Source organism: Hylobates moloch, unplaced genomic scaffold, assembly GCF_009828535.3.
Source record: "Hylobates moloch isolate HMO894 unplaced genomic scaffold, HMol_V3 SCAFFOLD_1, whole genome shotgun sequence".
NCBI lineage: Eukaryota > Metazoa > Chordata > Mammalia > Primates > Hylobatidae > Hylobates > Hylobates moloch.
This window is the reverse complement of record NW_026652276.1, coordinates 183,981,409-184,094,980: the sequence shown is the minus strand read 5'-3', so window position 1 is coordinate 184,094,980 and position 113,572 is coordinate 183,981,409. Positions and strand designations below refer to the sequence as shown.

At 41.0% G+C, this 113,572-nt stretch overlaps 4 protein-coding genes across 7 annotated transcripts; 1 reads left to right on the top strand and 3 right to left on the bottom strand.

Moving 5' to 3' along the window:
- Positions 1-1,589: 1,589 nt before the first annotated feature.
- On the bottom strand, positions 1,590-25,900 carry PSMC2 (proteasome 26S subunit, ATPase 2). 2 transcript variants are annotated; one of them, XM_058425540.1, is made up of 13 exons: positions 25,629-25,900; positions 23,008-23,265; positions 16,491-16,528; positions 15,505-15,586; positions 14,654-14,753; positions 8,361-8,492; positions 7,698-7,770; positions 7,012-7,107; positions 6,117-6,281; positions 4,263-4,350; positions 2,793-2,995; positions 2,598-2,694; positions 1,590-2,510 (listed from the first exon to the last, which is right to left on the bottom strand). In XM_058425540.1, exons 2-13 carry the CDS (start codon positions 23,075-23,077, stop codon positions 2,353-2,355), a joined length of 1,302 nt encoding a protein of 433 aa, XP_058281523.1. In that variant the 5' UTR covers positions 23,078-23,265; positions 25,629-25,900; the 3' UTR covers positions 1,590-2,352. The 2 variants fall into 2 exon arrangements, with proteins under 2 accessions (XP_058281523.1, XP_032617189.1); XM_032761298.2 differs by lacking the exon at positions 25,629-25,900 and having other exon boundaries at positions 23,008-23,266.
- Positions 22,017-22,310, bottom strand: LOC116814199 (small ribosomal subunit protein uS14-like). The gene has a single exon (XM_058425546.1). The coding sequence runs from the start codon at positions 22,185-22,187 to the stop codon at positions 22,017-22,019; it is 171 nt and encodes a 56-aa protein (XP_058281529.1). The 5' UTR covers positions 22,188-22,310.
- A 47-nt stretch (positions 25,901-25,947) lies between the features above and the next one.
- Positions 25,948-59,114, top strand: DNAJC2 (DnaJ heat shock protein family (Hsp40) member C2). 2 transcript variants are annotated; one of them, XM_032761284.2, is made up of 17 exons: positions 25,948-26,206; positions 28,842-29,032; positions 32,981-33,056; positions 43,225-43,323; positions 44,295-44,436; positions 46,405-46,485; positions 47,634-47,699; positions 48,516-48,607; positions 48,682-48,803; positions 49,221-49,370; positions 51,478-51,566; positions 51,645-51,714; positions 54,648-54,832; positions 55,566-55,666; positions 55,785-55,892; positions 58,542-58,696; positions 58,990-59,114. In XM_032761284.2, the coding sequence occupies exons 1-17, from the start codon at positions 26,143-26,145 to the stop codon at positions 59,062-59,064; spliced, it is 1,866 nt and encodes a 621-aa protein (XP_032617175.1). In that variant the 5' UTR covers positions 25,948-26,142; the 3' UTR covers positions 59,065-59,114. The 2 variants fall into 2 exon arrangements, with proteins under 2 accessions (XP_032617175.1, XP_058281515.1); XM_058425532.1 differs by having other exon boundaries at positions 25,949-26,206; positions 28,931-29,032.
- PMPCB (peptidase, mitochondrial processing subunit beta) lies at positions 58,400-74,594 on the bottom strand. Of its 2 annotated transcripts, XM_032761288.2 has the most exons (13): positions 74,471-74,594; positions 73,324-73,464; positions 72,513-72,599; positions 71,604-71,733; positions 67,590-67,788; positions 67,133-67,212; positions 63,906-64,018; positions 62,524-62,667; positions 61,137-61,297; positions 59,908-59,993; positions 59,740-59,828; positions 59,504-59,579; positions 58,400-59,426 (listed from the first exon to the last, which is right to left on the bottom strand). In XM_032761288.2, exons 1-13 carry the CDS (start codon positions 74,567-74,569, stop codon positions 59,362-59,364), a joined length of 1,470 nt encoding a protein of 489 aa, XP_032617179.1. In that variant the 5' UTR covers positions 74,570-74,594; the 3' UTR covers positions 58,400-59,361. The 2 variants fall into 2 exon arrangements, with proteins under 2 accessions (XP_032617179.1, XP_032617178.1); XM_032761287.2 differs by lacking the exon at positions 58,400-59,426 and having other exon boundaries at positions 59,427-59,579; positions 74,471-74,588.
- Positions 74,595-113,572: the final 38,978 nt, after the last annotated feature.

Genomic DNA, 113,572 nt, shown 5'->3' with positions numbered 1-113,572 from the left:
TTGGGGGGTGGGGGTGTGCCCTTGTGTGGGGATGAGGGAGGGAAGAGTAGCTGGTGGGGAAGGCTCTATTATGTCTGCCCCTTTAAAGATAGTAAATCAATTTAAATTCTAAAATGAAACAGAACTTCCTTGGTGTGAGCCTGTATGCTTTACTGAGTGCAAAAAATGCTATTGGTCCTTTTTAGTGCACCTTACCTTTCAGGAGTGCCTTTAGGATTCAAGATGTTTAGATTCTTACTGTTTTGAATGCTCATAAAAGTTTGAGAACTGTAAAAGTATTACCGAATTCTTCAAACATACAGCTAACCAAAATGCATGCAATGGTTTTGAAGCCCCTCCAATCCCAACAACACAATGGTAAAAGTTAGCATCACACCAGGTAACGTGCCTGCTTAGTGACTTAGATTTTATCAAGTTTGAGCATCTTAAAACTCCACCTGGCCTTTGAGAAAGGCGTATCAGGCTTTTCATTGTACTGGTGTATTGCATTTCACTTTACGTAACAGATAAACCTTAGAAACATCATGAAAATTAAGTTTTTAAATAAATCTAATCACATTTTTAACATTAAGAAGTTTTTAAACAGGATTCTACAGTATATTTTTCTAAAGTCATAAATCCTTTGTATTCTAACTTATCAGCACCCTGACACATGTATATATATATGTGCATCTACACACATGTATATAGACACATCTATTTTAGGTGGAGGGTTACTGGTAAATGTCTGTTTCATCTTTTTAAGTAGAGTACAAACATGCTGACCTAGGCAATGTTGATGCTACCTGCATAAATATGCCTTGACAGAAACACCCAAATTTTTAAAGTAGTTGATTTTATATTTGATGTGTGGCCAATTAGATTTTCCTTATGGACCTAAATTAATTATCACGATAGTCACTCTGTATCGTTAGAACAGAGTGCACTCAACATTATCTAATTTGAGTTGTCTTTAATTGGTATATATGAGCATGTGGCCATGACAAAGTGGAAAGACATCAGAGTGTGTTCTAAATGCGTACATTTAATTAATCAAAACATTCAAAAACATACATCTTCAGTCATTTTCTTAAGTATATTTTATTGTAAGCATAACCTGAAAATACTTTGCTCTATTTAATTCCTCAAGAAAGACTAGGGCAGGGTTAAAAAAGATGAATTCTGATCAAGTTCATAAAAATGAAAAATCAAGAATGTTGGTTGGATTTTATAAAGGGCTTTAATTTCTTTACTTGAAAACTTTCATAATTTTAAGTATTTCAGTGCAAAGCAGCATTTTCTATGTTGTCAACTTTTTCTATTGTGAATTAAAAATGTATCCAACTCTATTTTGCAACTTATTTATGAATATCGAACTTCAATAAAAAATATTCATTATTGTGCTTTGGTCTTGGCATTGGGGGAAGGGGTAATTGTGGTAGAAGATAGGATTTGGTGGCGGTTACACAGGAGATAATTTTAAAGAGATCTGTTGAGGATTCTAATATAACCTTTATTTTTAAAATACCTCACTGTAGACCAGAAGCCTAACAGATACTTTACCAAAATTTTAAACTAATTTGTAAAATGAAAGTAATCACTTTTCTGTATGAAGCCAATTCTAGACTTTCTAAATTAGATCATATGTACACACCTTTTTTTTTTTTCTTTTTTACTAGTCTTTCACCTCTGGCTGAACATTTTTCTTTCTGCTTTATTGCACCACTTTACTGGTCATTAAAATCACTAATTCTTCCTGATTAATTTGAAATCAAATGGCAATGCAAAACATATACATCCAACGTTTCTCCTACTTTAAAAAAGGTTTGGCCAAAGCTTTTATTATTATTCAATATGGTGATGGGAAACTATCATAATACATGTGGTCATACGCCTAAGTGAGCTACTTTGATGCGGGACAGAAGTGGATAATAGGAGCATAGGTAATGGAGCCGACAAACTTGGACTTGAAACCCAGCTTTGGCACTACAAGTAAGTAGGAAAGTTTATGCATCCATTGGATGAAGATCCATTTGATAATCTTCCTCAATGGACAGATGGGAGGATACAATGAGAATTTATATGTAGAGCACCCAGCCAGCATATGCCTAGGATATAAGGCATCTAAGCAAGCACTTTGTATGATGTGAAATCCTTAAATGGGAGTGGGTCAAAAAAACAGTCAAAATATATTCTAACAAGCTTTTCTGCCTAATAACATTAGAGATCACCATTTATTATATTACAAGAAGAGATATGGAAAAAAGCATACAATTTTGAAGCCATTTATTTGTTTATGAAGTGGTTATTAACAAGTCTATATAAGAAGATTAGGATTCCAATTTAAAGTTTTCACTTGAAAGCCTTCAGGGTTCAGTTGTATGTCATGTAACGAGGAGTAGCACTGAATTTGGCATAAGACTTAATGACCTTATTTACAGCTTCCAAGAAATCCTTCTCGGTAGCGATTTTTCGCCGTGCTCTGATGGCAAACATACCAGCCTCTGTGCAGACACTTCTAATCTCAGCACCTTTCAAACAAAAAGAAAATAAACAGGCTTAATTAAAGCAGCCTGAGCAGACAGACCAGCAAATATAAGCAAGAACTTTCTACTTACCAGTGCTATTTGGACACAGTCGTGCTAACAATTCAAATCTGATATCTCTTTCAACACTCATTGAACGAGCGTGAATCTTAAATATGTGGGTCCGACCCTAAAAATGAGAGAATTGACAAATATTAAAATGGAAAAAACATCACAGGAAGAAAAAACTTCAAAAATCCCCTTCCTAAAATGAAATGGTTTTCTTACCTCTAGATCGGGCAAGCTAAATTCAATTTTTCTATCCAATCTCCCTGGCCTCATCAGTGCTGGATCCAAAGTATCAGGTCTGTTAGTGGCCATCAGCACTTTAATATTGCCTCGAGGATCAAAACCATCCAGCTGATTGATCAGTTCCAACATTGTTCTCTGCACTTCATTGTCACCTCCAGCACCATCATCAAAACGAGCCCCTGAGAAGACAAAAGGAAAGATAAGCTCTTCAAGACCACTCAAAAGTAGCACTATGCATGACCTGAAAGTACCATAAATCTCAACACAAATCATGTCCTCAGGCACAAGTGCATATCCATATACTTTGAAGCAAATCCTGTAAGAACAGCCTGCTTTATACAAAACTAATTAGAAAGTGAATCTTTGCTTTCAAAAGTATTCATCACAGATTTACTTAACGTTTTTTAAACTGCCGATGGGGCAGTTTAGTGTTTTCAAAGTCTACCACATTTATTACTTAATTTGAACCTCTCAAAAACTCATGAAGTACACAAGGCAAGAATTATTCCCTTTATAAGATGAGCAAACTGAGGCTCAGAGATTAGTTAAAATAAATTGTCCTGAGGAGTTCGAGACCAGCCTGGCCAACATGGTGAAACCACGTCTCTACTAAAAATACAAAAATTAGCCAGGCATGGTGGTAGGCATCTGTAATCCCAGCTACTCAGGAGGCTGAGACATGAGAATTGCTTGAACCCAGGAGGCAGAGGTTGCAGTGAGCCAAGATCACGCCACTGAACTCCAGCCTCAGCGACAGAGTGAGACTGTTTCTTAAAAAAAAAAAAAAAAAAAAAAAAGTCTAGATTTCATGGCTAATACTGTATTTCATCAAATCTGTGAAGCCAACAAGAACATTATTTTATGTGCACTGAGAAAAACCACCATCAAGTAAATTATGCCCCAGTGCTTTCTTATGACATTAGATGATACTTCTCAATTTACGAGTTGTTTAAAGTGTGGAAATAGGTGTTGTATGAATGAAATCAGATATAGATTGAGCATCCCAAATTTGCAAATGCAAAATCCAAAACGCTTCAAAATTTGAAACTTTGAGCACCAACATGATGCTCAAAAGCAATACTCATTGGAGCATTTTTAGATTTCAGGTTTTCAGATTTGGGATACTCAATCAGTATAATGCAAGTACTCCAAAAGCCAAAATCCAAAATATGTGAATTCCAAAACACTTCTCAAACATTTCGGCTAAGGGATATTCAACCCATAGCACAAAAATAAAGGCTTTGAAAAAATGGCAATAGTATATAATGTGTCTTCTTGCCTTTATAGTTTAGCACTACTACTTATTAGATCTGTGGTGCCAATATTTCAGAGCTCATAGAAGAGCTGGAGTTAAAATTCTGTACAAGATTAACATATCACAACATATCACTTTACAGCTTTCATGAAACTGAATCCTAAAGCAGTTCTCTAATATATCATTCTCACCTCCAATAGCATCAATTTCATCAAAGAAGATAAGGCAGGCTTTTTTTGTTCTGGCCATTTCAAAGAGTTCACGAACCATTCGAGCCCCCTAATGAGAAAAATGATTTATTAATTCAAAATTGGTTTTAAAATATTTTAAAATAAATAAAAAGTTATGCTTCAAACTTTTCAATATTTATTCCTAACAGTATTCTCACCCATTATTACCTAAACGTTTTTTATTTTTTTTATTTTTTTGAGATGGAGTCTTCCTCTGTCACCCAGGCTGGAGTGCAGTGGCGCGAGCTCGGCTTACTGCAACCTCTGCCACCTGGGTTCAAGCGATTCTCCTACCTCAGCCTCCCGGGTAGCTGGGATTACAGGCATGTGTCACCATGCCCCGCTAATTTTTGTATTTTTAGTAGAGACGGGGTTTCAGCATCTTGGCCAGGCTGGTCTTGAACTCCTGACCTCATGTTCCACCCGTCTCAGCCTCCTAAAGTGCTGGGATTACAGACGTGAGCCACTGCGCCCAGCTATTTTAATTTTATTTTTTATTTTTTGAAACAGAGTTTCGCTCTTGTTGCCCAGGCTGGTGTGCAATGGCACGATCTTGGCTCACTGCAACCTTCGCCTTCTGGCTTCAGGCGATTCTCATGCCTCGGCCTCCCAAGGAGCTGGGATTACAGACATGTGCCACCACACCTGGCTTTTTCTATTTTCAGTGGAGACAGGGTTTCTCCATGCTGGTCAGGCTGGTTTTGAACTCCTGACCTTATGTGATCTGCCCACCTCTGCCTCCCAAAGTGCTGGGATTACAGGCGTGAGCCACCATGCCTGGCCTACCTAAACTTTTTTTAAAAAGACTGAAGTTTGCTCCCCAGTCCACCAAATTAATCTTGCCAGCCTTAAAATATTGTCATTTTCATGATTCTGTATCTATTAAATAGCCATAGGTTTCAGATCTGAAGAGGTCAAATTTATGGTTAAAGGAACCATTCTAATTAGTAAAACTTGAGTAAATAAAAGCATCTGATCTATCACTTGGAATTCCTGATCATTGAATTTGACTTGCAAGTTTTAGTTAGGGAATAAAAGGATACGTCACCTCATGCAGCTCTGTGGCTAATTCTTATTGTAAATACACGAATCATCAACAGCTTTCAGATACAATACGTATAGCCCTAGACTTATTCTCTAAATATATATATATATATATATGTATATGTATGTCTACAAACATAAAAACCTATGTTCTCACTTTCTCATTAGGACTGAAAACACTGCCCCTGAAGTAAAAGTATACTTTTGAATTCATTTACCAGGCATTTCCGTAGAAAAGCCGCATCTGTAGAAAATGTCACCCTTTTGAGGAGGGGACATACTGGTTAAAATTTTAAGTGGTTGCCTATTTCCAAATGACCACAAAGGCAGCTTCTAAACTACTAATTACAATCAAGAAATTTCAGGTCTCAGGCCGGGCGTGGTGGTTCTTGCCTATACTCCCAGTACTCTGGGAGGCCAAAGCAGATGGATCACTTGAGCCCAGGAGTTTGAGACCAGCTGGGCCACATGGCAAAAACCCCCTCTACAAAAAATAGAAGAATTAGCTGGGCGTGGTGGCATGTAGCCATGATCTCAGCTACCTGAGAGGCTGAGATGGGAGGATCGCCTAAGCCCAAAGAGGTAGAGACTACAGTGAGCTGAGATCATGTCACTGCACTCCAACCTGGGCAACACAACGAGACTCTGTCTCAACAAAAGAAAAAAGAAATTTCAGGTCTGGATCCCTCACTGCAGAAGTGCCATTTTTAATTTCATTCATACTGTAAAATCTTTCACAAGGCTATATATTCTTTGATAAATTTACTTTACCTCACCGACGTATTTCTGTACAAGCTCAGATCCAATAACTCGAATGAAGCACGCATCAGTCCGATTAGCCACTGCCCGTGCACAGAGTGTCTTGCCTGTACCGGGTGGACCAAAGAGCAGCACGCCCTTGGGAGGCTCAATGCCAAGGTTCACAAACCTCTCCGGCTGTGATAGAGACAAAATTTTCACACTTACCACTTCTGTATAACAAAAATCAGACTACTTCTACATCAACAAAGTGCTTTTATGTTTAGTATTTTATCCTGAAAACCATACTTTAATGTTTAGTATTTTATCCTGAAAACCATACTTTAATATTTAAATCAAAATTATTAAGTCTACAATCTACATACTTGAACTAAATAAGAAATTTTACTTATTCTAAGACATAAGTTCCAAACTGGACTCCTATCAATATATAAGACTAAATGGCTTTTAAAAAGCACTTCTATTATCCAGTCTTAAAATATTTTCCTAATTTTAAAAAAATTATGGTGTTTAAGTAACAAAATTATCTGGTATTCAATATCCTAGTTTTCCATTATCCTCCCAAGTTTAACCTGCTTCAATTTAAGCCCCTTTCTTCTCGATGTCTTTTGAAGAACCAGTTTCTTCTATAATAGCCTGTAACATATTTAACATATTGCTAAAGGTTACACTGTGCCTTCTCTGTCACTGTAAACAGCAGATCTTTCTTTTTTAAATATACTTGACCACTTTTTGCTTGCTCTCCCCTAGAACTTACCAACTCTCCACACCTCCTCTCTCCACCCTCTCAAAAAATTCTCATTAGGGAAAATATTAAAAGCCATCTAATATACAAGCAATTTGAGTGCTCAATACACAAAAGACATCTCTATGCAAAGAAATTTAAATACAACACTCAGCTACTTACATGAAGTAATGGGGTTTCAACTACTTCTCGCAGTTTCTCAATCTGTTCCTTACAGCCACCAACATCACTGTATGTGACATCAGGTTTCTCTTCCACCTAAGAGAGGGACAGAAATGTACAACATACAGTCACAGGCTTTTTGGATACTGTCCAAATTCAATAGAACAGACCTAATACCTTAAAAGAAAAACTCAACAAGCGAGAATTTTAATAAAAATTGAATACATTGCCCAGTGCCCTGGAACTACTTGCTGCATTAACTTGTTATGACACTAATGAATGAAAGACAAATTAGTAAAATAAAGATAGGCTGAGACTCTGTCTCAAAAAATATATATATAAAATACTGCTGGGCTCAGTGGCTCACACCTGGAATCCCAGCACTTTGGGAGGCTGAGGCAGGCCAAACACTTGAGGTCATGAGTTCAAAACCAGTCTGGCCAACATGGTGAAACATCGTCTCTACTAAAAAGACAAAAATTAGCCGAGCGTGGTGGCAGGTGCCTGTAATCCCAGCTACTCAGGAGGCTGAGGCAGGAGAATTGCTTGAACCTGGGAGGCAGAGGTTGCAGTGAGCCAAGATCACACCATTCTACTCCAGCCTGGACGACAAGAGTGAAACTCCGTCTCAAAAAAAAAAAAGAAAAAAAGACATAGCCTTTCTTTTCCCTCCCATAGTTTCTTACCTGCATCATGGTAACCGTTGGGTCAATCTTAGGAGGCAATGGAATGTGAATTTGATATTTATTTCTATCCACACTAAGGAAGTAAAAAAGACAGTCATTAATACATTCTTTAAGCTTTCAAAGTGCTTTTATGTTTAGTCTTTTATCCCCAAAACCATACTTTAACAAGAGAGAGACAGAGTCCCTAAGGTTATATAAAGAGAAAGAGAGCCTGAAACCTGAGTATACTAAACTATATGTCTAATGTGGCAAACAACCTGTCCAACAGCAACCAAACCCTTGAGGAGGGAGGGGAGATTTTTTTTTAATTTACTTAGTGAATTGTTATGTATTCTATAGACATTAACACACTTAGCATCACAACTATCCTAAAGCAAGTACTCCCCCAACCTATACCATGTTACCTTAAATAGACTGGTAACCTCAATTCTGAAATTTGAAGCCACTCATAATAAACAGCAGTGGGAGTAGGGGAGTCAGGGAAGCTGATGGGAAGTTAGGAAGCAGATGCAGAAGAGAGAATTTTCAACTATAGTACATTACTCGTTCATCCCTTGGTATTCCAAGGAACTCAGTTCATTTATTCACTACAAAGCCAAGGATATGAATGTGAGACAGTATCCTTAGTGAAAGAAAAGTATTTATTGTAAATAGAAATCTTACCCCACTCTCATCCCTTCTTCAATGTCAGTAGGTGCCACCTGATCACTAAGGTCCACCACAAACTTGGCAAACTGCTTTACGTTGATAATGTATTTTGGGTCCTCCGAATCAGCATTGATTATCTTTGTACACCTAACACGGCAAAAAGCTTGATTAGAATAAGGAACCTAGGCCACTAATAATGAATTCGACTAACTAGATTATATCCTGAGTGTGCAATATATAGGTATAAACTAGAACTACAGAAATTGGGACACTGTTAAAGATCCTTTTCTATACTAAACTCCAAAGGTCCATTCGACTTTAGCCAAGCCATAAAATTTTCAAATACATTCTCCTGGAAAATGAAACCCAAATATCTCATCATTAAGAAGTTTTCTGATTTCTTGATTTCCATAATTTGTATTCCTTTATTATTAGTGATGCTCCTGTATATCTTAAGTTGCTCTCATTTTTATTTTCCCTACAAAAAGATGGTCATCTTGTCTTATACCAAATTCAGTAATAAATGGGTTTTCATTCTTTCCTGAGTTTATACTTTAAATCCATTTTTCTTTTTTTTTTTGAGATGGAGTTTCACTCTTGTTGCCTAGGCTGGAGCACAATGGCGTGATCTTGGCTCACTGCAACCTCCGCCTCCTGGGTTCATGCAATTCTCCTGCCTCAGCCTCCCGAGTAGCTGGGATTACAGGCATGCGCCACCATGCCTAACTAATTTTGTATTTTTTTTTTTTTTTTAGTACAGAGGGGGTTTCTCTCGAACTCCCAACCTCAGGCTAGTCAGGCTGGTCTCGAAATCCCAACCTCAGGTGATCCGCCTGCCTCAGCCTCCCAAAGTGCTGGGATTACAGGCGTGAGCCACCACACCCAGACTTTAAATCCATTTTTATTGTTTTTTGCTACTTTTCTTCTTTTTTTAACTGAGGCAATAGAAGCTTTTTTGGTTTTTTTTATTTTTCTTTTTTTTGAGATGGAGTCTTGCTCTGTAGCCCAGGCTGGAGTGCAGTGGTGCGATCTCAGCTCATTGCAACCTCCGCCTCCTGGGTTCAAGCAGTTCTCCTGCCTCAGCCTCCCAAGTAGCTGGGATTACAGGAACGCACCAGCACGCCCGGCTAATTGTTTTGTATTTTTAGTATATATGGGGTTTCACCACGTTGGCCACGCTGGTTTCAAACTCCTGACCTCCAGTGATCCACCTGCCTCAGCCTCCCAAAGTGCTGGGATTACAGGCGTGAGCCATTGCACCCGGCCAGTAGAAGCTATTTTTAACTTAATTATATTCATTTCCGTATGGCCCAGTAAAAAATGAATTTATAATGCCATGCACATCACAGTATAAAATAGTCAACTGCCTTTCCCCTTCTATAGTATCTATCTACTAAAGAAAAACAAAAAAAAACAGAACTCTGCTACATAAGCCACAGCAAGAATTACAGAGAAATACAAAAATAGCCTGTGGAGTGTGCACATAGGTAGAGCTAAAAGTAAGGTAAAGAATGCTTTGGCTTAGCTGGGTGCGGTGGGATGCACCTGTAGTCCCAGCTACTGGGGAGGCTGAGACTGGAGGATCACTTGAGCCCAGGAGGTCAAGACTAAAAAAGAATGCTTTGTCCTGACAGCATAATTGTGTGAAGGACTCTGTTTTCTGTTACCAACCACGTTTGCTAGGGAAGAAGAAATATACCCATTCTCTACCAAAAAAAAAGAAGCTGACCAAAAAACCTGAAAGGAAAAACAAGAACACCAAACAGCAATAATACCTAACCCTGAGGAGAGGAAGAATCTGATTTCCAGAGGTGACACATTACATTATTTTAAACGTCTAGTTATCACCAAAAAGTTATGAGATGCAAAATGTTATGAAATGCATTTTCCTTTATGTATGACATTATGGCTCATACATAAGGGGGAAAAAAGCAGTCAATAGATATTGTCCCTTGGAAGCCTAGATGTTGGTGTTATTAAACAAAACTTTTTTTTTTTTTTGAGACGGAATCTCACTGCTGCCCAGGCTGGAGTGCAGTGGCGCGATCTTGGCTCACTGCAACTTCCGCCTCCCAGGTTCGAGCAATTTTCCTGCGTCAGCCTCCTAAGTGTCTGGGATTACAGGCACCTGCCACCACGCCCAGCTAATATTTTTATATTTTTAGTAGAGACAGGTTTCACCATGTCGGCCAGGCTGATCTCAAACTCCCAACCTCAAGTGATCCACCTGCCTCAGCCTCCCAAAGTGCTGGGATTACAGGCATGAGCCACTGCGCCTAGTCAAACAAAAACCTTAAATTGGTACAAGAAATATTTCCAAAAGCTAAAGGAAACGATATTTAAAGAGTTTATAGGAATGATGAGAAGAATGTCTCACCAGTAGTGGATACAGATAGAGAAATTAGACTGGAATATTATTTGGCCATAAAAAGTTCCATCCATTTTAGAATATGGATGAACCTTGAAATATGCTAAGTGAAGGAAGCCATATACTATATGATTCCATTTAGATGATATGTCCAGGATAGGCAAATTCATAGAAACAGAAGGTAGATTAATGGTTGCCAGGGGCTGGAAAGAGAGAGGAATGAAGACTGCTAATGGGTATTGGGTTTGTTTTTGGGGTAACAAAAGTATTCTATTCTGGAATTAGATAGTGATGATCAATGCACAATTTTCTAGATATTCTAAAAATCACTAAATTGTATACTTTAAAAGAGTGAACTTCATGATATCTGAATTTCATATCAATAAGATTGTTATTAAAAAATTCATAAGCTGGCCGGGCACGGTGGCTCACACCTGTAATCCCAGCACTTTGGGAGGCCGAGGTGGGCAGATGGCTTGAGCCTAGGAGTTCAAGACCAGCCTAGGCAACATGGCAAGACCCTATCTCTACTAAAAATTAAAAAAAAAAAAAAGCCAGACATGGGGTGGTGTGCACCTGTGGTCCCAGCCACTTGGGAGGCTGAGGTGGGAGCCCATGAAGCAGAGGCTGCAGCGAGCTGAGATCATGTTACTGCACTCCAGCCTCGGTAACAAAGTGAGACCTTGTCTCAAAAAAAAAAAAAAAAAATTCACAAGCTAAAAATTACACATACACAAATTTTATGAAGAGTTTTAAGCAAAGAGTATGAGACTAAAATCAATGGAAACTTTTTCAAAATAATCTTTGCTTTCCTTAAGACCTGGGATCTTGTAGGGGTATAGGGCTCTTTAGCTAGTCTGTCTGTTATGAAAAATCTGTATGAAAAGTTTCCCTCTAACTGCTTTACAGAAAAAAAAAAAAATTCCCCTTATACGGCCTAGAGAAATGTACCTAGATTTTTTAATTTACCATAGAGAGATAAGAACATATTACAACCATGATATAAGAGCAGAACATTCAACACACACACAAAAATGAAAGAATAAAGATGACAGCCTTGAAATTAAAAACCTGAGATTTTTACCTGAGAAATTAAAAACCTGAGTTTTTTACCTGAGAAATTAAAAACCTATGAGAAGAAAAATGGGAGGAAAAAAACATCAACAGAAAAATTCAAAGATAAAGAAAAGCTCATAGAAAGTAAAGTAAAAAGGCAAAAAGAAGAAAAACAGGAAAGAAAGATTAGCATATTAGAGGAGCAATCCTGGAGGCCCCATATCCAAATAAGAGAATTCAGGAATAAAGGTCCAAGAAAATGGAAGGAAAGAAATTAACAAATAGTTTCAAGAAGATTTGCCTTACTAAAGGACAAGAGAGCCCAGCACAATGGATGAAAACAGACCAATACCAAGGCACATCATCATGAAATTTCAAAATAGAACAAGAGAAGACTCTACAATTTTCAGAGAAAAATTAGGCCACATATACAGGACTGAGGATCAGAATGGCTTCAGAGTAACACTGGGAGGCAAAGGACAACAGAACGACGCCTTCAAAATTTTGAAGGGAAAAGAACTTCATACTCAGCTAAGACACTTTCAGACATATGCAGTCTCAAAATATTACCTCCCAACTGACCTTTTCCAAGAAGCTACCAGAGGATGTATTAGACCAAGCAACAGGAGAGAGGTAAAGGGAAATCTCCAGGGTAGAGAAGTCAGACAATGATTGTCATTAAACAGGCATAAAGGACAACTGGTCCAAACCAAAGCAGGTCAGAAAGTGCTGGGAAAAACTTAAGGAAGATGAAACCAAGAGAACACCAGACGCAATTAAGATATAACTGAGAGAAAACGAACAGATCTAATGCATCTGAAGAGCAGTTTAGACAATCAAGAGAAAGTGGGAGATTGAGTTCATAACATATGCACAGAAAACCAGGCAAATGAAAAAATAAGACATTATAACAACAACAACCAAAAGAAGTGGTACAAGAAAGGAAAAGCAATCACAGCTTACCACTTGGCTCTTTGTGAATAGTTTTTACATAGCCATAATCATATAAACACTGAATACTGATCTAACCAAAATTATAACAGAATTACATAGGAAGGATGAGGGGATAGGAAGGGTGTGCCTTCAAGGTGAAGGCAGAGGAAACAAAACAAAATCCTCATCTTCCATGATGGAAAGCCAAAAGATAATACCTAAAACTAAAAAATCAAGAAGTAGGAATCTACAATACACAAGATATAGCAATATCCATTAGAACCATGAAAGCGAAAACCAAAATAATCAGCTAAAAAAGGTGAAAATGAGTGTCTTTAGGGAAGAGAAATTGGGAAATACAGTTGTTATTATTTAACTACTTAACTCTTTTTTTTTTTTTTTTTTTTGAGACAGAGTCTCACTCTCACTCTGTTGCCCAGGCTAAAGTGCAGTGACACAATCTCGGCTTACTGCAACCTCCGCCTCCCAGGTTCAAGCGATTCTCCTGCCTCAGCCTCTCCAGTAGCTGGGATTACAAGCGCCTGCCACCACACTCAGTTAATTTTTGTATTTTTAGTAGAGACGGGGTTTCACTATGTTGACCAGGCAGGTCTTGAACTCCTGACCTCAAGTCATCTGCCTGCCTGGGCCTCCCAAAGTGCTGGGATTACAGGCGTGAGCTGCCGTGCCCAGCCTGAACTATTTAACCCTTCAAAAACCATGATAAAACTAAAAAATGAATGAATAAATAAAAGGCAGAAAAGATGGAAATTGCGAGATAGGGAGGGTGAGTAGATGGGAAAGAAAAATAATCTTTAGCTTTTAAGAACTAAAAATAAAAACAAAATTTTTAAAAGGATTATAAACAGAGGAGAATATGTTTATAGCCTTGAATTGGGCTAGGCTTTTCTAAGCAACATTAACACCCAAAAGGTATAATGGAAATATTGGTATATTTTATCTCCTAAAAATGTAAAACATTAGTACAACAAAAGGTACCAAGAAGTTAAAAGTGACTAGGGAAAAATACTTGTAGCATACTTAAGAAAAGATAATATGTACAATATATGAACTGTTTCTAAAATTAACAAGAAACAACCCAAGAACAAAACATGAGTAGTCAAAGAAATACAGATGTTTAGTAAACAAAAGAAGTAGCTATCATACTAGTAATCAGCACAGTACAAATTAAAATTATTTTCCCTCAAATAGCAAAAGTGTAAAAATTGACAACTGCGTATCTTACATTGATCAGACAAATGGACATTTGCCTCCAAGCCTCTTGGTAAAAGTATAAACTGGCCAAAGTAATTTTCACAGGATTTTAAAACTATAATATCTTTGACCCCTAGAATTCCACTTGTAGTAAGCTAGCCTACAGAAATGTATGCACATACACTGAGAAACATTTAACATGAATATTCACTACAGCACTGTGTATAGTAACAGAAATTGTTACAGCCTAACATCTACACATTATGCAATTTTTTTGCAATTTTTTAAAAACATGAGAAAAAAGAAATAAGTATACCTATATTAAAGACAAAGATTCCCAAAACATGTAGTTATGTCTAAAAAAAAAAAAATCAGGATATGTTTCTTTGCATGCAAATACAGGAAGATACACAGAAAGAGGATTAGGGGGGCCAAACTATTTCAGTAGTTATGTTTGAGGAGAGGGTAATGGGAAAGCAAGTATGAGAAGGGAGTTTTTCATTTCTTGCTCTACATCTTTTTGTATCATTTAAATCTTTTAAATGATTATACCTTCATGCATTTTTGAATAATTGTTTAAGGCATAAAATTTTAACCCCAGTTTTGTAGAAAGCTTTATTTACTTGGAATTTGGAATAAAAATTATTTATGAACTATTGCATTATCCCTGAGACTCTAACATTAAATGCTTGAAAATACAGACAACGGTAAGTTGCCACAGAGCACCTGTGCATACCTGGCAACCTGTAAAGGCTGTTCACTCTGGAGTGTCTGCTTATCTGCAGCCAAATCCCAGAGTGCTGGTGGGGCCAGGCCAGTGTCAGATTCTTTAATACCTACATAGAGAAAGATGACAAAATTTACTAAAATGTAATGCATCGCCCTATAATAAGCTTTCTAAACCTCAGCACTACTGACATTTTGCACTGAATCATTCATTGTGAGGACTATCGTGTGCATTATAGACTGTTTAGTAGCATCCCTGGCCTCTCAACACTAGATGCCAGCAGCACCACCCTCTCTCAAAGTCATGACAATCAAGAATGTCTCCAGACATTGCCCAGTGTCCTCTGGGAGGGTTTGGGAGGGTGGGGCAAAATCACCCCAGCTGAAAACTACACCCTGCCCTAAAGTAATTGTCAAGCCAAAAATATAACGCCACATTTGACATTTTTGTGTAGGTCAAATATTATAAAACTTCATCATTCAAGTTCCCCCCAAAAAGTTTCCAACTTCCAGGAAAGAGCCCAATTACTTGAAGCTAAACTATGTTGTGAGATCTTATTTTTATCCAAAAAAGTTTTTTGACTTGTTAACTAAAGTTTACTGAACTGGGTTTTGACCAATAGAAACATTACTGGCTTAGAAGATGATATTGTTTCTTATTTCTTAACCGCATAAGCATTAAACCTGGTTGTAAAAAGCAGTGAAAGATATGGTTAAACGAGATCTAATTTCTTAACAGAAAGGAAGAATAATGACTTTTTAAAATCCATAATCATGAAGGAGTAAAATCTGTATTTAAACTCTTGATACTATTCACACATTACATTTAAAGGAAGGAAATGGGAATTTAAAAATACATACCAGTGAGCTCATTAATTTTCTTGAGAAGTTGCTGAATATCATCTTCAACTTGCTTGATCTGCCTAGAGTAAGTGCTCTGACCCTAGGTGATGAAGTTCAGTTTAGTTAGACTATCAGGATATCAACAATTTATTAAAACTACAGGTAAAAATTATTTTTAAGTTAAAATTTCAATAGCTATCATTATCCCAAAGCTTGTGAAGTAGAGAGGTATTCCTGACCCAATATTTCCCCCTAAATACACAATCCACTATTATGCAAGATAACAAATGAAAATCATGGCCAGGCACAATGGCTCATACCTATAATCCCTGCACTTTAGGGGGCCAATGCGGGTGGATCACCTGAGGTCAAGAATTCAAGACCAGCCTGGCCAACATGATGAAACCCTGTCTCTACTAAAAATACAAAAAATTAGCCAGGCGTGGTGGTGGGCACTCATAATCCCAGCTACTCGGGAGGCTGAGGCAGGAGAATCACTTGAACCCAGGAGGCGGAGGTTGCAGTGAACCAAGATCACACCATTGCACTCCAGCCTGGGTGACAAGAGCGACACTCCCTCTCAAAAAAAAAAAAAAATCATGTATGAAATGATGCAAAACTATCGATTTCTATGCATTAAAACTTCATTTCAGAACTAATTCAGTAATACTTGTTAAATATAGTAAACTTGTATAAATGATTTCAAATATCTTTCAATATAGCATCACATTTTAATCACGAATAGTATTAAAATAATACATAAACTGAGACATGCCAAATACTTTGATCTATAAACTTTAGGTAGGTGACTTCATTTAGTGAAGATTACTATAAGCTGCCAGACATTCTCTTCTAATTATTTTGTTTCTTTTTATTTTATTTTTTGTTTGGTTTTTTAATTTTTGGTTTCTTAACTTCTTCTAATTATTTTGGAAGGACAATACCAAAACAGTTTTTATTTCAACATAAAACATCTATAGTTTGTAGACACTGAAAGGACTTACATAAGTTTTCAACAAGGCAATATCCCCCTCATCCAGAGCTGAAAGAAGAGAGACAATACATGAGATTCAAAAAGAAACTAGAATTAAAATTTTTTTAAAAAGAAAGAAAACTAGAGCTTTTCTTCTGTTCGATTCAAATCGTTTTAACTAAGTGTCAAAAATCAAGCAAGATTATGATGATATAAATTCAATCAAATAGTTCCTGGACTCAAGTAATTTTTATCTAACTGGGAGGAAAACAGATTTTTAAAAGTACATAATACACATGATGACCTATTTTATATAGTACATACATAAAACACATCCATTAAGGACCTTGGTTAAATTATACCATAGTCATACAATCAAATACAACGCAGGCCAGGTGCGGTGGCTCATGCCTGTAATCCCAGTACTTTGGGAGGCCGAGGTGGGCAGATCACCTGAGGTCAGGAGTTTGAGACCAGCCTGGCCAACCTGGCGAAACCCCGTCTCTACCAAAAATACAAAAATTGCCCTGGGATGGTGGCGCATTTCTGTAGTTCCAGCTACTCGAGGGGCTGAAGCTGGAGAATTGCTTGAACCCAGAAGGCAGAGGTTGCAGTGAGCCCAAATCACATTACCGCACTCCAGCCTGGGTGACCGAGAGAGACTCTGTCCCAAAAAGAAAAAGAAAAGGAAATACAATGCAGCAATTTAAAATGATAATAGAACATAGGCATAGAAAGCAATCCAACAAATGCTATTCAGTGAATCACGTAGGTTTAAAAAAAAGGATATAATGTGCATATATTTTGTTTTTATATAAAAATCACTTAAAACACATGTGGAGAGTAATCTGAAATGGTGTTCTACGGTGGTTATCTGGGATTTCAAGTGATTTACAGTTAATCTTTTCTATTCACAAATTCTGCATTTCCGAATTTGTTTAGTTGCTCAAATTTATTTGTAATTCCCAAATCAATACTCATGTGCTTTCATGGTCATTTGCAAATAGGCAGAGTGGTAAAAAATTTAAGTTCACAACTAACAACAAGTCACTCTACCCTCTTGTTTCAGCTTTCATACAGAGATGACCAGAAGATGGAGACCGTAGGGGAAATGCAGTGTAATCCAAGCAGTTCAGGCTCTGGGGTCAGGTGGACAGGGTTTGAATGCCAGCTCTAGAATCTGTTAGTGGGGTGACCTCAGCCAAGTCACTTAACACTTCTGAACTTTGTTTTCTCTTTTGTGAAATAAAGAAAAAAAGAATCTACCAGGATGAGTTGTTTTTAGGATTTAAGATTATAATCAGCCGGATGCTGTGGCTCACACTTGTAATCCCAGGCCGAGACAGGCGGATTGCTTGAGTCCCGGTGTTCAAGAGCAGCCTGGGCCACATGGCAACCCTGTCTCTACAAAAAATGCAAAAATTAGCATGGTGGTATGCACTTGTAGTCCCAGTTACTTGGGGGGCTGAGGCAGGAGGATCGCTTGAGCTCAGAAGTGACAGCTACAGCAAGCTGAGATCGTGCCACTGCACTTCCACCTAGGTAACAAAGTGAGACCCTGTCTCAAAAAAAAAAAAAAAAAGATTATAATCTATGTGAGATGTATATATATATATTTCTCCTAGGATCAAGTGTTCAGTACTTCCTAATTCACCATTCACAGCAACTTTATAGAATATATCTATCATGAAAAACAAGAACCAATCATACGATCATACATACTTTAAGGAAAAAAACGGCAGGCCTTTTTTATTTATTTATTTTTTAACTAAGTATGAGTACAGGTAGGAAAAAGCATGCTTAGGTAACAGCAGCTAGACCAGGTAAGCTGAAACATACACAGTAGGCGGTAATAGGAAATTAAGTAGATGGAGGTTTGGGGCTCTAGTGAGGTAGACCATAAATTCCAGAATGAGGTAATCAGCGCCACTACAGTTGACATTACAGGAACTGTGCCTTAGGAAGAATTAGCTCGCTGAGATATGAAGAACAAATTGGAGTGAGGCCACTCAGAAGTCTTAAGAACCTAAATAAAAATGGTAGCAATGAAAAGAGAAAGGAAGAGCTGGATTAAAAAAAAAACCCTCAGAGGAAGAATCTATAGCACACGGCAAATGACTAAATGTGAGAAGCTGAGGGGAGAGGATCAAACATGATGCCCAGGCTTTGACCTAGGTACCACACAACAGAAGTCACAATAGAAAGTGGTTAGCAGAGGGAGACACGAAGTTCAGTTTTAATTTTATTAAGTTTGTGGTACTGTTATCTGCACAGAAGAGTTAACATAGCAGGCATAACTGCTATCCTTTGAAAGGCCTGCTTATAAGGTTGGTTCTTGGCTCTTGTCTGAGAACAATTTCAGAGGGTTCCTACCATTCCCAGAACTGAAAAAGGTGGTTAACTGTGCTTAAAATATTTATACAAACAACAGGGTTTATGCAGAACACTTATCTTCCATCAGGGAGTCTAGAATTTTGGTATGTTCTAGGCAGAGATGCCTACATTACCACCCCATAATAAAAACCCTGGGTGCCAAATCTCTAACAAGCTACTCTGGTTAGCAACATTTTACACATATTGTCACTACCTGTTGCTGGGGGAATTAAGCACATCCTGTGTGACTCCACTGGAAGAGGACCCTTGGAAGCTTCTGCCTGGTTTCTCCTAGACTTGGCCCCATACATCCTTTCTCTTTGCTGATTTTGCTTTGTATCCTTTCACTAAAATACATCATAGCCATGTGTATGACTATATGCTGAGTCTTGTGAATGCTCTTAGCAAATTACTGAGCCTGAAGGTAGGCATGGAGACTATCCAACACAGCAGCATATCCTGATGCAGCATTCTAAAAGGCGGAGATAAATCTGGCTCTAGAGGTCAGACGCTAGCTTGAGGTTAAAAAGGTTGACTAGGGAAGCATAAAGAGTCCAAGACCAGAATGGATGAAATTAACAGAAACAAAACTTTAGAGAAACCACGTGAGGACACAATGAAGGAAAGAAGCAGGCGGATAAACGGTAAGGTTCAGCAAGAGAAACCAAGGGAAGCTCAAAGGCTCAACAATGTCAAAAACACAAGGATTAGGATTGAGAAATACTAAAGATCTGGGAATTAAACTACTGATCAGTTTCAGCTGATTTACATAGATAGAAACTAAAGTGCAATAAGTTTAAAAATAAAATAAGAGCCTGGTATGGTAGCTCACCCCTGAAATGCCAGTACTTTGGGTGGCCAAGGTGGGAGGATCACTTGAGCCCAGGAATTTGAAACCAGCCTAGGCAACATAACGAGACCCTGTCTCTACAAAAAAAAAAAAAAAAAATGTTTTAAATGAGCATGGCATGGTGGTGCAGACCTGTTGTCCTAACTACTAGGGAGGCTGAGGCAGGAGATGGTTTTAGCCCAGGAGTTCCCAGCCTGCAGTGAACTATGATCGTGCCACTGCATTCCAGCCTGAGCAACAGTGCAAGACTGTCTCTAAAAATAAATATATAAGGCCGGGTGCGGTGGCTCAAGCCTGTAATCCCAGCACTTTGGGAGGCCGAGGCGGGCGGATCACGAGGTCAGGAGATCGAGACCATCCTGGCTAACACGGTGAAACCCCGTCTCTACTAAAAATACAAAAAATTAGCCGGGTGTGTTGGCAGGCGCCTGTAGTCCCAGCTACTCGGGAGGCTGAGGCAGGAGAATGGTGTGAACCCGGGAGGCAGAGCTTGCAGTAAGCCGAGATCGTGCCACTGCACTCCAGCCTTGGGGACAGAGAGACTCCACCTCAAAAAAAAAAAAAAATATATATATATATATATATACACATATGTAGTAAAGAAATGTACTGTGGGCGAATAGTAATAGCTGCTATAAATTGAGATGATCACTGTATGAGACACCGTGATTAGAGATACATATTGATATTATCTAATTCTATATAAACCTGTGAAGTAAATACAATTATTTCTACATTACAGATAGGAAAAACAGTTTCACAGAATTTATTAGACAAAACTCAAAGCCAAGATTCAAACCTAGGTCTTTCTAACTCCTAAGCCTGTCCTTTCTGCCACTTTTAGGCAGTGAAAGAAAAAAAAGAAAATGACTTGTAACTTGGGAGAGCAGGAAGATTTTCTCAACTATGGTTTTAAGATAAAATGGGTATTAGCATGCTTACAAGAACAAAAGGGAAAAATTCCATAGGACAACAAATAGAAGAGGTAGTGACTGAAGAAACAAAGTCCAGAGGAGGAAGGCATAAGGTCAAAAACAGAGATGGGGAAGGTTGCACATAACAAAAGTTAATATCACTTCCTCTAAGGCAGGATTAAAACAGAAAATGGAAAATGGAAAATATCAGAGAAGTTAAGAGAACTCTTAAGTGGATTCTCAATCATCTCAGGAGAGAAAAAAGTCATCAGTCACAAAGAAAGAGACTGAACTGAGGATCTGAAAAACATGTAAAAGGCTTGAAATAACCACTCAAACAAAGTGAGTCAATAGGAGATTCACAAAAAGTTAACTGCAATTAGGACCAAGTTGAGATCTGAAAGCTTAAATTGAAAGTAACTTAATCAGGCTAGACACGGTGGCTCATGCCTGTAATCCCAGCATTTTGGGAGGCCAAGGCGGGTGGATCACCTGAGGTCAGGAGTTCAAGACCAGCCTGGACAACATGGTGAAACCCGGTCTCTGCTAAAAATGCAAAAATTAGCTGGGCGTGGTGGGGGGTGCCTGTAATCCCAGATACTTGGGAGACTGAGGCAGGAGAATCACTTGAACCCAAGAGGTGGAGATTGCAGTGAGCTGAGATCACACCTCTGCACTCCAGCCTGGGTGACAAGAGCAAGACTCCATCTCAAAAAAAAAAAAAAAAAAAAAAAAGGAGGGGTATGTATGAATAAACGCATAAGATCCCATATACATGTTAGTCATAACTGTATCCAAGGAATAAATGTATTGATATTTTTACAGAATAACAAACCCAGAGAAACACACAGATCACTGTGCACAGATCAAATGATAAATCTCTGTGTCTAAGTTTTCCAATAAATACTGAGTATCTCTGACATTTTCAGTGTCCTAAAATATTTTTAAAAGAAAGCAGAATGAGATGAAGGTAGAAAGGAAATGCTTTCTTTTGGGGGAGAGTGTAAATGGAGAAGGGTGCTAGGAAAAGTTGAAGTTGTAAAGAAAGGGAAAAGTAAGAAGAAACATAAGAAATACCAAAAGAACATTTAAAAATAGCTTAAGGAACAAAAAGAGAAACAGCATAAAGATGAGACTACAAACGGGACTACTGGGAAGAAGTTATATCCAAAAATGGTGTGCATATCTCATGCACTGTAAGTTAAAGTGTCAACTGGTTCAATCTCCATGGAGAGTAGTTTGGCACTTACAAAATTAGAACTCCACTTCTAGAATTTATCCTACAATTTATACTTGTGCACTTGGTAAAAGTTACATAAACAATATTATTCATTTTTTTAAATGTTTATTTTATGTACAAAGAACTATCATGGTTTTTCATTGGGTAGATGCCTTGGATAATCCTTTGAAGGAAGGTCATTTAGTCCAACTTAATGAAACCAATATCCTTCGCATACTGACAAAAACACTGGCGGCACATATTGAGGCCATATTTCCGGATCAGACCGTGCCGGTTTGAACAGACGCGACAAGAGCCAGAACCCTGGCCGAATTTTCGCGGGTGGCTCCAGTACAGCTTCTGGTGACCCATCTTGGTTTCAGAGTGCAACGAGGTAAAAGGTATTCATTGTTTTATAACAGCAACAAATTGGAAAAATCTACATGTCCATCAGTAATAATTAAATACATTACTGTATACGCATAATACAGGATACTATGCAGATGCAGAGGAAGTGACTACATGATAGGAAAGTATCTCTAATATATATTAAATTTTTAAAAAATCAAGATGTTGAAGTATGTACAGCATGCTACATTTGTGTAAAAAAAAGGGATAAGCACATTTGCTTGTATATGTATAGAATATGTCTAAAAAGATATGCAAAATAGCAACATTAGTTGCCTCTGTGGAGAAGTTGGTGGCTGGGGCCAAGGATGCCAGGCTTTTCAAAGATATCTTTTCTGCCTCTTGAATTGTGAACCCTATGAATGTATCATCTGGTCAAATAATTTTTTTTAAGAAAATTATGTCTCAGAATTGTGGCTACACAGTGACAGCTCCCGGCTGTCACAGGGGGAAGGAGGAGGAGAGGAAAGAGGATCAGGTGACCAAGCACCGCCAGGCAGAACTTTTCAAGGCCTGTTAGGCCAAGCAGGGTGCGTGACTTCTTCAAGACCCGAGAGCTGAGAATGAATAAAAATTTCCATCAGCAGATAATACAGAACTTGCAGTGGATGAGGGAGACTGAGAAAGTAGGCAAATTAATCCGGCCGGCGTCCAGACTAAATTACTAGGGGCACAAAAGGGCCAGAGCACAGAGCCAGGAGCCGGAATCCAGCTCCTCTCCAGTGCCATGGCAGCTCCACTCCAGTCCCGCCCCAGCTCCGAGCTCCGGCCCATGTCAACTGACCTCGGATGGGCTTGTCGTCCTTCTCATCCTCTTTGGTCTTCCGCTGATCGGCACCGAGGTAATCCGGCATTTTAGCAGCTCCAAAAGCCTCCGCTCCTTAATGATTACACAGCACCTCCCTTGCTTCCGGTGGTGTCTTCCCTTTCCCTTCCCCACCGGAAGTAGACTGGGCTCAGACAGACCCCTTTACGCAATGCTTGAGAGTCCGGAGAGAGCCCTGGGGAAACGCTTTGGCACGCTGGTTTTTGGATTGATTACCTGTGAGAAGGAAACTTTACAGTGCTTGTAAAACGCCTGGCATATTAGACACAATAAGTAGTGGCCACATCTACAAATATAGTGAAGGTAATCTATTTCTGGTAAAGAGTTAATATCCAGAATATAAAAAGAACTCCTACCACACAAGAAAACAACCTGATTTTTTAAATGGGCAAATAACCTGAATAAACATTGCTCTAGAGTAGATATACAAATGGACAACATCACTGTTAGGAAATGCATATCAAAACCACAGTTGGATGCCACCACATACCCACTGAGATAGCTATTATAAAAACAAGCAAAAACAAAACAGAAAATAAGTGTTGGAAAGGATGACCCTTGGGTTCAGCCAACCCTTGCGTGTGCTGCTGGATGAAATGGAATCCTGGTGCACTGTTGATGTAAATGTAAAATGATAAAATGGTGCAACTGCTGTGGGAAACAGTATGATGATTCCTCAGGAAATTAAAAATAATTACCATGCCATCTAGCAATTCGATTTCTGGATATGTATCCAAAAGAACTGAAAACAGGATCTCAAAGAGATATTTGTACATCCATGTCCATAAGCAGCATTAGTCACGATACCCATAAGGTGGAAGCAACCCAAGTGTCCATCTACATATGAATGGATAAACAAAATGTGATACACGTACGCGGGCACACACACACACACAAATATTATTGAGCCTTAAAAAGGAATGAAATTCTAGTATAAGCTACAACACAGATGAACCTTGAGGACATTATGCTAAGTGAATAAGCCAGTCACAAAAAAGACAAATACTGTATGATTCCACAAATATGAAGTACCTAGAGGTGTCAAATTCCTAAAGACAAAGTAGAAGGATGGTTTCCAGTGGACAGTTTTCTCCACTGGCATAGAGTTTCAGTTTTGTAAGATTAAATGGGTATAGAGTTTCAGTTTTGTAGGATAAAAATAGTTTTGTAGGGTGGTTACACAATAATGTGAATGTACTTAACATTACTGTAAACTTAAAAATGGTGAAGATCATAAATTTCATGTTATGTGTATTTTAGCACAATTTTTTAAAAGAACAAAACCCCCGGCCGGGCACAGTGGCTCACCCCTGTAATTCCAGGACTTTGGGAGGCTGAAGCGGGCAGATCATAAGGTCAGGAGTTGGAGACCAGCCTGGCCAACATGGCTAAACCCCGTCTCTACGAAAAATACAAAAATTAGCTGGGCGTGGTGGCATGCACCTGTAGTCTCAGCTACTCGGGAGGCTGAGGCAGGAGAATCACTTGAACATGGGAGGCAGAGATTGCAGTGAGCCGAGATCAGGCCACTGCACTCCAGCCTGGGTGACAGAGCAAGCCTCTGTCTCAGAAAAGAAAAAAAAAAACAAAAAACCCTATGACCTTAGAGTTAATGGTAAAATTGAATGGGAGGAGGTGTGAGGAAAAAAATATATTAATATGAAGAAAGTGGAGTCACGTTACTTTGCACCTTGGAGCATGTCTTAACAGTGATTGCATTAATAGGGATCAGGAAGAGGTTTTGGGGCAGAAGATTAGTTCAATTTTTTTAAAGACGGGGTCTCACTGTTACCCAGGCTGGAGCGCAATGGTGCGATCTTGGCTCACTGCTACCTCCACCTCCCGGGCTCAACGATCTTCCCACCTCAGCCTCCCTTAGTTTAATTTTTGAAATGTCAGTTTTGAAGTGACAATTTTATCAGGCAGCAGATATACAGACCAATTAAATGTATTTAATTGGCCTGGCACAGTGACTCACGCCTCTAATCCCAGAGCTTTGGGAGAGTGAGGCAGGAGGATCCCTTGAGGCCAGGAGTATAAGACCACCTTGGGCAACATAGTGAGACCCTGTCCCTACAAAATATATATATATATATATATATTTTTTTTTAAATATTTAAAAACTTTAATTGTGAAAATATAATGAAATTAGTAAATTATTTTCTAATTTACTAATTTCTGGTGGTCCTTGCTAAAGAGTGGCTTATCAAGTTTATTTTATTGAACCTGTTTCAGATACTGTTGGTGGGGGTGAACCTTTACCCACTGTTTGTTTTTGCTAGTTTTTGCTTTTGACTGCAGTCTTAGAAGGAAGCATATAGTAGGAATACAATTGATTTTATTATACATTAAACAATTAAGTCCCAGAGTCCTACAATTGGGAATAGCTTGAATGAAAACTTCATTAGAACAGGGTAAAAATATTGCTGGCCTTGTAATACAATCTAACACTAGAGAGAGGTTTCTTCTCCAAGTGAGTATTAAAAGATATAATGCAGGTAAATTAGTAATAGCACGACAAATATTAGCTGCTATTATCATCATCAAGTTAAACACAAATGTATCACAAAAATACGTACGTAATTCTCCGCAAATGTATGTACTAGTCGTCGATACTGGTTCATACAGGTATTTTCATTTTTTACTTAAAAGTATAGCGCGCCTGGGAAAATCACTGATTAGGTTCAGATTAATATATAAAGCAATAAGAACTTAAAGATAATATAAAAAGAGCTGCTTTTAAAGGTTATGTTCTATGTATTGCACTGGGACATGGAATATAATCCTTTCTACAGGAAAACTGATGCGCCTAGGAACCATTCTCTCGTGCGACTTGGTCTCCAGCCGGATCTCAGTCAGTATAGAACTAGGTTGCCGCACACGTTGGCGGGGGTGGGAGGGTGTGAGATTGGCCTCCACACCACGAAAGATCCATCCCGGAAGTGCTTACTGGTCGTCTCCATGCGCCGGTTCCTGGGTGTCGTAGAGCCAAGGCGCGAGGCTCCGACTGAGAGGTAGAGCTGGAGGGGACCCTAAGCGCCCTCGGCCCGGGACGTGAACCGCTGCGCCCACCAGGCTAGACCCGGCGCCATCATGCTGCTCCTGCCAAGCGCCGCGGACGGCCGGGGCACCGCCATCACCCACGCTCTGACCTCTGGTAAGTGCCCACCCAACCCCGGTTCCTTCTCACCTCAGCCGCCCCTGCCTCAGTCCTCCGCCTCGGCAACGCTGGGCTGTCTCTACCCTTGACCCTGGCGACTAGCCCCGGGGCCGTGTGGGTCCGTGAAGAGTGCCTTTTTGCTCCGTGTTTTAAAGTAATCCTACCCTAGGTTAGAAGGAAGAAGGGTGAGGGGTGCCTTCCTTTTGCTCCTACCGTTGCTTCCTCCTGTCGCCGCTGCTGACTCATGGATTGGGCTGAGCATTTCGGGACGGAACCCCCCCAGTACCCCAGAAAGGTTCTCATAAGCATCTCCTTGCCTACGGCGGAAAGACTACGCGCAGCGAGCACCCCACGTGCCTGGGGTCGTACAAAGCTTTGCTACTGGCGCTCTCTTAAACACCTTTCTCCCTCTCTACGTTTGCTCCGGCCTTGTTTTTTAAATGTCACAACTCAGACACCGCTCCTCATACTCGGTGTTCAAAGACTGCTGCTGAAAAGATCCGCGTAGACTTTGAAAGGCAGTTATTATTACAAGTGAAACTTGTCCTGCTGCTGTAGGTTTTAGATTTATGGCCCAGGACAGTCATGAGTATTGTAAACTTAAGAGTCTCCAGGTCCAGTGATCTACAGTAATTCCCATAGCCAGTCACATAGGCGCTTGTTGAATGTGATTTTGAACATAACCCATGGCACGTGTTGCATTCGTGGGTCTCCGTGTGCCTCTTACAATTAGAGGAAAAGGCTTAAAAGGCAGTGTTCTTAAAAGCTACACACCCATACTACAACAGGTAGTACCTTTTTGACACTGTTTTAATCCTCTCCTGTGGAATGTGGAGGAAATCTTAAAATAAGTTGTTCAGGGATTTTCCTTTTTCGAATTGCTAATATGCACATGTACAGTGATTTACCCCCACTTCCAGGAATAGATGATACCTTTACTACATGTTTGTAATTTCAGAGAGTTTTTATGGTCTCATTCAAGCTTCCTAGGAACTGAATGAGATAAATAGGTATTGTTTCCATCTTACAGGTGAAGACATCCTGATTCATTTCAGGCCACATAGCCACTGTCAAACCTAGCCTAAAACTCAGAGTGTCTGGTTTCAGATTGAGAGCTTGTTCCACCGCAGCTTAGCTGCATTAGTAAATCCCCATTTGCTGCTTGGAAAATTGCTTTCAGGACAAATTCTTGTTAGTGAATCCTTAAAATTTTTAAGAGCTATAGTTCAAGATTTTAATAATTAAGACAATTTGAGTTGTCTGGGTGCAGTGGCTCACGCCTATAATCCCAGCACCTTGGGAGGCCAAGGCGGGTGGATTACCTGAGGTCAGGAGTTCAAGACCAGCCTGGCTAACAAGGTGAAACCCTGTCTCTACTAAAAATACAAAAAAGTAGCTGGGCGTGGTGGCGGGCACCTATAATCCCAGCAACGTGGGAGGCTGAGGCAGAAGAATCACTTGAACCCGGGAGGCGGAGGTTGCAGTGAGCCGAGATTGCGCCATTGCACTCCAGCCTGGGCAACAAGAGCAAAACTCCGTCTCAAAAAAAAAAAAAAAAAAAATAGTTTGAGTTCTTTTTAGATTTTTTATTTTTGGTGAGGCTAGCTCTTCGTGACAATTTATCACTATTTATTACTTTATTAAAATTATTTGTCTAGGCCGGGCACGGTGGCTCACGCCTGTAATCCCAGCACTTTGGGAGGCCGAGGCGGGTGGGTCACGAGGTCAGGAGATTGAGACCATCCTGGCTAACATGGTGAAACCCCGTCTCTACTAAAAATACCAAAAATTAGCCAGGGGTGGTGGCGGGCACCTGTAGTCCAAGCTACTAGGGAGGCTGAGGCAGGAAAATCGCTTGAACCTGGGAGGCGGAGCTTGTAGTGAGCCAAGATCACACCATTGCACTCCAGCCTGGGGGACAGAGGGAGACTCCGTCTCAAAAAAAAAAAAAAAAAAAAAAAATTTGTCTAGCTGGGTGCAGTGGCTCACGCCTGTAATGCCAACACTTTGGGAGGCTGAGGCAGGTGGATCACCTGAGGTCGGGAGTTCGAGACCAGCCTGACCAACATGGAGAAACCCCATCGCTACTAAAAATACAAAATTAGCTGGGTGTGGTGGCGCATGCCTGTAATCCCAGCTGCTTGAGAGGCTGAGGCACAAGAATCACTTGAACCCGGGAGGTGGAGATGGCATTGAGCCGAGATCTCGCCATTGCACTCCAGCCTGGGCAGTAAGAGCAAAACTCCATCTCAAAAAAAAAAAAAAAAAGTAAAAAAATAAATAAATAAAATAATTTATCTAAAAGTAAAGTAGTTTGCAACATTTCTTCTTGTTCCTCACCTTACTCTCATATCCCCAACAAAGTACTGATTTATTGTTGACATTACTGAGTTTTTTTATTTTGTCAGATAACTGGAAGAGGTTGATTAAATACTCTTTAATACTAGGAAAGGATAATTTCTTGCTAACCCTCATGTAAACTGGATGACTGCAATTATTTTCCTAGTCAGTGGTTTTAAAAGTATATTCTGGTATCACTGTTTTGATTTTATTTCCTGAAAAAAGTAATTGCCTTGAAACAGATTTATTCCATGCAATACATTGAAGCCTCTCTTAACACTTTCAATCACAGCCTCTACACTCTGTCGAGTTGAACCTGTGGGAAGATGGTTTGAAGCTTTTGTTAAGAGGAGAAACAGAAATGCTTCTGCCTCTTTTCAGGAACTGGAGGATAAGAAAGAGTTATCCGAGGAATCAGAAGATGAAGAATTGCAGTTGGAAGAGTTTCCCATGCTGAAAACACTTGATCCCAAAGACTGGAAGGTATTTAATATCGAATATTTTGTTCAGTCAGATGCTTTATTAGACATAGTCAATTTTCTTATGAGTTTTCCATTAATAAACATGTTTTAAGATGATTCAGCAAGATAACTATAATTTAGCATCTGTTTATTACTAAGTCTTGAGTGGGTTAGCACTAGCCATGAGATACTGTCTCTGCTGGAGAAATCCAGGAAGAGTTCACAGAAAGATAATGTTTGCACTGGTCTTAAAAGAACAGGCAGCAATTAGTGAAGCAGAGAAGTGAGAAAAGTATTCTGGGCAGAAGGAGTAAGATATCCAAAGACACAAAGGAGTAAAAGAATATGTAGTGCCTCTTGGGGGATTGATAAGTCGTATAGGGTACATGCGGTATGGTGATGAGAAATCTAGTGTCTTTAAAAGGACACTGGACCAAACTCTGTTGTGTCCTTTTTACACCATGCTAAAGAAGGAATTAAAATTTATTTTTGGGACAGTAAGATACCATCAAAAGTTTCTTAGCTAATTTTAGCAAAGTAATTCCCTTGGCAGTACAGGAAATTGCTTGAAGAGGAGCAAGGGACTGGAGGGGAAGTGAATAGTTTACTGTTATAGGGCTAGTGCACTAAGGTAGACCTGTGACTGAATCCTTGAACTTACTATGTGGTTGGGTTTTGAGGAAGAGGGGTCAGATTTGCCTTTTTTGGAGGTAGCATTAACAGGCTTTGGTGACCCTGGCTGTGTGGCACAAGAGAAAGAGAAGTATTCAGAGGTCCTTCCCAGCATTAGAGCTTGAGTGACCTGCTAGAGTGTGTGGTCAGTAACCAATGCTGGGATGAGGTTAAGAATGTTTGTGGGAGGTGCTGTTTGTGTCTAAGTTTGACTATGTGAAGACTGAGGTTTTGGTACATAGCGGTGAAGCTGTCTAGTAGATGGTTAGAAATTGGTCTATGACTCCGAAAAGAGGTTAGAACCAAAGACTTTTTGAAGTCATTGGCGCATGGTGGTTGCTGTGAGGAACTGAATGACATCAGCAAGAGACAAAAGTATGAACAAATAGATAATGCTTTAGTAGGTACTTGTATAATAGTTAAATGTGTATGCTGTGGAATTGGAGTGCCTGAATTCAAATCTGGTTCTGCCATTTGGTGCACTTGGACCTTGGGAAAGTTCCCAGATATGTGTGTACCTCATTTCCCTTGTTGCTACAGTGAGATTGTTAACAGCTCAAAGGTTTATCTTGAGGATTAATAAAAGGATGCTTATAAAACACTTAACTTAGTACTTGCCACATGATAAATGCCAAACAAATAATGGATAATAAGAGTTCCTATGTCATTGGTTGTTTAGAGGACTAAATAAGCTAAAGCATATGTATAAAACATTTAGAAAAGTAAGCACTCAGAAAGTGTTAGCTGATTCTCCCACCTCATCCATTTTAAAAGAAAAAGACAACATTGAGGAGCATGGATATTTACAGGGTAGGAAAAGGAGGAAAAACAGCAGAAGATACTAAGAAGGGTGACAGAAGTAGAAAGAAAACAAGGAAAAAGACACTTTGTTATTTGAAGAAATACTTCCTAAACAGGCACTATATTCTTCCAGAAACTAAGGGAGGAGCAAGAGGGAAAAAGAGGCAGGGTGCAGTGGCTCATGCCTGTAATCCCAGCACTTTGGGAGGCTGAAGCGGGCAGATCACCCGAGGTCAGGAGTTCGAGACTAGCCTGACCAACATGGTGAAACCTCATCTCTACTAAAAATACAAAATTAGCCAGCGTGGTGGCACATGCCTGTAATCGCAGCTACTTGGGAGGCTGAGGCAGGAGAATCACTTCAACCCAGGAGGTAGAGGTTGCGGTGAGCCGAGATCATACAATTGCACTCCAGCCTGGGCAACAAGAGCAAAACTCTGTCTCAAAAAAAGGGGGGCGGGGGGAAAGAATCACCTGTGTCACTCCTTCAGAAAGAGGTCAATCACATAACATGAAAAATTCTTTTAAAAAACATTGGACCGGGCGTGGTGGCACATGCTTATAATCCCAGCTACTCAAGAGGCTGAAACAGGAGAATCGCTTGAACCGGGGAGGTGGAGGTTGCGGTGAGCTGAGATCGTGCCACTGCACTCCAGCCTGGGCAACAAGAGCGAAACTCCATCTCAAAAAAAAAAAAAAAACCACTGGATTTGGCAAACTAAAAGTTTCGGTGTCCTCATTGAAAGCAGTTTGAGTAAAATGATTGAGAAGGCAAGAGATTACAGTGGATGAGCAGTGATTAGGAAGTGATGAAGTAGGATCAAAGTGTAAAATACTCTTTCAAAGCTGGGTAGTAAAGAAATTGAGAGAAGATAGTAACTTCAGGAGAAGGCAGAGTTGGGAAAAGACAGAACTGGGGAGTGTTGATCTGTAAAAGGGAGAAGGTCTTTGGTATAGAAAGAAGTAGATTGTATCAGAGTAAGGTAGCAGGGTTCAGTCACTTGTTCAGTTTATTTTCATTCATCAAATATGGATCAAACACCATGTCAGATACTGTTCTAGGTGCCGAGGATACTGTACTGAACAAGACGGTATTACTGCTTCCACACAGCTTATATTCCAGTGATGTAATAAGTAAACAAGAACATGTAGCCATAAGTTCCATAGGATGGCCATAAGGTATCAACAGGTGCTAAGAGAAAAAAGGGGTCTTTGGTCAAGTAAGTTTGGAAAATGCTAGGTTTTACAGGTTTCAGTTTGTTTATTTTTTAAATCTAGTTACAGGACTTCTCAGAGCCTTTCTTAGGCTTTTGTGCATACAAATCATCAAGGAGGCTATATAATAGTCCACATTTACCTCTTTTTTTTAATTTATTTTTTATTTTATTTTATTTTGAGACAGAGTCTCACTCTGTTGCCCAGGCTGGAGTGCAGTGGTGCAGTCTTGGCTCACTGCAACCTCCGCCTCCCAGGTTCAAGCAATTATCTTGCCTCAGCCTCCTGAGTAGCTGGGATTACAGGTGGGTGCCACCACGCCCGGCTAATTTTTGTATTTTTAGTAGAGACAGGGTTTCACCATGTTAGCCAGGCTGGTCTCAAACTCCTGACGTCATGATCCACCCACCTCAGCCTCCCAAAGCACTGGGATTACAGGTGTGAGCTAGCATGCCCAGCCTATCTTTTTTTTTTTTAAAGACAGGGTCTTGGCCGGGTGCAATGGCTCACACCTGTAATCCCTGGGCCCTTTGGGAGGCCACGGCAGGTATATCACCTGAGGTCAGGAGTTTGAGACCAGCCTGACCAACAAGGTGAAACCCCGTCTTTACTAAAAATACAAAAATTAGCCAGGCGTGGTGGTGTGCACCTGTAATTCCAGCAACTTGGAAGGCTGAGGCAGGAGAATTACTTGAACCCGGAAGGCAGAGGTTGCAGTGAGCCAAGATGGCACCACTGCACTCCAGGCTGGGCAACAGAGCAAGACTCCGTCTCAAAAAAATAAAATAAAATCTTAAAATCGTTAAAAAAAAAAAAAAAAAAAAGACAGAGTCTTGCTCTGTCGCCTATCCTGGAGTGCAGTGGCATGATCACAGCTTACTGCATCCTCTACCTACCAGACTCAAGCAACCCTGCTACTTCTGCCTCCTGAGTAGCTGGAACTACAGGTGCACACCACCACACCCAGTTAATTTTTTAAAATTTTTTTGTAGAGACAGGGATCTTACTTTGTTGCCCAGGCTGGCCTCATATTCCTGGGCTCAAGCAGTCCTCCACCTGGGCCTCCCAAAGTGCTAGGATTACAGGCATGAACCATGGCACCCAGCCTAAACCACATTTCTCAAACTTACCTGACCATAGACCCTGGTTTATACAGAACCTCTTACTGGACTCCTGATGAAATGTCACTTTGGGAAATGCTGTATTAAGGTACCAGAACACAAGGGATGGAATATATTGGCTCCATTTCAAATTTGACTCCCTTTTGTGTTTTTTTTTTCAGAACCAAGATCATTATGCAGTTCTTGGACTTGGCCATGTGAGATACAAGGCTACACAGAGACAGATCAAAGCAGCTCGTAAGTACTTAGTTATTTTGAAATAATCAAATATCTTGTATAGGAACAGGCTATGCTTTTTAAAAGATATACAGTATCATACTCTGCAGCCATAACTACATTTAACAGCATGTGTTATATTGTCATAACAAGCAAAAAACCACGGTCTCCCCTGCCTTCGCAATCAGAAGAAAGCAATCCATTTTACGTATAGACTTTCCCAGTAGGGATAAGAAATTAGGATGGGTGTGTGAATACAGAATACTCTCCCAATGGCAAGCTTTTAAAAAATAATACTTCACCTCTCTTTAGAAGTATAGCCAGCTGTACTTAGTGGATACTGCCTTTTTATTGTTTTTTTGGTTTTGGTTTTTCTTTTTAAGGTTATTTTGTAATCTTAGGTCACACCTTTGTAGATATCACCCTGTCTTCTGTCCAAGAAAAGTTGTCTGATGTTTTATTGTTGTTTTCATTGACAAGGTTAAAATTTGGCATGGGACAGGGTAATGCTGGGACCCCAGTCTTCATATGCCTTATAAAACACCATCCCTTAATGCTCCTAAATGTCCTATGCTTTGCAATCCTGTGGACATAATTTCTTATAGACGTGATCAGTTCTGTCTTAGGAGAATGTTCTGCCCTCCACTCTAGAGAATGGATATTGAGGTCAGAGAGGGTAAGATTGTGGCCACATGGAAAAGGAGTAGGGAATCAGGGCCTGTCAAGAAGAGGAAGTATTATACGTGGAGGAAGATGACTGAATAAGAATGCCTATGCTAAAAATTATTAGTCAATACTTAGCATAGTAGATGAACTCAAAATTGTCCCCATTACTGCTTACATTTAGGAAAATCACAGGAAATATTTTTTAACAAAGTGAAGGAATTTATCAGATTATTTTAAACTGGATTTGTTTAAAGGCTGGCATGATTCTAGACAAAGCATATGGTAATGCATGTGAATAGTTATTCCAGTATACATAAATGCCAGAAAAGTCCATTTGCCACGTACAAGTGGTTCGCAAAGTTTTACTATATGAAAGAATAGCGTTGGCTGGGCGTGGTGGCTCACGCCTATAATCCCAACACTTTGGGAGGCCAAGACGGGTGGATCACCTGAGGTCAGGAGTATGAGACCAGCCTGGCCAACGTGGTGAAACCCTGTCTCTACTAAAAATACAAAAAAATTAGCTGGGTGTGGTGGTGGGCACCTGTAATCCCAGCTACTTGGGAGGCTGAGGCAGGAGAATCACTTGAACCCAGGAGGCAGAGGTTGCAGTGAGCTGAGGTCGTGCCATTGCGCTCCAGCCTGGGCAACAAGAGCGACACTCTGTTTCTAAAAAAAAAAGAATAGCATACAAATACCAAATATGTCTCAATGCAGATAAATTTGTTAATTAGAATTGATATAGAACTGTGAAAATAATTTGTGTTTTAAGGTGAAAGAATTCTTTGTTTCTCAAAAGATTAAAAATGTGCAATAAATTGTAAAAGAAACATTCATATGCTTCTGTTAAATCCACTTTCTTTTTTTGGGACAGAATTTCGTACTTGTTGCCCAGGCTGGAGTGCAATGGCACCATCTTGGCTCACCACAACCTCCGCCTCCCTGGTTCAAGCAATTCTCCTGCCTCAGCCTCTCCAGTAGCTGGGATTAGAGGCATGTGCCACCACGCCCAGCTAATTTTGTATTTTTTGTAGAGACGGGATTTCACCATGTTGGTCAGGCTGGTCTCAAACTCCCGACCTCAGGTGATCCACCCACATCGGCCTCCCAGAGCGCTGGGATTACAGACGTGAGCCACGGCACCCAGCCGAAATCCACTCTTTTTATTGGCCTTGTAGAAATTGATTTTTAGCCAGGTACAGTGGCTCACACCTGTAATCCCAACACTTTGGAAGACCAAGGCAAGCAGATTACTTGAGGCTGGAGTTCAATACTAGCCTGGCTAATGTGGTGAAACCCCATCTCTACTAAAAATACAAAAATTAGCCAGGTGCGGTGACGCATGCCTGTAAGCCCAACTACTTGGGAGGCTGAGGCATGAGAATCGCTTGAACCTGGGCGGCGGAAGTTGCAGTGAGCAGAGATTGTACCACTGCAGTCCAACCTGAGCAACAGAGTGAGAGAGTGAGACTCTGTCTCATTAAAAAAAAAAAAGAAGAAAAGAAATTTAGCTTTTGAGTATGTATTCTCTAGCCAAAAATTTTGCAGCACCAGTGCAGAGATTGTTAACAATAAGGGTAATTCTAACTTACTCTCTACCACCCTTGTGGAATATTCCATCAGTCTTTATTCAGAAAGAAACTGTCATTCTCTCACCTGTCTCTATAAAACACAGTTGCTACTCATTGCTTTCTGAAAATTTATCTAAAAGTTAAAATGCAAAGTTACTGTTTGCAAATCTGTAATTATTAGCACAAACAAACCTAATAAAAATGTAAATCTGGTACCACTTGAGGTCCTTTGAGTGCTTGCTTTATATTACAAGCAAAGTTTTATTTTTGTTGAGTATATTTTGAATGTCAATGATGAAAATTAATTAAGTGTGAAGTAGGAGCCGGGTGCGGTGGCTCACACTTGTAATCCTAGCACTTTGGGAGGCTGGGGAGGGTGGATCACCTGAGGTCAGGAGTTCGAGACCAGCCTGGCCAACATGGTGAAACCCCGTCTCTACTAAAAATATAAAAATTAGGCGGGCATGGAGACGCATGTCTGTAATCCCAGCTACTTGGGTGGCTGCGGCACGAGAATCGCTTGAACCTGGGAGGCAGAGGTTGCAGCCAGCCGAGATTGCACCATTGCACTCCAGCCTGGGTGACAAAGGGAAACTGTCTCAAAAAATACCAAAAATATTTGTCACTGTTTCTGAACCCTTGCAGTATATGTTGAAATAAATAATTTTATTATGCTCATGAAAAGATTTCTATAGGCCAAGCATCGTGGCTTATCCCTGTAATCCTAGCACTGTGAGAGAATAAGGCCAGAGGATCACTTGAGATCAGGAGTTCAAGACCAACCTGGACAACATAGCGAGACCTTGTCTCTTTTTTTTTTTTTTTTTTTTTTTGAGGCGGAGTCTCGCTCTGTCGCCCAGGCTGGAGTGCAGTGGCGCAATCTCGGCTCACTGTAAGCTCCGCCTCCCAGGTTCACACCATTCTCCTGCCTCAGCCTCCCGAGTAGCTGGGACTACAGGCGCCCACCACCATGCCTGGCTAATTTTTTGTATTTTTAGTAGACACGGGGTTTCACCGTGGTCTCGATCTCCTGACCTCGTGATTCGCCCACCTCGGCCTCCCAAAGTGCTGGGATTACAAGCGTGAGCCACCGCGCCCGGCCTCTTTTTTTTTTTTAATTAAAAAAAAGTTTTTTTCAAGATTTCTTTTGTTTTTTAAGATGGAGTCTGTTGTCTGGGGTGGAGTGTAGTCGTGTGATCTTGGCTCACTGCAGCCTCCATCTCCAGGGTTCAGGTGGTTCTCCTGCCTCATTCTCCTGCCTCAACCTCCCAAGCTGGGATTACAGGCACCTGCCAACATGTCTGACTAATTTTTGTATTTTTTAATAGAGACTGGGTTTCACCACGTTGACCAGGTTGGTCTCGAACTCCTGAGCTCAAGTGATCCACCTGCCTCAGTCTCCCAAAGTGCTAGGATTACAGGCATGAGCCACCATGCCCAGCCAAAAGATTTCTGCAAAAATGTTCACAACAGGCCGGGCATAGTGGCTCACGCCTGTAATCCCAGCACTTTGGGAGGCCGAGGCGGGCGGATCACGCGGTCAGGAGATAGAGACCATCCCGGGTAACACGGTGAAACCCCATCTCTACTAAAAATATAAAAATATTAGCTGGGCGTGGTGGTGGGTGCCTGTAGTCGCAGCTACTCACGTGGCTGAGGCAAGAGAATGGCATGAACCCGGGAGGTGGAGATTGCAGTGAGCTGAGATCACGCCACTGCACTCCAGCCTGGGCAACAGAGCGAGACTCGTCTCAAAAAAAAAAAAAAAATGTTCACAACAGCCTATTCACAATGTCCAGAAACTGGAAATCACCCAAATGTTTAATAACATGGAAATAGATAAGCAAACTGCTATATATTTTGGTGCAGTGGAATACTAATCAGCAATTTTTAAAGGAACAAATTGCCAATACACAGAAAAACATGGATGAATCTCAAACCATGAGTAAAAGAAGCCAGACACAGACATACTGTAAGTTACATCTACTTGAAGCTCAAGAACATACAAAAGTGGTGACAGGCATCAGAAAATGGTTGCCTCAGCTGGTAGAGGATGGGAGCCAGTGGAAAAGGGTACAAGGGAACTTTTTGGATGATGGAAATGGCCTATATTTTCTTTTGGATAGTAGTTACATGAGTGTATATGATTGTCAGAACTCATTGAACTTAATGAATGCTTAAAATCTGGGCATTTATTTTATTTAAATTGTATCTCCATTGAATCAGATAGATATGATTAAACAAACCAAAAATACCAGTCACTTGGAAATTAAATATATTCTTTTGAGCCCAGACAGAAATAAATAAAAATTATGCTAATAGACTTCTTTTTTTCCACAAAAGTCAGATTACTGCTTTATCAAAACTTAAGGACTGGCAGCTAGTGCTGTACCTTAAGTAAATTCATTGCCTTAACCTATTCTGTTACTTTTTTCAAAAGAGGGAAAAGATAAGGCGGAAATTCAATTCAGAGGTTTAAAAGAATAGCACAAAGGAAGATGTAGGAAGAAAATAAATAAGACAATATCCCAAAATGGGTTTTATAAGAAGAATAAACAAATAGAAGTTGAGCATCCCTAATCCAAAACTCCAAAGTCCAAAATGCTCCAAATTCTGAGTGCCGGTATGACACTTCAAAGGAAATGCTCACTGGAGGATTTTGGATTTTCAGATTTGGAATGGATGCTCACCCAGTAAGTATAATGCAGATATTCCAAAATCTAAAAAAATTTGAAATCCCAAATGCTTTTGGTCCCAAGCATTTCAGATACAGGATACTCAAAACATAGTGAAATACACAAAGAGCTAATCATGGTGGCTCATGCCTGTGATCCCAGCACTTCGGAAGGCTGAGGTGGGTGGATTGCTTGAGCTCTGTAGTTCAAGACTAACCTGGGCAACATGGCAGAACCCCATTTCTACAAAAAATACAAAAATTAGCTGGGCATAGTGGTGCGTGCCTGTGGTCCCAGCTGTTCAGATGGCTGAGATAGCGCTTGAGCCCAGGAGGTCAAGGCTGCAGTGAGCCGTGATCACACCACTGCACTCCACCCTGAGCAATAGTAAGACCCTGTCCACACCACCCCCACCCCCCGCAAAAAAAAGGATGAAAAACATTAAAGTTACTAAAGAATTTACTCCTAAAAACAATTTTTAGGCCCAGATAATTTTTCAGGTGAATTGTTTTAAGTGTTAAAGAATTAAAAATTCTAATGCTGAATATAAACTTGGTGTTTTATTTTGTAATTGGAGAATCAGTTAATCATGAACTGTTTTGGAATAATTCATTTTGTTAAGTTGTAAAGTTTAATGTAATCTGAGTATGCAAAACCTAGCAAAGAGAGCCCAAAAAATCCTACAAACAATTCCTATTAATATAATGGAAAACAAAATAGTTAAAATGTTAAAAATAATAGCAAATTTGCTGGGCGCGGTGGCTCACACCTGTAATCCGAGCACTTTGGGAGGCCGAGGTGGGCGGATGACGAGGTCAGGAGATCGAGACCATCCTGGCTAACACGGTGAAACCCTGTCTCTACTAAAAATACAAAAAAAGTAGGCGGGCGTGGTGGCAGGCGCTTGTAGTCCCAGCTACTCGGGAGGCTGAGGCAGGAGAATGGCGTGAACCTGGGAGGCAGAGCATGCAGTGAGCCGAGATTGCGCCACTGCACTCCAACCTGGGTGACAGAGCAAGACTCCGCCTCAAAAAAAAAAAATAGCAAATTCAAGAAAAGGGAATTTTTATACACTGTTGGTAGGAATGTAAATTAGCATAGCCACTATGCAAGTTAGTATGGAGATTTTTCAAAAAATTAAAAATAGAATTACCATATAGCCCAGCAGTCCCACTACTGGATATTTATCCAAAGGAAAAGAAAACAGTATGTCAAAGGGGTACCTGCACTCCCATGTTTTTATTGCGGCTCTGTTTATAATAACAAAGATAAGGAATCAACCTACGTGTCCATCAGCAGACTAATGGATAAAGAAAAGTATATGTATACAGTGGGATACCACTCAGCCATAAAAAAGAATGAAATGTCTGCAGCAATATAGATGGAACTAGAGGTCATTATGTTGAGTGAAATAAGCTTGGCACAGAAAGGCAAATATTTCATGTTCTCACTCATGAGAACAGTGGGAGCTTGAAAAGTTGATCTCGTGGAGGTAGTAGATAGAATGATAGATACCAGAGGCTGGGAAGGGTGTTGGGGGGAGAGGGATAAAGAGAGGTTGGTCAATGGATACAAACATACAGTTAGAAGGAATAAGTCCCAGTGTACTCTAGCAGAGTAGGGTGATGATAGTTAACAATAATGTATTGTATATTTCAAAATAGCTAGAAGACAGAACTTGAAATGTTCATAATACATAGGAATATTAAACACTGAAGTTGATAGATACCCAGATACCCTGACTTGATCATTACATGGTTTATGCATGTATCATGAATTATGCACAAAGTGAGCCAGGTGCAGTGGCTCACTCCTGTAATCCCAGCACATTGGGAGGCTGAGACAGGCGGATCACTTACGGTCAGGAGTTCAAGACCAAGCCTGGCCAACATGGCAAAACCCTGTCTCTACTAAAAATACAAAAATTAGCTGAGCGTGGTGGCAGGTGCCTGTAATCCCAGATACGCCGGGGGCTGACAGGAGAATCACTTGAACCCGGGAGGTGGAGGTTGCAGTGAGCCAAGATTGTGCCATTGCACGCCAGCCTGGCCAACAGAGTGAGACTCCATCTCAAAAAAAAAAAAAAATGGATTTTGTTCGTGTATTATGAACAAAATATCACTTGTACCCCATAAGTGTGTACAGATACTTGTATCATGAAAAAATAGTGGCCAGGCGTGGTCGCGCAGGCCTGTAATTCTAGCACTTTGGGAGGCCAAGGTGGGAGGATCGTTTGAGCCCAGGAGTTCAAGACCAGCCTGGCCAACATGACAAAACCCCTCCCCTACAAAAAAAAAGAGCTGGGTGTGGTGGCTCACACCTGTAATCCCAGCACTGTGGGAGGCTGAGGTGGGCAGATCACGAGGTCAGGAGTTTGAGACCAGCCTGGCCAACATGGTGAAACCCTGTCTCTACTAAAAATACAAAAATTAGCCGGGCGTGGTGGCACACAGCTGTAATCCCAGCTTCTCAGGAGGCTGAGGCAGGAGAATCTCTTGAACCCAGGAGGCGGAGGTTTCAGTGAGCTGAGACTGTGGCACTACACTCCAGCCTGGGCAACAAGAGCAAAACTCTGTCTCAATAAATAAGTTAGGAAGGATGGTGGAGAGCACCTGTAATCCCATCCACTTGGGAGGCTGAGGTGGGAGGATCACCTGAGCCCGGGAGGTTAAGGTTACAGTGAGCTGAGATTGGGTGCCACTGCTCCAGCCTGAGCGACAGAGTGAGACCCTGTCTCAAAAAAAAATAAAATAACAAATTCAATTTAACAATACACTAAAAGAATAATAGTGTTCATGAACACATAGAGTTTCTCTCGGGAATCCAACTTAGGAAGTATATTAATATAGCAAAATTATAGGTCAGATAATATTAAATCCATGTGATTTCCTGAGTAGGTAGTGAAAGCACATAGAATACAATTTAACACCCATTCCGTTTTGATAAGAATTTTGAAAAGAAATGTAGTTAATTCCCTACTTTGATAACTGTTTCAGGCCCACAGCTAGCAAACTTTTAGCTATGTGGCATTAATGCTATTACCTAAAATCCAGGGGTGAAGCAGCCTGCTTTTTATTTTTTATGCTATTCTGGGAGCTTGGGTCAGTGAGTTAAGTTATTAAATAAGAGACAACTATTGGAAAGAAGGAAATAAATATATTATTTGTAGATAATATAGGATCTGCCTAGAAAAGCAAAAGAGAGTTAGTGACTAGATGCGAGAAAAATCAACAAAAATTACAGTTTTTGAGAGTTACGATCAAATATATTAGAAAGCTGTGGTCAGTTTAAAGATAACCCCAGGGCAAGAATAAGTAACCAAAACAAGCCCTTGTGAAATTTACTATTATAAAGATAGTGTCACAAATCAGTGGAAAAGGGAAGGATTATTAAATGACAATAATATTTTGAAAAATGGCAAGTTTAGATACTTTCTTGACTATATTAAAATTCCAAAAAGATTTAAAAATTTTTTCAATCTATAGGAAATATTAATGAAACTAGAACTAAGTAATAGAAGAAATTACAAAAGAAATGATCAGTAAGTGTAAATAAAGATGACAATTTTTTTTTAAAAAGTGTTAACAAAATGGGGAAAAATTAGCAATAAACATAATGAATTAGGAGAGGCAGCATACAAACACAGGCTGAGGAGTCAGACTGTCTGGATTAGAGCCCGACTTGGCCGGAAATTTGAGCAAGTTGCGGTGGTAGTGGCTACATAACGTCTCTGTGCCTCATTTTCCTCATCTATAAAATGGAGACAGTAATAGTACTTTCCTCATAGATCATGGAGAAGATTAACTGGTAAACAGGCCTGGCACATGTCAACTGCTCTGTAGATGTTAACAGCTAGCATTATTTATTGTAAGTGACACAGAGTCAGAAGAAAAACTGAGACAGCCCCTCCTTTTTCCAGTTAAAGGATGAAAAACAAAAAAAATTGTTGACCACCAGTGATAATCACAAATTTTAAATAATTAGACCTACGGTGGCTGAGGCTGTGGTAAAAGGATGTTCACGTAGGATTATGAAATAGTATGCCTTTTGGAAAATAACTTGTTCCATTTCCATTCATGAAGTTCACTTCTGTGATTATATCCTAAGAAGAAAGAATCCTAAATAAGGAAAAATACTTACATTTAAAATTATTCAAATTGGCATTATTTATAATAATGCAAAATTGGAAATGGCACAAATGTCCAACAGTAGAGAAATGCCTAAATTATAACAAATCTACTTGAAATACTGTATTAAGCAGTCATTTGAAAGAAAAATTTGAAGAGTTTGCAAGGAAAAAACCATGGAAAATGCAAATGCTATAATGTGAAGTTGAAAAAAGCAGAATATAAATTAGTAGATACGATTACACCTGAATTGTTTTTTTTTTCTTCTTCTTTTTCTTTTTGACACAGAGTCTCACTCTGTCACCCAGGCTGGAATGCAGTGGCGCCATCTCAGCTCACTGCAACCTCCACCTCGTGGGTTCAAGCGATTCTTACGTCTGAGCCACCCGAGTAGCTGGGACCACAGGCATGCACCACCACACCCAGCTAGTTTTTGTATTTTTAGTAGAAACCAGGTTTTGCCATATTGGCCAGGCTAGTCTTGAACTCCTGACCTCAAGTGATCCTCCCAGCTTGGCCTCCCAAAGTGCTGGGATTACAAGCATGAGCCACCATGCCCAGCCTACACCTGAATTTTTTAAAGCATATGCTTAAGAAAACAAAAATATCTATGCAGAAATACACCAAAATGTTAACAGTCATTGTCGTTGGTTAGAGGCACTTTGGCTAATTCTTAAAATAATTATTTCAAGCCGGGCTCTGGCTCCCACCTGTAATCCCAGCACTTTCGGAGGCCAAGGCGGGTGGATCACCTGAGGTCAAGAGTTTGAGACCAGCCTGGCCAACATAGTGAAACCTTGTTTCTGCTAAAAATACAACAAATTAGCTGGGCATGGTGGCGGGCACCTGTAACCCCAGCTACTTGGGAGGCTGAGGCAGGAGAATCACTTCAACCCAGGAGGCAGAGGTTGCAGTTAGCCGAGATCGTGCCATTACACTCCAGTCTGGGCAACAAGAGCGAAACTCCGTCTCAAAAAATAATAATAAATAAATTAGTTTCTCTATAATTTTCACATTGAATAAGCATATATTTTACTGGGAGAAAAGATTCTAATATTAGCCTTATGATTTTAGAAATGGTCTACTTGTAACTCATCTTTAGTTTTGGTGCTTAACATGACAAATTATCTCAATCTGACTGGTTTTGTAGATAAAGCAATGGTTTTAAAACATCACCCAGACAAACGGAAAGCAGCTGGTGAACCAATAAAAGAAGGAGATAATGACTACTTCACTTGCATAACTAAAGGTAAGAAAATGCTTTAGAGTCAGGAATTTCTAATAGTAATTGTTATTTATTAATTGCTGGGATTGGGTTTCTTATGCATACTGTAGTTCATTCAACTATCCTTTGACATTTTAAAACATTTCAGTTATATCAAGTTCTTTCTAATCATCACCCCAGAGCCTCACGACACAAAGTGAGGTTTCCCCAGCCAGCAGCATCAGCAACACCTGGCAGCTTATTAGAAATGCAGTCTCAGGCCCTGCCCCAAACCTACTGATTAAAATCTGCATTTTAACAGGATCCCCAGGTGATTCTTATCAGAAGCTCATCCTACAGTTAATTCATGTAAGTGTTCTATTTAATGATGAGAATACTAAGATTTTTTTTTTTTTCATTTCAGATGCTTTATGGGACTAAACTGTTCCTTAGGTGTTTTGCTAGCCTAGTTTAAATCAAGAAGTTGATTATATCCTAGTACCGACCCTACAGTTACTTATTGCTATTTACATACACATCACTAAGCAAATTAATGTAGGTTACCACCATTTCTAAATGTTTCCTTAAATGTGATTTTACATTTTGATGCTAATTTTTAAACAGTTGTATGCACACCATTCAAATTTACTCTTTGCCAGTTCTCTTACACAGTGCTCCAGAAGCCTAAGATCCTTCGATCTTTTACAACCTTGGGATCTAACAATTAACTTACTAGCTATTTCTTTTTCCCCAGAGTCATCCTTTCTCTTGAGGGGCGGGTGATATTTATTGTTTTGTCACTTGTCTACTAGAAAAATAAAGAAGGAGTTAAGTCCAGTTATTTTCAGTAGTGCTAAAGCTGTTGTTACCTAAATTAAATCCTCCCCAACCTGCAAACAAAATTTTCAAATATGAAAATTAATGACTTTTATGTTTTAAGGAGGGAAATACTTGTTTTCTTGCAGAAAAAAATAGGTAAAGTTATGGTGATGTGATCTTAACAATTTTTTTCTCAGCTTATGAAATGTTATCTGATCCAGTGAAAAGACGAGCATTTAACAGTGTAGATCCTACTTTTGATAACTCAGTTCCTTCTAAAAGTGAAGCAAAGGATAATTTCTTCGAAGTGTTTACCCCAGTGTTTGAAAGGAATTCCAGGTGAGTTAAGGCATCCCTTTTGATCATAGTGCCCTGTTGGCTTGTTTCTTGTAGTCTTCCAGGTTTCTGCCCTTTCCCTCTGATAATAGTTTCATTTATAGATTATTTCTACTGTCTCCTCCTCCTCCTCCTTCTCTGCAATATTGAGCCCTTCTGGTGAACTTATTGTTCTCATTTGTATTGCTTTCTAAACAGAAGTTCTATATTTCCATAGTAAAATTTCTGTACAATTTATGGGAGGTTTCTCTTTTAAATTTACTTGGGCTGGGCACAGTGGTTCACACCTGTAATCCCAGCACTTTGGAAGGCCAAGGTGGACGGATCACCTGAGGTCAGGAGTTCAAGACCAGCCTGGCCAACATGGTGAAACCCTGGCTCTACTAAAATACAAAAATTAGCCGGCCGTGGAGGTGCATGCCTGTAATCCCAGCTCCTCGGGAGGCAGAGACGGGAGTTTCGCTTGAACCCAGGAGACAGTGGTTGCAGTTAGCCAAGGTCGTGCCACTACACTGAGCAAGACTCCATCTCAAAAAAAAAAAAAAAAATTTACTGTGAGAGAAATAATAGTATCTGACTTTTATAGTGTGATTCTTACACTTAGGTGACAGTAATTTTCCATTCTTTGATTTCCTCTTTATCGGTATACTACTCTCTTTGACTCATTGTCAGTTGAGAAAAGCCTTTGTTCTTTATTTGATCATCTGATTATCATAAGGCTTCTTTGACAAAACATTAATATTTACGATTAAAGCATACATATTTTATTTCATTAAAGTTTGTTTTAAAATAGTATGTACCAGTATTATTTTACATCTCTTTTTTCCATCTGCATTGGCAGGTTCCCTTAAAGCACATCTTGGCTGCACATTGGAATTACCTGGAGAACAGGAAGAACTCCTGATGCCTGAGTTCCACCTGGAAAGATTCTGATTTATTGGTTTGAATTTCTGTGGGGATTTTTAAGGCTCCCAGGTGATTCTACTGTGCAGCCAAATTTGAGAACCACTTTGAGTAGTGGTTTGGCGCCGCCTAGTATTTCCGCCATCCTTTCTCCCTTGGATTTCACCTTTGTTTTTTGTTTTTTTTCCTTTTTTATTTTGAGACAGTATCTTGCTCTGTTGCCAAGGCTGGAGTGCAGTGGCACAATCTCGGCTCACCGCAACCTCTGCCTCCCAGGTTCAAGCAATTCTCCTGCCTCAGCCTCCTGAGTAGCTGGGACTACAGGCATGTGCCACCACTAATTTGTGTATTTTTAGTAGAGACAGGTTTTCACCATATTGGCCAGACAGGTCTCAAACTCCTGGCCCCAGGTGATCTGCTGGCCTCGGCCTCCCAAAGTGCTGGGATTACAGGCATGAGCCACCGCACCTGGCCATGTTTGTTTTATAACAGTGCTGAGGTGGTAAAAAGGAGTAGTATATTTTTCTGTGTAATGATTTCACAGAGTAGAAAACATGAATCAGTAGCAGCTTCAGGATCCTTTTCAGCAGTGATCGATGAAGTGCTGAGCCGAGAAATCTGGCTCTAAGGGGAAGGTGGAGGTGGTGATGGAGTGGAAATTAGTTCCCTATGTGAATATTAACATTTTTAAAGGGCTAGGCCTACAGGTTGTTGTTGTGCTGACTATTTAGGGACAGGAGCTTGGCAAAAGGGGCTAGCTGCCATTTTTTCCAGCCTGCCTAGCAGCTGCTATGGCATTGTATTTTATAGAACTGAAGGTAACCTGTGATTACAAGGCCGTCCCGTTGTTTCTCTCCTCACCCCAGTCTATCTTTGGCCTCACTTTTCGCACACCTGCGTTGTTTCATGCCCCACTGCTGACCTTCCAGCTCCATCTTCGAGTTGTAGAGTTTGTAGGGAAGGGAAATCAGAGGAATTAGTAAAAACTATTGTTTTTAATAAATTGTTTGTTGAACCGTTGTACATAATTTTTGAAGAATTGTAAGAATATTTCCTTTGATATTTCAGATGGTCAAATAAAAAAAATGTTCCTAAACTTGGTGATATGAATTCATCATTTGAAGATGTAGATATATTTTATTCTTTCTGGTAAGTGAATATACTGTTTGTATGATGCTGTCATTTTTTAAAAGGAAAAGTATTCAATAAGTACTTGATTGTTTATAAATTAATTCAGATGGGCAAATTGCAGAACCTTCACTGAACAAAAGCACTCTGTTACCTATGTGATATTTACGCTTTTAAGATTTTCAGCCTGTTTTCTGTTAATGAGATTTCTAGATATCAAGCACGTGATAGTAGTAAAAAATGAAAATTGGGGAGTCATTTGAATAAAAATAAGTACATTTTTATTTAGTTACTTCCTACTAAAAGTACTTGAGTTCCTGAGGAAGGAGACAGTGCTATTTGTTTCTGTAACTAATTCACTAATTTTTTTTTTTTTTTTTTTTTTTTTTGAGACAGAATCTCACTCTGTCGCCCAGGCTGGAGAGGGCAGTGGCGCGATCTCGGCTCACTGCAAGGTCCACCTCCCGGGTTCACGCCATTCTCCTGCCTCAGCCTCCCGAGTAGCTGGGACTACAGGTGCCCACCACCATGCCTGGCTAATTTTTTGTATTTTTAGTAGACACGGGGTTTCACCGTGTTAGCCAGGATGGTCTCAATCTCCTGACCTTGTGAGCCGCCCACCTCGGCCTCCCAAAGTGCTGGGATTACAGGCGTGAGCCACTGTGCCCAGCCTAATTCACTAACTTTTAATATGCACAATAGTTAGTGGCCATTTATGTGCTACATTTTCTCATCAAATGTCTAGTGAATACAAAAACATAAAATCACGTAGAACAAAAATAACAAGATTTAGTTCTATCAGTTGTAATTGCTTTTACCTTCAGAGGATACAAACTGGAGATGAGATAACCACTACTAGGGTTACCTTCAGACTTGACAGATTAGCGAAACTGAAGGTAAGGAAAACTTAAAAATAGGTCTTGGTCAAGCAAAAAACCTAACAAAGAAGAGATAGCAGGGAGGTGTGGTTTTGATTATGGAGTGATGTGTGCATTTTAGATTTTCATACCAAATGCAGTGTCCTTAAAAAAGGAGAAAGACTTGACCTTAGTTCAATACTAGAAGGGAAGGAAAGGTATCCATTAAAACAAATTCATTCACTTGCATTAAAAGGAATTTTTTTTTTCATTTGTTCTGTCTTGATTGTGTATTATTTCTGTCTATATTAGGTATAATTTTGATTCTTGGAGAGAATTTTCTTATTTAGATGAAGAAGAAAAAGAAAAAGCAGAATGGTATGTATGCAAATCATTAATAATGGAAGGTATTTATTTGGTTCTCTGGTATTTGTGATGATGTAAAAATATGTCACATAAATTTTCTTTCATATTTTCTCTTTGTACATCTTTTTTAAACACTTTTTTAATATTTTGAAATCCTTTCTCACAAGTTAAAGTAGGTGGGCCTAGATCAATAATTGGTTAGGATATGCTTAAGAAATTGCCAAGGAATATAATGTCAGAGAGCTCAGTTCAGCAAAATCTTTTTCTTCTGGTTGCTTAACCTAGGTTTTATTAAGTTTTTTTTTTTTTTGTATGTGTGCAGAAATGCTTTTGACATGAATGTGCAAAAAATAACCAAAATTAACATTAAATAGAACCATTGTTTAGGCCGGGCGTGCTGGCTCATGCCTGTAATTCTAGCACTTTGGGAGGCTGAGGTGGGCGGATCACCTGAGGTCAGGAGTTCGAGACCAGCCTGGGCAACATGGCGAAACCGTCTCTACTAAAAATACAAAAATTAGCCAGGCAAGGTGACAGGTACCTGTAATTCCAGCTACTCCGGAGGCTGAGGCAGGAGACTCACTTGAACCCGGGAGGCGGAGGTTGCAGTGAGCCAAAATCACGCCATTGCACTCCAGCCTGGGCGACGAGCAAAAGTCTGTCTCAAAAAAAAAAAAAAAAAAAAAAAATCGTTGTTTAATGTTAGTAATGACGCAGCATTTTAACCTCTAGGATGTTATTTACATATAAATATTTTATAAAATACTGCATTTTCCAGTCATAGCATCTGTAAGCAGTAGTTTGTTTCTAATATTTTCTATTTTATAGTCGTGATGAGAGGAGATGGATTGAAAAGCAGAACAGAGCAACAAGAGCACAAAGAAAAAAAGAAGAAATGAACAGAATAAGAACATTAGTTGGTAAGTAGAATTGATTTTTTTAAGTCCCCTAAATGTTAGAAATTCAAAATGAGATTAACTTTTTCTTTTGCTAGACAATGCATATAGCTGTGATCCAAGGATAAAAAAGTTCAAGGAAGAAGAAAAAGCCAAGAAAGAAGCAGAAAAGAAAGCAAAAGCAGAAGCTAAACGGAAGGAGCAAGAAGCTAAAGAAAAAGTAAGACAACATTTAATGAAGGTGGACTTTAAATGTTTATGAAATCTTTAATCTTCTCATCTATTTTTTAAAAAAACTATTAATTTGAAAGCAGAGAATTGGGTGCTACTGTGAATGAATCATGACCAGTTGGTATAATTGAGAGAGATCTTCCTTACCAGCAAGTTTTTATTGAGCAGAAAATTGTGTCATAAGTTCCTTTAATATTATGCTTATTTCTAATATGTCAATTTTACATTTTCTAATAAATGTTTATAGATCTTTAACAGCTGTCTTTCTGAGTTCATCCTTCAGTTTTCAATAAGTTTATGTTGCCTTTTTCCTAATATAATTTATTAAAAGCTTAAATTTTTAAAATTATAAAACATTTAGGAATTTACTGACCTATTAAAATGATTTTACTCCCTTTTTTTAAAGCAAAGACAAGCTGAATTAGAAGCTGCTCGGTTAGCTAAGGAGAAAGAAGAGGAGGAAGTTAGACAGCAAGCATTGCTGGCAAAGAAGGAAAAAGATATCCAGAAAAAAGCCATTAAGAAGGAAAGGCAAAAACTTCGAAACTCATGCAAGGTATGTCAGACTGAACAAACACTAGGCACAAGTAAATCAAGTTGCTTATTAAGCAAAAATACTTCTTTTTTTTTTTTTTTTTCAAACGGAGTCTCGCTCTGTCGCCCAGGCTAGAGTTCAGTGGTGCAACCTCAGTTCACCGCAATTTCCGCCTCCGAGTTCAAGCAATTCTCCCGCCTTGGCCTCCCAAGTAGCTGGGATTACAGGCACGTGCCACCATGCCTGGCTAATTTTTTGTATTTTTAGTAGAGACAGGGTTTTGCCATGTTGGCATAGCTGGTCTTGTACTCCTGACCTCAAGTGATCTCCCCGCCTCTGCCTCCCAAAGTGCTGGGACTACAGGCATGAGCCACTGCACCCAGCCAAAATATTTCTTGAAAAAAAAAAATTATTTTTATTTATTTATTTATTTGAAATGGAATCTCGCACTGTCACCTGGTCTGGAGTACAGTGGCACGATTTTGGCTCACTGCAACCTCCGCCTCCTGGGTTCAAGCAACTCTCCTGCCTCAGCCTCCTGAGTAGATGGGATTACAGGTGCCTGCCACCATGCCCAGCTAATTTTTTGTATTTTTAGTTGAGACAGAGTTTCACTGTGTTGGCCAGGCTGGTCTCAAACTCCTGACCTCATGATCCACCCATCTCAGCCTCCCAAAGTGTTGGGATTATAGGCATGAGCCACCTGTGCCCAGCCAAAAAAATTTTTTTTAAATTTTTTGTTTTTGTTGTTGTTGTTGTTGTTGTTGAGGCAGGGTCTCAGTCACTGAGGCTGGAGTGCTGTGGCGCCATCTCGGCTCACTGCAACCTTCACCTCCCCAGTTCAAGACATTCTCATGCCTTGGCCACCCAAGTAGCTGGGATTACAGGTGCACACGACTACACCCAGCTAATTTTTGTATTTTTAGTAGAGACGGGGTTTCACCGTGTTGGTCTCGAACTGCTGGCCTCAAGTGATACCCCTGCCTTGGACTCCCAAAGTGCTAGGATTATAGTCATGAGCCATTGCACCTGGCCAAGCATAAATGTATTTCTTTTCTTTACTATGCAAATGTAACTAAACAAGACAGAGCGAGTCTCCATCTCAAAAAAAAAAAGACATTGCTGAGATAACTGAAGATATGAATATAGACACAGTTTCAGAATATATATATATATATATATATATAATTTTTTTTTTTTTTTTTTGAGACAGAGTCTTGCTCTGTCGCCCAGGCTGGAGTGCAGTGGCACAATCTCCGCTCACTGCAAGCTCCGCCTCCTGGGTTCACGCCATGCTCCTGCCTCAGCCTCCCAAGTAGCTGGGACTACAGGCGCCTGCCACCACGCCCGGCTAATTTTTTGGATTTTTAGTAGAGACGGGGTTTCATTATGTTAGCCAGGATGGTCTCGATCTCCTGACCTCACGATCCGCCCACCTCGGCCTCCCAAAGTGCTGGGACAGTTTTAGAATATTAAGTTGTTTTTTGGTTTGATAATGGTAAGATGATTATGTTTAAAAAAAAAAACTATCAGGGTTGAAAACTGAAATATGTACACCTGAAATTTAGAAAAAGTAGCCAGGCGCGATGGCTCACGCCTATAATCCCAGCACTTTGGGAGGCTGAGGTGGGTGGATCACGAGGTCAGGAGTTCAAGACCAGCCTGGCCAAAATGGTGAAACCTCGTCTCTACTAAATATAGAAAAAATTAGCCAGGTATGGTGGTGGGCGCCTGTAATCCCAGCTACTCAGGAAGCTGAGGCAGAAGAATAGCTTGAACCTGGGAGGTGGAGGTTGCAATGAGCTGATTTCGTGCCACTGCACTCCAGCCTGGGCGACAGAGTGAGACTCCATCTCAAAAAAAAGAAAAAGTTAAAAACATTTACACTGAGATAAAATTATACCTGTTTAGTTGTCATTGTCTGTTTGTTTTTTCAAGACAGAGTCTCGCTCTGTCGCCCAGGCTTGAGTGCAGTGGTGTGATCTCAGTTCACTGCAATTTCCGCCTCTGGATTCAAGCGATTCTCCTGCCTCAGCCTCCCGAGTAGCTGGGATTACAGCTTTGTAATTATGTTGATGGATGTATTTTTGAGTGTAGATATGAGATAATTTTGTGTTTGTGCTTTTAGACCTGGAATCATTTTTCTGATAATGAGGCAGAGCGGGTTAAAATGATGGAAGAAGTGGAAAAACTTTGTGATCGGCTCGAACTGGCAAGGTATACCTATGGAACTGCTACTGAAGTCTTCACTTGAGCTTAGGATAAAGTTTCATTTCTTCTTTTTTTTTTCTTTAGCTTACACTGCTTGAATGAAACACTCACATCATGCACAAAAGAAGTAGGAAAGGCTGCTTTGGAAAAACAGGTAATAGAAGAACACATCACTCCTACCTGTATGTAGCATTTAATTCTGCTTTGACCTGTTTCTTCACCTAATATATGTCACCAAGTGCAAGGAGTATCTGATTTCTCTTTGTGTTTCCCACTGTTTTGTTGTTGTTGTTGTTTTCTGTGTTTGGTTTTTCGGTTTTTTTTGAGACGGAGTCTTGCTCTGTTGCTCAGGCTGGAGTGCAGTGGCACTATCTTGGCTCACTACAACCTCCGCCTCCCGGGTTCAAGTGATTCTCCTGCCTCAGCCTCCTGAGTAAGTGGGATTATAGGCACAAAACACCACACCTGGCTAATTTTTGTATTTTTAGTAGAGACAGGGTTTCACTATGTTGGTTAGGCTAGTCTTGAATTCTTGACCTCATGATCCGCCCATGTCGGCTTCTCAAAGTGCTGGGATTATAGGTGTGAACCACCACGCGCAGCCTGTTTTTGTTTTTGTTTTTGAGATGGAGTCTCTCTCTGTCACCCAGGCTGTAGTGCAGGTGGGGTTACAGGTGTGTGCCACCATGCCCGGCTGATTTTTGTATTTTTACTAGAGACAGGGTTTCGCTGTGTTGGCCAGGCGAGTCTCATAAACTCCTGACCTCGAGTGGTCGGTCTGCATTGGCCTCCCAAAGGATTATAGGCATGAGCCACCATGCCCAGCCTTTGTTTTGTTTATGTAGTAAGTGCTGTTGTTGATTTAAGTTGGACTTAATGTTTATGGTTTTTACCATGCTTAGTGTTTGATTTGTGGTATCTATCACAATCATAGCTTTTGCAAAATCATCATTAGAAAAAAATAATTGTTTTGATTATTCCTTGAGTATTTTCTTTTTTTTTTTTTTTTTTTTTTTTTTGGAGATGGAGTTTCTCTCTTGTTGCCCAGGCTGGAGTGCAATGGCGCGATCTCAGCTCACCGCAACCTCCGCCTCCCAGGTTCAAGCAATTCTCCTACCTCAGCCTCCCAAGTACCTGGGATTACAGGCATGCGCCACCATGCTTGGCTAATTTTGTATTTTTAGTAGAGACGGGGTTTCTCCATGTTGAGGCTGGTCTCGAACTGCTGACCTCAGGTGATCCTCCCACCTCGGCCTCCCAAAGTGCTAGGATTACAGGTGTGAGCCACCACGCCTGGCCCCTTGAGTATTTTCATAGGGTAGTAACATTTAGAACCAAAAGAGGTCTTTGTTCTGTCTAGTCTATACCTTTTATTTTACATATAAGAAAACAGGCCCAGAAATTCAATTCAGTTGAACAAGTATTAGCACCTACTATATATAGCACAATGCCTAGGTTCTTTTGGAGAAATGCCTAATGCTGTTGCACCACAAAGGACTTATGCTGAGAAGAACCTTAAGGACCAAAAGATGGAGACCCCATAGTAAATGTGGTGTAGGATAGGAAGGGCCACAAGTTTTAGTGACCAGGGAAGGCTCAGTGTAGTTTGAACCAGCCTGAAAGGAAGGACAGAGTTAAAATGAAGGTTAGAAGAATACCACAAACTATAAAATAGAAGTAGAAGTATAAAGTATGGTTCAGCCTGGGCAACATGAAGAAAATTTCTACCGAAAATACAAAAATTAGCTGGCATGGTGTCGTGTACCTGTAGTCCCAGCTTCTCAGGAGGCTGAGGTTAGAGGATTACCTGAGCCTGGGAGGTCACAGCTGCAGTGAGCTATGATCACATCGGTGCACTCCAGCCTGGGCAACAGAGCGAGACTTTGTCTCAAAAAAAACAGACCAAAAAAAAAAAAAAAAAGTAGAAAGTTATGGGGAAAAGGAGTGGGAAACAAAATCAAGTTAGGAAAAGCAGAACCAATGATCAGGTTTTTAATACCTTGTTGACTAGTTTCCATTACTGCAAATCTTTGATTAACAGAAGGTTCAACATTGTACTACTAAGTTGACATTTGTGGATAAGGTGCATCAGATAGATGTAACTAGTTACAACAATCTTAAACTTAAGAACCTGCACTATGAGCATGGTGGCTCATGCCTATAATCCCAGCACTTTGGGAGGCCAAGGCAGGCAGATCCCCTGAGGTCAGGAGTTCGAGACTAGCCTGGCCAACATGATGAAACCCCATCTCTGCTAAAAATAACAAAAATTAGCTGGGCATTGTGGCAGGCACCTGTAATACCAGCTACTTGGGAGGCTGAGGCAGGAGAATCACTTGAACCTAGGAGGCGGAGGTTGCAGTGAGCCAAAATCACACCACTGCACTCCAGCCTGGGCGACAGAGTGAGACTCCACCTCAAAAAAAAGAAAGAAAAAGAACCTGCACTATGAACATGATGATAGGAATCAAAAAAATTTTTCAAGGTTAGCATTATTGGGACTTTACTGGTTCTAAGGGATTGAAGGGGAGAAATGAGCCAAAGATGACTCTAAGATAGCAGCTGACAGAAGCAACAAGGGCAAATAAAGGTTTTCTTTTTTTTACTTGTGCATGTTTGAAGGTAGTCTAGAAGGAACAATGTAAATGGTAGAGCTTCAAAATAAAACAGAGGCCATTTTGCTATGCCTTCACCTTTTGGTAGAGAATAAATGAGATTGTCTGCAGAAAGGATGAATATGAGTTTGAAGAGAGGTTTGAAATGGCCTTGTGGATGAATAACTCAGTGACCCACAGACTTGTCAATTAGTGTCCAAGGCTAATGGAAGTCACATGACATAAGTACTGGGAAAATCAGGCAGGCTGTGGGCAGTTCTTGGTCCCTCAGGCAGACCTATGCAGACTGAAGCCAGAGCAGGAAAAGCCAGAGTGAAAAGCTGGTGCCTCTTTTTGGGTTGGCCTGAGAGGAGTATGGGGTCAGAGTGAGAATGACATTGAGAGTTGAGGACCACAAAGCCCTAGCCAGGAAGAGAGTGTAGAATGGCAATACAATATACTTTTAAGTCCTTGACTTACGATATTTGTGCAGATAGAAGAAATAAATGAGCAAATCAGAAGAGAGAAAGAGGAAGCTGAGGCTCGTATGCGACAAGCATCTAAGAACACAGAGAAATCAACTGGTGGAGGTGGAAATGGAAGTAAAAATTGGTCAGAAGATGATCTACAATTACTAATTAAAGCTGTGAATCTGTTCCCTGCTGGAACAAATTCAAGGTACTGGTTTTAATGAAACTTTTCTTCAACTCACACTGGAGCCTGGAGATAATGTAGACAGACTCCAAGTAGCAGCACTTGTTATCACAGAAACTTGCAGAGATAAATTCTGTGCCACAGTAGAAAAGTGAAAAGCGAGGTGCATTTTGAAGCTGTCAGTCTTACCCATTGCATCAGTACACATGCACATATACATATGACAGAATACTTGTTTCTCAGGAAATTGAAGATCGTGAGACAAGTCTTGACTTATGTCGGCTTACTCTGTCATGGCTTGTGCTAGGGATTAGGTTTTCTGTAGTTTTTCTTTTACAGTCTTGCTCTTTGTTTCTTCCCACCTCAAGCTGGAGCTTGAGTTTAACTCCAAGAAAGCCCTAGAGATCCAGCATCCCTAATTCTATAGATGAAACCGAGGCTATTTTCAGAATGATTGATCTTCTGAAGAAATGTATTAAACTGGCAGTATACACAAATAAGTGGTTTTATGTATGTTGATTTGTACACAGAATCTGTAAGACGTATGGACTTAAAACCAAGATTATATAGTTGATTGAAACATGAAAAGCAAAAACCATAATTCAGGCAACAGGAATTTACAGTACAGCATAATTAGACCACCAATTTGAGCTCATTCTGTACATACTATAACCTTTCTGCAGTAAAAATCTAATGGTTTTTGTTGTTTTGTTTTTCCTTACTACTATTATATTATTGGTATAATATATCCTATCAGATGGGAAGTTATTGCTAATTACATGAACATACATTCTTCCTCTGGAGTCAAAAGAACTGCCAAAGATGTTATTGGCAAAGCAAAGAGTCTCCAAAAACTTGGTGAGTTTTGAGAAGTCCATTTGTTACTTTAAACACCTATTTTTAAAATAACTTATGCAAGTTAATGAAAGATTAAATGAGATGATCTGTTAACCATTAAATTTTTTTCATTTCTCAGACCCTCATCAAAAAGATGACATAAATAAAAAGGCATTTGATAAGTTTAAAAAAGAACATGGAGTGGTACCTCAAGCAGATAACGCAACGCCTTCAGAACGATTTGAAGGTAAATTTTGCTTTTCTAAACGTAGAAAATGCTAGCCGTGTTATCTGTGCTGCTTGGACGTACAAGACTTAGGGTCTATGTTCAGAATGATAGGGAAATAAAATGTTTGGCAGACTGGAAGCTGTAAGCAAACATTTCCAGGGCAAAGATTTACTTCACCTAACCATTAAAAATGGAGAATTGCAGTTCTTCCATTTCAGATGCCATTAGAAAAGGGGGCTGTGTTTGTTTTGCTTACCAGGTTTTGCAAATCTGTGTTAGATGATATTATTGGGACTAAAGAATCGTGTTTTATCGCGATAATTGCTTGATTTTGAGAAATGTACTGTAATTATATAAGAAAATGTCCTTATGTTTAAGGAAAAACACAGAAGTGTTAAGGAATAAGGAGGCATCATGTCTGTAACTTACAGTTCAAAGTATGTCTGTATATATAGAGAAAAAGAATTAGCAAATATGAAAATGTTCACATTTGGGGAAGTCAGGCAGAGTACACAGGGATTCTTTCTACTCCTCTAAAATTATTTCAAAATAAAAAGTTAAAAATTGTTAGGGTTCAAAACCAGCCTGGGAAACATAGTAAGACTCAAAAAAAAAAAAAAAGAAAAACGGTTTGATATTATCTTGGGTGTTCTAATTTGATTACTCTAGACCAATGCTTTTCATATTACAAATCATGACCCATCACTGGGTCATGAAGTCAATTTAGTGTCTTGAATAGAAAATAAGTGTTACATAGGTGGGTATACTTGTGAAACTCTTGATCATGTGTGTCTTTGTGTTTGGGATGTGATATAAATTTTTTTCTTGCTATGACAAGGTTTGAAAGCAGTTTATGTGGAAAAAGTTCTTTCACTTCATGTTTTGTGAGCCACCAATCCTTTCTTAAACTAATCGCAGAAAGATGCTTTTGGATTAAGACTTGACTATACATAAGCTGTTTCTTTCTTCTAAGAGTCCCAGTTTTACCTATATTCTTTAATCTTATTATCCCAAAATTTGAACTTAAAGATATGAGACTTAACAGTGTTATATAGGGGAGGAAAATCATTGCAAAAATCAGGGGTGACTTGTTTGGCTGAGTTAGGCATTATTTCGGTTCTTTTAATAAAGGTAAGTTAACAAGGCAGGGTTTCAGAACACCTAAAAGACACTTCTAAAGAAGTTTATTCTCCTGCACCTTTATCTCCACAAAATACAACAGGTATTAGCACACTAGTCTCAGCTCTTTCTTAGGGGGAGTTGTTTCCATGTTGGAGGGAGGTGGGCCCTGATATTTGTCCAGTCTGCTTTCTGTGAGGAGAGGTGACCCTGTGAAGGCAAGAGTGACTGGCAGTACTGCTATGTGGGTATGACTCCTTTGCCTCTTTTATGGAAATGGGAAGGCTCCTTCCTCTTCAGTTGTACCGTTAAACAGCAAGCTGGCACCATTTTTTGAATAGTGATTTCTCATAGGAGTTTTGCAGCAGTATGTTTAATTTATTTTGGTATTTGTGATGTAACTGGAGAACAGCAGGAAATACTGCCATGTCACTTCCATCTTTTTTCCAAGAGAGGAAATAAAATCTATGGTATTTAGGGCTTTAAACCAATACAAAGAAATTCAACAAAAGACTTCCTAGAACTTAAAAGCTACCTTCAAAAAAGCTTCTTAGGCACCTTAGGTACCTTCAAATATTACACAAATTCTCTGCTTTGTTTTGAATAGGTGGTGGTTTTGTTTTTGTTTTTCCTTCTTTAATTGGGAAGGAACTTTGGTTTCTAGGCTTAACTTTTAACAGATCTCACAGGCCGCAGTTTCTAGTAGTAGTCAGGCTACTGGTAGTATTAGTCTGTGTTGTCACTGCATAGTCTGAAATAACTAAGTTGCCAGAAGTCCATTAACTTAACCAAATCAGCTTTCTACCACTTAACATTCTCCTTTTACCTACACAAGTGGACTGTGTAATACTTAACATCCTTAAGAAATATATTTGTTTCTGACACACATCTTAGATGTTTTCTGAAATATACACGGTTTAGTTGAAGAACCACAATAGCAGTTATTGGAAGTGTTCAGCATCGGCTCCCAAGATTTTAGCAGATGTGATGAAGAGACCACTACAACACAATCTAATCTCAGCTTGCCTCTCCAGCACTGGTACCCTGGGCACTTGGCTTAATTTTGCTAGGTTTGTTTCCTTCAGTGTAAAACAAGAATGGTTTCCAGGGTTTCTATCCAGCAAAAGTTTAACTGTGAGGAAGCTCTTTTACCTATCCTGTAAGGAAGTAGACTTATCAGAACTCTTAATGAATTGTGGTTGTGTTTTTGAGTCCAAGAGTCCAACAGTACTATAAATTTAAATATGGCTTTTTTCCAGTCTGGTGAGTATATTACATTGATTTTTAAGAGATAAACAGTACAAGGTAGATCTTTACTATTGTGTTTTAAAAGCCTTTGAGATTTTATTTTCTGGGATGTGAGCCATCTGAAATTTTTTCTCTTATTAACACTCAAGAGGACTATATGTATCTCTCATCTCTACAAGTTTATTTTCAAAATGACACATCCCAGATTGAAGTGGGCAGTTAGCGAACACTTGCGGACCACAAGACTTGTCTGGGAACATGTTCAAAGACAGTTTTCAAATAAAAATTTTTCTTAAACAGGTCCATATACAGACTTCACCCCTTGGACAACGGAAGAACAGAAGCTTTTGGAACAAGCTTTGAAAACATACCCAGTAAATACACCTGAAAGGTGGGAAAAAATAGCAGAAGCGGTACCTGGCAGGACAAAGAAGGACTGCATGAAACGATACAAGGTTGCAGACTTAAGATTTTATAGATTGTTGTATTTTAAATTGTAACGGGTTATATAGCCCATATTTTATGTATTAAGTGGTTAATAATATAGTGCTTATTTCAGTACCAGTAGTTATGGGGCCAATATTATTAGGAAGAAATGAGCAACCTTAGAAACTTTCTAGGCCCTGGCAGATACTGAAATCAGTATATTTAGTACTATCTTAGTTGTTTGAATTATTTACACCAAACACTAGATTAAAATGTTTTTAAATTCTGACAACTTCTTAAATCACATCTTTCTCCCTTCTAGGAACTTGTCGAGATGGTAAAAGCAAAGAAAGCTGCTCAAGAACAAGTGCTGAATGCAAGTAGAGCCAAGAAATGACAATCTTTGTTGTGTGTGCATTTTTATAATAAAACTGAAAATACTGTAAACATTTTCATTCTTAAAATTATACTCATGGTAATAATTTGAAAGTATGCTGCTTGCAACATAATTTCTCAGAGAACAAAGACTGACCATTAATACAAGACAACCTTCAGAGGGGTAGTCTTTTTATCCTTTGAAAGTATGATACAGTATTTAATTTAAATTTCCAAATGTATATACATGTTCATTTTTATTTTTTTCTAGATCTGTTTTATAAATACATGTGTTCAAACAATCTTGATTAGGAGCATTTTAATCATGAAGCCAACACATGTTACTGCAAATCTGTTTAAAATCTGGTAGTTGCTCAATGGGACCTAAGGATTAAAAAGAAGACAGTTAATTAAAAGTACTTGGCCAACTTTTTGCATAGAAGAAAAGAAGCCAGGCTTACCAACAGCAGCAATAGCTGGACTCCTATTATAAATGTATTTGGTACATACTTCTCGAATTGTCTCAGCATTCACAGCCTGAAATATGGAAGACACTGTCATTCAGCTTTTTGTAGTAAAGACAAAGTCTATACCTGGAACTTCTTAAAACTAAAGCAAGATGAAAGATACATATTCTCAGCTTTTTTAACAAAGATCTTTTTTACACATGACCCAATAGTAACTCAGGACTACTTACATCAATTCTTGCTTCAAGCTCAGGGATGGGAATCCTTCTATTATAGCATAACATTTGCCTACCAATATCTTCACAAATTGGAGTTGAACCTATTTAAAAAGAAGGAAAAACTAACTATTGGAATATAGATCAACCATATGAAAACAGAACCTATGTCTTTATTTTTACCATCAAGCTGCAACAACATGTTTGTTTTCAGAAGATTTCTGGCTCGTGCGACCTCACTTTCAGTGACACTTGTACAGAGTCGCATCCTAAAAAACATTTGGAAAAACAGTAGTTATTGGAAAATGTTTTATTTCATGAGTTAATGACCTAAGAATGATGATGTCATCTTCTACACACAACATACAGGTGATTACAATTTAATTCCAATGCTAAGCAAAAGCTAAAATGATTATTTTCCCCAGTATTAATTTCTCAAAAATGATACATAAACATGCCTAATTACGCATTAGCAGACAAAGGCTTAATACAAATGGGCTGATCACATTTTCAGAAGTGCTATAAGCATGAGTCCTCATCTGTTGGAGTCTGATATGCTATGGGTTAAGTCAGTGGGTCATTCATTGGTTTCTGAAAACAATGAGTAGAGTCTAACTTAAATCTAATTTTTAACTTAATAATTACATCCTAGTTGACTAGATTTAGAAAGATGTAAGCCAGTTAAGAATAGTGGAGGAAAGGAACCAGAGCTAAATGTTTTCCAAGAGGCTGCGAGCCTTTCTGCCCATCTACTGACTCAAAATAGTTTGTTTTCTTTTAGCAGTGGCAACTTCAGATTTACTTTCCCTTCAACCAGATTACTTTCAGAGATATTTTCCAAACAACTTCTAGTTGGCTTTTAAACTTTTAGGATCATCTTTCTGAATTAACCTGCTTCTGAAAGATTAAAACTTTCAGCCAGGTGTGGTGGCTCACGCCTGTAATCCCAGCACTTTGGGAGGCTGAGAAGGGTGGATCTCCTGAGGTCAGGAGTTCAGGACCAGCCTGGCCAACATGGTGAAACCCCATCTCTACTAAAAATACAAAAAATTAGCCGGGCATGGTGGTACGCCTGTAATCCCAGCTATTCGGGAGGCTGAGGTGGGAGAATGGCTTGAACCTGGGGAGGCAGAGGCTGCAGTGAGCTGAGATGGTGCAACTACACTCCAGCCTAGGCAACAGAGCAAGACCTCATCTCAAAAAAAAAAAAAAAAAAAATTCTATAGTATGAATCAGCTTCACATCTTGAGACTTAGGAAAAACCAAATGCAACCTTTAAAAACATGGCAACTACTGTTTATCTAGGTCTCTTAATTAAAAGGTAACATTACCATAAATCACCATAAAGAATAAAAAACTAGTTTAAAACGAATTAAAGGCAAAATTTAAATTACTTAAAGCTATTTCCTCACCATTCTTTTTGAACAACATGTAGCATGTCTGCAACAGTGGATGGTTCACAAACCATATAGAGTCCCCATAATCCTGTATCTGTGTAGGAAGTGTTGAAAGACTGAAAGCTATGGCAAAGACTGCCATGACAAGTGAGCTGGGCCAGCTTGCTAGATAAATTCTGCAAGGAAAAAAAAATTCCAAGAGAATTTTAATTACTCATGTCCAAAATACAGAAAGAAAAATGGAGTGTGTGGAAAATAGTGAATATCCTTAGAGGCTAAGTTTCCTAGTTTTATTCAACATCTCAGTAGTAGAGTTAAAATTCAGTAAGACTAAGAATTGTGCTTATTATCTCACTTACCCAGTGCACCCCCTGGAGAAATTCATGTTATAAAAGCAATGAATCCTTATAATTAACGTAGTGGCTATATCTACTTCTAAAACTAGATTGCTATTATCAACCCAATTTCTAGGGCTCTTGGCTACATATGCTTAAAGATTCAAAGTTATATTGCATATGAGGCTTAAGATTATTTAGATGAAATGTATTTTGGAGAAATCTATGAGTAAAGACAAATCTATACAATGTGTTTTGAAATAATTCCAACTTACAAAAAAGTTGCAAAAACAGTACAGAGAATTTCCTTTATCCACCAGATTCCGTTATTTTACCATGTTTGCTTTATTCTCTTTATACAAGTTTTTTCAACTGAGTCTTAGATGTGATGCTTCTTGCCCCAAATACTTTAGTATGTACTTGTGAAAAACAAGGAAATTAATTTTCTTACATCACCTTGGTATAGTTCCTTAATATCTGTGGAGAATTGTTTCCCAGATCCCTGTGGATACCAAAATCCACAGATGCTAGAGCCCTCATGTAATATGGTATATGTAGTATTTGCATATAAGCACATTCTCCTGTATACTTTAAATCATCTCTAGATAAATACCCAATCCATGTAAATGCATGTAAATAGTTGTTATACTATAGTGTTTAGGAAGTGACCAAAAAAAAACTCCATACACGTTTAGTACAGATGCAACCATCCATTTGTTCCCCAAAATTTTCCACCTATGGTTGGTTGAATCCATGGATATGGAACCCACAGATATAGAGGGCCTACTGACTATTAAAATTAGGATATTAACATTGACATAGTACTTCTAGCTAATTCTTCTGTCCTTATTCAAATTTTGCCACTAATAAACTTTGTGGCAAAGAAAAAAAGAAACTTTTTCTGGCCCACATGCAATCCAGGATCAGTTTATATATTTTTAAGTCAGAATTCACAGTACAAGGCTCTATTCTGCCACTTTAAAAAAGGATTCTTACAAAGAACTTATATTTAAGAAAACATGATAATCTTCCATCTGTTATGGAAAATTTCTTTTAAAATCACTTACCATTCCTCCCCCAAAAGAGCGATCCCAGTTGCCAATCAGCGTGTTTGCAACCATGAGACAGATTGTATCTGGATGTGCCCAACCAACAGCTTCAACAGCTATTGCAAGGTGTGCCAAAGGCATCTTGTCATCCCTCACACGAATCTAGTTAAGATAAAGCAGGAGGACCTCTAGTTAAGATTAACATTATATAACATGCTTATTAACAAGGAAAAAATCACCAGTCCCATTAACTGCAAAGTTAAAATGTACACAGGACTCTATTTTGATTTTTTAACTATCAGGCCTCATTACATTGTTGAGTTTAATCTAGAAGAATTTAGATTAAATTAAGGAAAAATTACTTTTCCCAAAGCATTTTACTACAGACAGGCACCACATGGTTTACCTGGTCAAAAAGGGTTGCATCATTTCACTGGTAGAAATCAATCCTTTGTGTTTGTCAATCTGAATTTTTCTTTTTCTTTCTTTTTTTTGAGACAGAGTCTCACTCTGTCGCCCAGGCTGGAGTGCAGTGGCGCCATCTTGGCTCACTGCAACCTCTGCCTCCCAGGTTCAAGCAATTTTGCCTCAGCCTCCCAAGTAGCTGGGACTACAGGCATACACCACCATGCCCAGCTAATTTTTGTATTTTTAGTAGAGATGGAGTTTCACCATGTTGGTGAGGCTGGTCTCAAACTCCTAACCTCAGTGACACACTCGCCTCAGCCTCTCCAAGTGCTGGGATTACAGGCGTGAGCCACCGCGCCCGGCCTCAATCTCAACTTTTCTATTGACATGTCATATTGACGTCACAGGTTTATTTTTGTACTGCCAATGCTACAGTTCTAGGCAGCTGCCAATATCAGGGCATTTTCCAGATACTACTTTGAGCATCATCCTTAACATGGCAAACCAAGCCGCTAGTGGGGCTGAAAGCTAGTTGATAACTAGTAGTTTCCCTGCAAGTTCTGGCTCTAACAGTTACTACCCCCTCCTAAAACATACTGTGGGCAAAACTGAGCCAAGAGTAAACCTGAAGTGAAAGTCAAAATATGGGGTTTAAAAGATTACTTCCAGATATTATAATTTGTAAATTGGCATAGTGCCAAAGAAAAAGCACAAAAAGACCAAATTATAAACTGCTCTTAAAACTTTGCTTCCTTTCAGACTAGAATGGAGAAATTTAAAAACAAAACAAAAAAAACCTTGCTTCCTTAGGAAAGAAAAATAGGTGGTTAAATACGGAAGAGGAAGGAATGTAAACAAATGAGTACATCCTCTTCCCTTTTCCTATTATTCCATTCTATTCCTACTAGAAATATGCACATTTTGTTTACTTATGTGTAAATACAACACAAGGAATCCAAAAGGCTAAATACTAGCTGGGAGGCTTGCCCTACCTCACTTCCTGTGAATTTGCAGGGAGGCAGAGCTGGTATTTCTCCTTTGTGTGTGCATAAAGAGTCACCGAAATGAAACTTTGCTAAGTCAAGCAATTCATCATGGGAAACACCTAAATTGAAAGAAAATATTTTCACATGTATCTAGCAGCAATATAGTTTACAATAAACCCTAGGTGGTATAATGTGATGTACATTACACATGAACTATCTACACTCACTAAAAGCCATTATTTAAGAGTAAGCTCACATAGCACACCTATTTCCTTGGTGTTGCAAAGCTTGAGGTTGCACAGCTTTCTCATTTTGTAGAGCAAATGACAGTTTTCATCAACAGACCAGTGGATTCACGGCTAAGAATAAGACAACTTGAAAACTCCACTTTTTACAAAATCATGTTCTATTAAACTATAAAAACTTCTGGGATCCAAACTAGCAAAAAATGCCAATTTTCAAAAAAAAAAATTGTTTTAGTGGAAAATACAAATATGGGCTCTATCAAATTTTTAAAAAGCTGGAGCTGGGCATGGTGGCTCACACCTATACTCCCAGTACTTTAGGAGGCTGAGGTGGGAGGATCATTTGAGTTCAGGAGTTCAAGACCAGCCTGGACAACATAGCAAGACTCTGTCTCAATAAAATAAATTTAAAAATCCAGGTACTATGGCTCACACCTGTAATCCCAGCACTTTGGGAAGTCAAGGTGGGCAGGTCACTTGAGATCAGGAGTTCAAGACCAGCCTGGCCAATATGGTAAAACCCTGTCTGTACTAAAAATACAAAAATTAGCTGGGCATGGTAGCAGGCGCCTGTAATAATCCGAGCTATTCAGGAGGCTGAGGCAGGAGAATTGCTTGAACTCAGGAGGCGGAGGTTGCAGTGAGCTGAGATCACACCACTGCACTCCAACTTGGGTGACAGAGCAAGACTCTGTCTCTAAAATAAATAAAATTAAATAAAAGAAAGCTGGATACACAGATATACTTTATTCTCTGCACTCTGCTCTCAGAACTCAGGAACAGGGCCCAGTGCAGTGCTTCACACCTGTAATCCCAACACTTTGGGAGGCCGAGGCAGACGGATCACCTGAGGTCAGAGGTAGACCAGCTGACCAACATGGAGAAACCCCATCCCTACTAAAGATACAAAATTAGTTGAGTGTGGTGGCGCACGCCTGTAATCCCAGCTACTCGGAAGGCTAAGTAAGGCAAGAGAATCAGTTGAATCTGGGAGGCGGAGTTTGCAGTGAGCCAAGATGACACCACTGCACTCCAGCCTGGGCAACAAGAGCAAAACTCCATCTCAAAAAAAAAAAAAAAAAAAAGAACTCAGGAACAAAATAGTGTCATCTAAATTTCTGAATACATCAATAGGTATCCAAATGCAAAAACTCAGGAATTACTTAGACTCTATATCCCTTGAGACCCAAATTAAGACTAACTTAATTTATAATTAAAATGTTAAATTATAATTTTATAATAAATGAAGCTAGGATACAAAAACTATTTGGCAAATAAAAGCTATACATCCTGAAGATTAACCTAGAAGAGATAAATGGTAGCCAAGACATAATTCAGAGGTCAGCAGAAACTTAAAACTGGCCTATTTCATTGAATTTAAGATGAAATCATTTATAAGGCACATCACTTATGTAGTATTTAAAACAAATACTAATTAATCTATAAGCCATTAAACTAAAGACATCTCAACTTTAGCTATGTCAGAATGAACCCATGAACCAAAGTAAAACTCATTTTGTCCATATGCCACCAACAATGGCAGAGAGGTCCCAGAAAGCTTGGTTGTTGAGGACCCATCTAACAAGTCTCTTGTCCCATTTCCAAGGCAGTTTCAAACACTTAAGCCCAAGTCTGCAAGAGCCAATTTAGAAACAATGTTACTCAAGAGAATTTCAGAGTGCACTTCCTGCCATGTACAATGAAGGTAGCTACAGTGAATAACATGTTTGATATTTAATGTTTTCATCTTCTCCATTACCCCCCAGGTAATTAGCTCAGAAATCAATCCAGAGCAACTAGAATTTTCAAATTATAATTTCTAAAAAGAGAAAAATTTACAACATGAAAGAACACTTTGCTTTGCTCTAATATTAAAAAATACAAAGAAATAAAAACTGGAGACCAGGTGCGGTGGGTCACGCCTGTAATCCCCAAGCTTTGGGAGGCCAAGGTGGAAGGATAACTTGAGCTCAGGAGTTTGAAACCAGCCTGGAAAACATAGTTAAGAATCCATCTCTATTTCTATAAATGTATTTTAAAAAGAAAAAAAAAATTGGAAACCAATTAAAATGTACTGCTGCCTAGATTCAGAATGCCAGGAAATCTGGCAGTATCTGTTGTCAATCTTTTTTTTTTTTCATTCACTGGCTTCAAACATCACCTCAAGGAAACCTGAAGTCAACTGCATGTTTGGATTCCCATTCAACATTCTCATGGCTCCCTGTGTGCTTCTCCTTCCCAAAAATTAGATCTATTAAATGATTGATTGAACAAATCAAAGAATGAACATACCCATTCCATGCTTGAACAAGGACGAAGTTGGCTCTCAAGATATAATTCAAAATCTCAAGAAATTCTCAAAGTACAGAACACTATGTTCCGTCTCTCTACCAGTTCACTCCTTTGCCCTTTTCTTGCACGTTCTACTATGTACACTTATGTATTGAACAGTTCATTAAGTCTTTCTATAAATAAAACCTACCTTTTGTTTTTTTTTTTTTTTTTTTTTTTTTTGAGACAGTCTCACTCTGTCGCCCAGGCTAGAGTGCAGTGGTGCAATCTTGGCTCACTGTAACCTCCGCCTCCCAGGTTCAAGCGATTCTCCTACCTCAGCCTCCCGAATAGCTGGGACTACAGGCGCATGTCACCAGGCCCGGCTACTTTTTGTATTTTTAGTACAGACGGGGTTTCACCATATTAGTCAGGCTGGTCTTGAACTCCTGACCTCGTGATCTGCCCACCTCAGCCTCCCAAAGTGCTGGGACTACAGGCGTGAGCCACCATGCCTGGCCTAAATGAAACCCACTTTAAAAACAATAGAAGGAAAGTCTGGTTCCAGTGCTCGACATTCCCCGTACACAGTATCAAATACAGTTATTTGCTATGTAAATGAAAATTCTTAGGATATCTCCCAACAGGATCAAACTAATAAGCATACCACTCCAACTACTGTGTTTAAAACATTTGTAGAAATTTAAATTGACTAACCTCCAGCAGCAGCAAGCACTATTCTTGGCCCCTTATAATGTGTAGTTATATAATCCACTAAGTCCTTACGACTTATAGATCTGGAAATGAAGTAAAACAATTTTTAAAGGAAACCAAAAAAAAAAAAAAAAAACAGACCTTCACATAATATACCTGAAATCAAATTGGACCATAACTGTACCCTAAAATGCAGTCAGAAATAGGATATAGGCAACACAGCAAAGAACTTCAACTTTTTTACATCAAGGAAAAAATACACCATTACTGGTTTATTCCCGAAGTACCTATGAACTCACGCGCTTGGGAGCTAGGTGGGACTAAAATGTAGCTAACTACAATTTCACTTAGGTTACTGGGGGAAAATTACTTTTTGAAACATACTTTTTAAAAGTTTGTAAATGTTAATTTTCAAAATTCATAAATTCCCTTATACACCAAGAAATTCTGTTATACCTACTTGATATTTTCAGTTGGTCCCAAAATTGTCCGTCCAAGTGCAGTATTTTGGTAAGCTGTGGCATGAAGATAATCGAAAACAACTTCTTGTAAATTGGTTTCAACTTCCTGCATCTCTCTAAGGATTACTCCACGCTCACGTTCAATCTCTGCTTCTCCCAATGTGCTGTTTTGTATTATATCAGCAAGAATTTCTACAGCTAATTGAAAATAAAATATAAGAAAAAGCACCAGCAATCTTAAATTTCACTATTAAAATCTATTAAACCAAAATCGGAAATTATGACACTGACCCATCACTCAATACTAAATGATTAGCCTGGGAGAAAAACATCAGATATACTTAACAGGACAAAATTAAAATTTAACATATAAACCCCTATAGTACAAAAGATTTTTTCCTTGGGGAAAAAGTATAAATTTGCCATCACCTTGTAATGACTCTACCTACTTAAAAAATGCTATGGAAATTTGCATACTAATATAGATTGTTCTATATGAAAATTACAAAGTTATATATATTAGTCTGAAAATACCTAGCTAGCAATGTACAGAGGGTTCATATCATCCAAGTATTTACTATCCAAGTTCCCACAGCAATGACAGTGCTGTTAAGAAGCAAAGAACTGGTCAGGCACGGTGGCTCACACCTATATAATCCCAGCACTTTGGGAGGCCAATATGGGCTTGAGCCCAGGAGTTCAAGACCAACCTGGGAAACATGCCAAAATCCTGTCTCTACAAAAAATACAAAAATTGGCCAGGCGCGGTGGCTCACGCTTGTAATCCCAGCACTTTGGGAGGCCGAGGCAGGCGGATCATGAGGTCAGGAGATCGAGACCACGGTGAAACCTCGTCTCTACTAAAAATACAAAAAAATTAGCCGGGCGTGGTGGCGGGCGCCTGTAGTCCCAGCTACTCGGAGAGGCTGAGGCAGGAGAATGGCGTGAACCCGGGAGGCGGAGCTTGCAGTGAGCCAAGATTGCGCCACTGCACTCCAGCCTGGGCGACAGAGCGAGACTCCGTCTCAAAAAAAAAAAAACAAAAATTAGCTGCGTGTGGTGGCATGTTCCCATAGTCCCTGCTACTCGGGAGGCTGAGATGGGAGGATGGGTGGAGCTCGGGAGGCAAAGGTTGTAGTGAGCTGCGATTGCGCCACTGCACTCTCGCCTGGGCAACAGAGAAAAGAATCCTTATAATCTAAAATATGCCCCAAATGAATCACAGAATTGTGTGTTCTCAAACCCTAATTTGCAAAAAGCCAAAAGTGAAGTGGAATATGTCATATTAGGTCATTAAGCAATTTTATCAGAAAAAGCGCATACCTCTCCAAAAAAAACCGTGCTTCATTCTTGAAGAATTAGTACATAGTTGCAATCATAAATCTAAATTTCATTAATATGATTAATGTTACAAAATAAACTTACAATCTTAAGTTTCTTTTTTTTCCCCTAAGAGACAAGGTCTCATTATGCTGCCCAGACTGGACTCAAATTCCTGGGTTCAAACAATCCTCCTGCCTCAGCTTCCTCCAAGTAGCCAGGACTAAAGGCATGTACTACCGTGTCTGGTTTAAGTTTCAATTTTTACTCTACTATAAACTGTTGTTCCTTGTTTTAATTAAGTTCACTTTAAGGCACACTGTCTCAGAACTGATTATGTTCAAATACTAAGAACATGACAGAACAAACTATTACAGTAAGCTGTGGCTGAGATCATGACCAAAAGGAAAAAATTACCTGTAAAACCAAATAAAACCCATCTGTCCAGATGAGAGAACAGAGTCCAGTAAAATGAGTGAGAAATAGCCCATAGACAAATGGAAGGACAAGAATTCCTGTGTGAAAATCCTCCTTTATGTAGGATTGGTGGTCTACACTGGTAGTTTCCAAAGGCGGGGAGGGGGGCTCCTATTTCCCAGTCTGTTTTAATCTGAATCTTTTTTTAAAATGTATATTTAATGTATGTTAGTATATTAGCACATGTATTTAACTTACAAGTACACATACATTAAGGATGTATGATCAACTTTCTTACCAATAAGAGTAAGTGATCATCACGCACACGTTTACTGCAGCACTATTCACAACAGCAAAGACTTGGAACCAACCCAAATGTCCATCAGTGATAGACTGGATTAAGAAAATGTGGCACATATACACCATGGAATACTATGCATCCATAAAAAAGGATGAGTTCATGTCTTTTGTAGGGACATGGATGAAGCTGGAAACCATCATTCTGAGCAAACTAGCACAACGACAGAAAACCAAACACCACATGTTCTCACTCATAGGTGGGAATTGAACAATGAGAACACTTGGACACGGGGTGGGAACATCACACACCGGAGCCTGTCGTGGGGTGGTGGGAGCAGGGAGGGATAGCATTAGGAGATATACCTAATTTAAATGATGAGTTAACGGGTGCAGCACACCAACACGGCACATGTATACATATGTAACAAACCTGCACGTTGTGCACGTGTACCCTAGAACTTAAAGTATAATAATAAAAAATAAAAATTAAAAAAAATAAGTGATCATAAAACCTGGAGACCATTAGTCTAAACATCTAATTATTACTTCATATACCAGGCTTCACACCCAGGGTGAAGGGTGAAAAACCCCAAGTAAATCCCCAAAGTTGGAGCTGCTTCAGAGAGCACTTCCATTTTGTATTCCTTAGGGAGAGCCCCTCTGTTTTTCTACTCCCACTAGCAGAGGCTCTGTCCTTCCCAGCTAGATGCCAGGAGAAAAGGGGGAAAAAAAAGTCTTTTAACTTCACCCTTCCTTTTTCTGTTTCTCCTTTTTGCCTTCCCTGTTGTTCTGTGTAAATGAAGGAACTAGGCTGGAATGAACAACTCTTTAAAGAAGCTTGGCCTAGCCCTATGTTCTTGGTCCCTAATTAGTCCTGGGACAAAAACTGTCTCTATTGGTTTTGTTATTCAAACCAACACACCCTCCATCGTTGCTGTCATTTTTGTTTTAATGCAAAAGTTAGGGTATCATATTAAGTATTTTAGTTATTTACAGGTGATAGGTTTCTTATTTTATTGTTTTGACAAAGCAAATGAATCTGTTAAGAAGACACACACTTGAGTCCACAGTAAGCCACCTGATAGCTATGCAATCCCGGGCAAGTCAGAGTCTGGGCTTCAATTTCCACAACTGCAAGGTGGAAACACCTGTGCAGATCAAATGGCTAGTATATACACAAAAGTACTTTTGTTAAGTGCCATTTAAACATTATTAATGAAAGTCTATTAGGAATCCAAAATTGCAAAGTAGTAACTACAACTACAGAAGGACCTTAAGGGTTAAAAATTTCACTAATGGCCGTGCACAGTGGCTCACGCCTACAATCCCAGCACTTTGGGAGGCCGAGGCAGGTGGGTGACTTGAGGTCAGGAGTTTAAGTCCAGCCTGGCCAACATGGTAAAACTCATCTCTACTAAAAATATAAAAACTAGCCAGCTATGGTGGCAGGAGCCTATAATCCCAGCTACTCAGGAGGCTGAGGCAGGAGAATCACTTGAACCCAGGAGGCAGAGGTTGCAGTGAGCCAAGATCACACCACTGCACTCCAGCCTGGGTGACAGAGCGAGACTCTCTCTCTAAACAAAAATAAGGATTTTACCAATTAGCTCTAAAACTGCTAAATTTTGTTGTTAATTCTTCCACTGGGAAATGTTTGTGTAATAACTTTTAGAGAGTCAAAACAGTCTACAAACATGGTAACTAACAAACTGCTGTCCTGTCAAAATATTTTATTTCCACCAAATAATCTCTATTTTATTGCTACATATTAAGAAAAACAATCATCCATAATCTTACTATTTGTCATATTTAGAAAAAAAAAAAATAGGATCAGCTGTACCCTCACCCAGAATTCAGTTTCGCTTTTTCACATTTCTGGAACTTACTCTTTTACAACAGACATAATAAAAATAGTACTAAATAATTCCTGATTCTCATGAAAATTATATTATCTGCTGTATAAATAATAACAATACCTCTTGGCAAGTCTTTAGAGAATGCTTTGGCATAGTATACAGTCTGCTCTCTGGAGGTATAGGCATTGAGATGAGCACCCATATTTTCAATCTCAAGTTCCAGATCTAACTGGGATCTCTTCTTGGTGCCCTTGAAACAAAAGAGGAAAAACAAATTATGCAACCTCCCTTTATCCTTCACCTATTCTAAACACTTCAGATAATATGGAGGACATAAGTTCGTTTCATGCAGGGTCAAATTTGGTTTCTAAAGTACATCAGGTAGGGTATGATGGCTCACACCTGTAACCCTGGCACTTTGAGAAGCTGAGGCAGGCAGATTGAGCCCAAGAGATCAAGACCAACCTGGCCAACATGGCGAAACCCTATCTCTATGAAAAAAAAAAAACCATATATATATATATATATATATATGGTTTGTTTATATATATATATATATATATATATATATAAAAAACACCCGGTTATATATATATAAATATCCGGTTATATAAATTATATAAATTATCCGGGTGTGGTGGCATGCACCTACAGTCCCAGCTAATCCAGAAGTAAATGTGGGAGGATGGCTTGAGCCTAGGACGCGGAGGTTGCAGTAAGGAGATTGTGTCACCGCACTCCAGCCTAGGAAACAGAGCTAGATCCTATCTCAAAAAAAATTAAATTAAAAAAAAAAGGTACGTCAGGCTTCAGAAATGGTACACATTCAGATGACTCCTGCATCCCAAGAGAAAGTTTTCATTTCAGCTTTACAAAGCAATTATCAGTACTTATTTTAGATACTGTCCTGGAAAAATAAACATAAAACATGTTATACTACTGAAAGAGCTCTCCCTGCCTCTAAAGAATGAGACTTTGTGCTTATTATCTCTTAAAGGGAGTGCATTTTTGTAAAGTCTTACAACTTGCCTTGAAAGCCATATGCTCCAGAAAGTGTGCTGTTCCATTGTTCTTCTCATTTTCATATCTACTTCCAGCATCAATCCAGAGTCCAACCTTAATGCAATCAAAGAACAATTAAATAAATCCATTTTATTTATTTGAAGTTGGGGGGAACAGTGTCCTTCCTTTTTCTGACAAATGCTTTCTCGTCTTAACACTAAGATTTTCTTGACCTGAGTGAATTGATAGTTCTTTCCTGTGAACTATGAGATTTAAAAATTTTGATCAGGATACTGCTGGGTGCTACAAGTATCTACCTGCCACCTTCACTGAGGATTCTTTGCCCAACTCATTAATCCAGCCAATTAATAACTGTAGTATCAAGAACATCAGAGACTGTCAGAAAACTCCGGTTGAAATCCTGGCTTTGTCATGTATTAGCTGAGTGACCTGAACAAAACCATTTAACTTCTCTCACTTCCTTAACTATGAAACAGGTGTGAGGACGCCCACTACAATTGCTTTTTAGCAAGTAAGATATCAGTAGAAACACCTGGCAGAGTAGCCCTGCAAATATATCTCATTATTATCAATACTGACAATAAATAATCAATAATAAGCTACAAGAACAAGATGCAGACAATGCAACAGGATACATATGCACCCTGTAACTAAGTACCACTGGAAGAAAAGGTTCATAACTCATGGAAATCTGTCAAGGCAAAATAACTGCCACCCTTTCTGAACCACCAGCCAACGAAAAAGCTAAAGATTAAAATCAACAATTTGCTACGCTAAATGAAGGGTCACTTAAGAGAAGGTTGCCTGAATCACTCACCGTGCATGTTGACAGCCCAGAGTCTTCCGAAGCCACTCTGAGTCCGCTTTCTAAACATGTTACTCTTGTTTCAGGAACATTCAGAACAACTTGAGTAGCAGCCTGTGTACTTCTTAATCTGTTCTCTCCAAAATATAATGACTGGTTGGGGGTAGGAAGTGGAAGAGACAAAGCAAAACACATTACTAATCTGATATTAAATGTTGTTTTTAAAACCAAATCTATTTTAAATAGGCTGTCTCTATAAAAGAATCTTTCTTCTTGAATTTTGGTTCCACTGGGATCTCTACCTGGCCTAGAAACATCTGTCACCAGCCACTGTCCTAAAGCCAGCAACGTGATTATAAACATGCCTTTCCCTCAGGGAAGATGAGCAGTTATCATCACCCAGAGAGAAAGTGACTTTATTTCACTACCTCTCCTAGAAATGTTCTATATTCATTATGGAGAAAACAAGCAGGGAAAAAAAAAAGAGAGAGAAAACATGTAAAACTACCTACACACAAGACAGAACTGACACTCGAGTTTTCACTGTTCAAGAAAAGCAACAGGGTTTGGAAATGGTTAAAAAAAAAAAAAGGGGGGGGGAGGATAGGAAGATGGGCCGATGTTCAAAATGCAAATGACTGGCCTTTCGGCCAGGAACTATTCGCCTTTCAGCAGTTTTTCTTTGCCCTTATACAAAAGTCTCACATCCCTTTGCTGAAAGTCAGAGACTCTCTCATGAGAAAAATGCAAATACATAAAAAATTTTACTTCAGCGATGTCCAGGTTCGCGGGAAGCCCAGCTGAGGACGAAGTTCAGTCAGGCAAAAACAGAACTCTGGAGCGGTACCCATTTCACTTTTTAGTTTTCCCCAATTTGCAAGCACTACGTTTTTAGTGGTCAAACATGCACTCCTCAGTAGCTGGCGGGAGGAACCGAAAACCAGGGTCATCCCACACGTCACTAGCAGGTCTCCTGGCTGGTGGCCACAAGCCAGACACCGCCAGCCAGTTCAGCAGCCCCAGGCCGCCTGGCGCCCGGCGGGTCCGGGTCGAGGCCCTGCCCGACCCACTGTTCGGATCTGTGGCACCGACTCTCAGGTGCGCTGCGCTGGGTCTTGGCGAGATCTCGAGGCCAGGGCCGGCCCGGAGGGAAGCTCACCCGTCCCGCAGCGCCTCGGATTAGGAGACTCTCGCTGAAACCCCAGAGCCGCCGCCGCGCCGCGGGTAACAACAGGACTCGAGCCGCCGCAGCCGCCATTTCTGCTAGAAGGAAGGTAGAGGATGAAGGATGTGCTTCCGGGGTCGCGATCTGAGGCCCCAGAGCAGGGAGGCGGACTCCACCTTGTGGCCGTGATGGGAATGACACTCCTCGAAGCGGTCGTGAAAGCAATCAGGGCCTGACCATGATGCTGAGCGGTCCTTACCAAATGAATTGGGGAGTCTGTAGAAGCCCCCTGTATCATCAGTTATTTTAACGATCGCCTACTAAGTGCAAAGCACAAATGCGGTGGAATGAAAGATAACCTGATGCAATATATCTCACTGGTGGATGGAATTGATTGAAAACAGTGGAATAATATTCACAAGTCACTGCCTTTAAAGGAAAAGTCTAGTGGGAGAGACAGATGCGGTGAGGGGAGGAAAAGATGTATCCGTGTTGACCACTATCCACTGTTCGAACCTATACAATATGGCTCATCTCATTCCATAGAAATTGCCCTTGGTAAGGTCACTAATTGCTGAAAGTTGGACACTTTACAGACTTATGTTACAGTCCTGTTGGAGGATTTGATGTCGTTGGCTTCTTTGAAATTCTCTTCTCAATATATTCTAGAGCTCCACCTCCTCATAGTTCCCTCTGCACTTTCTTGGACTCCTCTTTATTCACAGATCTGTTTTTTGTTTTTGTGATGGAGTTTCACTCTTGTTGCCCAGGCTGGAGTGCAGTGGTGCAATCTCAGCTCACTGCAACCTCTGCCTCCCAGGTTCAAGCAATTCTCCTGCCTCAGCCTCCCAAGTAGCTGGGATTACAGGCGTGTGCCACCACGCCTGGCTACTTTGTATTTTTATAGAGATGGGGTTTCACCATATTGGTCAGGCTGGTTTCGAACTCCTAACCTCAGGTGATCCGCCCACCTCCACCTCCCAAAGTGCTAGGATTACAGGTGTGAGCCACTGCGCCAAGCCCACAGATCTCTCAAGGAACTAAAAATTGTAAATGCTTTTCTAACTCAGGTAGATGCTATTGTGCTCATTTTGCAATTAAGACACTGAAGTCAAATAACTTGCCCCAGGTTACCCTGCTATAATAGTTTAACGCCAAAGACTGTGCTGTGAAACACTACATTTTGCCCTAAAAGTGGGTGTTTGCCAGGACTCTAAGCCTCTTCTACTGAACATCCTCCCTCTGGGCTTTTCCCTCCACTTCAGGACCTGTCTGCACAACCCAGGCCTTTCTCTTGAGCTCCAGCCCACTTAACCATCAACTACTAGGAAACTACACTTGAATATCCCATTGGAAACTCAATATCAACTTGTCCAAAAGGGAATTCGCTGTGGCCCCTGAATCTCTTCCCATATTTGCAATGCTAAACAGCCAATCATACCTCCATTCACCCAAAAATCCAAACCACCCGGAAGCTCCTCTCTTTTTCCATCTTCCACATTCAATTGATACACCCCTTTCCTGCCTGTTCAATCTACTCCAGTCCCATTGTCAGTTTTTTCACATTACTACCTATGGGATCTTTTACAAATGAAACTGTTACTGCAGTCCCGTTATGAAGAATCCACCAGGGAGCCCTTGGTCACAATAAAGTAAAGGGTCCTTAGCATGGCAGGTGGCACCCTTCGTGACCTGACTCCCATTTATCTTTCCAGACTCATCTCCCTCCACCTACCCGGCTGCTATGCTTCACAGGTTCAGCCCACAAGACTCATGATGTAATGTAATAAAGGACGACCAAGGTTATTCTCTCATGTTTCTAAAACAAACGTGTGTTAACCAAAAATAAATACAAACATGCATACATATATACAAAAACATTTAGGTATAATCACAGGAAGCACCTAGGAAGTTTTAGCAAGAATTTGTATTCAATTCTAATATACTCCATGGTATTAATTTATTAGTCATTATTTACAGTCAATATCTTAGAACGTAAAGCCTACAGAAATTAAGTGCACCAGAGTAGAGCCAAGAAATCAAAGTACTTTGACTACTCCCAAAATAGCCCTACACCCACAACAGTATCCATTACTTTTTTTTTTTTTTTTTTGAGACGGAGTTTTGCTCTTGTTGCCCAGGCTGGAGTGCAATGGTGCAATCTCAGCTCACTGCAACCTCCGCCTCCAGGGTTCTAGCAATTCCCTTGCCTCAGCCTCCCAAGTAGCTGGGATTACAGATGCCCACCACCACACCCAGCTACTTTTTGTATTTTTAGTAGAAACGGGGTTTCACCAGGTTGGCCAGGCTGGTCTCGAACTCCTGACCTCAAATGATCCTCCTGCCTCAGCCTCCCAAAGTGCTGGGATTACAGGTGTGAGCCACTGCACCTGGCCTATTTTAAATGATTTCTTAACTGACTGGATTTTACTGGCAGAGTCATTGCTATTTTTGTTCTTTGGAAATTTTCATCATGGAAGTCATATTCCTTTAATTCTTTCATGTTTGAGGATGTCTGCTTTTATCTTTATACTTGAATGACATTTTTGTCTGGATTTAATATTGTTGGGTCACAGTTTCATTTTCTCAGAATTTTATAAACATTACTCCATTATGTTCTTGAGTTAAATGTTTTGGAGAAGTCTGAGGCTAGCCAGATTTTTTCTTTTTTTACCACCCTTAAGTGTGACCTGTCTTATCTGCCTAAAAACCTAAAAAATTATTCTTGAAGTTCAATAACTTAACTAGGCTATATCTTAATGTTGAGTAATTTTTGTGTTGTGATTTTTATCAAAATTTTCAAAAACATAATATGTTTTCATTCTGCAGTTTCACTTCTTCCTTCACTTTAGAGAAAGTCTCTTTGAATACATATTCTGGCATTCCATTCAGTATGTTATCTTTTCAAGGACTGCAGCTCTCCTTATGCTGAATGACTTTATCTGTCCTTCATATTTATTAGCATCTCTCTAACTTTTTAAGGCTTTGTCATTTTCCTCTACTTTTTTTGTGATTATCTCAAGACAGAAGTAGGTCTACACAAACATGCCCTACTAATTTTTGGCAAAGGTGCAGAAGCAATTCAATAGATGGAGAATAGCCTTTCAACAAATGCTGCTGGAATGATTAGATGTTCACATCCACAGCTCCCCGCTCCCCAACTCCCAATGAACCTAAATCTCACACTTTATACAAAAATTAACTGAAAATGAATCATGGATGCAAATATGTAACATAAAACTATAAAACTTTTAGAAAAACACGTAGGATAAAATATTTGGGATATAGGGATAGACAAGGAATTTTTAGACCTGATATCAAAAATACAGTGCTTAAAACAAGATTAAAGCCAGGCACGGTGGCTCACGCCTGTAATCCCAACAGTTTGGGAGGCCGAGACAGGCAGATCACCTAAGATCAAGAGATCGAGACCATCCTGGCCAACATGGTGAAATCCCCATCTCTACTAAAAATACAAAAATTAGCTGGGCATGGTGGCATGCGCCTGTAGTCCCAGGTACTTGAGAGGCTGAGGCAAAAGAATCGGTTGAACCTGAGAGGCAGAAGTTGCAGTTAGCTGAGATCGTGCCACTGCACTCCAACCTGGTGACAGAGGAAAACTCCATCTCAAAAAAAAAAAAAAAAACAAACAGAAAAAAAAACAAGATTAAAAGCTTTTGCTCTAAAAAAGATGCTGTTAAGAGGATGAAAAGACAAGCTACAGACTTGGAGAAAATATTTGCAAACCACATATTCAGCAAAGGACCTGTGTCTAAATTGTGCAAAAAAACCCTCTCAAAAACAGTGAAAAAAATGGGCAAAAGACATGAACAGACATTTCACTGAAGGAGAAATACAGACAGCAGATAAGCACATGAAAAGATGTCCAATATCATCAATCATTACAAAATGCAAATTAAAATGATGAGCTATTGCTATACACATAGCAGAATGGCTCAAGTGAAAAACAGCAATAACACCACATGCTGGCAAGGATGTAGAAAAGCAAGATCACTCATACATTACTAGTGGGAATAGTACAGCCGCTTATTATACAACCCAGTAATTGAACTCCTGGGCATTTATCCCAGAAAGATGAAAACTGAAGTTTACACAAAAACATCTACACGTTATCTTCATAGCAGCTTTACTCATGATAGCCAAAAATTGGAAATAACGCAAATGTCCTTCAACAGGCGAATGGTTAAACACACTGTGGTACATTCTTACCACGGAATACTACTCAGCTGTCAAAAGGAATGAACTACTGATAAATGCAACAACTTGAAGGAGCCTCAAGGGAATTATGACAATACCAAAAGGTTATATGCTATATGATTCCATTTCTATAACATTCCTGAAATGACAGAATTATAGAGACGGAGAATAGACTCGTGATCCCCAAGGGTTGGACTGGGGAGGGGAGAAGGGTAGGGACAAGAGGAAGATGAGTATGGCTATGAAAGGGTGGCATAAGAGGTTCTTGAAGCGATGGGACCATTCTCTATCTCAACTGTGCTGCTAGTTACACGAATGTACACATGTAAAATTGCATAGCGTTAAATACACACAAATGAACACACATAAAACTGGTAACATATGAATCAGTTCAGTGTATTGTATCGACATCAATTTCCCGGTTGTGATATTGTTTCTATTCATGCAAGATGTTATAGTTGGGGCAAACTGGATGAAAAGTATATGGGATCTCTCTGTATTATTTCTTACAACTACAGGTGGACCTACAATTATCTCAAAATAAAAAGTTTAATTAAAAGAAAAAATGAGGTTACATTTCCAAAACCTTTTTCTTTTTATGGGAAGGGGACAGTGGGAGAAGAATACTGCTTTCTATCTGTTGACCATTATGTATTATAGTCATGCATTCAAGTACACACACACACACACACACACACACACACACATCACAAAGGCTCTTACACAAACTGAAATAGGAAGAGAATCTCAGAATTGTTCATCTGGCCATAACTAATAACGTAACAAAGGGAACTGAAGATGAATTGGAGCAAAAAAATCTTTGCATGTTTCATAAAGCATTTCTGATCCAGCCTTTCCTACATTGGTTGCTGGTGATGCAGGAGCAATTAGTGTGCTATGAGATGTGTAATGTGACAGTTTGAGTAGCTCCCTGTGTCTGGCTGTGGTGCTGGCAGCCTTTGTGCACAGTCTGGTGTCATTAAAGTGCTTCGGCTTTATCCCTTTTTGTCTCCTGCCTCTTGATGGAGGTTACACTGAGTAGGAAGCGGTCCCTGAGTTGAATGTATAATCACCATGGGAACTGAGGCTACAGTTAATCCCTGGGAATGTGGCCCATGGCCCCCATATGCCTTTTGTCAAAATCCTTCTTGGGCACTGTTTTTTCTTTTTTTCTTTTTTTTTTTTTGAGATGGGGTCTCTCTCTGTTACCCAGGCTGGAGTGCAGTGGCATGATCACAGCTCACTGCAACCTCCGCTTCCCAGGTTCAAGCTGTCCTTCCACCTCAGTAGCTGGGATTGCAGGTGTGCACCACCACGCCTGGTTGATTTTTTATATTTTTTGTAGAAACAGGGTTTTGCCATATTGCACAGGCTGGTCTCAAACTTCTGGACTCAACCGATCCACACGCCTCGGCCTCCCAAAGTGCTGGGATTACAGGTGTGAGACACTGCACCCGACCTTCTTGTGCACTTTTTAATGTTCTGAATGTTTCTGAGTTTGAGTGAGTGTATATGTCCCTCCCCGCATGTGTATATGCTTTATTGGTTAGCCGATTTGTCCTTGAGGACAGAAGCAGAAGAAAACATGGGCACTTTGTGCAAACAACTTCACATCCTTCAAGCTTCTGCTTTGTGCCTATTAGGAACCAACTACTATATAATCAAGGATTTCTTTAAAATCCCCACTTATCCCCATGCAAGCCACTACATCTCTTCTATAGGAAACTAAGCCCAGCCTGTATGATACTGGTGAAACCTGATTTTTTTTCTTCATCAGCTTCATCTCCCCATGGTCTATGAGGATCCCAGATTGTGAAGCTCTTTCTGTGCTCACTGGTCTTTCTGGGATGGTTGAATCATGAATTGTTTCCTCATTTTGTTCTCCAGAATTCATCTATTTGGTGCTCCTTGATTGACTCTGGATTGCCGTGTACTGAGAGTTTCTGCCCCAACTTCTATTCACTCCACAAACCTTCCTGGAGATTCTGTGTATCTGTTGTGGAGATCAGCAGGGCCTTCTAGACAAATGTCTTGCTCTAGATGTTTCCAGGGGTACCTTTAGTAAGAGGCTTGGTAAGGTGGAAGTGGGGGAAAGGGAACAGAGCCCAGATTCTAATTTCATGAGGGAAAGCTTTAATAAAGATCTCAACACAAAATTTCAAAAATACCAAATCGCCTGGGCCCCAAAATGCTATTATTGAGATAAGTATAAGATTCTTAGAGAAGTAAACTGAACCTATTTTCAACATCCGCTTAGTTGTCTGGTATCTGAAAATACAATAGGAGATTCAGAAAATGCAGGGATGACGATTTTCCAATTAAGTAACCTAGAGCATTGTTTTAATATTGACTTCCAGGGAGAAAAGGTAGTCTATTCAGTTCTATTTTCTATCTGCCTGGATCACCTATATGCATCCTCCCCTTTTCACTCCTGGCTGATTTCACCAGTTTTGGGTGGAGAGTTCTTATCTTGCAGTAGAAATTTAATGGTAAAAGTATTTTTTTTTAATTCCCACCAAATCTATAGGGTGGCATGAAACTCTTCTATTATTGATCTCTTTTTAGTTTTAGTTTGTGATAGGCAGAATTCTAAGATGTCCCCCAATAATCCAAGCCCCTTTATAATCCCCTCCCTATGGAATCTCATTCCTATGATTAGGTTACATTATACAGCAAAGGTGAAGGGATTTTTCAAATGTCAAGAAAGCTCCTAATCAATTGACTTTAAGTTAATCAACGAAGAGGTCATTCTGGGTGGACTTTACCTAATCAGTTGAACCCTTTGTTAGAAGATCTAGAGGTAAGAGATTCTCCCTGCTGGCCTTAAAGAAGCAAGCCACCCGGAGTTCTACAGCTGCCAGGAAATGAATTCTTCCAACAGCTTTGTGAACTTTGAAGAGGACCCCAAACCTTACATAAGACCCCATCCCTGGCTGATGCACTGATTGCAGCTTTGTTAGACCCTGAGCAAAGGACCCATTCTCGGACTCTTGACCCATGAAAACTGTGAAATACCGTAAGCCACTAGGCTCATGGTAATTTATAATGCAGCAATATAGACAAATACCCCATTTAATCTCCAAAAGTGTCTGGGTGCAGTGGCTCATGCCTGTAATCCCAGCACTTTGGGAACCTGAGGGGGGCAGATCACTTAAGGCCAGGAGTTCAAGACCAGCCTGGTCAACATGGTGAAACCCCATCTCTACTAAAAATAGTAAAATATTAGCCAGATGTGGTGGCACGCACCCATAATCTCAGCCACTCAGGAGGCTGAGGCATGAGAATCACTTGAACTCAGGAGGCAGAAGTTGCAGTGAGCTGAGATCACGCCACTGCACTCCAACCTGGTCAACACTGCGAGACTCTGTCTCAAAAAAAAAAAAAAAAAAAAAACCTCCAGAAATGTGGCAGGCTGTTGCAGAGTGGCTGTTTTGTTACCTTGCTTTTATTGCCAGTCTCTTTCAATATGTCCTACCAACTAGACAAGGATAGACAGAAAAGAAAAAAAAATACCACTTAATATCAGGTTCTAAGCCTATATTTTGCATATCAAAGGAGTATAAATAGAAATTCTTACCTTGATCTCCCATTTCCTGCCCAAAATATAAGTTTTTCCCATCTAAGACAATTCATTACCAGATTCTTTTTTGTTTGTTTGCTTTCTTTGAAATGGAGTTTCTCTCTTATTGCCCAGGCTGGAGTGCAAAACACAACCTCGGCTCACCACAACCTCCGCCTCCTCAGTTCAAGTGATTCTCCTGCCTCAGCCTCCAGAGTAGCTGGGATTACAGGCATGCACCACCACGCCCAGCTAATTTTGTATTTTTAGTAGAGATCGGTTTTCTCCATGTTGGTCAGGCTGGTCTCAAACTCCCGACCTCAGGTGACCCATCTGCCTTAGCCTCCCAAAGTGCTGGGATTACAGGCATGAGCCACCAGGCACGGCCATCAAATTCTGTTAATTCTACCTCCAAAATGTATCCCAAGTCCATCTTTTTCTTTCAATTCCCATTCCACCCTAGTTAAACCACCATCACTTATGATCCAGACAACTAAAACCAGCCTCCTACCTGGCTTCTCAGCATTGTCTCTTTCCCTCCTCTAACTCATTCCTGACCAGTCCAAAGTGATACTAAAATGCTGGGAGGAAGATTACATCACTTCAAAGGTGCCCCATTGTCCAAAATCCAGAGTGATCTGGGCCCTCAAAATAATCTTTTTTTTTTTCTTTTTTGAGACAGAGTCTTGCTGTATCACCCAAGCTGGAGTGCAGTGGCGTGATCTCGGCTTACCACAAACTCCACCTCCTGGGTCAAGCGATTCTCCTGCCTCAGCCTCCCGGGTAGCTGGGATTACAGGCACACACCACAGTGCCTGGGTAATTTTTGTGTTTTTAGTAGACACAGGGTTTCACCATGTTGGCCAGGCTGTTCTCAAACTCCTGACTTCAGGTGATCCACCTGTCTCGGCCTCCCAAAGTGCTGGGATTACAGACATGAGCCACCGCACCTGGCCTCAAAATAATCTTGACCTGTTTTTCTTATACCCCACAACTTTTTAGCCCTGCTGATTTTTTGTTTGTTTTTCTCCACCTTTGCACATGTTGTTCCCTAAGCCTGGAATATTCTTCTTTGTCTACCTCTTACTCATCCTTCAAATCTTAGCTCAAAATAACTTCTACAGAGAAGCCTCTGCACATACTCTGTAGCAGATACTCCTGATGGCCCATCCACATCATGTGTACACAGTTAGTGCATCCACCCCTCAACCAGGGCAGGTGTGGCTGCTGTGAGCCACTCACACTTGCACACTTGCGCCTTTCTTCAGAGCATAGACTTTGATTGATGGGAACTGCCTTGCTGAAAGATTCCTGGAAGTTTCTTCTAAGGTGGCTCTTCTAAGCCAATTATAGACAGATGTGGGGTGAAACCATTCAGCCCCCTTGCGTCTGAGTGGATAGAGTTGGCCCTGCAGTTCCTGCTCCAGAACTCCCTGTGGAGTCAGGCTGAGTCTAGAGTTCTCTTGAAACCACAACACTGCTCACATTCTTTTCCTGCCCTATCCTGCAGCCCTCACTCCCTTACAAGTTTCTCCGGAGAGCATGCCCTTCATGAATCACTGCACGAAAATGCCCACCTCAAATTCTGCTTCTAGAAAACCTACCTTACAACATCCCCAATAGAAATTATATTCTTCGTCCGGGCTCGGTGGCTCACGCCTGTAATCTCAGCCCTTTGAAAGGCCGAGGCAGGCAGATCACGAGGTCAGGAGATGGGGACCATCTTGGCTAACACAGTGAAACCCCATCTCTACTAAAAATACCAAAAAAAAAAAAAAAAAATTAGCTGGGCATGGTGGCATGCATCTGTAGTCCCAGCTACTCGGGAGGCTGAGGCAGGAGAATCGCTTGAACCTGAGAGGCAGAGGTTACAGTGAGCCAAGACTGTGCCACTGCACTCCAGCCTGGGCGACAGAACGAGACTCTGTACAAAAAAAGAAAAAAGATATTTCTCATTATTTTCTCATATACATCCTCTTTTCCTTTATTGCACTTTTCAAAAATAGCAGGTTTATATCTGTTTGTGGATTTATTCATTTTTTCTGTTTGCCTATTAGCCATGAGGTTGATGAGCTGTGAGTTCTGTGAAGGTGGAGACCACACCCATTTCATCTTCCTTTGTGTGCCCAGTATCAGCAGGGAGCTCAGAAGTCATTGAACAGATGAATGAAAGTGTGAGTTTTGTGTCTTTCTTCAAGACGAGTATGGTTGGCATGGAGCTTAGATAGATCTCAAAGTCCCGGCCAGGTGGGGCACGGTGGCTCACACCTGTAATCCCAGCACTTTGGGAGGCCAAGGTGAGCGAATCACTTGAGGTCAGGAGTTCAAGACCAGCCTGGCCAATGTGGTAAAAACTCGTCTCTACTAAAAATACAAAAAATTAGCCGGGCATGGTGGCATGCACCTGTAGTCTCAGCTACTCAGGAGGCTGAGGCAGGAGAATTGCTTGAACCCAGGAGGCAGAGGTTACAGTTAGCTGATATCACACCACTGCGCTCCAGCCTGGGCAACAGAGCAAGACTGTCTTGAAATAAATAAATAAATAAGCCCAGCCAAGGTTTAGTCTTCTAATAGTACTCCCTGCATCCCCGCGGCTCCTATTCACTGGGACCAAGCTAGGAGTCTCTTCTCCCAGAAAATGAGAAATACACCCTGCACTAACAATAATGATTTCTGTGATTCTAATCAATTCATACGCCTGTATCCTATAGAGATTTTACAATCGTATAAGCCCTTTTGTCTCTTTGTTCATTCATATTCAGATCTATGTAACCCCTACTAGGTACAGGCACTGTTTTAGTTGCTGTTGCTATAGCACTGAACAGCAGACAGGACCCCTACTGTCATGAAACTCAGCGTCTACTAGGGAGGGGCAGTCACTGACAAAGAAGCAAACATAACAAGTAATGATGAGTGCTATGAGGAAAAGTAAAGAAGAATAAAGGATGCAGACACTCTGTTAGACAGAAGGGGAGGAAAAGCCTCTTTAACTACAAGTCATTTGAGTTCCATGCTGCATTATAACACAATTATAGAATAATAATAATATAGTAATAGTAAGTACACTATATTTCTTTATGCATTTTAAGTGGAGGTACTTAGAAAACACGGCTTCATGAACTTACTCTTGCTTCCTAAGTAGATACAGATGGGAAGAGAACACAGTTATGGGCAAGTGATGGTATTTGTCTATTCACCTTATAGTGATGAGAAAACCGAAGTTCAGGGGCATTAGGCCACATGCCCAAGGAATAAAATAAGTAAAAGTTTGAGCTGTGAACCTAATCGAGGACTTTCTGACTCTAAAACCCATTTCTTTTCTCCCATTAAATTTTACTCCCTCAAGTTACCACTACTACACTTACTCGAGTAAATATTTATACTAAATATGGGCTAAATATTTATAAGTAAGTTTTAATACCTAAACTCTTGTGCTTTAATAAATGTCATAACTAGACATAAACCTTAAAGTTCTGTTGGTCTATTTGTAACACTGTTAGTCTATGGTATTCTACTGAACATGTATAATGTATTGAACATGGATCTCGCCATGAATAAAGGAAGTTCATTGGAGATGATGTTTTGTTTTGTTCTTGTGTTTTTCTGGTTTTGGTTGTTAACTGATGACTGAATAAGTCAGGGCTTATAAGCTTAATGGTCTGTTTTGTTTGTTTGTTTGTTTGTTTGTTTGTTTTGTAGAGACTGGGTCTCATGATGCTGCCCAGGCTGGTCTGGAACTCCTGGGCTCATGCGATCCTCCTGCCTCAGCCTCCCAAAGTGCTGGGATTATAGGCGTGAGCCACCACACCCAGCCACGACAGTCTGTTTTGTGTCTGGGACAGTCATTATTAGTTTTTTATTTGCTTTTAAAATGTCAAGTTTATTTTATGCTTTATTGTTCTTAAAGCACATTCACATATATTATCTAGGTGTCTTTATATATCTATGTATTTGTGAGATAGAAAAAACAAGTATCAACATCTCCATTTTGTAGATATGGAAATCAGAGCTCTAAGTGCTTGCCCAAGTTTATATAATTAGTAAGGGAGAAATCCAAGATGAGAAACTAAAGTTATGTCTCTAAATCCAACGATGCTTCACTATCCACTCTCTTTCTGTTGGAGGAGGAAAAGCTATATGCCCTGGAGTTTGTTCTCAGATGAGACGTTCCCTACTCCAGCCACTTCTGAGTCAGAGTCTGGTCTGGTGGCCAGGAGGTGTGGGTTGGACAAGATCTGTGGTTCTCATCTTGTGCCCCTCGGAAAAGTAGTGTTGTGTTAACAAGGTGCCCTGCCCTGAGGCCTGTTTCCCAATCCAGATATTAAGCTAATGGATAAAATGTTTCTGCAGGAACTCTATTCTGATCCACGTCAAAATGCATGAACCCAGAGTAAGCAAGTCTTGGTAGCTTAAAATTTTAAATATTACCAAATGTTATTAGGAAACCGTCTTTTGTTTGTTGTCAATTTGTATCAGACAATTGGATTTCCTGCTGGACCAATTGTTCCGGGTTCACTTGATGGAATTAAATCTATTGGTGTCTCCAGTCTCATATCCTTAAACCCATCCTTATCCCAAGAGTTTACAGTAACTCTTCATTCTCTTCAGGATAAAACTAAAAACTCTTTTTTTTGGGGGGGGACAGAATCTTGCTCTGTTGCCCAGGCTGGAGTGCAGTGGCATGATCTCGGCTCACTGCAACCTCCACCTCCCGAATTCAAGCAATTCACCTGCCTCAGCTTTCCAAGTAGCTGGGATTACAGGCATGAGCCACTGCACCCAGTCAAAACTCAAATTCTCTAGCAGGGTCCATCAGGTTCCCATAACCTGGCCTTGCCAGCCTCCTGTCCCATCTCCGGTCACTCTCCATTTGGTTTTTTTTTTTGGTTGTAGTCATGCACTGCCTCTTATACTCCAAGGTACACCCCTCCACAGCTTCAGCCTCTTTGCCTTTGCTTAAACCATCTCTGCTACCTCAGGGCTCTTCCTTTCTTGCCAAGCTCTGCTCTTCCTTTGAGATTCACTTCCAGCAGCACATTCACCAGAAGGCCTGGGCTGACCCTAAAGCCAGGCTACAGATCCTTCCTGTGGGCTCCCGTAGGCTTTGTGCCGTTACCATATTGTTTTGATTTTTAAATTTTCATTTTCATTCATTTATTTTTTAATTTGTAATACATTCATGTAGTTCAAAATTAAAAAGGCTCAAGAGAGTAAATGATAACGTGCTTCCTTTTTACCCTGTCCTCTGGCCAGCTTTTTCCCTTACACAGAGGCAACCAACATTATCACTTATGTAGGAATCCTTCCAGAGGTTGACCAGTATATCTCACAAATGTATGCGTACATTCTATAAATTCTGTCTGTCCTTCCTTCCTTCCTTCTTTCCTTCCTTCCTTCCTTCCTTCCTTCCTTCCTTCCTTCCTTCCTTCCTTTCCTTTCCTTTTTTCCTTCCTTCCTTTTACACGAATGGTATCATACCATAAAAAACATTCAGCTCCTGTGTTTTTTTTTGTTTTTTGTTTTTTTTTTGAGACAGAGTCTCCCTCTGTCGCCCAGGTTGGAGTCCAGTGGTGCGATCTCCGCTCACTGCAAGCTCCGCCTCCCGGGTTCACGGCATTCTCCTGCCTCAGCCTCCCGAGCAGCTGGGACTACAGGCGCCCGCCACTGCACCCAGCTAATTTTTTGTATTTTTAGTAGAGACGGGGTTTCACTGTGTTAGCCAGAATGATCTCGATCTCCTGACCTCGTGAACCGCCCGCCTCAGCCTCCCAAAGTGCTGGCATTACAGGCGTGAGCCACCGTGCCCAGCCCAGCTCCTGTTTTTTTTTGTTTTGTTTTTTTTTGGTTTTTTTTTTTAAAGACGGAGTCTCGCTCTGTCGCCCAGGCTGGAGTGCAGTGGCGCAATCTTGGCTCACTGTAAGCTCCGCCTCCCGGGTTCACGCCATTCTCCCGCCTCAGCCTCTCCGAGTAGCTGGGACTACAGGCGCCCGCCACCACGCCCGGCTAATTTTTTGTATTTTTTAGTAGAGACGGGGTTTCACCGTGGTCTCGATCTCCTGACTTCGCGATCCGCCCGTCTCGGCCTCCCAAAGTGCTGGGATTACAAGCGTGAGCCACCGCGCCCGGCCGCTCCTGTTTTTTAAAACAATATATCTCAGAGAGAATTCCATAACATAGGACAATCATAAAGATCTTCTTCATTTTAAATGTATAGTTATATAGGATTTCACTGAATTGATGCCCCATTCTTTGTTTAGCCAATCCCCAATTGATGGGCAATTAGCTTATTTCTAATTCCTTGCTATCAGAGGCAACGCTACAAGAGATGGCCGCACACATGCATCAGTTTGTACATGCCATATTATATTTAAATGATCTTCTTACCAGACTATCTCTTGGCTTAGGCTATTGGTTCCTCTGAGACAAGAAATGATGCTTTATGCATCTCCCAATTCAACTGCTTCTAAGAGGGCCTAGCATTTAGTAAGCAGGCAGTTAAAGTTGGTTAGACTGAAGGTGTTGTACGAGGAATCAGCTGATCTTCACGTGCTTTGCCACCCGAACAGGTCTTAGAACCACTAGACGCGTGGCCCTTTAAAGGTTCGTTCTGATTAATCTGTTTGCCTTCCTGCTCCCCCAATTCATTCCCTGCCCCTCTGTAACCTGATCTGTGCTCCCAGGTGGGAGCTGAGCCTTACTGACAGTGTAGTCTAGGTTCCCTGCCTCCAGCTTCCCTTGGGGTTTATCCAGCGGGAGGCACTCACAGGGTATGGAGGGCAGAAGACAGAGACTGAGGTACTTCTTCCTGTTTCTTTCCTGCTTCAGGGGCTGCGTCTTCCTCTGCATGGGATGACAGTTCCCTCAGCTCCAGCTCTCACAGTGCTCACAACACTGTTTCCTGCCCTTGCCTTCAGGGCCAGGATAGTGACAGCCACCCTGTTAATCCTGGGTGCTTTCTTAACCCCTTGTAAATATGCCTTAACCATGCCCACATCCCTGTAAATGATCTCGTCAGCTCCAGTTAAACTCTTCATATGCAATTCTGTTTTCTGCCAGGACCCTCATAGATATAGGAATCCGGTGCAGTGGCTCACGCCTGTAATCCCAGCACTTTAGGAGGCCAAGGCAGGTGGATCACGAGTTCAGGAGTTTGAGACCAGCCTGGCCAACATAGTGAAACCCCGTCTCTACTAAAAAATAAAAAAAAATATTAAAAAAAATTAGCTGAGTGTGTTGGCGGCCGCCTGTAATCGTAGCTACTTGGGAGGCTGAGGCAGGAGAATCTCTTGAACCTGGGAGGTGAAGGCTGCAGTGAGCCAAGATCGTGTCACTGCACATCAGACCAGGTGACAGTGCGAGACTCCGTCTTAAAAAAAAAGAATATAACGATAGCCTCTGAACCATAGATTCTACCACTCCAAGTATTGGTAAGGAGAGAGTTTCTCAATTGCATTTTGAAATGTAATAAAAGCTAGCGACACAGACAGTCAAACTATAACAATCCCCCAAAGCTTTATAACAATAGTAATAAAAGGTGTTGGAAAGACAGCCTAAAAATCTCCCTTGTTCCACAGTAACTACTTTGCCAGCACCAGCATTTATGATTCAGCCTGAAAAATGCGGCACCAGGTTTAGAGAGTATTTCAATGGCTTCTGCCTAGAGGTTCTTTACCTCATTGAAGCAGCAGATAGAAACTGAAAAGATAGAACAAACAAGTAAGACCAGAAGGGTTTTGTGTGAATTAAGCAGTGTTCTGTATTATACATTCCTAACAGAGTAGATAGTGTTTTCAGTGTGTGCATTTCTTGCATAGCTGTTCATTAGTGGGCTGTAAATTGCTTTTTTTTTTTTTAATGTCTATACGTTGCCCTCCAACGGATTAAATTGAAAATAGTGTTTTTTCCCTCCCCATGATTAATCACTAAGTAACAGCCTGAAGAGTCTTCAGGGCATTGAGATTGACTCTTTGTACTTGTAAGTTGTAAGGAAATCTGGTTTAAAGTAAAACATAATGGCTGCAGATTGCAAGTTGTTCCGCTCATTAGTAAAGTTCCTGCTTTTGAAATTGGTGATTAGGATTTTCCTTCAGGGAGGATCAGGCTGCAATGCCTATGCACACAGTTTTTGCTTCTAGACGTTAACCACCAAGAATATTAAAAGATATACAAAAAGTAGGCCTGTCACTTTGTCTCAAATCATTCAGCTTCTAACATAAGCAGAACCTTTCTCAGGCATAAAAAGAGAGTTTGAATGATTCATGAAATTCTTTCTCCACATTAAAAATAAAGAGATGAGGGGAATAACAAAGCAAATGTTTATTTTATTAGCAGCAAATAAATAGAACTTCCTTTGGAAAATATATGCCATATATACCTACATATGTGTATATGCACACACACACACACACATATACACAAGGGGAAAGTAAATGCTTTCTCATCTACAACTCTACCTAGAAATCTTTCTTTAAAACCAGTATTCATACAGGATTAAATTTAATAACATGTTTATTTTACTTGTTTTTAGATAATTTACTTGGGCTTACCTCACTTAAAGTCTTATATATGTATCTGTATTTCTCTTTTAAAATATTTTTTTTCTTTTTTTTTGAGATAGAGTCTCACTCTGTCACCCAGGCTGGAGCGCAGTGGTGGAGTCTTGGCTCACTGCAACCTCCGCCTTCCAGCACTTTGGGAGGCCGAGGCAGGCCTCCCAACCTCAGCCTCCCGAGTAGCTGGGATTACAGGCGCCTGTCACCACGCCCGGCTGATTTTTGTATTTTTAGTAGAGACGGGGTTTTGCCATGTTGGCCAGGCTGATCTCGAACTCCTGACCTCAAGTGATCCCCCTCCTTGGCCTAAAAAAGTGCTGGGATTACAGGTGTGGGTCACCGTGCCCAGCCTAAAAATATTTCATTTAGAACAGCACTGACATAGCAATAACAGAATGCCTTTAGTTTTAACTAGGTAGGGACACTGTATTCACACATTCAATTAATGTACTCTTTTCTGGTTGATTAGAGAGATGAAAATATGAAAAATAGGCCAATTGTTATGGTTTTATTATTATTATTATTATTTTGAGACAGGGTCTTGGTCTTTTGCCCAGCTTAGATAGAGTGGAGTACAATGGCACAATTATGGCTCATTGCAGCTTTGACCTCTCCAGCTCAAGCAATCCTCTAGCCTCAGGCTCCGAAGTAGCTGGGACTACAGACACATGCCACCACACGCAACTAATTTTTTATTTTTAGTAGAGACAAGGTCTTGCTATGTTGCCCAGGCTGGTCTTGAACTCCTCAGCACAAGTGATCCTCCAGCCTCAGCCTCCCAAAGTTCTGGGATTATAGGCATGAGCCACCGTGCTCAGTCATGTTATGGTTTTAAACCTTGTAATGGTCATTTGCTCATTTTTTACGTCTGTGTTTTGATTCCCATAACACCTTACTATGTTGAGCTCTATCAAGTGCATATGATCAACTTACTGCAAAGAGGTAGGATAATATGACTGTGTTTCTATGGAAAGCTAGGCCCAATTTATTATCATTGTGTATATCAAACTGATATTATTATTGTATATACAACAATAATTTATCTTGGTTTGGGCTGCTATACCAAAGTTGCCATATATTGGATGACTTAAACCCTGGTCCATGGCCTGTTAGGAGCCGGGCCACACAGCAGGAGGTGAGCGGCAGGCAAGTGAGCATTACTGCCTGAGCTTTGCCTCCTGTCACATCAGCGGCAGCATTAGATTCTCATAGGAGCGTGAACCCTATTGTGAACTGCACAAGGGATCTAGGTTGAGTACTCCTTATGGGAATCTAACCAATGCCTGATGATGCGAGATGGAAGAGTTTCATTCCCAAACCGTCCCCCTTCCCCCCCATATTCCATGGAAAAACTGTCTTCCACAAAACTGGTCCTTGGTGCCAAAAAAGTTGGGTACCGCTGTCTTAAACAACATTTATTTCCCACAGTTCTGGAGGCTGGGAAATCCAAGATCAAGTGCTGGCAGATCCAGTGACTGGTGAGGGCCCACTTACTGGTTTGTAGACAGCTCTTTGTGTTGTATCCACACAACGAGGATGGAAGCTAGCTTTCTCCTGTGTCTTCTTTAAACAGCACTAATCGCATGATGAGGGCTCTACCCTCATGACCTCATCTAAACCTAATTACTTCTCAAAGCCTCCTTCTTCAAACACCGTCACATTAGGAATTAGGACTACAGCATGTGAATGACACAAACATTCATTCCATAGCATCATTACTCAGTTTATACAGGAGTTTACAGTTTTCCATGAAACTTTTCTCTCCTAGTCCTTATAATTAGCCTGATGATAAAGTTAATATTATCACTGCTGTCTTACAGATGAGGAAATTGAGGCTCTGAGTAGTTAAGAAACCTCCTAAGATCACATAGCTTGTAAGAAATCAAGGTGTGTCCCAGCACGGTGGCTCATGTCTGTAATCTCAGCACTTTGGGGAGCCAAGGAGGGTGAATCATTTGGGCCCAGGAGTTAGAGATCAGCCTGGGAAACATGGGGAAACCCATCTCTACTAAAAATACAAAATTTAGCTGTGCGTAGTAGTGCACGCCTATAATCCCAGCAATCCCGGAGGCTGAGGTGAGAGGATCACCTGAGTCTGGGAGGTGGAGTTTGAAGTGAGCTGAGATGGTACCACTGCACTTCAGCCCAGGTGACAGAGCGAGACCCTGTCTTTTAAGAAAAGAAAGAAAGAAAGAAATCAAGGTGAGATGCTTAAAAGAACCTAGGGTTCTGACCAAATTCTCTGTTTTATTGACTCCACTATCCTAAGATATTATCTCACAAGATGACTGCCTAAGGAATTTCATTCCCACAAATTTGGCCTTGAATCTGGTGATACTGAAGGCATGAGTTCATTTAACACAATGAAGAAAAACATGTTCAGGAAGACTCCCCACAAGATCCACAAGATATCATTCTTATTCTGTCTTAGAGAATCAATATAGAAGTAGGTGAAGTCTGTACTGGCATAGCACAACTTAGTGGGGTCTGGCATACTGGTCCTCAAAAAAAGAATATTACCATTTGAATTACTAACACCATTTTCAGTAACTTTTTTTTTTTTTTTTTTTTTTTTGAGACAGAGTTTCACTCTTGTTGCCCAGGCTGGGGTGCAATGGCATGATCTTGGCTCACTGCAACCTCCTCCTCCCAAATTCAAGCAATTCTCTTGCCTCAGCCTCCCAAGTAGATAGGGTTACAGGCATGTACCACCATACCTAGCTACTTTTTTGTATTTTTAGTAGAGACAGGGTTTCATGATGTTGGCCAGCCTGGTCTCAAACTCCTGACCTCAGGTGAGCCACCCGCCTCGGCGTCCCAAAGTGCTAGGATTATAGGCATGAGCCACTGCACCCAGCGTCATTTTCAGTAACATCTAAGTAGTCTTTATTAGGTAGACTACACACTTCTATCTTCCTTCATTGAATTATCTGAATAATCCTCTTAAGAATTCTTTGAGGAAGATACTATTGGCCCCATTCACAGATGAATGCAAACCAATGCCTCAGCCAAGTAAAAATAAGAAAGCATTGTCTTTATGGATGAACCCTCAAAGTGAGGATCTGCAGAACTCTGAGCTTTGGAGGGTAAGAGAAATTTCAAGATAACAAGCAGTAAGGATCCCCCACACCCACCTAAGAAAGAACAGGGACAATTTGTTTCCAAATACTTGTTAGAACCAGCAGAAATACACCTTGATGGTAAAATGGTCACTGTCTGCAGTCTGTGATTCAACTGTATGATCTGGATTCAACCAATCAGGAAACCTATTACACTATGGACCATGTGTGCATTTGGCTCTAAGAGTCTGTATCATCTCTATTCCCTGAGGCTCCAACCCAGAGTTGAACCCTTCTCTGTTAGATCAACATTCTATTCTCTGTTGGACAGTAAAGTCAGCCCAGTGTGCACTCTGTCTCAGAGATTGTGTTTTCTCTTCATGTTATTCTTATTCTTATGATCACATAGTAATTCAAATGGATGACTTATTTTTTAAAATAGCAGCTAGTACACTTTCTAGTAAAGACTGATTTAGTTGGCCGAGCCTGGTGGCTCATGCCTGTAAAACCAGCACTTTGGGAGGCAGAGGCAGGTGGATCACTTGAGGTTAGGAGTTTGAGATCAGCCTGGCCAACATCGTGAAACCCCGTCTCTACTAAAAACATAGAAAAATTAGCCAGGCATGGTGGTGGGCACCTGTAATCCCACCTACTCGAGAGGCTGAGGCAGGAGAATCACTTGAACCTGGGAGGCGGAGGTTTCAGTGAGCTGAGATCGTAGCACCACACTCCAGCCTGGGCGACAGAGCGAGACTCCGTCTCAAAAAAAAAAAAAAAAAAAAAAGACTGATTTAGTCATCCATTTACTCACTCACCTTTTGGGTGCCTGCGTTGTGCCAGGAGCCATGCCAGACCTCGGGTGTCCAGAATGTTGACATGGAGCCTGTTGTCATGCGCTCATACTCCAGTCAGGGAGGCAGACAGCAGATAAAGAATCCAAGTGCACAAATGTAAAACTGAGATTGTGACACGTGCTAAGAGGGAGAGGTGTGCATTCAGTGTGCTGTCAGTGTCTTAAGTACCCACTGAAAAGGAATTTGTCCTATTCAGGGAGGTCAGGAAAGGCACCTCTGAGAAAATGTGCTCTGAGCCAAGAAAGGAGAATGATTGTAGGCAGCAATGTAGGCAGAGGGTGCAGCAGAGGCTGTCAGGAGGGAGGAGGAGGATGAAGAAGTCATGGAAGCCAGTGGGTGCGACTAGAAACGGGGCCAACAGGGTTTGGTGGGCAAGGTAAGGAGCTTAGTCATCATCTTAAGAGGTGACAGACCCAAATTGTATTGTACACGGGAACTCTGGCTGTTGTACATAGAAGACGGATGGAAGGATGCCAGAGTGAGTGCTGGTAGACTAGTGAGATAATGACTGCAATAGTCTGTAGAAGCATAATCTAGTCCAGAAGACGCTGATTTTAAATTGCAGTGTTAGAAAGTTCGTCTCAGAGCTGTCGTCCACTACAGCTTATTTTCTAGTCACTGTTTCCTTCCTTCCTTCCTTTCCTTCCTTCCTTCCTTCCTTTTCCTTCCTCCCTCCCTCCCTCCCTTCCTTCCTTCTTTCCTCCCTTCCTTCCTCCCTCCCTCCCTTTCTTCCTTTTTTTTTTTTTAACGGAGTTTTGCTCTTGTTGCCTAGGCTGGAGTGCAATGGCACTCCATCTTGGCTCACCACAACCTCTGCCTCCTGGGTTCAAGCGATTCTCCTGCCTCAGCCTCCCAAGTAGCTGGGATTACAGGCATGAGCCATCACGCCCAGCTAATTTTGTATTTTTAGTAGAGACGGGGTTTCTCCATGTTGGTTGGGCTGGTCTCGAACTCCTGACCTCTGATGATCCACTCGCCTCAGCCTCCCAATGTTTTGGGATTACAGTCGTGAGCCACCGTGCCCAGTCTTTTTTTTTTTTTCTTTTAGAGATGGGGGGTCTCACTATGTTACCCAGGCTGGTCTTGAACTCCAGTAATCATCCTGCCTCAGCCTCCTGAATACCTGGGACCTGTAGGTGCCTGCCACCGCACCTGGCCCTTTCATTATTTCCCTCTTCATTCAGACTTTTTTGCTTAGTCACTGTTGCTCAGTGTCACCCACAACAGGGCCTGCTATTAAAAATAGGTTGAATGCATTAAGGAATAAAGGAATGGACAAAAGATTAGTCATTGTACCATCATTCTGCTTGTGAGAGAAAATGTTACACTTTGGAGCAGCGCCATGTGCAAATACTAATAAGTTTTTTTTTTTTTTTTTTGAGACAAAGTCTCGTTCTGTCCCCCAGGCTGGAGTACAGTGGCGCAACCTCGGCTCACTGCAAGCTCCGCCTCTCGGGTTCACGCCATTCTCCTGCCTCCCAAGTAGCTGGGGATGCAGGCGCCTGCCACCACGCCCAGCTAATTTTTTGTATTTCTAGTAGAGACGGGGTTTCACTGTGTTAGCCAGGATGGTCTCGATCTCCTGACCTCGTGATCCACCCGTTTCGGCCTCCCAAAGTGCTGGGATTACAGGTGTGAGCCACTGCGCCTGGCCATAAATGTTTTTTTGTTTTTTGTTTTTTGTTTTTGAGACGGAGTCTTGCTCTGTCGCCCAGGCTGGAGTGCAGTGGCACGATCTCAGCTCTCCGAAACCTCCACTTCCCGGGCGCAAGCAATTCTCCTGCCTCAGCCTCCTGAGTAGCTGGAACTACAGGCATGCACCACCACACCTGGCTAATTTTTGTACTGATGTTTTTGAAATTAGTGTCTTAAAATGTAACATACTAACAGTGGCCCTCTAAGTCATCGGATTCCAGGTGACCACTGTTTCCTTCTTTGTGCACAAAGAAGACTGTTGGGTAAGAGCACATGCTCTAAACAGGCTGCCTGGCTTGAATCTGCTTTTTCCTTACCAGCTTACCTGGCAGGGCTGTTGGGAAAATTAAATAGGTTAATACACATTGTAGCACTTAGTACAGTAGCTGGCACACAATAAGTGCCCAATAAGTGGTCGTCATTATTTTTATTACTTTTTCTCCCAAATGTTGTTTTCTAATAAAAATATTATTATTATATGCAAACGAAGTTATTTTTCAACGAAAAGATTGATCAGTATTAAAATGTTAGCAATGGTTGGGCGTGGTGGCTCACGCCTGTAATCCCAGCACTTTGGGGGCTGAGGTGGGAAAATCACTTGAGCACAGGAGTTTGAGACCAGCCTGAGCAACATAGTGAGACCTCATGTCTACAAACAATTAAAAAAAAATTGCCGGCCGGGCGCCGTGGCTCACGCCTGTAATCCCAGCACTTCGAGAGGCCGAGGTGGGCGGATTACGAGGTCAGGAGATCGAGACCATCCTGGCTAACACGGTGAAACCTCGTCTCTACTAAAAATACAAAAAATTAGCTAGGTGTGGTGGCGGGTGCCTGTAGTCTCAGGTACTCAGGAGGCTGAGGCAGGAGAATGGTGTGAATCCGGGAGGCGGAGCTTGCAGTGAGCCGAGATCGTGAAGCCCGTCTCTACTAAAAATACAAAAATTAGCCAGGCGTGATGGAGGGAGCCTGTAGTCCTAACTACTCGGGAGGCTAAGGCAGGAGAATCGCTTGAAACTGGGCGGAGGTTGCAGTGAGCCGAAATTGCACCACTGCACTCACTCCAGTCCGGGCGACAGTGCGAGACTCCATCTCAAAAAAAAAAAAAAAAAAATTGCCAGGTATGTTCATACATGCCTGTAGTTCTAGTTACTCAGGAGGCTGAGGCAGAAGAATCGCTTAAGCCCTGGAGGTCGAGGCTGCAGTGAGCCATGATCACACCATTGCACTCCAGCTTGGGCGACAGAGTGAGACGAGATTCTGTCTCAAAAAAAAAAAAAAAAAAAAAATGTTAGCAGCACTTACCTCTGGATGCTGGAATAGATGGTAATTTTACTGCTTCTTTATACTTCAATGTATTTTTGTAAGTTTCAAGAGTAAACATGCACTACTTTACCATATAAAATGTTATTTTTAATTGTCTTCTTCCTAATTTGGATGACTGTCACCAGGCAGGTGGAAGAGTTAGAAAAACAACAACACATGGTGCTGAAAATTTCCCCAGACGCCCCATCAGGAAGAAAGGATGACTGAGCCCAGTGACTTACTGGATCTGAGTTGGGCTTACCTCCAGCACAATGTTGACAAAACAGTACCAACGATGCCTACTTCTTATTACTTTTTAACTCCCAAACATAGTCAACAACAAGCTGGCAGCTGTGTTTTTTTTGAGAATTGGCAATATTACAACACTAATCTACAACCTAAATTGAAACTCTGTCTTCAGCAAACTATTACATGCTAAGAACAGCTGAACTCTCCAGCTCTTTAATATATGAACATTCCAGATTAATTTAAAGCAATGACTCGCCTGCAGCCCACAGCACTTTAACCCTGTCATATGCGGACTCCATTACCATTTACAAGGTCCCCAGGTCAAAATTTAACCAGATTTTATACACCTCAATGTGACCCTCAATTAAAGGCTTCAGAGAGTAGTTTTATTACCCCGATACTACTTCCAATATAAATAGGCAGGAGGAATAAATAGCATTCAGGAATTAGACCTGAAACTGGGTTGAAACAGGTATTCAGAAGGCAGTACTGGGAGAAAGGTGCAGTCAGAGAGACAGAACACACTATCCAAACCAGGTGAGGGAAGATCTTACTCAAAGTAACTGGGATATCCCAACTGGTGGGGGACAAGACCTGGAAGTCCAGAGCAAGAGATCCTTGAAAACCTAGGCAGTGCAACCAGGGAGGCTTGTTAGCAGGTGGCAGGACAGCAGTAATGGGCTGACCTAATGAGCAGGACTGTTGTCCTTGATCTTTTTTGTAGGGGTTGGGAAGTTTGACAAGAGGGTTGCAAAGAGAGAGACTCAGTACTGTGCAGAGCACCAACACTCAGGCCCATGGATACAGGGCAGAGTTCCAGTTCTCATAGCAGAAGCAGGTGGGCAGGACAACCAGCAGTCTGCATGAGTGGACATGAAGGTCAGAATTGGCCTAAAGACTGGCCCAGGGCTAAGCCACCTGGTGGGGAATGGGGCCTGGAGTGGGTGTAAAGTGGCATCAGACTTGGTAGGGAGAAAGCATTAAGTAGTTGGAGTCTAGATAGAATCTGACATTGATAAAAATAGCAACTGCTCACTGAGCACCTACTATGTGTTAGAATAAGTAAGTTAGAATTTTGCATTCATTATCACTAAACTTACAAAACCCCTACAAGGTAGGTGATATAGTTTGGCTCTGTGTTCCCACCCATATCTCATCTCGAATTGTAATCCCCAGGTGTCGAGGGAGGTCCCTGGTGGGAGGTGATTGGATCTTGGGGGCAGTTTCCCTCATGCTGTTCTTGTGATAATCAGTTCTCACGAGATCTAATGGTTTTATAAGGCAGTTTCCCCTGCACTTTTGCTGGCTCTCTCTCGCTTGCCATCATGGAAGATGTGCCTGCTTACCCTTGGATTGTAACTTTCCTGAGGCCTCCCCAGCCATGTGGAACTATGAGTCAATTAAACCTCTTTTCTTTATAAATTACCCAGCCTTGGATATGTCTTCATAGCAGTGTGAAAATGGACTAATACAGTAGGTATTATTATTTCCATTTTATAAATGAGGAAACTGGAGCTCAGAGAGGATAAATAATAGCTCAAAGTCATAGAGTTCAGAAGAGATGAGCTGAGGCCCACCTGACTCTAAACTCATGATCTTTCTACTACTCCATAAACACATTTACTCCTTACTATATATAAGCCCAGTGGATTCCAAATGTTTTTGCTTTTAGAGGCAATGCCATGTAAGTAACATATAATTCATATTAAAACAATAACACTGTATTCATGGAAAATTAAGCTCAAGCCTCAAGCTGGTAGTATCAATAACATATTTTTGTAATTCCATACTGTAGGTAACAGTGAAGTCTGTCATTAATTTAAGAAGGCATAAACAATCCTGGCTGGGTGTGGTGGCTCCTGCCCATAATCCCAGCACTTTGGGAGGCTGAGGTGGGTAGATTGCTTGAGGCCAGGAGTTCAAGACCAGCCTGGCCAACACAGTGAAACCCATCTCTACTAAAAATACAAAAATTAGCTGGACCTGGTGGCACATGCTTGTAATCCCAGCTACTCATGAGGCTGAGGCAGAAGAATTGCTTGAATCCAGGAAGCAGAAGTTCCAGTGAGCTGAATTCATGCCACTGCACTCCAGCCTGGATGACAGAATGAGATGGTGCCTCCAAAAAAAAAAAAAAAAAAAAAAAACAGAAAAAACATTCCTGAAGTGACAGGAACTGGTAGGAGCTTTGATATTTTGCTGGCCATTTTGCTAACTCTGTAGAGATCTTATAAGTTAACGTCAGCTGGTAGCCATTGGAGCTTTATTATACAAAATTAGAGTCGTTTTAAAACAAAGACTAAATATTGTATGTTAAGGCAAACTGTCAACAGGCACAGGAATCCTGGTGGGAGGGTTTGAGGTCATGGGCTTCTAAGAAGCACCCTGGAACCCAGCCCCATTCTTCCCAAGCAAAACGAGTATTGTCATTGCCAACTCCCCCAGCCAAAAAGTACAAAGCACATCCATGAGAGGGGAAGTGTCTTTACTATTTGCAATCCCAAATTCCAGGATCTTTGTTTCAAAATTGTATGACTACCCCACCATGACCCTCTTCAGGGTGATGAAAGAAATGAAGCAGGGAGGGAACAGCCTGAGACTGAAGGGATTGAGACTGAGAGGTGAAGCCAGCTGGACTTCCTGGGTCGAATGGGGACTTGGAGAACTTTTCTATCTAGCTAGAGGATTGTAAATGCACCAATCAGCACTCTGTAAAAATGCACCAATCAGTGCTCTGTGTCTAGCTAAAGGATTATAAATGCACCAATCAGCCCTCTGTAAAAATGCACCGATCAGCACTCTGTGTATAGCTAAAGGATTGTAAATGCACCAATCAGCATTCTGTAAAAACACACCAATCAGCATTGTGTCTAGCTAAAGGATTGTAAACGCACCAATCAGCACTCTGTAAAATGAACCAATCAGCACTCTGTAAAATGGGCCAATCAGCAGGATGTGGGCAGAGCCAAATAAGGGAATAAAAGCTGGCCACTAGAGCCAGCAGCGACAACCTGCTTGGGTCCCCTTCCACCCTGTGGAAAATCTGTTCTTTTGCTCTTCACAATAAATCTTGCTGCTGCTCACTCTTTGGGTCCGCACTACCTTTATGAGCTACAACAGTCATCACAAGGGTCTGTGGCTTCATTACTGAAGTCAGCAAGACCACGAACCTACTGGGAGGAACAAACAACTGCAGACATGCCACCTTTAAGAGCTGTAACACTCACTGTGAAGGTCTGTGGCTTCACTCCTGAAGTCAGTGAGACCACGAACCCACCAGGAGGAACAAACAACTCCAGACACGCCATCTTTAAGAGCTATAACACTTACTGTGAAGGTCTGTGGCTTCACTCCTGAAGTCAGCAAGACCACTAACCCACCGGAAGGAAGAAACTCCAGACACATCTGAACATCTGAAGGAACAAACTCCGGACACACCATCTTTAAGAACTGTAACACTCACTGCGAGGGTCTGCAGCTTCATTCTTAAAGTCAGCGAGACCAAGAACCCACTGGAAGGAACCAATTCCGGACACAAGACCAGCAGGTGTGACTCTGTGGTCTGATGAAATCAGATTTACTGACTCCAACAGAGGAGACAAGGAAGCATCTTTGGGTCCCCTCTGAAGGATGCTGAGGATGGCAGAAGGGAAGTGGGGATCAGCTGTGCAGTGAGTGATGTTTCTTTTTCTTTTTCTTTTTTTTTCTTTTTGAGACAGAGTCTCGTACTGTCACCCTGGCTGGAGTGCAGTGACGTGATCTGGGCTCACTGCAACCTCTGCCTCCCAGGTTCAAGTGATTCTCCTGCCTCAGCCTCCCGAGTGACTGGGATTACAGGTGTGCACCACCATGCCCAGCTATATATATATAGAGAGATATATATATGTATTTTTAGTAGATACATGTATATATATGTTTTTTTAGTACAGATGGGGTTTCTCCATGTTGGCCAGGCTGGTCTCAAACTCCTGACCTCACAATTCACTGGTCTTGCCCTCCCAAAGTGTGGGGATTACAGGCATAAGCCACTGCACCTGGCAAGTGGGTGCTGTTTCTACAGTGGGTTTATGAGAAGGAGGGGTAGTCCAGGGGCTGGGTGCTGCCATGAGGTGAGGGGTGGCCTAGCAATTAGGACCCCCAGTGAAAGATGGGAATTATAACATGGGTTGGGAGCATCACTGGAAAGAAAGTAATAGTCACTCAAAGAGGGGGACATTGTGGCATTTTACAGCTGCTGCAAGACCCTGGAAAGACAATGCTTTCTGATAACTTTATGGCTGGCTTTGTCTTTCTTTGTCCTCTTCTTCCCAGCCTGACTCACAGCAGGGCTGCCTTGCTCTTCAGTTCAAGCTGATTTTTCATCTTTCAGTTTCGGAAACCGAAGGGGTGAGGTCATCTGAGGAGGAAAGCTGGGAGATTGCCTTTTGTCCTCCAGGGGCCGCTTTGGCTGACTGTGAAATCCAGATCTTCCTATCATCATCATTGGCAGCTTTAGCCCTAACCTCTGAAGCAATGTTTATATCATAACCCCAATGAGAACACTGAAAGCATGCTTATAAATGACAAAAAGGTGGAGGGATAGAACCTTCCAGATGACTGAACTGGACAATTTGTGAAACCTAAGTTCCCACCAGCCCTAAATGCCTTGAAGAAAGCAACACCAGCCAGTGTCTTCTGATGCTACAGTATTCCCACTTCTGTTAAAACCAGATGGTCGGCCGGGCGCCGTGGCTCACGCCTGTAATCCCAGCACTTTGGGAGGCCGAGGCGGGCGGATCACGAGGTCAGGAGATCGAGACCATCCTGGCTAACACAGTGAAACCCCGTCTCTACTAAAAATACAAAAAAATTAGCCGGGCGAGGTGGCAGGCGCCTGTAGTCCCAGCTACAAGGGAGGCTGAGGCAGGAGAATGGCGTGAACCCCGCTCCCTTGTAGCTGGGACTACAGGCGCCTGCCACCTCGCCCGGCTACAAGGGAGGCTGAGGCAGGAGAATGGCGTGAACCCCGGGGGGCGGAGCCTGCAGTGAGCCGAGATCGCGCCACTGCACTCCAGCCTGGGTGAAAGAGCGAGACTCCGTCTCAAAAAAAAAAAAAAAAAAAAAAAAAAAAAAAACCAGATGGTCTCTCCCACCTCCAACACACTTCCGTATTTAAAACTCTCAACCAGCCTTCTAGTGCACTGAAAATAAAAGCCAGACTTCCCAACGATTGGGCCCTGCCTACCTCTCCAATTTGTTTCTGCCACTCTTCCTGTTCCTCCTGAGGTTCACCACTCCGGCTTTTCTGTTCCCTAACACTGACCTCGTTCCTGCACCCAGGTCTTGGCTAGAATGTGCTGGAATGCTGGTACAAAATTTTGATCAGAGTAACTCCTTTTCTCATCCTTTGGGTCTCAGTTTAAATTTTATGTTTTCAAAGAGGCCTTTCCTGTCAACCCTATTAGTTCTCTTCTCTCCAGCCTGGTGTCTCCATTTCTTGCCTTATTTTTTACCTAATGGCATGTATCACTAAATTATTATTATTATTATTACTTTTTTTTTTTTTTTGAGACAGGGTCTCCCTCTGTCGCCCAGGCTGGAGTGCAGTGGCACGATCTCGGCTCACTGCAACCTCTGCCTCCTGAGTTCAAGTGATTCTCCTGCCTCAGTCTCCGGAGTAGCTGGGATTACAGGCATGCGCCACCATGTCCAGCTAATTTTTGTATTTTTAGTAAAGACGGAGTTTCACCATGTTGGTTAGGCTGGTCTCGAACTCCTGACCTTGTGGTCTGCCCGCCTCGGCCTCCCAAAGTGCTGGGATTACAGGCATGAGCCACCGTGCCCGGCTTTATTTTTTAACCTGTTTATTGGTTTATTGTCTTTCTTTCCCATTAGAGTAAGTAATCTCTGAAGACAGGGTCAAATCAATAGTATGATGACTAAAAAAAGTAAGTCAATCTTAGGTGACTTTTGTAAAACTATAGTGTCCTATCCTGGAGAAGAGATCCTCCCTGTCCATTCTGCATATCCAGCTACACATGAAATGGTGTTCAGCTCTTTCAGAGAAATTTTATGGGCGAGGCCCCAGGCTGAGTCTGTTTGTTTCACCTCTAGAATTCATCGTCTAGCTGGCTGACAGACAAATGAGCCTCATGGGAGAGAAAGTGGAAAAGAATAGGCAGCTAAACGTGGCCCAGTTACATATCCTTAATTGTTGATGGAAGGAGTTATCTGGGCATATGTTTTGCTTGTCATTTAAATTTATCTCTTGACTCAGACAACAATCCCCCCACCCCAACACCCACACTCCACACACAAATTTACACATGATTCTTACAGAGAGAGGACGTAAGTAAAACTACTAAAACAGCAATCTCACCAAAACTCTTCAGGACTTTGGGGGCCTTGGGGGGTCTAAGCAACATGTCCTTGGTACTTGTAGAAAATAATTAACCATATGGGAATATGAGTGGTTTTCCGGCTTTGCCACAGAACTCTGACCCATCTTGGGCTCTGGTGCATCAGTAATGGTACCCAGAGGCAGTGGAAGTGTCTGATGCAGGCCACAGAGCTGCAGGGAGTGGTGATGCTGGCAGGCAGAGCTGGAACAAGAGGCCCACTGCCCACACTGGGAGCACTAGGAGTTTCCCTTGCAGATCGTGATGAACTCTGACATATCCAGAAATACAAAAAAGGATCTGAAAACACTAGCAAATGAATAGTAATTCAAAGAAAATTGAGCCTGGAAAACAGAAAACAAGGAAAAATATGAGAGATGTCAGCTAAACAGTTAAACTGGGAATAATTGGGAAGTAGAAAGAAAAAGTGGAAAGAACATTTGTAAAGTGCCTGGTCTTCATTCATTTGTTCAACACTAAGTCAAGGCTTCCACATTTCTTATCTCATTTGATTCCCATAGATGTAATTCCTTCCTTTTTAAATTTTTATTTATTTATTTATTTATTTATTTTAGATGGAGTCTCGCTGTGTCACCCAGGCTGGAGTACTGTGGCACGATCTCAGCTCACTGCAACCTCTGCCTCCCAGGTTCAAGCAATTCTCCTGCCTCAGCCTTCTGAGTAGCTGGGATTACAGGCACGTGCCACCATGCCTGGCTAATTTTTTGTATTTTTTAGTAGAGATGGGGTTTCACCATGTAGCCCGGGCTGGTTGTGAGCTCCTGAGCTCAGGCAATCAGCCCGCCTCAGCCTCCCAAAGTACTGGGATTACAGGCATGAGCCACCGTGCCAAGCCATTCCTTCCATTTTTACAAATGAGAAAACTGAGGCTTGGAGAGCTTGAAGAATGTGCCTGATGTAATGTACACAATAGGTGGTTGAGATGGGAATTATGCCATATATTTAGCCACATGCTGCTGCATGTTTAGCTACCAGCTGTCTGGGGAAAAAGAAGCCCTGGTTTGTAGTGTTTGCTGATTTCTGTGGTGTAAACACTTTTATCAAGATCGGTTTCAAGCTCACAACGTGACATCATTAAACACAGTGCTAGGAAGAGATGCACATAAACAGCTCTGCCAAGTCAGTATGAGCCAACTCCAGTATACTGCCTTACTGATCCCCAAGTCCATGCTCTCCATCCCATCATGTTTCTTCTCAGGCTCAGACTTAGTCTCCATAGAGCAGAGGATGCAATAGTTAATGCCTGGGATTATATAAAAAATAGAATAGGGCCAGACACGGTGGCTCACACCTGTAATCCCAGCACTTTGAGAGGCTGAGGCGGGTGGATCACTTGAGATCAGGAGTTCAAGACTGGCCTGGCCAACATGATGAAACCCCATCTCTACTAAAAATACAAAAATTAGCCAGGCATGATGGCACACACCTGTAGTCCCAGCTACTCAGGAGGCTGAGGCAGGAGAATCGCCGGGAGGTGGAGGTTGCAGTCAGCCAAGGTCGTATTGCTTCACTCCGGCCTGGGCAACAAAGTGGGACTCCATCTCAAAAAAAAAAAAGAATAGGCTGTCCTAAGGTGGTTGGCTTCCAACCCTAGCTCAGAGACTGCCAGGTAAGAAGTTGCAAGAGAAGAAGGTTCATACATCAGATGAGAGTTTTCAGTGTTCCAAGCCTTGCTGCACATCAGAATCACCTGGAAAACTTATTAAAATACAGATATGAAGAGCACAGTATAGAGGTTAAAGTGCAGACTGGAGTCAGGCAGCTTATGCTCAAATCTGGACCTTCCTTGACTGGTGATGTGACCTTGGGCGAGTTCCTTAACCTATCTGTGCCTCAGTTTCCTTGTTGATAGATGATGATGATGATGATGATGAAATCATATTTACCTCACAGGATTGTTGGGCAGGTTAAATGAGTAAATGTTTGTAAAGTGCTTAGAACAGAGTTTGGCCAATAGTAAACACTATGTAAGTATTAGCTGTTATTATTGTTATTATTACTGAGACCTCCTCTGAACTTAGGCCCATCTGTCTGTATTTTGAGCAAACTTCTTGAGTAATTTTTATGCAACCAGATGGGCTTACCCATGGACATCTGCAGAAACCATGAAGTCTATGATTTTTGCTCTTTGGAGAGTTGAGCAGCTTCTTGTAGGAACCAAGACCAACTGAAGAGGGAATCTCAGAACAATCCTTGAGAATCTGAGACATTCTGTAAGTTCACTGTGGTTGCCTTGGAAAACCTTTCACAAGTCCTTATACTTCCATAGAAACATCAGGTTGCAGGATACCATATCCCCTTATAAAGCAAAATAAGGAATAAATAAAACTGAATCCACAAAGTTTCATCTTAATGATGGCACAGAACATGAGTAGGGGTCATAGGTTAATTTGAATTTCTACAGAGCATTATCATTTCTGCTAATTTTCCCCTAATGTACATTTACATGCACATTATAAGACTATATTTCACTTTTGGCCCAGTTGGATATAGGGAATCCTTAGGCCTCTAGCTGTGCTCTCTCTCTAACTTCAAGAACTAAAATAGAGGCCAGGCCCAGTGGCTCATGCCTGTAATCCCAGCCCTTTGGGAGGCCTAGGCAGGGGGATGGCTTGAGTCCAGGAATTTGATACCAGCCTGGGAAACAGCAAGACTCTAAAACATTTTTTAAAAATTTAAAAGATCTATGAAATATTTAAAAATTAGCTGAGCATGGTGATGCATGCGTGTAGTCCCAGCTATTTGGAGGGCTGAGGTGGGAGGACCTGTGAGCCCAGGAGTTCGAGGCTGCAGCAGGCTGTAATTGCGACACTGCTCTCCAGCCTGAGTGACAGAATAAGACTCCATCTCAAAAATAAATAAATAGATAAAATAGAGACCAATTTGTTTTATAAGTGATTTAACCATGAGTCCTTGAGGCTGAAGAAATTCTGAACACAATGTAATACACAACTCTATCCACCAAGATGTAAATACATGTTACCTTGGACCACCAAGATGGTGGTCCTTTGTGCATTAGTCTGCTCAAGTTGCAGTAATAAAATACTGCAAACTGTGTGGCAGAAACCATAGAAATTTATTTTCTCATAGTTCTAGAGATCAGGGTGCTTGCATGGTCAGTTTCTGGTGATGACTCTCTTCTTGCTTGCCTACCGCCGCCTTCCCACTGTCCTCACATGTCAGGCAGGGAGAGTTAGAGTGGGGGAATCTCTCTCTCTCTCTGTATCTCTTTCTCTTTTTTTTTGAGATGGAGTCTCGCTCTGTCGCCCAGGCTAGAGTGCAGTGACATCATCTCAGCTCACTGCAACCTCCGCCTCCCAGGTTTAAGCGATTCTCCAGCCTCAGCCTCCAGAGTTGCTGAGACTACAGACACCTGCCACCACACCCGGCTAATTTTTGTATTTTTAGTAGAGACCGGGTTTTACCATGTTGGCCAGGCTGGTCTCGAAATCGTGACCTCAGGTGATCCGCCCACTTCGGCCTCCCAAAGTGCTAGGATTACAGGTGTGAGCCACCATGCCCAGACTCTTTCTCTCTTTTATAAGGCCACAGTCCTATGGGATTAAAGCCCCACACTTATGACCTCATTTAACCTTAGTTATCTCCTGAAGACTCTCTCTCCAAATATAGTCACACTGAGGGATAGAGCTTTAACATAGGAATTGAGGGGAACATAATTCAGTCCACAGCACTTGGTTTTCAAGGCAAATTTTGACTTTAGAAGTAAGGGTTACATTTAAAAATTTCTCCCCACAGGCTATTGTTAATTGCTAAATGGCATTTCTTTGGCAATTTAATGTCACATTAGACTTGTGGAAAGCAAGAAAGAAGATCAAATCTCTCCATCCAATAGGCATAAACCTGAGTCTTGCCTCCACATCCCACTAGCCTTAAGGAAAAAGCTAATTACCTCCATAAATCTCAGCTTCCCCATCTATAAAAAGGGTGTAATAATGCTTAGTGCCTGAATTTGTTATGAGGATTCAATGAGAATTGTAAAGCACTTAGCATAGTGTCTGGCACATGGAAAATATACAGTAAGTGGTACCTTAAAAAATAAGCTGAATCTCAAATGTAAAATTCTAAACCAACACAGATACATAGTATAAAACAGCAAAGGGGCACACAGAGCTAACTACATCATGAGGAGTGATGCATGATCAAAGACACACCGTAAATTAACATCAGTCTATATATTGCAAAAAGTGTGACTTCATAAGTTTTCTAGGTGTGTGAAATTGACAGCCTCATTTCCACTGAAAGGAGGTTTTCAGTGTAGGTTTGTCCTTTGTACTTTGGATCAAGATAACGGTAAGGGCCGGGCGCGGTGGCTCACACTTGTAATCCCAGCACTTTGGGAGGGCGAGGCGGGCAGATCATGAGGTCAGGAGACCGAGACCACGGTGAAACTCCGTCTCTACTAAAAATACAAAAAATCAGCCGGGTGTGGTGGCGGGTGCCTGTAGTCCCAGCTACTCGGAGAGGCTGAGGCAGGAGAATGGCGTGAACCCGGGAGGCGGAGCTTGCAGTGAGCCGAGATTGCGCCACTGCACTCCAGCCTGGGCGACAGAGCAAGACTCCGTCTCAAAAAAAAAAAAAAAAAAGATAAAGGGAAGATATATCTGGAGTACTTGAGGGGTACAGGGAGGGTATTTTTTATGCCTAAGAAGGAAAACTAAATGTAGATAGTTTTGTGAATTGTTACTCTGAATGGTCTATAAGGACAGAGTTGTTAAACAACTACTATAAAATCCTAAAGTTGTCAGCCTCTGCCTAGAGCCTTGCAAGGATGCAGAGCTGACAAATCGTGTGTGGCTGCTTGCCATCCACCCCAGTTAAGAGCTTCTAATCAGCAGATTGCTGTGTGAGGTAGCACGTACTGTTAACTCCACTTAGAAACTGACTTTGAAGCAAGGTCAAGAGAGATGCTAAATTGCATGTATAATGAGCATCTGAGGATAGCCTCGAATTGAATCATCACACAAATCAGCCTCGTCTTTTTCTCCAAGACTCTGGATATCTTGCTGAACCATGAATTTCCTGTTGCCGTGTCCTTTACCTCTATCCCTCCCCACTTCCCATCCCTACCCACCCCCAAGTAAGCTCTTCAGAATTCAGGGAATAGTCATTCATCTCTTTGTTCAGTTCATAGATAGGAGTGTCTGTGCCAAGCACAGAAGTAGGTACTAGCGGTATAAATATGGATCACACAGTATTTGCATATGCATATTTGCATTCACATTCTGATTTGGGAAACAGAAATGGAAATAAACAGTCACAATGTAATTTGATAACTGTCAGGCCTCTGAGCCCAACCTAAGCCATCATATCCCCTGTGACCTGCACGTATACATCCAGATGGCCTGAAGCAACTGAAGATCCACAAAAGAAGTGAAAATAGCCTTAATTGGTGACATTCCACCATTGTGATTTGTTTCTGCCCCACCGTAACTGATCAATGTACTTCGTAATCTCCCTCACCCTTAAGAAGGTTCTTTGTAATTCTCCCCATCCTTGAGAATGTACTTTGTGAGATCCACCCCCTGCCTGCAAAGCATTGCTCCTAACTCCACCGCCTATCCCAAAACCTGTAAGAACTAATGATAATCCACCACCCTTTGCTGACTCTCTTTTCAGACTCAGCCCACCTGCACCCAGGTGAAATAAACAGCCTTGTTGCTCACAAAAAGCCTGTTTGGTGGTCTCTTCACATGGACGTGCATGACAATAACTACTTTACAATTCTACAAAAGCACCAAGGCAGAGATGACCATTCTGCTTTGGGAAGGTGAGATAGCTTCTCAAAGGTGATAATTCTTGATTTGAGTGTTGAGGGATGTAAAGGCCAGGAATAAAACCCAAGCAGAAGAAAAAAACATGTGCAGAAGCTCGGATGTGCATGCAGTTGACATACAGGCTTCATGGTGAACAGGGAGGCTGAGGAGAGACTGTAATGGCAATAACATGTAAACATGAAATTCAAAGGTAAAATGTTTTGCCACAGTTCTAGCTCAATCTAGAGGTCATAGTATGGAGTTGAGATCTACAGACCTGTGCCTACTTATTAATGTTATACTAATTTGACAAGTATTTTATGTATCATTATCAGACTTCAAAGATTGCTTAAAGGAAACCGTGTTAGCTTTCTATTGCTGCTGAAACAAATTACCATCAACTTGGTGATTTAAAACAACACAATAGTTCTGATTGCAGACCAAAATCTGAAATCTGTTTCACTGGGCTACAGTCAACGTTCAGCAGGACTGGTTCCTTCTAGAGGCTCTCAGGCAGGATCTGTTCCTTGCCTGTTCCAGCTTCTAGAGGCTGCTCACATGTGTTGGCTCCAATCTCTGTGCTGTTGTCACATTGCCCCTTTCCCCCTTTGCCCCTCTTGCCTCCCTCTTTTAAGAACCCTTGTGATTACATTTAGGTCCCAGGTCCATCTGGATAATCCAGGCTAATCTCTCCATCTCAAGGTCTTTAATCACACTGCAAAATCTCTTTTGCAATATAAGGCAGCATTCATAGATTCTGGGGATTAGGAAGTGGATATTTGGTTGCTGGTGGTGATGGGGATTATTCAGTTTGCTACAGAGAATAATATTCTTAGTCTCTGTTAGTGAAAAAACCACACTCATGCAGAGTGCTTTTTTCCTATTTTTTTTCTCTCAACAACAACAACAATCAACACAGAAGACTTCTGTGACCCCAAAATATGTGAAGAATTCTCTCCACCAGCTAGCAAGCAATCGATTCTGTAGCAGACATCAGCCGCAATCCAATTCTGGATTATGTCTACTTGGAAATAGAGTCAGATCCCACAGATTGAAAGCTCAGTCCCCAAGACTGCCCCCCAACTTCAGACACCAGTCACAAGTCCAGGTGTGCAGAATGTCTGATCAACCAACTTCAAGTTTGGGTTCCCACGACCCACTCTTGGTTTGATTAATTTACTAGAGTGGCTCACAGAACTCAGGAAAACATGTTTACTGGTTTATTATGAAGGGTATTACAAAGGACACAGATGAAGAGATGCATAGTGCAAGGTATGGGAGAAGAGGTGTGGAGGTTCCATGAACTCCCTGGACTCACCACCCTCCAGGGACCTCCATGTGTTCAGCTATCCAGAAGCTCTCCAAACCCTGTCCTCTTAGGCCTTCTATGGAGATTTCAGTGGATAGGCATGATTGTCAAATGTAAATGGACAAAAAAGGAATGATCTAGGCCAGGCACGGTGGCTCACGCCTATAATCCTAGCACTTTGGGAAGCTGAGATGGGCGGATCACCTAAGGTCAGGAGATCGAGACCAGCCTGACCAACATGGAGAAACCCCGTCTCTACTAAAAATACAAAATTAGCTGGGCATAGTGGTTCATGCCTGTAGTCCCAGCTACTTGGGTGGCTGAGGCAGAAGAATTGCTTGAACCCAGGAGGCAGAGGTTGCAGTGAGCTGAGATTGCACCATTGCACTCCAGCCTGGGCAACAAGAGCAAAACTCCACCTCAAAACAAAACAAAACAAAACAAAAAAACAGGAATGATCTAATACCCATAGACTGAGTGGGGAAACTCAGCAAATCCTGTCTGTTTGGGTTCTTCTGGGCTCTTCTGCATGGCATTCCTTCCTCCAGGGTATCAGGCAGGATCGTTTTCGAAATGAGGGTCTTATGACCCACAGTCAGATTAAAGTCCTACATTGGTTAGGTGAAAGGAGGGTAGAAGAAGATCAGAGAGAGAGATTCTGTTCTCTGAGGCCTAAAGCACCCCAACATGATAACAAGGGCTATGGGAATTATGAGCAAAGAACTGTGTGTGTGTGTGTGTGTGTATGTGTGTGTGTGTGTGAATACACACACAGAATGCTGGGCAGAAGAAGAGCTCAGAAGAATCTAAACAGACAGGATTTGCTGGGTCTCCACACTTAGTCTATGATCATTCCTTTTTTGTCCAATTACATTTGACAGCCATGCCTATAATAAAATAATATCACGGTCCCCACATTGGAAGCATGTAGCAGATACATACCTGTTTGTGGCTGGGGACTTGGGAATTCAATTGTAACTGGTAAGTGCTGGGACAAGTAGCCCTCATTAATTACTCAATCTGTGGAGAATCAAATATACCTGAGGGGTTTGGCCTGTTCTTCACAGGGAAGAAAGCAATAGTTTATTCTTCCTCTGCTCATAATAAATGCCATTCTAGTTGAATTAACATTGTGCTGGAAATGTGTTTGGCAATTTTAAACGAGTTGGAGGGCTCCTTCTAAAATTTATTGTTTTCTTCTTTCTTTTTCCTTTTTGTTTTTTTTTTTAAAACAGGGTCTCCTGTTGTCCAGGCTGCAGTACAGCGGTACGATCTCAGCTCACTGCAACCTCCACCCCCCAGGCACAAATGATCCTCTCACATCAGCCTCTTCAGTTGCAGGGACTACAGGTGCACACCACCATCCCCGGTTAATTTTTGTATTTTTTGTAGAGACAGGGTTTTGCCATGTTGCCCAAGCTGGTCTCAAACTCCTGGACTCAAGCAAAACAGCCACCTCGGCCTCCCAAAGTGCAGAGATTACAGGTTTGAGCCACAGTGCCTTGCCTCCTTCACAAATTTCTGTTAACTGATCACCGATGGCAGAGTCACATGACTGAGCATTGGAAGTGAGCTTTTTTGATGTACAAATACATGAGGTTCATAGTTTCTGACTATGGATTGGCTGTGTGTACAATTCAGAACATGCCAAAGTCTCAGAGCAGAACTCTTTTAGACCCAGGTAAGAGGACCCCTGCTCCAAGGCCTGCACTTGAGAACCTACTGTAGCCTCCTTTGGCTGTGCCTCTCCCCATGTGTGCCAACGGGACATGCACACTTGGAGTCCAAGCTCCTTCTCCAACCACTCTTCAGGTATTCAGGAATTTAGTTAGGGTCCTGTCCAAATGGTTCCAAGTCTGCTTCCAGGGCCTATACCAACATGTTCCCCAGGTCCATCCTCCTAAGGTCAGGAGGCAACACTGCTGTGTGTACCCCTAAGTCCAGGGATGGCCAAGGGGCAGCTCTTTGTTGGGGATAAATGGTGCTATGGTCTGAATGTTTGTGTCCTCCAAATTCATATGTTGAAATCTTAACCCAACAGAGGATGGTATCAGGAGGTAGTGCCTTTGAAAGGTGATTGGGGATTAATGCCCTTATAAAAACAGCCTCCAAAAGCTCCCTTGCCCC

What these genes read in the sequence shown, in the direction of transcription:
- LOC116814199 (XM_058425546.1), bottom strand. Translation starts at nt 22,187, where the DNA reads ATGGGTCACCAGAAGCTGTACTGGAGCCACCCGCGAAAATTCGGCCAG.
- PSMC2 (XM_058425540.1), bottom strand. Translation starts at nt 23,077, where the DNA reads ATGCCGGATTACCTCGGTGCCGATCAGCGGAAGACCAAAGAGGATGAG. An exon ending in TTGCCTTGTTGAAAACTTAT is followed by an intron (nt 15,587 to 16,490) that starts GTAAGTCCTTTC and finishes TTCATCACCTAG; the next exon opens with GGTCAGAGCACTTACTCTAG. An exon ending in TTAGCTTGCCCGATCTAGAG is followed by an intron (nt 2,695 to 2,792) that starts GTAAGAAAACCA and finishes TCTCATTTTTAG; the next exon opens with GGTCGGACCCACATATTTAA.
- DNAJC2 (XM_032761284.2), top strand. Translation starts at nt 26,143, where the DNA reads ATGCTGCTCCTGCCAAGCGCCGCGGACGGCCGGGGCACCGCCATCACC. An exon ending in TTGATCCCAAAGACTGGAAG is followed by an intron (nt 29,033 to 32,980) that starts GTATTTAATATC and finishes TTTTTTTTTCAG; the next exon opens with AACCAAGATCATTATGCAGT. An exon ending in AAAGAGTCTCCAAAAACTTG is followed by an intron (nt 55,667 to 55,784) that starts GTGAGTTTTGAG and finishes TTCATTTCTCAG; the next exon opens with ACCCTCATCAAAAAGATGAC.
- PMPCB (XM_032761287.2), bottom strand. Translation starts at nt 74,569, where the DNA reads ATGGCGGCTGCGGCGGCTCGAGTCCTGTTGTTACCCGCGGCGCGGCGG. An exon ending in TCCGAGGCGCTGCGGGACGG is followed by an intron (nt 73,465 to 74,470) that starts GTGAGCTTCCCT and finishes ACCCCCAACCAG; the next exon opens with TCATTATATTTTGGAGAGAA. An exon ending in GCTCTTTTGGGGGAGGAATG is followed by an intron (nt 61,298 to 62,523) that starts GTAAGTGATTTT and finishes TTTTCCTTGCAG; the next exon opens with AATTTATCTAGCAAGCTGGC.